Source organism: Schistocerca piceifrons, chromosome 5 (genome assembly GCF_021461385.2).
Source record: "Schistocerca piceifrons isolate TAMUIC-IGC-003096 chromosome 5, iqSchPice1.1, whole genome shotgun sequence".
Classification (NCBI taxonomy): Eukaryota; Metazoa; Arthropoda; class Insecta; order Orthoptera; family Acrididae; genus Schistocerca; species Schistocerca piceifrons.
Window position 1 is genome coordinate 587,993,619 of NC_060142.1, and position 144,179 is coordinate 588,137,797.

The 144,179-nt window shown below is 43.0% G+C and overlaps 1 protein-coding gene and 1 non-coding gene across 3 annotated transcripts; both read left to right on the forward strand.

Annotated features, from left to right (window-relative positions):
* The first annotated feature begins 5,943 nt into the window (after positions 1–5,943).
* On the forward strand, positions 5,944–88,115 carry LOC124798401 (probable nuclear hormone receptor HR38). 2 transcript variants are annotated; one of them, XM_047261788.1, is made up of 8 exons: positions 5,944–6,556; positions 46,561–46,712; positions 64,251–64,553; positions 68,438–68,748; positions 70,802–71,411; positions 76,347–76,549; positions 78,751–78,929; positions 84,024–88,115. In XM_047261788.1, exons 1-8 carry the CDS (start codon positions 6,460–6,462, stop codon positions 84,278–84,280), a joined length of 2,112 nt encoding a protein of 703 aa, XP_047117744.1. In that variant the 5' UTR covers positions 5,944–6,459; the 3' UTR covers positions 84,281–88,115. The 2 variants fall into 2 exon arrangements, with proteins under 2 accessions (XP_047117744.1, XP_047117745.1); XM_047261789.1 differs by having other exon boundaries at positions 68,465–68,748.
* Trnat-ugu lies at positions 64,996–65,069 on the forward strand. Its single transcript has one exon. It is a non-coding gene; the product is annotated as a tRNA-Thr (tRNA).
* Positions 88,116–144,179: the final 56,064 nt, after the last annotated feature.

The window sequence follows — 144,179 nt, forward strand, 5'->3', positions numbered from 1 at the left end:
TCTAGAGTTTAGTTACGTGCTAAAGTTGGTGATAATGGATAATGTGGGTGGCGGGGGGAGGGAGCGGACAGATGGCAGTGTAGGACACACATTTTAATTGTGGTTGCTAGTGCATGTCAAGGAAGTGATGCAATGGAGAAAGGAGTAATGCAAGGGAAGTATGTTTTGTGACAAGTGTCTACCCTCACTGTGGATTGTTAGCTCTCTTATCTCAGAAGTAGTTGTTGGTAGCACTTGCAATGCACCATGAATTCCTTCGTCATTTATCCTAACACGTACACAGTTTAGTTCGGTGCTACAGTTGGTGATAATGTGGGGGAGGGGGGCAACACACGGCAGGACGGGTGGGGGAGGTCTGGGACTACTGTTGTAGACCGATGTGTTCGTCCCTTTCAGAGGATCAATCCGAGTTTCATCTCCGTACATCCGTCACGTGATTTCTGAGAACGCAGTCAGTGAAGCTGTGTTTTTGGGTGCAGTGGAATATAGTGCAACGTTATGCTATCAAGTTTTGTGTTAAACTTGGAGAATCTGCGAGTGTGACCTCCGAAGAGTTGAAACAGTCCCATGGGGAAAATTCCTTATGGAGAGTACAAGTTTTTCGCTGGCACGAATCATTTTTGGACGGTCGAGAACATGTTGAAGATGAACCTCGCTCAGCGAGACATTCAACTTCAAAAACCGACGAAAACGTCGAAAGTATGCGTGGTCTTGTGAGATCAGGCCAAGCGTTTTACAAAGATGTTCTTGAAAGGCTCAGGAAAAAGGTAATCGAGTGAAACCGAACACTGCAGACAAAAAGGATGCTGCATCACGACAACGCCTCATGACGCAGGGCCTCTTCCATCACGGAAATTTTGATCTCAAAAGGCTTTCTTATTCCACAGGCCCCCTTATTCACCTCATCTGAGTTGTTCTGACATTTTTCTTGTGCCGGAATTGAAGAATGTCTTACAATGAGACTCTGGAAAACATTCAGAAGAATGTGACCGACATGTGAAAGGCGCTACCAGTTGACACTTTGCAGCACTGCTACCAAGACTGAGAACAACGACTCTGCCTCTGTGTAGCTGCCACAGACATCTACTTTGAAGGGGACAATAATGTAGTTTGAAAAAGACAAAACTTTGTTAGACAAAAAACAGTCTCATTACTCCTCTGACGCACCTCGTCTGAACCTATCAGAAGTTTGAGTTAGGTAAAGCAAATCGGTCCAATGATTCGTGTTTGCAAACCACATCCACGAGTTCACATAATGCACACGCTCCTGGTGTAATAGATGAGTGTTTTCATAACCTCAGTTGTCCAGCGACTTCATTTACCCTAGTAAACGCAACCATACTTCATCAGAAAAGACAGTATTTCAGGATCAATCTCTCTATCGTGCACAGACTGAAATAGCTAGTTGCAGTGCTGCTGTCGAGCGATTTCTGAGTTGGTCAGACCCCGAATTACCGTTACTTTGTGTGGTTTCATTTTGAGCGTGTGCACAGCCCTATGACAGGCACTACTGACACAACCAGTGTGGAGTGCTCAACGGTGCAAGCATCAGCTCTACTTCTTTCCCACGCCGTTCCTCAGTCGTCTCGTTCTGATATGTCGCCCGTCAAAGTCCATTTAACGGGCCGGGCCGTGTGCAATGATGAGACCCTGCCACGGTACTAGTTAACCCGCCGTACGCGAAACACACTGTACTTTACACGACTTTTCAATGATTTGAGGACGTACGTCTCCAATGTGCTCCATAAAAATTCACGCCTTGTACGAGATTTTCGGCTGGCCACGCTAAAGAAAATGTGTCGTCTCCAACGAAAGTCTTTCGACAGGCAATGGTTCAAACCCCAGAAAACGTTACTAACGTGACAACTCCCAAAGTTTCACAACGTTCTTCAACGCCACGTTAAAGGGGGGGAGGGGGGGGGGGGTTCGTGAGGGGGGCTAACGGGCGCACAGGAACTTACGCTACTTTTCGTTCACTCTGTCTTTTTCTCTGAATGTGAAATTTATTACGCCGATAAAAAAAGTTATTTCATCTGCTAGCCAGAACAACAAAATAGCTATTAAGTAACCGAAGCAATCAGTACGGAGAGACGATTTCTACAGCTCCAAACATCAATTTTCGACTAAAAATAAGCAATCAGTAGAATAAAGGCAGAGATTTGCTTATACGTACCACCGAACTCTAGGCCACTTTTGTATCATTTTGCATTCTGCGTAAAATGCCAACTTGCAGACAAGCTATTATTCCAGTCATGTATTAGAAGATTTTCTAAATCTGACATGTGCCACATCATCAGAATACATCATTGTATTATACGCTGAACAACAGACGAAACCTTTACATTAAAAAATTTGAAACTGCGATTTTAAAGTCTGTCAAATGAAGACTTTTTTCTAACGTATCTTAGTGTTTCTTTACAATCCCTAGTACGGATTCCCGACCCAGCACAATTACGCCGATGCGTTGTTTACGCACATAAATTACAGCGTCAACTCTGAAGACAGCGACAGCATATTAGCAAAACAAACTGTTACTGTTTTTCCTGATAGGGATATTTATTCTATTACTTCATATATTTTTCTACGTAGAGAAGGTGAAATGGGAAGTGTGAGTATTGTAACATATGTGATCTCACCTAAGCACTACTACGCACTTTTCAGTCAAACTAAATGATCTAAATGACGAGACACTTTGCAAAGCAAAACTGAAATCACGCTCTTTCAATATACGCTGGGCAGTGACACATTTATATTTCGACATTAAAAAATTCATATCTTTGGAAGTATATGGTTTCAAATATGTTGTTCGATTATTATACTGGACCTTGGTCAGCTGATATTGCAGCTGTTACTGTGACGGAGCCCCGACACATGCACAGACCTGCTTCGGTATTGATCTCTTCCAGCTGCGCGGCTAGAATGCAGCTGTATGCGGAAGCTTCTCTCTAAATTTTCTCCTGTGTGTGTACCAGCATGCCACAACTACTCAAGCGAACAGATGGAAAGTGATGGCTGTAAGATGCTGCCTGTTAACCAGATTACGGCATTTTAGACGTTTGCGCGCGGATTCATGAGGAATACCAGTAAGTGAAGATTGTCGAAGGAGACCACAACAATAAGCCACAAATACTTTTGAAAAGATTTTATTTTATTGCCCTACCGTTTCGAAGAGCTATGCCCATCTCCCGATGGCTACATTTACTTCTGTGGCACAGGCCATGTGAATGTCTTCAGTGACACTGTAATTGATGTAAGACTGCATAATCTATTCACTTACCGTGCTCCAAAACAATCTTTCTACATTTATGGAATATGCATTAGTCTTTTAACCGATTTTGATCTGAAGTTGCACAACGTTATAAGTATTGAGTCTCACAGCGGCACAACACGACATAGATGAATTTTTGAACAGATTGTTCAAAAATTGTATTTGTAGGCGGTTGGGTTTCATTCATCTAATTTTGTTGCAGATTTAAAAAAAAAAACAGTTATACGAATGGCCTGCATGTAGCGATGTTTTCACAGAGAAAATGTACGTAATTGATAAACCTACGGAGACGCTCCAAAACATAGCTAGTTGTCGTGATGTGATGTACAGAACACGCAAAATACTAAACTTCCGCGTGAAACATCCACTGCTCAAAGTCAATGCAGCAGTCTGGAAAGTTGGGTACGCGAGAAAACAGACCCTCTTCTTTAGGATTTCTTGCTGATCAAATTTAATTTAATAAGAGCCAGGGCGTTCAATTAAAATCAGTAGGACTTTTTTAAACTAATAGCGCACGTATCGCATCACTACATCCGACATGTTTTTGCCATACTAACGGTACAGACAGATACCTCCGCCAAGCTTACACAGCTTAACATCTACGCAGCAAAATGTTCCACTCATAAGTGCCGCGATGGGCAAACTTGGCCTTTCACCAAGTGAGCGATAGGTGGCAAAACACAAAAGCAACTTGCACATTTCACAAATGTCCGTTAACTGTTAACTGCTACGCCTGTGCTACATTTCGAATGTACGCTGATGAGTTGCCCAACTTTTATTCTGACTTCCTGTGGACGTTTGCAGTCCCCTTGGAAAGTAACCTTCAACTGCTCGTCTCTGCGAGGTGCTCACTGTCCAATTGCGACATACCGCACAGATACTGAATTGGGACTGCAAACGGAACCCAAAGTCAGGAATATCCTGCAGTGACCTCTTTTAATGCAAACATGAAAAAAACATGGCAGCTAGTACAGAATACAGATGGCATTGTTCTAAATGTTTTAAGTGTAGTGTTCGTACGAAATGTAGCGGATGAAAGCAGACTCCATGCGCTATGAAGCTGCTTCATAGGCTTAATTTCTCATCAGGTACCGGTAACTACTGTGCCAATGTATTTTCCTAGGATTGTTACAAGGCAGGAATTGTTTTTCCTTTATAGTCATTTTGCAATGGATATTTTCATATATCCATGGGACACAGTCTCTGAGAAAAAGTTCGGATTCCGACTTGTGGTCTGCTGGAATACGAAATACAATTATTTATTTATCTTTTCTCTCTGCCAGGGATCACCTGCAAAAAAACAGGTAGTCACTGATGACTCACTGCACATACAGTTCACAAATATCGGTACAATTTTTTTTAACTAACATAGGGATCGAGAAGTTTGCTGCAATAGCAGCGAGGGCGTTTGTGCGCAATATTCTAACGGAAAGGGCAACGCTATTCTTCTGTGATGAATAACAGAAGTGTACGGCAAAGATCAACTAGTTTGATTTGAAAATCTATAAATATAGCGCGTCGTTTCTCTATTTTTTTTCTCTTGTGTGCGAGGCTTATCAAAATTTGAATCTATAGAAGAGTGCGCACCTTTCAGTTAGTATATGTTGTAGTCACTTTTAAATTGGCCCACGGCATTGCCCTAAAATTCCGTGACGTCGTATACGTGCAAAGGTGACAGGTTCTGTGTATCTAGAAGCTTGAACAGCAACCTGCACCAAAATAGCAAATCGCTGCCTCAGACTACATCTCATTTTCATACGCTAAGAATATCAATATGTCCAAAAATATAAAAAAAATAAGCGGAAATAGCTGCGTAGTGGAGATGTGGCAGTTTAATCTGTCTATTTACTGTCTCCTTAAGACCAAACTAAGCAACTCTCAACAAACATTCCGCAGGCACTCCGGTCGCATACAGCAACACTTACACAACGATACAGTTACATCCATACATCCAGGAATGCAGTTTTCGCACATATTTTTTGCGAACAGACACACTGACAAGCATGCAAACATCCATACGCGGACAAATGTCACAATCACACTGTTTGCCTAAGCAAATACACAAGACAACACTTGAGGAATCACACGACTGACAGCTGTTTTTTACATTTTCACGGCAATATCCGCCGTGCACTCTCTCGTTTCTAATCCGCAGCGCAGGACAGCGTCACGACGCTGACTTGGCGCCTCTCGTTCCCGGACGGAAATGACGGCGGCACCGCGAGGCATAAATTGAGAAAAATCACAGCCGCTACTAAGCAATTTGAGCGTCGTTTAGCACCCATTGGGATAGTACGGCAGGGAGTGCCCCTTTTCCCGCGCGCTAACGCAAGCCGCGGCCAGCTCCCGCTATCGACCGCATCCGTCTGTCCTCCGCCCGGCCAGATGGTGGGGGCCGGGCGGTGGAGGGGACAGGTGGGCGGCGCGGGCTCACGGGGTGGGGACCGCCCCTCTACCGAGCGCGCGCTCTCTGTCTGGTCTGACGTCACTGCAGTGACGCTGCCGTGATGACGGCGCGGCCGGCCAATAGCGGCGCCGCTTCGATCCCTCAGCTGCTACGGCTCACTTCCCCGCCGGCCGTTACGTCACACAGCGTCTGACGTCACGGGCCGGTCTCTGAAGGCGGTGTTTTATAATAGGGTTAGAGGGCCGGTGCGAGAGCCAGTCTCGTGCGATACTTGTCACGGTGCGGACGCGCGCTGCCGTACAGCGGTGCACCCACAGAGGGACACAGTTACTAGCCAGCCGCGCCGCAACTGGACAGTCAGCCACGGCGGATCGCACCGGCAGTGAGTGAGAGGCGAACGCGACGCGACAGGCAGAGTGCAGCGTGCTGGAGCAGTCGGAACAGCAGCAGTCTCCACAGCCGCCGTCTCCGCCCCTACGAGCGTCTCCGCCCCCGGCGCCTACGCCGCCGCCGCCGCCCCCGGAGCCGACTTCGCCGTCGCCGCCAGGTGGGTGGTGAGGCGCCTTGCCGCCGGTTCGCGGCGGCGCGACCTGCCCCGACAGTGAAAGTGCTGTGACAGAAACACCACCCCTCAGACCTCCCAGCCCAGCCAGAAACACACAAACGTAGCCGTTGCGGCCTACGCCGGTTCTGTCCTATGTCGGATAACGCTACCACGTACTGTTCCGTGCGACAGTGTCCGGGGTGTGGGGGGATATCTCGGTCAGGATGATGCTCGGAAGACATGCGAACGACAACGTGCTCCCACCACAGCAAATGCTACGACAGCAACAACAACAGTCAGCAAGGTGTCCACGACATCAACGCTGCAGCGTTCTTTAGTAAGTCTGGCCCATGTACAGAAATGGTTTTTGTTTTGCTCTCTCTCTCTGTCTCTCTCTCTGTCTTTGCTTGCTGAGTGAGAAAAGGAAACACTAACATACACCTGTGCACTGACCACTCCCGTTTCACGTCCAGAGCACCTTGTGCTAACTAACAAACACACCCAGCATGAACAGGACCGAGAATCCGGTGTATCACAACACGAACTCACTGCTGCTAAAATGTCAGTAAATCCGCTTTAACCGCACGTATGCCTCTCAGATTGGGCTGTAAATATTACTTTATTAAGAGGTGTAGAGGATACAGGAGGTTTTTTTTTTTTTTGGGATTATCGTTTATTGATCATTCGTCGAGTGTGCCGACACTGTCACCGAGTGGATTCGTTCGGAGCTGTTTTTTGAGCGATTAGAAAGTGCCTGTTCTCGGCTCGGAGGCCAGAAGTGTACTGCAGCTGGGCAGACGCCGCCCGCCGCCAGCCTTAACGGTACAGTGGCGACGCCGCGCGGAGAGAAAGTGTAGTGGACCGTGCTGGTGTCGGTGGTGGTGGCAGTGCCGGTCTGGTGATGGTGGAGGAGGAGCGACAGAACCGGTATCACACGCCCGGCCGGCGCCAAGAAAAGCTGTCGCGCCGCCGGCCTCCGGATGACTGACGACCGTCTTGACTGAGGGGACCCACCAAACGAATTGTTTCGCCGGCCAACAAAAACCGCTTGGCGATCTCAATCGTCCGCTGCCGGTGTTACCGAAACTTTTTTTCGACCCGTGGGCTTCCTGTCCGCTCGCTCCGGCACGCCGACGGCCGCCTCGTGTTTATAAATACGCCGGCGCATTTTCGTTTCCCGTGCGTTATTTTCCGCGCGACGCTGGCCGAACGCAGCGTGTCCTCACGTGGCCCGGCTGTGACGCGCTGCCGCTGACGTAACCCCGACGCTCCATCTTCCCCTGCCTCCTCCTCTTTTTTTTTTTTTCGCCGCAGGCGCCGCGAACACTTTACGGGAGATCCCGTAATTGCTTGCGTCACTCGTGACGTCAATCCACGCCCATGCGCCACGTGACGTCATGCGGGCGCATCAGGGAATTGATCCGGCGGGGTGACGTCATTGCGGGCTATCTCAGTCTTCCCGTGCGCGTCTCTCTCGCACAACCGCGTTCTGTCTTTATCTCGCTCGCTAACGCGACCGCAGCGCTTCCAGCGGCAGCTGCCGAAAGCTCAGCCTTCGCCACTGCCGATACGCGCTAACCTGTGAGCAACCTTCCGTGTAAACTAATCCGTGTTTCTTTCAGGCAGACAATTAGCGATCGCATCAATCTAATCCATGTTTGTTCCGTAATACATCATAATTTTAATAATACGTCAAAAGTAACCCCTGACAATGCTTCCCGTCTATCTGTGCTAGCATTGTCAGCAAGAGATGTATAACCGGCTTGCTAGGGCCAGTTGTCTCTACACAGAGTGTTGCGACCAAGGGAAAAAGATAAGTGAAGAAACGGTAAAAGGGATGTCTGTTACAAAGCACCAGCACAGAAATCCCTCGCACTTGGTAACGAAGAAAATCAGTCTGAACGGCAGGTGCTGTCAGGAGAATAAGTTTTTCTCCCGTGGCTTGTTGCCTCCCAGTGAAACTCAAGCAACGCCCCCTGCCCCCACCTTCGATGCGAGTTCAGTGACGCTCAAATCGAGTGACGTCACCACCCGGTTGCAGTCGGTCCCGCTAGGTGGCAGCAGCGGACGCCGTGGAGATAACACCCCGTTATTGGATCAAGAAACCTCACTTCGGGATTATGGTCACCCCGAAGAGATTCGCAAGAGCAAAAAAGTGACTGCAAACTGACTCTTGTGGCCTCAGCTCTCGCATGCTGGTGGTGAATCCTTTGGAGCAAACAACACCGCTAACAACAGTTATGTATGCTGTTATGGAAAGACCATTCGATTTCAATCCGCCGGATAGTTCGTCACGCCGAAAGAGAGTGTAGGTCATGTCAGTTAATTGTTATTTAATGATTCAGAAATCATTTGAGTAAAGCGACATCGGATGGCAACTAATGCAACATGCAGAAAGTTAACATTCTAGCTCCTGGTGTGTTAGCATTACGATTTCTAAAATGCATTTATATTTCAACACAGTACTTAAGAAAACTTTGGCTTTTAGGAAGTTGTCGAGTGTACGGCTCTTTCTGTTTGAACGAATATGTTGCTTCTTGTCTTCGTTTTGCTTATATTACTCAAGACACTCAGAACTGCATAAATCACAAAGATTTGCGGTAATACGCGAGCGTTGAATAGATCAGACTTTTTTTATTATTCTGTGTACGAAATGAATGACACTGAACGATACAAAATATCGTTTTATAGGTCTTCCGTTTAACTGTGACTTTTAATTCCAGACATCCTTGCGAATTTTTTAAGTTCCGCTTTAACGACATTCACATTTACCTCTCTGGGCTGATGTAATCTCTGCAACTTGTCGAGTTGAACGTTCTTTTACGTCTGACTGAAAGCGTACATCTGGTGCGAATTTCTGCATTTCTACCAGCAATTTCACCTCCTGCGAGTTCTGCATATAGTCCTGTTTGCCCTCGAGGCAGAATCATCATCTTGTTTGGCACAATCCGCCCATTTCCATTCGCTATAGCTACTACGTCTCATTGCTCTCTATCGACGTAGCCAGGATTTGGCCCTCGGTTACATTTTCAATTGAGAGACACGTTTGTATTTAGCTTCTGGACTAATCCACCGTCAAATGCAGTGGATAGGTGTTCGCTGCTTGCCTGTGTTTCGCTGCTGCGTTGCGCCCTTGTAGACCCAACGTCTGCAAAGTTGGTATCAACATAGCTACGTCTATACTTCGCAGACCAATTTACGGTGTGTGGCGGAAGGTAGCTCTTGTACCATCAAATGGTTCTGAGCACTATGGGACTTAACATCTGAGGTCATCAGTCCCCTAGATTTAGAACTACTTAAACCTAAAGACATCACACAATCCATGCCCGAGGCAGGATTCGAACCTGCGACCGTAGCAGTCGCGCGGTTCCGAACTGAAGTGCTTAGAACCGCTCGGCCACCGCGGCCAGCTTCTTGTACCATCACTGCCCCCATTCCCGTCCCACTCACGAATGGAGCGTGGAAATAAAAACTGTCGATACACTTCCGTATGAGTTCTAATTTCTCCGACGTTTTCGTTGCGGTCATTTCGCCAGACCTGTGTAGGAGGAAGCACACATTGTCGACTCTTTTTCGAACGTACGCTCTCGAAACTTCGGAGTAACTTTATCCGTTATACATAAAGCTTCTCTTGCAGTGACTCACACTGGAGTCTGTTGTGATCTCCGCAACGGTCTTGCGCTTTTAAATGACCCCACGACGAAACGTAACGCTCCTCTTAGGATCTTCTCTACTTTTCTGTTAAACCGATTTGGCAAGGGCTCAGACTAATGAAAAATACTCAAGAACCGGTCGAACAAGATTCTTGTACGCCACTACTTTCGCGGACGAATTTCATTTCCTTGAGATTCTTCTCATGATACTCAGCTTGGCATCTGCTTTTCCTACAACTGGTATGTGGTTATTCCACTTTAGGTCGCCCTCAGCGGTTGCTCGTAAGAGTTTTACATGGTTCAAATGGCTCTGAGCACTATGAAACTTAACTTCTGAGGTCATCAGTCGCCTAGAACTTAGGACTACTTAAACCTAACTAACCTAAGGACAGCGCACACATCCATGCTCGAGGCAGGATTCGAACCTGCGACCGGAGCGGTCGCTCGGTTCCAGACTGTAGCGCCTAGAGCCGCACGGCCACTCCCGCCGGCAACAGTTTTACTGTCTTCACTGTTTCCAGTGAAACAGTAACGTATCACTGCGCCTATTGACGCACAATACGTTATGTTTATTTACGTTCAGGGATAACGGCCAGTCCTGCGCGACGTCTGCGGGTCGTACCTCGCAGCGCAGTGCGTCGCATACTATTTCACTTACGTTCTGTCCCTTTGCTGAATGACTGTTAGCAGTTTTTTTCCAGTTTGTGTACGCATAAGGTAGATGTCGGAATGACCCCTCGAAAAGTAAGCGGCCATTTTTCGCACCGACTCCTCTCCGACACGCTCATGTACTCCCTCTGTACTGACCCAATCTTCCTTTCTTCTGAACTAGCGTGTTGCCAACAAGTCTGACAGAATGGTGTACAAAAATGGAACGTGACTGTGAGGCAGTAGTGTTTGTCGCACGGAAACAACGTACACGGCTGTGACAGGGAGGCAACGGGCAGATTTCCGACGTGGAAATTAATTGGGCTCGGCTGACGGCTGTCCAGACACCGCTGCAGATACGCCTGGAGACGGCAGGTCCTGTTCTTGCGTCCCCCTCCGACATTAATCACCGTGGAATAGCTTTCTGGCGACTCGTTTTCCCGCACTCTTTCTGCGCATTAATTACGCCGCGCGCTGCAGTGTGAGACGCCCTGCTGCCGCAGCACGGAGGCTGGCGGGCGCAGCGTTTTTACTGAGGCTCCGATACGACGGCGGCCGCGTGGCGACACACATTAAAAAGCCACGTGCGGGCATTACTCCGCTTTTACGCGAGCCGCAGCCACTGTTCCGCGCTGCGAATAAAAGGCGCGCGCTTATTTCGAGGCCCGTAAAGTGTGTCTGCACAAGTGGGTCCGTACCACGGCTCTGCGGACACACACCAGAGTCGCTGAAACCAGCTTTCGCTTTTCTCTGGATTTCCTACAGTCCAGCCACAAATGTCGGGAAGCCTCAATGCTGATTTTTTTCTCAAATCAAAGATTTGACAATATCCTTTAAATGCTCAGAAACGTGAAATCGTGTCGCTCTCAAAACGAAAACACATAGTGTACTTTGACTACAAAGTCACTGAATCACAAGTCTCCATCTACATGATTACTCTGCAATTCACATTTAAGTGCTTGGCAGAGGGTTCATCGAACCACAATCGTACTATTTCTCTACCATTCCACTCCCGAACAGCGCGCGGGAAAAACGAACACCTAAACCTTTCTGTTCGAGCTCTGATTTCTCTTATTTTATTTTGATGATCATTCCTATCTCTGTAGGTTGGGCTCAACAAAATATTTTCGCATTCGGAAGAGAAAGTTGGTGACTGAAATTTCGTAAATAGATCTCGCCACGACGAAAGACGTCTTTGCTTTAATGACTTCCATCCCAATTCGCGTATCATATCTGCCACACACTCTCCCCTATTACGTGATAATACAAAACGAGCTGCCCTTTTTTGTACCCTTTCTATGTCCTCCGTCAATCCCACCTGGTAAGGATCCCACACCGCGCAGCAATATTCTAACAGAGGATGAACGAGTGTAGTGTAAGCTTGGACTTGTTGCACCTTCTAAGTGTGCTGCCAATGAAACGCAACCTTTGGCTCGCCTTCCCCACAATATTATCTATGTGGTCTTTCCAACTGAAGTTGTTCGTAATTTTAACACCCAGGTACTTAGTTGAATTGACAGCCTTGAGAATTGTACTATTTATCGAGTAATCGAATTCCAACGGATTTCTTTTGGAACTCATGTGGATCACCTCACACTTTTCGTTATTTAGCGTCAACTGCCACCTGCCACACCATACAGCAATCTTTTCTAAATCGCTTTGCAACTGATACTTGTCTTTGGATGACCTTACTAGACGGTAAATTACAGCATCATCTGCGAACAACCTAAGAGAACTGCTCAGGTTGTCACCCAGGTCATTTATATAGATCAGGAACAACAGGGGTCCCAGGACGCTTCCCTGGGGAACACCTGATATCACTTCAGTTTTACTCTATGATTTGCCGTCTATTACTACGAACTGCGACCTTCCTGACAGGAAATCACGAATCCAGTCGCACAACTGAGACGATACCCCACAGGCCCGCAGCTTGATCAGAAGTCGCTTGTGAGGAACGGTCTCAAAAGCTTTCCGGAAATGTAGAAATACGGAATCAACTTGAGATCCCCTGTCGATAGCGGCCATTACTGTCTGGGGTCGGTCATCTCATACAAATACCTGGTTATAACATGTGTAGCGATATTAAGTGAACAGTCACATAATACTGTTGTACTGAAGTGAACGCGTACCAAATAGGACTAACATGGGGTAATATTATATAAAGGAGAGGTGAGTAGCACGGATGGTCTCAAGCTGGTTTCACACATGAAAGAGTGTCACGGATGTATTGAAGAACCTGACTTGGCAAAAGGTTGAAGAACACGCAAACTATCCCGAGAAAACTTAAAAAGTTTCAATTAATAACAATGAGCACAAAGGCGTTTAAGCAGTTATCTATTACCAAGCTCCATACGTGAATGGGACGGAAAGAAGCCGTAATAACTGATACAGTGGGAAGTGCCCTCTGAGATGAACTTTACACTGGTCTCGACATTGCAGATGTGGATGTAGAATCTCGCGAGCCTCGGCAAGCAATAACCGACACGCAAAGGCTATAAATTCGACAGTAAGCAGAACGGAAACTCCGGCTGCCCCTGTACGAACGGGGTCCTCCCTTCTGCAGTCTTCAGGATGGTCTGAATAGCGGCCGCTTCCTGACTCGCCTCAGCAGCGGAAATGTATGACAGTCTGCCCTCGATCGCTTAAAGAAGGTGATTACACGGATCGTTGCTAGAATTTAGCCATGGCTCATCTCTGGGTGGCGCGCCTGTCACACGTCGTGCTCAGTGTATCACTCAGCTGACTGCATCACAAGAATTCTCCGCAACAGCCAGTAGTTAAATTTTTTTTCGGTACTTCAGAATAAAATGGTTAAAATTTTATTCGTGGCTGTCGGTCAGCAACTGTGAAGCTCGTTTAAAGAACAGAAATAATCATTCGTCAGCTGCAGCAGTTTAATAACAAAATTTGTGCTGCTGATGGCTGGTTATTTCTATTCTTCAAATAAAATTGTTAAATATAAGTTCCGTAGAAATAAATACAAGCACAGTGAACGAAGACTGGGACAGAAATTAAACACGCCGCAGTCGCATGTTTCACATCTTGATGGAAAAAACACTGTTTACACGTTCTAGACTATTTTTCATTGGGCTTTCTCGATCTCGGACGTTTTAGGAGTTGGTTGGTTCCCTGCTGGCTTTCAAAATTTGTCGTAGTTCCCTCTTGATAAAACTAACACAATGGTTTAGCCTACTTAAGTGTCAACTTCTCGTATAACCTGTGTTGTGCGTATTTCTCCATTTTCTCATTACCGTATACTCTATACCGACCCTGGCCAACTACGCAGAATTATCTGAATGGGTGCCTTAAATTGATATCAGTATCACATCCAATAAAATTAAAATCGTTCGACCAGTATACTCACTAGGCGCAAAAGTACAGAAAGATCAACACATTTCGGCTCATAATTTCTGTGAAATACGGAAAAGCCAGATCTTCTTCGTAAATATACTTGTCAAGTTTGCTGGAGTGGAGAACAGGAAAGGTGCGATTATTCCTCGATATTGCCAAGGAATATGGCGATCGTTGAAGAAACTCAGTTCAGATTGCCATGTAGTTACGAGGAATTAGCTCGACTTTCGGATTAGCAAACGCGTTAATTGACTGAAGTAACTGTAACTGAAATCTCTGCAAAGAAACAGCCGCAGTATCAATGAGAGGATTCAAAGGTACGAGCAAGGCGATAACCAGTGAGAAATGATGTATGCGGGCTAACTTAGTTATACAGTTAACGAAATTACGTTCTCCGAGTAACTTTATCGAACTCCATAATCTTTTTACTAGCTGCTTCTTACTTTGTTCGAGATATCGCTAAAAAAATTAAGAAGCTCAGGTGACGAGTGATACTGCACTATTCTGGTACACAATCGTTCTTTATGTTACTGCTTCGGTCACCAGCTGAGCGTGACGAATTAACGCAACATCTCTCCGCTTGTGTGGTTACTTGTCTTCGGGAGAAACAACGTCACGGAAGAGAAACTCGCTTCTCCTCGGGTATCGATATTTATCGACCGGCTGCCGCCACTAAGTAATATTCTGGAACACCTGTTTCGCGAAAGCTGATTTCTTTCGCTCGCGCGCGTACAGAGTTTCGTAACTAGCGTTGCGTTTACGGCGCCGAAAGCGAACTACCACAGGCTTGCGGCCTCAAACCTCAGACTCCGGGCCGCGGCGCGGTTAACTGTTGCGAAGGAGACCCGCACTGTGTCGGAGCTCTTCACCGGTCTGTGCGCTGCCCTGAGTACGGAACCGACCCCCACACGGCACCTGTACGCCAATATAAATAGTCAGATGAATTTTCATCCCATCGTTTGATCTGAACGACTGCTTTTGTCGTCTAATGTACGCAGATCTGCTAAAAAAAAGGACACAGATATCAAAGAAATGACAAGAAGTATTAAAAAATTTAAAAACCATTAAAATGGCGACAGCAGTTTTAGATAACAGGTATTGTAAGCAGTTACTAACCTGTTCTGGTCTAATGAGAAAAAACAGTAATTGTTTATCAAGTTGTTCCCACAACGCTGAGACGTTTCAGAACACTACACTATTACTGGGCAGAAAACGTTATGCGTGATTCTGAGTAGGGCCTATAAATTTTGTATCCTTATGCTCACAACAGAGTAACAGAAGACAACACGTGTAACACAGTATTTACAAAGAGTTTCGTCCATAGCTGAATAGGAGACTTTACTTACAGCACTTTTTTTCTTAAAAATCTGTCACACTCAATTTTTCAAATGCGTAAAAATCTATGATTAGTAATTCCAAAATATTCCCAGCTGGGAATTCATTTGCCTCACTCCCAGATTCCTTGGCTATTTGGCTGAGAAAAGGCTCCCTTGTTGTCGTAAGTACGGAATTCAAAAAAGGAATAAATAAATAAATAAAAACATAAATAAAAAATGAAAACCTGAAAATTTACTTCTTTGGTGTATTTTGTATTAGGCCAGTAGCAAAAGCGCCTAGTGCCGCTATGACGTTTAACTGTATTCAGTGAAATGTAGAAATATTATTGTAATCCAGAAGAAATTTCATGACTGCGCTGTGAATAACCGGATTCGACTAATTCTGTCAATGGAGTAATGACGGGTGACAGCACTCTAAAAAGAAAATGAAAGTCATATTTTAGACGGCACAAGGCACGTCCACTGTAATTGTTCTTTTACCACTCCAGCCTTTCATTACTCTTGTCACTTCATTCACATCTAATTCGATGTTACATGTAAGCTGTGATTAGCATAGTTCTGTACATAATGCTGCAATTAAAAATTGTGGGTAGAGAGGTCACGATCGATGTATAAAACTATTTACCGAAGTTTCGTCCCCGTCTGCGGCAGACGTCGTCAGAGTAAGGACAGGCAACTGAGGCGAAACTGTAGCAAATAGTTTTATACATCGACCACGGGCTCTCAGTCCGCAAGGTTAGACTGAAGTTAACACCATCCGTGAAAGTCTTCGTGGTAGTATTTGCACATAAGGCCAACTTCCACAATGAAGTATATAATACGTAATTCTACATCCACATCCATGCTGTGCGCGTGGCACAGGTACTTCCCATGACACCAGCTATTTGATACACAAGAATGTTGAAAACTAGGTGGGCTGATAAGGTAAGGAATGAGGAGGTTCTCCGCAGAATCGGCGAAGAAAGAAACATATGGAAAACACTGACACGAAGAAGAGACAGGATGATAGGATATGTGTTAAGACAGCAGGGAAATAGGGTAAGGTAAGGAGGGTAATTTGGTAGTATTTTCAAAAAAATGGTTTTATTAGAGCAAAATAACGAAAAATGTAGCAATTACTTTTATTACGTAATTACGTGTGCGAGGCACATTTTATAAACATATTAATATATTGTTATTATTGGCACTGTGTGTAACTGTACATAACCTTGAAGCATACACAGGAAGGTAATTCTGCAATAGGTAAAGTTATTCTGTAGTAGCGGTAAGGTAACTTCGCAACACAAAGTTTCATTCATCCTACTGCACCAATCCTCATTTTCAGAACTTGAATGTTCATAACAGTCGTACAGATCTAGACAGCTTCCTTAGTCGGTTGTTTTTGGCAGCTTTCGCGGCAGGGTATGAAGGAAAAAGAGCATTGTGTTTCTATCTTCACATCAGTTATGTGTGTGAAATACTTGTCTCCAATAATATTTGCTACAAATGTCTTGCAGAAAATTGTAGAACTGATATGGGAGGAACGTTGAGAGTCAACCAAGTGAGTAACCCAAAATGGAGTCCGATTATAACGCTAACTGTTGAATTCCTAAGGTCCCTGTCGTCACATATTTCACAAAATAAATAAACCAAATTACTTATGTATCACTATAAGTCTCACAGTGACCTACCGTATATAATTTAAAGAAACATTTCTTGCTCGTTGAAACACACGACTATATCTTGTTTAATCAGCTCATGCGGGAGATCGAAGCTGTAGTGCTACTCGAGAATAGAGAGCCTGTATAGGGAGAGAGGGGCCAACCGGACGATACGGCGGCCATATTTCTGCCAAACTGCGGGCGGGACTTTTGAATGGCCAGTAGTGGAGTAGTGGAGTACACACTCACCGAAACAACAGCACAAGACAATATGGCGAAATCATTCGTTAAATGCCTTTGTTTATAAGAATAATGTGTTATAATAATTTTCACACAGCCAATTTACAGGTCTGTTTTCAAATTTAACTATGTATATTGCAAGTTGTTTTGTATGTAGTAAAAAGCAAAAACGACTTACTTCGCATAGATTAGAGTACTTGGTTGGTTTCCACAAGGCTCCTGTTTGATTTATGTCAGCCCTGTTGAAAGCAACTGCCTACTGCTTTCGTCTTTCTTCATTGCGTGAAAATGCTAACATGCGAAATCCACCTTCGCCTCTGTTGGAACAACCAAATGCAGCACAACCTGGCATCGTTTACGAACGTCTGCAGAACGAATTACAGATGTCAAAAACAATACTGTACAATTACTAACGTGTTTACTTCAAACATGTAGGCCTACCGACTTCATCACAAAACGCTTCATTATTTCAACTCGTATTTAAGATCGCAAACGCTAATTACGTACTAAAAACGATATACAACTAAATCGAATATGCATGCACAACGCATAACAAGTTTCTCAATAATTCAAATACCTTCTAATCGTTTCCAAAAGGCCTCTGAACTTCATTTCAACTCAAAAGCACGGCGAACATAGGAAGCGCGAGAGACGTTTGGCGCCATTTTTCTGCCAAAGCTAGTCAACCAATCACGGGCAACTTCACCTATGGCTACTCTCTCTGTATACAGGCTCTCTACTCGAGAAGACATTGTCATGCCATCTGTTGACAAAACCACGAAACACTACACTGAATGGGATCACCGCAGCTACAACAAAATACTACAAAATTACCTATAGTGCGAAATTACCTCACCTTACCATAACTTGCATTTGAGTTGCGGAGCTGCATTCGCTGTGTGTTTTATTTCACGAATGAAAAGCTACAGCTTTAAAAAACTAGTAAGTAAAAAAAAACAACAAACTCTGTGGACCTTCATTAAGAAGTTGGGCGAAAGCTCGAAACACAGTTCGACGGAATGAAGTAAAAACAGATGATGGGTGGCGATGCTTTTTTTTCCAGTTGTAACTGCAGTGATCAGCTAGCATTATTACGGTAGAAAAAAAAATTGAAGAGCACTGTGCAAAGCGAAAGAAACTACCGTCCGGCTAGGCCACTGTGGACCCTAGAGTCTCACCACTGTTTCACTTTCTTCCTCCCCTCCCCCTCTTTTCGTGCGGCGCCGGCGTCTCCGAAAGTGGCAGACGGCGTGTCCGCGGCTGGGCCGGGCTGAATGAATATGCAGATGAGCCGCGGCACGGGGCGGTCCATTATTCATGGCGGGGCTGGCGAGCGTCAACCCCGATCACCTTGGGCACCGCAGCAGCCGACGTCGCCTCCTCCGCTACTGCGCTGTTTCTTCGCGGGGCGCCTGCCTCCTCTCACAAGGCGCCGACACATATCGACGTGCTGCAAGAATGCGGCGCCCCCGAGAACCCTGGGTCAGTGACGGGGTGCCGAATCTACGGAGCACGCAGAGTTGCCCAACACATCCGCACTTTAGATACCGGCTCAATTTTTACAGCAGAGCTTTCCGCCCACTATTAGCCATCCGAGTACGTACAACGACATAGGGTTCTCAATCATGTATTATGTTCCGATTCATTTAGTGCTCTCCAGAGCTTCTGTGCGCTGTACCCCTTAGTACAACGAGTCCAATAACGCCTCCACTCGCCCGCTGATGATGGAGCCAACGTGATGTTCACGAGGGTCCCGAGTCACGTCGGCATGTCGGGGAGTGAAGCTACCGATGCTGCTGCTAAGGCTGCAGTCCGACTATCTAGGCCTTTTAGCTATTCTGCCCCTTCTGTGTTGCTGCACGTAGAAACATCGTGTCATTATGGCATGAACATTGGTCTTCTCTACATGCGAACAAACTCTGAGAAATTAAACACCTTCCAAAGGCTTGGACGACTTCCTCTCACGCTTCTCGTCGTGTGGAGATACTTTTAGCTTATTGGGCACTGTCGTTTCAGTACCGTCATTTGTTAAGTGGAGATCCCACACCACTCTGTGCTTACTGCAACCAATCAGTGACAGTGCGCCATTTTCTGACCCAAGGCCGATTGTATAACCGTTTACGTTTTAATGAATGTTTACCATGCGCGTTATCAGATTTTTTAGCATACACAGTACGAGCTGTAGGTCGTGTTTTACATTTTATTCGTCGTAGTAACATCACGGCGGAAATTTACTTTTCAGTCGTTTGACAAACCTCCTCAAAGGAGAAGTTATTATTTTTAGCTATCCCTTTAGTCCAGTCCATTAGGCTCTGAGTATTATCAACTTCAAATTCATTCGGTAATTGACCATTTTAAGGCATGACAAGGGCGCTTATGACCTCAGCTGTTTTGCGCCCTAAAGCAAAAAAGAGGAAACATTCGCACTTTGCATCCTGGTTACACACTCCGAGTGTGGGCTCGGCCGTCCCTCACATTATTAAGAATTTTAAGACGGCAAGGTGAAAATTTCTGGGCGTGCTAGTGAAATATTGTGTTGTTCAGGTCAAAAATACACTTAATTTTCCACGTGATCACTGTGTCCAACATTTCTCAGGGAGCAATTTCCATCATCGAAGTGCGATTCTATAACGCCTTCGGAAGTCTTACCTGCGACTTCCTTTGGTCGCGTATCTCTTTCATTTGGCCGGTCTAGTAATTTTCACGTACTACTCACTTTACAAAGTAATCTAGCGGATGAAGCCATATTGCATTCCAGACAATTAGCTTTCATTTTTTTGCTTCAGGAGCACCTCTTCCCACCAAGAGCTTTGATTGCTGTTGCGTTAACAGCACCAGATGCAGGACTTATGCCTCATCAAAACCAAGAAAACAGCGCACAAAATCGGATGGAATCTCTTGTTAAGAGTCTACACATTGCTAAAAAAAAAAACACCGTTTTCATATTTGCTTTTTGTCAACATTCAACAAATGTTGTTGTTGTAGGCTCCAATCCAAAGACTGGTTTGATACAGGGTCTCTTCATCTCCCATTAACTACAGCAACCTACATCGTTCTGAAATTGCTTACTGTATTCATTCATCTCTTGCTCTTCCTCTACGATTTTTATCCCCCACACGTCCCTCCAATACTAATTTGGCGATGCCTTGATGTCTCAGAATATGTCCTATCAACCGATCTCGTCTTCTGGTCAGGTTATGCCACAAACTCTTTCTCCCCAGTTTTATTCAGTACTTCGTCATTTGTTACGTGATCGACGCATTTAATCCTCAGCATTCGTCTCTAACACCACATTTCAAAAGCTATTCTCTTCTTGTCTAAACTGTTTATTGTCTATGTTTCACTTCCATATATCAGCCATTTTACACCAGAGAGTTTCTTATAATTCATTCTTCAAGTGGGAAACACCATACCTTTTCTTCTAATATGAATATTGCTTCAGATAATTCATTCATTCTTCTGTCTCCGAGCATCTAACAGAGTATATTCCAGTATTCGTACGCCGTTCACACGAATCACCTTTACTGTTGTAAATGAAGGAGCAGTCCTCGGATACATCTTCACTAACTTTATACGAATTTCTGTCGGCGATAAACCTTTCAAAACAGTGTTCTGATCAAGTCACGGTATTCCTGTTTATGCATTGGAACGAAACACACCCAACACGACTGTTTCAGCCAGTCGTACGAACAAAACTGTTCTGCAAGTAAAGTCGTTACTTGATTTACTTTACTGTGCTTTTCTTACGGACGAAAAAAAATTTACTGGCATCAGTTCACTGTCTATACAACGCCGAAATTGTCTTCCTTGTCGTTGCAAAGTCCAGCAGCATAGTAATCGATCGTTTGGCTATTCGTTCGTTGTGTACGAACGGATAGTAAACCCGCCACGGTGCTCAGTCAGCGAGCACCGTTACCGGAAATTTAGGTTCAAAATGGTTCAAATGGCTCTGAGCACTATGGGACTCGACTGCTGAGGTCATTAGTCCCCTAGAACTTAGAACTAGTTAAACCTAACTAACCTAAGGACTTCACAAACATCCATGCCCGAGGCGGGATTCGAACCTGCGACCGTAGCGGTCTTGCGGTTCCAGACTGCAGCGCCTTTAACCGCACGGCCACTTCGGCCGGCCCGGAAATTTAGGAACCCAGCCCTCTTAAGATGAAGCGACACAACATTGAGTTATTCTAGTCTGAAATCGTCGAAAAGTGCGGCTTTGGATACCGTCCTAGTCTCCATTAATATTGCCATCTTCATTCCCTTTCTCGTCAATTTCTCACATCAGGAGATACACACGTTAGTCACTGTCACATATTGGTATCTTCCGTTAAGACATTTGTAAAAATCTACAATATTGTCGAAATAATATTTAATTGCCGGCATTCTACGACGACGATGCTCGTCCTTTCGGTTACTTTTCGTATTTAATGATTCCGTGTTTGAAAGTGCAAATACATACGAGGGAGTACTTTTGTCCAGATTTGCTACTGTAGTCTGAACGCAACAAGACATTCATCAACCCGCAAAAACCCGATGTCGGCTTGGTCCTTGTGGCTAAGTGGTGACTCACGACACTATCACTAATCCACAGAGCCAACACGCCGAAAACTCGCTTTAGAATTTAATCTGCCTGCACTTTTTCTGCTATATTTGACCTGTCAGTTTGTTCGGTGCTGGTAACGCTATATTATTAGCTGTACAGTATCTTTCTTTCGTGCAACACATAAGTAGAGATTTTGAGAAGGAAACACAGTCTAGATCACGTCTTTTTACTGTCAGGACTGTTTACGTCCGGACTGAGACACCTGCTGGTGTAAAATACAGAGCTGCGTCAAAACAGCTGGTGTGTGTTGGCTCGGACGGTGTCTCTAATCACTCCCACCAAAACATGGCTCCATTCGGCCGAAACCGTTCATAACAGCAAAAATACGGGATTTAAACTGTGATTTCTTGTGGAAATTATAAAACAAGACGCCTGTTTTCTCCAAGCCAAACAGTGGCACTCTGCTGTCAATAAATGTAGGTGAAATAGCGAGAAGCATGTCGTATGTCATTGGAGAAACATCTTCAGTGTCAATTTACCTTGCTCCTGTCTTAAATAACTATTGCGCCGTGACTGTTTTTCCCTGTGTGTTAGTGCACCGCATCCTCATGAGTGCCACTACCACTACTCAGAATACTTTTGTTAGTTCGTGATCATTTCCATCAGCGGCTTCTCTTTGCCAGATACATGCGTCTCTTTCTCTCTCTCCGTGTAAAGTAACTGCGGTGATTCTGCACGCAGCCGAGTTGTCAGGAAGTTTTGTAGATTTATCTGTTATTTGTCTGTTTCTGCACACTGCGACTCGTAGGTTCTAACATTTTGCAAAGGCGGATACGGTGCGGGCCTGTCGTTGATTTGAAGGAAGCGCGGTCGCCTCTTCTGCGTCACAAACACCGCCTTCCACTGGCTTCTCTACACACAAAATGGTTCAAATGGCTCTGAGCACTATGAGACTTAACATCTGAGGTCATCAGTCCCCTAGAACTTAGAACTACTTAAACCTAACTAACCTAAGGACATCACACACATCCATGCCTGGGGCAGGATTCGAACCTGCGACCGTAGCGGTCGTGCGGTTCCAGACTGAAGCGCCTAGAACCGTTCGGCCACCAGCTCTCTACACACAGCTAACTTACAAAGTGGCTATTAAAGACTGCAACAGAAGCTCAGTCAATAAGCCGAGAAAGTAACAAATATGGTTCTGAGCACTATGGGACTTAACATCTGAGGTCATCAGTCCCCTAGAACTTCGAACTACTTAAACCTGACAAACCTAAGGACATCACACACAGCCATGCCCAAGGCAGGATTCGAACCTGCGACCGTAGCGGTCGCGCGGTTCCCAACTGAAGCGCCTAGAACCGCTCGGCCACCACGGCCGGCAGAAAGTAACAGATCGTGTGACCCTAATGTCACCCTAAACGTTCGTGGGTCAGTTTCAGAGTACTGAGTAGCTGGTATAGCTTTAAGCCGTCGTACTCACACGGAATTTCCTGATATCCAGTTAGGTTTTCACGTCTGTTCAGAAGTAAGCCCAAATGAGTGCCGGAAGAAGGCCATCGACTTCGCGATTGGCTCTTCCTTCCACGCTCGTCAATGCTCGGTGTCGATGAGTTGATGCAGAGTGGGGGTGGGGCCCTACCTGGAGGAAGCAGCAGACAGGAGCGAGCGAGAGCAGACCTGCAGCAGAAGACGGCGGGAGGCGCCAGAGTGTGGCCGCGTGCAGCTGCGGGGAGCGGCCGGCGGCCTTGGAGGCATGCTAATGCGGCGGCCGTGTGATTCAGGCGACGCGACGCGACGCCGTCTCCAGCCGCTCCACTCCCGCTGTCCAGGCCTGATGAAAGCCGCGTCCAGTGTCGCGTCGCGCTCCACACACTCTTTGTGTCACGATGCCTTCTGCCCGATTCCAGTAAACTGGCCCGCTGACGTCTAAACTCGAGACTTCCCTTTGGGCGGAGGTGGTTGTATCCGTTTCGAATCCGCGCCTCGATGAAGGTCTATTCATCCTATTCGTCACATCAAAGCGGATAACTCATTGATAGTATTCAAAGCTGATAAAACGACTTACTTTTCAAGAAAACCACGCTTTCCAGAAGCCTATTAACTCATTAGCTCCTTCCTTTTATTTGAAGTAGGAGTTTCAGCTACAGTATTTCATGGTCCGTGATTAGATCTGCGGGCGTCAAATGATCAATGCTTCATTGTCCCCTGGAACGCCGTCGAACGACAGTATTAGAAGCTCACGCGGCCGGCACACAGTTATCCCGGCCATTAATGACGGATTTTCGAACCTGAGCCATTATTCCTCCTTCAAATAGCTCATCATATGTCCTCACGGGACTGCGTGGATCCTGTTACAGTCCTTCCACCCAGGAAAACTCATTGGCGATATCGATGATTAAAAGTCCTCGCCCTATATGTTGACCGTTCACGTATGTAATCACCATATCGACATATAAAAACCAAACATGATTTTTCTAACTGGTCTAACAGGGGCAATTATTTCTGTTATTTCTTTTCGAGTGCACACTTGTGTGTGTGCGTGCGTGCGTGTGTGTGTGTGTGTGTGTGTGTGTGTGTGTGTGTGTGTGTATGTGTGTGGTAGAGAGAGAATGGGGGGTCAGGGTTGGGGTGGGAAGAGAGTTTGTTAGAGAGACGGAGAGCGAGAGAGTACACCGTACAAAAATTTGACAAATGCGACAAGTCTGAAGTACAGTTTTGATGAATATTCGGCTCTTGACACAGTTTCCCGCGTATCTGCCAACTAACCCTTCTGTTCCACTCAGACATGCCTAAAATGGCTCTGAGAACTATGGGACTTAACATCTGAGGTCATCAGTCCCCTAGAACTTAGAACTACTTAAACGTAACTAATCTAAGGACATCACACACATCCATGCCGGAGGCAGGATTCGAACTTGCGACCGTAGCAGTCGCGCGGTTCCAGACTGAAGCGCCTAGAACCGCTCGGCCACCGCGACCAGCCACTCAGACGTCAGTCACGCAACAACGAAAGTGCAGATGTCGCTAGCAGTGGGCAGCCAGACAATGTTTAATGTTTTACTATGCCCTATTCGGACGTGTCCTCTTCTTTGTCGGTCAAAGCTTCGGGAACGTGAAATTCAAAGAGAATGGAATTTCAGAGACGCACTTTGTTGTTATGTCCAGATCTGGTGTGCCAAACGCCCAATGCAAGTGCTGTTCGTAATAGTATGACTTCTCCGTTAATCGGTGCCCGTCTGTACGCCTCGGCGACATTGCGACTCAGAGATACACCTCTCCCAGTGGAGCCGTCCTGCTCTCGCGTATTCCCGAGCTGTTTCTTTCCATGTTTCCGGCGACTGCAAATATCGAATGATGGTTAGTACGGACCGAAATGGAGCCAGGTGTGCGAGTAATAGGACGTAGCGGACTTCTCTCGAAAAGACACTGCTGACGGGACTGCTATGTAATTGAGGACCTTGAAAACACGGTTTGTCGAAAAGGAATCCTCTTGCGTTCGTCCACATGCCGTTGACGACAGTGCTAACAGCCGGCAGGGTTCGAACGAGCTACGCCTCCTCAGACGCTGCCTCGCGCCAGAGTACCTTTCGCCTGATACTCCACAACTCTCTAAGTAATGAAGTGACAGTGCCGTGCAGAAGCCTACGGAGAATCGCGTCTCTGGCCCTCGCTCTCTTTCTTAAAGTTGGCCGCGACAGAAAAAAAAGAGGTAAATATGCTGCGAGAGACTGGCGGTTTGGAGGTCCACCTTGTGCTTACGCGGCTGCCTGCCCCGGGGAGCGACACCCGCCCGGCAGTTCACTTACCGCCACTCGACGCCAACAGCTGCGGCTGAATCTTTCCGCCGCTCTTTTTTTTTTCCCCCGAAGAGGACAGTCGCGGAGGCTTCAGCTGCGCGCGGAGCGGCCTCGCTCGCCTTGGAGCGCGCTGCTGGAACCGGTAACGGCGATTTTAAGAGGAAAACACGGCGGGGAGGGGCGGGGAGCGCTCGCCTAGGCGGCCCGAGCGCTGCCGCGGACCCTCGCAGCCGCCGCTCCCACCTCCGGCAGTAAACTTGTGCGGATGCGCCCCGTGTGACCTTCTAATTGAAAATAAACTCGGGACGTTATCGCCTCCCACTGAATGGAAAATAAGCGGAAAGGAAGCGGGACAGTGTACTTAATAGGAGCATTAACGGCTGCCTGCCTGGCTAACTTCGAGCCGACTTGTTTACAGAGCTAATGGCAACGGACAAGGTGATCCTTATAATGTATTCCCTTCCAGCGTAATGTGCAGTGTGTCATAACACGGGACTCCGTAACTGCGAACAAGCCACACGACTGCCGCTGTAATTGTACAAATCGCGAAATTTATTCAGCTAGTTGCATCTCGCCTATGTCTCTCGCAAACAGCACAAATACTTTCTGAGAGACACTACTACTGCAGCCGGTCGGGCCCGCTGCTTGGTAATGTTGCGTAATCCGCAGCTATGCCTGATTGCCTTTGGTTCTGCAATGCAGACACAGTCTAATTACACAAGCAACAAGTCATTTCAAAGCAGACATTGTGAGATTAGATCGAATGTCGCTATACGATACGAAAGTCGACAAACAGATGGTAGACGTAACTAGAGGTAACCATAACCATTATCTCATCCTATATATGTTTGCCACATCTTCTCGTCTGGAGTTTTCCTGAGCGATGTTGTTGTCTTTTTTTCGGAAACACGAGGATAAAAAGACCTGAAAAACAGTACATATCACGAATCCGTCGCAAAAACATCTTTCACACTAACACTCGTCCAGAAAGCACGCAAGGCATTTACATGACGTTCAGCTATTAACCTACTAAACGAGCTGTAGGAAGTTGCTGCATAAAGTTATGAATAATTACAGTGTACCGTCTATTGTATACTACGCACAATTCAGCGTAACAACCTTTTTTTGCATTAATGTATACCGACCGGCTACACATAACTCATTAAGTCATCTCTGCCCTTCCCTCGTGGCACAGACGAAGGTAATATGAGTGCGAGTACGGGGTCGCTTTGCAGCTCTAGCGAAATTGTGTGGAACCCGTCAGCGCCAACGGGATCAGTTAGCTGAGCCGACTTTTTCAGTTTCAGGTTAGTCAAACTAAAATGTCACTGACGAAATACACATTTTTGCTTCTCTATTGGGAGTGGGATGCGACAACTATGCACGGAAAACGGAACATTGAGAGCTGAGTTACCGACAGGGGAGGGAAAGGTCGTTCAATTTTATTCCGTCTCAATGGTCTCCTGGCAGATGACAAGCTGAATGCCTCGTCAGATCGATGTCGTTAGATCCGGCTCTGGAAAGCAAGTATCTGAGGACTACCTACAAACAACGAAGCGTTATGGGTACTTTTCTTTTCTTCGTTATAGATCGGCAATGGTAAGTGGAAGCTCAGCTTCATGGAGCTGATAATTTACAGATGAAAAATAAAGTGCAAATAATGACATTGCTCTTCAAATCCGCACAAAAGAGGGCAATACCAAGTGTAGCATATTTGGGCAGAGCAAGAGCCTAACACTACCAAATGCGGAGGCAAATCGTTTCTGAAAGAAGAAAACCAGGAAGATCGGTGTTTAAGGATTCACGATACTTCTTTAAACAAGGCCTCGATTGATTTTCTCTATAATGTCTGAGAAAGGGAGTTAGGTCGTCGTCTCTAATGATCTCGATACCGCCCTCTCGGCTAAAGATTTGACGCGCCAGTCGACCGTGCACCACCTGTCGCGGAGTGACAGCCTGGCGGTAACCGAGGCAGCGGGACGAATGCGGACGGCGTAATTCGCTGAACCACGAGTCTGAAAGCCGCGAGCTACGGCGAGGCTTCAGAAGCAGAAGCTGCTGGGAGAAGAGTCGCGCCTGGACAGAGGTTGCGCAACGGCACCTGGGCGAGGGTATTTATCGTGTTCCGCTAGCGTTGAGAAACGGACAGAGCGACCGCCGAGCGCCTGGTGCTGCGGGCTTGCGCCAGCCAGCGCGAAGGACGCGTGACGCACAGCCTCTCCTCTCTCCGGCGCGCACGCGCACGCACGCGTGTAGTGTAGACTCTCAGGTACGGGATTACTCTCCGGCGGGCACAGGTGTCCACTGCACGCAGAGGACACGGCGGTGCCGCTGAATATTCATACGGCGGCTGGAATCTCGCCGCTATAGCCGCAGCTTATAAGACGTCGACTGAAGGCGAACTGCAGTGCGGTGCGGGGACAGGGTGCAATCTGCAGTTACCGGCGCGACTCACGTCTCAGCACGTCTATTGCGCAGCCGAAGTCGTTTCCCCGGCCGTCCAACTGTGGACACTCTGGGAGTACTTCTACCACCGGACAGGAATTTTCTTTTCCTCTCTCGAATGTAGTAAAAAAGAGTGTGTTTTGATCACCACCGCAACCCAGTGGTACGCCAGTTCCTCTGCCTTGTAAACCACCCCACCCTGCTTTACCAAAGATTTCAGACAGTGCACCTTATAGACGCGAAATAACACTGCTCACTAGAAAAATATTGCAGAACCTACTTTGGGATGGAGTCTTGAACATTGAGATAGCCACCCACTTTACCACTATTACCTACTTTTCGAAAAATAAGTCATCGGAAGGATCTGAAAATTTCAATCCAGTGTTAACCAACATGCGGTTTATGGCCGCTAATACGAAGAGCGTCCCATGTACGAGGGGGGACCCAAAATTAACCGCAATTTCTTTCTAGAAAGCATATATTGTTTTCAAATACAACCTTAATCTCCTTCGAAGTACTCTCCATTAGCAATAATACACTTGTCCAAACGTTCATACCAGTGTTCGAAGCACCTTTTAAATTCGTCCTCTTTGATACCTGCTAGCACTTTCATGACATTGCGCTTTGCGTCTTCCACATCCGCAAAACGCTTCCCTCTAAAGTCTCTTTTCATCCTCGGGAATAGGAAGAAGTCCGAGGGTGCTAAATCCGGCGAATAGGGCGCGTGGGTAAAGGCAGTCGTCTTCAAATAATGTTCAGATGTGTGTCAAATCTCATGGGACTTAACTGCTAAGGTCATCAGTCCCTAAGCGTACACACTACTTAACCTAAATTATCCTAAGAACAAACACACACACCCATGCCCGAGGGAGGACTCGAACCTCCACCGGGACCAGTAGTCGTCTTCGTTGAGGCCAAAAACTGGCGAACGCTGAGAGCCGTGTGCGCGGGAGCGTTGTCGTGATGCAGGAACCACCAGAATCCCACAAAGCCGGACGTTTTCGCGACAAACTTCTGCGAACCCGTTTCATAACCTCCAAATAGAATTGTTGGTTTACTGTCTGGTTTTCAGGGACAAATTGAAAGTGTACGGTCCCTTTGATGTCAAAAAAAAAAAAAAAAAAAACAGATCAACAACGTTTTCACATTCGATTTCACTTTCGAGCTTTTTTTTTGGTCGAGGTGAGCCAGGTGACTTCAATTGTGATGGCTGTTGTTTACTTTCTGGATCGTACCCATAGCACCATGACTCATCACCTGCAATGATTTTGTTGAAAAAATGTGGATCATCTTTGAACGCGTCCTCGTAAAGTACACACTCACAATATGTACAAACTCTCAATATGGCGATAAAAGGATTCGAACAAATCACAGTATGCAAAGGAGCGATTACTTTGCAGGTTTAATGCCTGTAATTTTATTATCTACGTGATTTTCAAGCAACATATTTTTTTCTTTTCTTTTTTAATGCAGCAGTATTCACGTCCGAACGATATTTAATAAAAATTCGCGAAAATACGTAGTAACAGAGAGTAAGATATGCCAACGCTCCAGTAAAACTTTTCGCAAAAGGAGTCGGTGAATGGGCGAAAATAGACCAAACAGTGTATCCTCAACGTTCACCCTCACGTAAGCGTTGCTTAACAGAACTGAAGCAGCAGTGTGCCTGCAAACATAGACGCCGTGTTTAGGACATCCACTGTGAAGACTGAAATGCTTTGTTATTAAGGTACTCTCCTTTTTATGAGCCACCGAATGCCTTTACAAAAGTACATCGAAGAACTAGACAAACACAGCTTATACCTATCTCTGCCGACCAGAAATTACGACCGTGAAACGTGTGCAAAACGATCGCTCCTAAACTCTGCGTTGCGTTGCGCACTGTCGAACACTCCGAACCAAGTGATGGCTGACGTGAAGAGAGATATCTGGAAAGTCCCTTGCTCACTTAAGGGAGTGATGGCTCGAACTCCAGAGGTAAAATCACTCACACTTGCAGTGACGTTAATTACTACGAAATAACCTCGCCAACTGTGGGGCACTGCGCTCGTCTCTAATCACCAGGAGATCACAACGTTTTCAAGTCGGATTAGCGCCCCAAACCTAAGATAGTGGCCGGCCAGTGTGGCCGAGCGGATCTAGACGCGTCAATTGGAACCGTGAGACCGCTACGGTCGCAGGTTCGAATCCTGCCTCGGGCATGGATGTGTGTGAAGTCCTTAGGTTAGTTAGCTTTAAGTAGTTCTAAGTTCTAGGGGACTGATGACCTAAGATGTTAAGTCCCATAGTGCTCAGAGCCATTTTTGAACCTAAGACAGTGAAGGAATCATACGGAATAAGAAACTCGCATTTCGGAATGCTTAGGTTCGAGCACCGTCCAGCTATCTATATTTCGATTTTTTGCGGTCCTCCTGAAACGATCAAAGTAAATGCGGGGATTGTCCGGCCGATTTCCTTCCCCTCCTTCCAAAATCTGAGCGTCTGCTTCTCGTCGACTCGATGTGGAACCTTAATCTCGAACCCTTCTTTTCGGAATAAGTACAGTGAGGAAACATCCCTTCTCATAAGGAACGTGGGTACGCTGCTGAAGACAGACCTCTATTCGGGAAATCAAAGGACGCCCGCAAGAGAACGACACAATCACTGTGGTACGCGCCGTTAATCGCAGAACACATCCCGAGAGAGGCCCGACACGCAGGGGCCCCTCTGCTGTGTGGTGTCCGCAAGAAGGCAGGCCGCGGAGTGCAGCAGGGGGAAGGCGAGACGTGGCAGAGCGCTGCTCCAAGCGGAGTGGCCACGCCCACCCGCCGCTCTGCAGTTGGCGCAGTTGCGTGTCAGCTTGCGAAACACTGCCGGCGGTGACTGGCGATACCGTAAGGCAGAGGCAGCCCACGTCACCTGGCCGCTGGAGACGCCTTGTCCGCCGCCACTCGACGCACGTTTTCCAGTTTGGGATCTCCGCTGCATCCAGCGCCCTCGCTAGATGGGCGCTAGGCGCGCCTTTAGCCGTCTCCCTGACGTTGATCCATGCTTCCCTCTCTTTCTCCGCCCTTTGAAACAGATTGTTCTAGTCTACAATATGTTGTTGTTGTTGTTGTTGTTGTTGTGGTCTTCAGTCCTGAGACTGGTTTGATGCAGCTCTCCATGCTACTCTATCCTGTGCAAGCTTCTTCATCTCCCAGTACCTACTGCAACCTACATCCTTCTGAATCTGTTTAGTGTATTCATCTCGTGGTCTCCCTCCACGCTGCCCTCCAATACTAAATTCGTGATCCCTCGATGCCTCAGAACATGTCCTACCAACCGATCCCTTCTTCTAGTCAAGTTGTGCCACAAATTTCTCTTCTCCCCAATCCTATTCAATACCTCCTCATTAGTTATATGATCTATCCATCTTATCTTCAGCATTCTTCTGTAGCACCACATTTCGAAAGCTTCTATTCTCTTCTTGTCCAAATTAGTTGTCGTCCATGTTTCACTTCCATACATGGCTACACTCCATACAAATACTTTCAGAAACGACTTCCTGACTCTTAAAGAAATTGAAGAAATGTATGATGAAATAAAAGAAATTATTCAGACAGTGAAGGGAGACGAAAATTTAATAGTCGTGAGTGACTGGAATTCGGTGGTAGGAAAAGGGAGAGAAGGAAACGTAGTAAGTGATGTAGATGTAGATGTAGATGGATTGGGGCTAAGAAATGAAAGAGGAAGCCTCCTGATAGAATTTTGCACAGAGCACAACTTAATCATAGCTAACACTTGGTTCAAGAATCTTAAAAGAAGGTTGTATACATGGAAGAAGCCTGGAGATACTGACAGGTTTCAGATAGATTATATAACGGTAAGACAGAGATTTAGGAACCAGGTTTTAAATTGTAGGACATTTCCAAGGAGATGGGTCTACAATAATCAGGTTAATATTGTGGTGGGCCGTGCAAGGATGCATGTTTCTTGTGAAAAATAATTCTTACTAGAGTTTTATAGGTACGTCACTCACTCTCCCTTACCTAGCGTCTTTGTCGTCCTACCAGATCCCACATTTTCATAAACTGGTACATTTTTTTGCTTTAACTTAAGGGACAGCCTGATGTGCGGAATTGTCTGTTTCGCCTTGCGTACCTATTTGTGTATTGCTGTATTTCTGAGGATGAGGTTGGGAACCAACCCAGCATTTGCCTAAACGAGCGGTGAAAACCGTCTAAAAAGCCCTCAGAGGCTGCCTAGTGTATCACACCAGCGCTTGTTAATGCTCTCCGCGGATTCGATCCGGATCTAGCTAGCCTCACTGTCTCGCAAGACAACCTGATTAAACGAGCCATTAACGAACCTTAAATTTTTTTCCTTGAAGCTTCCCTATTTATTTGATTAACACACCATGATAAAGATTCCGGACGAGGGTACTCGTACATCGAGGCTTCCGCGATTGAATTACAAATGCCTTGAATTCTTCAATTAATCTAAGTCTGCTACCTGCCTTCTGCACAATTATATGTAAGCGACTGTTGAACTTTAAATCGCTCCGGGCGGACATCCCTGTATATTTAACTATTGCGGCTATTTCCAGTGACTGACCATCGATGATGCGATCGACGAACAGAGAAGTATTTTCGCCTATTCGCGTTCACAAGGTCATCTCTGATCTTGTAACGACTTACTACAGCCTTCTTTCTGTTGTCTACGGGCGTTGTCATGCATTTCTCCGTACTTAAAGAGAGCTACCATTTATAACCCCACCCTCCGTTAGCTTGCTTCCGGAGTGTGATGCTGACGTACATGTGGAACGTTTGTCTAAGTCTTTATGGATTTCCTTGACATCGTCCGACGATGATACTTTCTAGTACACATCATCATCAGCGAACAATTCATTAAAGCTGACTACCCTATTCGACAAAACTTTTTGTTTGTTGACAATATTTTTAGACCTGTTACACTTCCTTGGTGCAAACCCGATGATACTTTCGCTTCTGTTGAACACTCGCCGTCCAGTTTAACGTACTGGGGTCTATTACTAAAAAATTCAGTTAGCCAAACGCACATATGCGAGGATGCTCTATACAGTAGTACCTAGGTTTGCAGTGGACGTAGTGTTAGTGTCCTACGGCTATCGGAAATCTAGAAAGTCGAAATGTACCTGTTCAGTGGAGTCTACGGTTTGTAAAGAGGTCGTGTACGAATAGAGTAAACTATGTTCCACACTTTTGACCCGTCGCAGCACCATATGGTTCAAATGGCTCGGAGCACTATGGGACTTAACTACTGAGGTCATCAGTCCCCTAGAACTTAGAACTACTTAAACCTAACTAACCTAAGGACATCACACACACCCATGCCCGAGGCAGGATTCGAACCTGCGACCGTAGCGGTCACGCGGTTCCAAACTGAAGCGCTTAGAACCGCACGGCCACACCGGCAGGCGTCGCAGCACCAAAGCAGGATCAACACAATATCAAAACATTACATCTGTTCTCCTCAGCTTTAAAATCCCTTCTATCGATACGTGACGTGAAGCGAAAGTTAAGCCGAATGGTCGCCGAGCATGACGATGCAGGTAAACACGGACTTTCACACTGATACACCGGTAAGGAGAGAGAGAAAGAGACAGAGACGGAGGTGGTGAGGGAGGGAGGGAGAGTGTGGGACAGAGACAGGAAGAGACAGAAACAGAGAAAGAGAGAGAGAGAGAAAGAAAGAAAGAGACGCACAGAAAGAGAGAGACAAGAGAGCAGAGCAGAGCCGTCATCAGATAGCCAGCGCTCCGGCCCCGGCGCGCCTAATGTGATGTTCGTATTAGACGGCCGCAGAGTCGGCGAGGCGGTCCTGGCGGCGCGGCGTTAAAACGTCGTCCGCCTTCAGGCTGACTGACGGCGATCGCGGCTCGAGAAGCTGCAGTTGAGGCACGTGATGGCTGCTTCGCTCTGCTGTCGGTAGCAGTATCAGTACGGTCTAACTGTTACTTTCTTTCGAGATTAATGGCCGACTAGGGGTCGAGCGCGTCGGAGAAGCGACTGTTCTCGCTGAGAAATCTCGAGATACTCGTCCGACGTAATCTCGCGTTGTCATACTTGTGATGGTGTCACTTTAGCGCTATGCTGGTAGAAGATTAGTCGGTGCTGCAACCTCACGGAGGAGCAGGAGTAATAGGAAGAGTCGGCTTGCCTCAAATATTTCAGATCGAAATTATTCTGATTCTAAACTGATTTACGCAGTCAGGCTTACTGCCTAAGAGGAAGACAACGACTGGCTCGTTACAGAAGTGTTTAACAGTATTTTTCGGCCTCGGGTCCCATAAATGGTATAATTACCGGTTATACATCCTCCTGGCCCTTCAGGTGACGAAGCAACTATGTAGCGTACTCCAAACTGATCGTGACTTACTAAGAAGTCGAAGCCGGCAACAATTTCATTTACGTGAGCCGATTTTGAAAAATACAATAAGAGAAGTTCTAAAGCGAGGATTTGGAGGTAAGCACAGGCCGCATATCAATATTTCAGGCGTTGCTAATCTCGAATGACCAGTGCGCCTAAGGCACATACACCTAAATGGTTTACATTTCGGCACTGACCTTCGTGACTGCTTTGAAAGACTATACGTAATCGCCTGTGATATGTCTTTTTTTTTCTTATGGGGCTGCGTGAAGTCGTATATGTAAAACTACAGTAGAAACTGAAACAGAATTGGACGATTGGTCCTAATCGTCTGCTTCATCGTATTACAGACGCCTGGGATTTGCGAGGGAGTGACGAAAATTTGTTTTGGACACTAACGCATGCATTTATACTGGCGGTCACTCTTACGAACAGTTCATATTGGTTACAGTTCCTATACGGTCAGTTTTTATGTCAACAAAAACAATACTCATTTACGACGACTGCCTTCCTTCTCTCAAAAAATTCACTTTGCGATCTTCTACCCTACTATTTTCACACCAATATTTTGGGACACCGTGTATAATTATCAGCTAAAGTCCGTGCGTTTCTGGCACAAACAGGATTCAGTGCTGCTGGAAACACACCCACAAATCAGTCGCAATGTAGCTTCTCTTCCGTCCCAGGATATCAATATTCTACATCAAAATTGGTAACAGAAGTGACTGGCAAGAGGATGAGCTTCTGTAGTGTTAAGAACACTCTTTCTTTTGGTGGGTATGTTGACTCTTTCAAGAGCCAGACCCCCGTTTTCAACATTCCTTCATTTAGGTCCAGAGTACGTTTCAAACTTTCGCAACAACACTACATGTGATTTTTTTTTCCCAGATGCGAAAAGAAAAAAGAAAACAAACACACAAAGTTTATACAATAGATTTCTTTTATTATGGAAGGGCTAGGAGATACAAATTTTACAAATTTATTACTCCAAGAAACGATTTGGCGATAATTTTTTTATGTTCCAGATATTTTATGTACGGGAGATTAAAAGACATTATAAATCTCGCGACAAACGTGACACGTATTCGCAACAAACCAATATGACATCTCTAATGACATAGCTCTTCTCGGGACGCGAAACCCTGTCTCCTTCCTTTGCCTTCCGGACGCTAAGCGGCACTGCCAGTCTTCTTCTACCCCTACAACATTTTCGACATAAACTTTTTCTTTCGTGCTGCCAATGATCCTTTAGAGCGGGTGTTGTGACTAGTGCACTCCTTAATTAGCATATAAGTTGCGACGTGCGCTGTTTTGACTGAGTTTACTATCACTCAAACATTGCCACGAAGATGGTCCCAAGTAACCCGGCGGATGTGGCAGCAAGTCTGTGTTGCTGTCATCAGCTCGCGAGTGACGAGCGGACCCAGACGGCGATCTCTCGGCGGGTGTGTGATGTGCCACCCGGAAGACCGGCGCGGCACGGGATTTATGTAAGCGGCGCTACCAGTGAAAGTGTGCCCGCGTGACCCCGATCGCTGCAGCAGCCGCGCCTCAGAGGGAACATATGAAAAGAGTCACTCTCCCCCCTCCTCAGCACGATGCCGGAACTTTTATCACATTACACTCGTTTATTTGGTCCTCCCCCTGCGGCTTCCTACAGCGTAAAGCCGCCGCCAGAAGAATTGCTTGTAATGAATTGGGCGACGGAACAGCTTTCCCGTCGCCTCAGCGTGACACCCAGAGTTTTCTTGAGGCCCCGTGTACGTTCTCCCTGACTTATCTTTTCTCCTGCTATTTCTTGATAATTTAAGTCCCTTCATAAAATGGGGGCCGATTGATAAAGGCTTACGAGTAGCTGCTCCCTCTCCCCCCCCCCCCCCCCCCACCCCCCGGCCAGTAGCCGCTAAACTTGGAGTAGCACGGAGTTAGTCTCTCCTCCGCCAGGGACCGCCACACGTTGAACCGGATTCGCAGCGCCAGGCAGCCGTCAGTTGGCTGCCTAACCGGCAGGCGCACTTATCGGTGTCATTTCGCTTCTACTCGGTAGCTGTTTTTAAAAGCAGTTACCCTATAGCTTCTTCTAATAGCGGACACCGCTAAGCCGTTACGCCGTGCAGTCGCAGTAATGTGAGTGTGAAACTTGTAATGCACGGGAACATCTTCCGTGATCGTTAAAAATATCACCAAAATTCACGAATAAAAGAATATTCTACAACAACCGTAGCCCTGCAACGCAACTTAACTCGAATAACTCTACACATTTCGTAACAGTAAAATAAAAATGATGTCGCGTTTGTCAATAATTAACTAACATGTTCCACTAAATCTGTACGAAAATATTTTTGAATCTTCCACCTCCCTTTGTCTTTCTACTATAATTAAGCCCTTACAAAAGGCAACAGCTTTTTCTCAGACTTCATAATAAATTCAGTTTAACACGGGTGACACTGATACTCGCGAAGGGCAATTTGTCGTATCGGGTCGTTGGTTGCTCAGTTCACGTGATGTCATTTAAGAGAGTGTGGAGTGTGCGTTTAAATTCTTTCAGTCGGTTCAACGACTCTAATGGATTTTATCATTCCCATAATAAATAATCTCTAATACCGAACTCTGTTTTTAGAAGTAGTTGGTCACATTTTGCTGCTTACGGCTACTATATCAAGCATGAATCGAACATTCTTTTGCACACACAAATATAGTGCTACAGTCTGAAGGAAAGAAAAACGACCAGTCGCGAAAAAAGTGTGAAAAAAGGGTTATGCAAAGAAAAAGTGACCAATAAAGAAGGTTAATATATGTACAGAAAATAGGTCCCGAGAAGAAGACCGTTTAGAGTAATCAGAGCGACTACTGTCGCAACAAAGCATTAAGTGAAGTGAGTGATGTCTAGAAAGGTGTGGAACGGAAGCGACAACATGAGAAAGAAAGAGAAGTGCAAATTACGGCTAGAACTAATTGTAATTGGCGGATTGTAAATCATTATGCTATTTATTGAGCACGCATCGGGTGGAACGATGGCTTGAATCTAAATCTGTTGCGTCAAAGAGACCAAAAGTTTTGTTAAGTCCTGCCCAAGTATTGCTTCCAGACTTGTTGGATACGGGAGATCCTGAAATAATTGGCGTATAAAACATGATTACTCACGAACATGGAGCAAATAAATGGAAAATCCGATATCTGACATTCATGACGCTCGTAAAATATGGTCTTCCAGATCAGAAGCTACATCGCGGACGCTTTGCGCACAGACCTGATTTTTATTGGATACATCAAAATATGATTCCTAGCGACAACACATCAGTACCATTACACGTTATGTGCGGTGAGATGCTAAAGACTGCCTACAGAAAACTTAAACAGCGAAAACTGGTGATTGCGTCGCTACTGTAAGAGAGAAAAGTAAAACCGTTTGCCTGCAAGTTGCAAGTCTTCTCAGATGACGCCACGTTTGGCGATTTGCGTGTCGTTGACAATGAAATGAGGGTGAGGACAACGCGACAGCCGGTCCCCGAGCGGACCCGCCCGGTAATCGAACCCGGGCCCGCTGCGTGGCAGTGAGATGCGCTGACCACTCAAGAAAAGGAGTCGGACAGATGCAAGATCGGAGTGCAACGACGTAATGTCCGGAGCACCGGTATTAGATCGGTTGCATAAGGACAGCAGAGGAAACCAGCCGTAGCCTTGTCAAAGGAAGTGATTCTAGGCAACCCTCAGAAAACCTCCAGCCAGGATGGCCGGCACGATACTGAACGCACCTTGCCCCCGAATAGGACTCCTTTGTCTTGACCAATGCATCTCCTCGTACATTGTTGTATCACTTTCTTTGCCAGATAAAGAAATAAAATAAAAAGTAAAATAAATACGATGTCAAACCTGCGATGTGCCATCTCCGATCTTACTTTCAGCACATTATCCTGCAGTTCTACCAATAAACTGCACTTGAAACATGGACGTATGCAACTGAACTAGTCTTCTCACGATCTATCGAATGCCACAAAAAAGCTTCAGTACTTAGGTGTGTGCAAACGTTACAAGCCCTTTCGTGCACTACAACTGGCCGAAAGCCTTCTCGCTCTATCTTGAACAGTTGTGAATTACATCTACATCTACATGATTACTCTGCAAGTCATAATTAAGTTCAAAAATGGCTCTGAGCACTATGAGACTTAACATCTGAGGTCATCAGTCCCCTGGAACTTAGAACTACTTAAACCTAACTAATCTAAGGACATCACACACATCCATGCCCGAGGCAGGATTCGTTCCTGCGACTGTAGCTGTCGTGCGGTTCCCGACTGAAGCGCCTAGAACCGCTCGGCCACACCGGCTGGCCATAATTAAGTGCCTGGCAGAGATTCATCGAACCACCTTCAAACTATTTCTCTATCGTTCACTTTCGAACAGCACGCGCGGAAAAGGACACTTAAATCTTCGTATTTTATTACGATGATCACTTCTCCCTATGTAGGTGGGCGCCAACAAAATATTTTCATACTCTGAGGAGAAAGTTGGCGCTTCAAATTTCATGAGAAGATCTTACTGCAAATCAGCGTTAGTGATATGGGTCTGTAATTCAGTAGATTACTCCTATTTCCTTTGTCGGGTATCGTTGTGACTTGTCCAACTTTCCAGTCCTCGGTTGATGCTGAGGGAATTAGATTAGGAAATGAGACACTTAAAGTAGTAAAGGAGTTTTGCTATTTAGGGAGCAAAATAACTGATGATGGTCGAAGTAGAGAGGATATAAAATGTAGACTGGCAATGGCAACGAAATCGTTTCTGAAGAAGAGAAATTTGTTAACATCGAGTATTGATTTAAGTGTCAGGAAGTTGTTTCTGAAAGTATTTGTATGGAGTGTAGCCATTTATGTAAGTGAAACATGGACGATAAATAGTTTAGACAAGAAGAGAATAGAAGCTTTCGAAATGTGGTGCTACAGAAGAATGCTAAAGATTAGATGGGTAGATCACATAACTAATGAGGAGGTATTGAATAGAATTGGAGAGAAGAGGAGTTTGTGGCACAACTTGACTACAAGAAGGGACCGGTTGGTAGGACATGTTCTGAGGCATCAAGGGACCACCAATTTGGTACTGGAGGGCAGCATGGAGGGTAAATATCGTGGAGGAAGACCAAGAGATGAATACACTAAGCAGATTCAGAAGGATGTAGGCTGCAGTAGGTACTGGGAGGTGAAGAAGCTTGCACAGGATAGAGTAGCACGGAGAGCTGCAGCCCGCATCTCGTGGTCGTGCGGTAGCGTTCTCGCTTCCCACGCCCGGGTTCCCGGGTTCGATTCCCGGCGGGGTCAGGGATTTTCTCTGCCTCGTGATGGCTGGGTTTTGTGTGCTGTCCTTAGGTTAGTTAGGTTTAATTAGTTCTAAGTTCTAGGGAACTGATGACCATAGATGTTAAGTCCCATATTGCTCAGAGCCATTTGAACCATTTGGAGAGCTGCATCAAACCAGTCTCAGGACTGAAGACCACAACAACAACAACAGGTACGGATCTTTCAACGAGCGATCGGTTGTATACGACTGCTAAATATGGACTGCGGCAGCCGACGCGCCACATCCCTGGCTCGACTACGCACAGACCAAAAGCTGGAGACCGGCCCCATTCCCCAGCGGCAACCCGATCCTCCGGCAGGCGAGCGGAAGGTGACGCGGAGGAGGGCGAGTCCTGGGGGTAGGGGGTAGGGGTGGGGGTGGGGGTGTGGGCCCGTCACGCCCCATAACCCGCACCCCGCGCTCCGACAATAGGCGGCACAAAAAAGTAGTAATAAAGCGACGGGCGGAGCGCGACCGAGTTTTCATCATCATAATCATCGTCATCGCATCGGCGGCCGGTGCGGCCGAAATGCCAGCGCGGTCCCCGGGGGCCTGGGGGCGGCTTATAAGCGCCGGCGGCGGCGCCGCGACGCCCCAGACGCCCGCCTGCCCGCCGCGGACGAGAGCATGCTCGCGCCTCCTTCAGGTTTGGCCGCGCAACGCAGCGCAGCACCGCAACGCCGCGTCCGCCCGCGAGACCGCGGCCAGCGAGCTGGCGCCTACAGCTGCAAGGCGACCACTCGTACTGCTGCTGACTGCTGCCCGGGTCTCGCTTCGCTCTACGCACGCGATTCATCTGCGTAACCCGATTGCCGGCGCGTTTTCTAATTGTTGCGAAGTTTTCTAGTGATCTTAGCCTATTTCGGTACGCTCGAGTTCCACCTAGCACAAATCAGAAACTGTATCCGTAATCTATAGCACAAGCGTGTCAAAAAAATTTAGGCTTACCGTGAATGTAATGTACCGTATGAGGCCTGTCGTAACAGGTAATGCAGTTTCAGATTCCAGAAGCGGAATACATCGCCTTTTTTTTTATCATCACTGAAGGCCTACATGCCGACATTGAATGCAGCTGCTCGTGTTAAAACAGTTAAAAATTTTAATTTTAAAAATCGACGCTTTCTCTTTATTAAGTTATGTTCTTAATTGCAGCTTCGCCCGTGTAGCTTGAACAGTAGCGTTGAAATCAAAGTTAAGACATATTAAACGGATTTTACCAAACTCGATCACGTATACAAGATTGTCAGTGCTAAAGTGCGTTTTTCTGAAATTAATGAAGATATTTTCTATTTGGGTTTATTGTCATGTGTAGGCGAAATCTGTCGAAAATCTAAACATTGTTTACCTTTGATACTTGACTTCGTTCGAAACAGTGCGAAATCTCACCACATATTCAAATTGTTCGGAAATTCCCGTTACAAACGCCTAAGACTTGCAGAGGGGACAGAGTACACACTATTTTGAATAGGATCCCATGTTCGGATACATCATTCAGCGACGCTGCAGACGTCAAAGCAATAGGCGTCGGCGCCTATAAATGTATGTAATACAGGTTGATTTCGTTATATCGTTACAGGCCTTCAAGGATAAGGGAGACGGATACATGTATCAATTTGAGGTAAGGGGCCCTGGTTCAGCAACTAACAAGTTCAAAGTTATAAGCGATAATCATTCTCATACCCCCCCCCCCTCCCCCCCCCCCCCCAGCCCGCCGTGGAAGACATGTGGCGGTACCGTTGTTGCTAAGAATGTAGGGTGAGAAACTTTCAGAGGTGGTAGTATGGACCAAAACAAGAAAAAATGTCCAGTAAATATGGGCTCGAAAATGCATACCTGAGGATCTATGAGCAGTTTTCCATCTTCGCTATTGAACAAGTGGTAATAGCTCTTAAAGCATGCATTTCAGAGCCCACGTTTACTGGACTTTTTTTCTTATTTTAGTCCATATTACCACCTCTGAAAGTTGTCTACCCACCAATCTTAGCAACAAGCGTTTCGGTACATGTATTCTTCCGTCACAAGTATCACAATGATTTTCGCTTATAACTTTCGATTCGTTCGTTTCCAGTACAGGGACCCTTACCTCACATTGATACATTTATCCTTCTCCATCATCCTTGAAAGTTTGTAACATCATCACGCAATCACCCTGTACATATATTTACAGCCGCCAGCGCCTGTAACCCTGACGCTTCCTAGCGTCGCTGTATGATGCTGCAGGACAAAGGTTTTATTAAAAATATTATGTACTCGCTCCCCTCTACAAGCCCTAGAAGTTTGTAACGGGAATTTCCGAACACCCTGTACATCGCAGAAACGAAAATTAATACATCGTCACATACTCCAGGACAAAGGCAACCGATCACACTGACTGGAAACAACTGGGAAGTCAAAATATGTGAGTGCATTATGTACAATATCTGTGTTTGTGTGTAAAGGGAATCAAATTTGAAGACTTGCGCAGCACGTATTGAAGTCTGTCGACGAATGCGATAACCATGTTTCTGCAACTGGTTGTAACTCATCTGAGGGATTGACAACACATTGCAAGGAACCGCAGTTCCTCGAGTGCAACACATGGAAGTTTCTTCTAACCGTTTATACGTAACGTGCGTCCAATAGTACTCCACCGTGTAAACGTCCGAAAAGATTTAACTAACTAACACCGTTAACATGTAAATATCTGTCCCCTTTTCATAGCCTCAGTACTACAATTAAATTTCTTTAAATCAACCCTGTTTAATACCAACCGCCGTGCCTTCTGTAAAGCTACTTAGCGGCGGACCAAATAGATTATTTTACATATGTTGCCTTTTGCAAAATGCTTTTGTATTTTTATACAAGTATCTTGTATTTCAAATACGTATATGTGAATATTTGTATTATTTGCAACACTGAAGAAACTAATGTTTAGCACTTTCTTATTCAGATACAGGCAGGTACGTCCATCTCGACTTTCTTACGACTCGAACTTTGACTGATTAATGTCAATCAAGTAACATAGTATCAGCTTAGATGCAACATTAATAGAAATCGAGTATTTATTTGGTTGTATATGACTTTGCAACTATCCAGACTGCATCGCTTTGCAAGTACTTTGCTGTTCACCTTTAAAACTACGTCATCTGTAATGAATAGTGAATCGCTGTTTGTTCCCTTTTCAACTATTAGTAAACTCATTACAATGATACAACAACCTTGCTTTGAGAGACTAAGTCGCTAGGCGTTATCGGCTTTGCCCCTGTTTCGTATCTACAACTAACGCTTTGTTGATCTCAAGAAGTAAGGCGGTGAGAATAATTTCTTAGAGCGCTGTCGATTCCATGTCACTTCGGCGCTACTTTGCCAAAACGGTAGTCGGAAGATTGTAGCTGAAAATTCCGACCAGCTGCGATTGTTAAGATTTTCCATGGCTGCCCTGCAGAAGTTGGGGTTAGTGCCACGATAGTCTCTTCAACAGGTCCACGCGCAGTTTCTACCTCATTATTGTGCAGCTGAGATAGCTTACTGTCTATCGAGATCTCTACGCCCACAGAACGCAACTCACACATTCCTCTTCTTTCCATTTAAAGAAAGAAGAGGAACAGTTCTGACGTCCAAATAGCTATTCGGAAAAACAATGTTCACCAATATCTTACACAAGTTCAATATTCTAATGGCACTCAGCGACGAACGTACCGTGCATCTGAGATGCCAGCTACGTAAACTGCTCACCGCGTGACTGCCTCTGGTGCAACTTTCTTGGGGAGCAGACCGAATCGCAGAAACCAACTGCCGCACACGCATCACTTGCAAACTAGTGCAGCTAGGCATTTAGCACCGCTACACGGTGCGCAGTATAGTAGAAGAGAGACGCACACTCTACACCTGACGCTGCAGCATCCAGCTCGTTCCTCTCCATAACAGGCTACTGTCTCCTGACGTGACAGCTATTAGCACAGAGTAAGAAACATCTCACTGTTTGTTCTTCTTCCGGAAAAAAAGATTAAAAAGGAGAAGCTGCGGAAATCAATTTACAGGTAACTGACGAAGCAATCTCCGCCGTCTCTGAATCGAACAAAATATTTTCCTTTCATTTCTTCTCTCTCTCTCTCTTTGTTCTTGTGTTGCTTGATAAAAAAACACAATGCGGAATTATTGGTCGTTACAAGCAAAATCCACTCTTGGCTACGCAGTGCCAGACGTCAAAGCAAACCGCGATCGTTCGTTTACTGTGCAACGTGATATACCAGATGTCAAGTGCAGTAAAAATTCGTGGGGGCAAAATTCGTGTAACAAACATAGCTTCAAAGGATACAGAGGCGTCTAAATGCACTGCCTGGCCAAACAATATACGTCCGTCGAAACTATCCTATTCTAAGCGAGCCACAAGACTCCTCTGTGAACTATTATACGTATACACAATACACACACACACACACACACACACACACACACACACACACACACACAAAGGTTTTTGAAAGTTGTATCATTGTGATCATGTGTAAGGCACCAACGAAGCATCTCAGTTTGCGACACATCATGCGACCTCTGAATAGAGCGGTCAACTTTCTGTAACTGCTTCGTACCCCCGTACACACCGCTATGTCAAGGAACAATGTAGGGGTTTTAAGCGCTTAATATCACCCGATACTTCGTGTTCTGAAAGAGAGATTTCAGCTCTCGGCCGCGCGGAGTGGTCGCGCGGTTTAGGGCGCGATGGCACGAATTGCGCGGCCCCTCCCGCCGGAGGTTCGAGTCCTCTCTCGGGCGTGGGTGTGTGTGTTGTTCTTAGCGTTAAGTTAGTTTAGGTAGTGTGTAAGTCTAGGGACCGATGACCTCAGCAGTTTGGTCCCTTAGGAATTCACACACATGTAAATATTTTTCCGGATCTCGACACGAACCCAGTATCTATCTACCACCGCATTAGCTGTTTAACGTTCGTGGACGTCGAGATCGCTGCGGATTGAGTAGTAACTCTGAAGGAGCAGGAAGGGACAAGATGGCGACCGAGGACAAACTCAGCTTTCGCCTAAAGTGATTCAGGGGAAGCACGGAAATTCTAAATCAGTATGCAACATACTCTGGAACAGGCAGTCTTTGGAAGACGGTAGTCTCCTAGAGTGTGGAGAGTTTTTGCGGTATTCGGATGGAGTGGAGAGATTTTAGTGGGAATTTGACACTCAGATTGCCCGCGAGGCTTCAGTCTGATACAGCACCGCCGAGTGTAACTTGCCCCATAAGCTAACCGAACAAAACATTGGTCACCTCCTTTAAAGAGCACGCCCTGGTCGCTTTCGAGCGCTGTACTTGGTGCAGAACAACGCCGTCATATGACCGCGCACCGCCGACGTAAGCCACGGCAATGAGAATGACAGAAGAAGCTGTCGTGTGTGGACCTGCCCATGACGACACCGTGAATGAAGTTGCTGGATTTGCTGGTGTACCAATGCAGCCTGTCCAACATACGTACTAAAAATGTGTACGCTAGCGGGCATGTAACACGACGTAAGGACACCGCTCCGAAAAAGATCCTCAGTAACAGCGTCCCGAGACGGCTGTCACGGCAATCGGTTTCCAACCCGACAGGAATTGTTATTGTAAGCGAATACAGGTCCATCCCGACCACGTCCCGAGAGAACATTGCAAAGCGAACTGCGTGCAATCGACATCCGAAGTTGTGTACATCTGAGAAACCCGTTGCTCACTGCTGCGCACAAAGCCGGACGTGTTCAGTGGGCCGAATAACACAGAAACCGGACAGTAGTTTACTGCAGGCGTGTACTGGAATCCCACTACCGCCATTTTGCCTCTTTTCAAGTGATGCGAGGTGTCGGCTGCACCAAAGACCCAATCATCCCTTCAGCTCAGCGCGTGTGGAGGCTGTAGTTAGGGACGATGATTCTGTGGTCTTTTTCGTACCCTTCGGCCCATTCATCCAGGTTAGCAAAAAAATGGACCATGGCGCTTATTTCAGTATTCACGCTGTCCAGTTGTTGCTCTGTCTTTCTACACCTTCATGATGGGTACGCAGTGGAGACTCCCGTCTCCCAAGATAGCAACCGAGTGATAAGGCTGCACACTTACGTTTCTGGTCTGACTGATCCGCAACATCAGCCGACCGTAATCACATAGAAAATGTCTGGGACTGAAACTTCCTGGCAGATTAAAACTGTGTGCCGGACCGAGACTCGAACTCGGGACCTTTGCCTTTCGCGGGCAAGTGGTCTACCAACTGAGCTACCCAAGCACGACTCACGCCCCGTCCTCACAGCTTTACTTCTGCCAATACCTCGTCTTCTACCTTCCAAACTTTACAGAAGCTCTCCTGCAAACCTTGCAGAACTAGCACTCCTGAAAGAAAGGATATTGCGGAGACATGGCTTAGCCACAGCCTGGGGGATGTTTCTAGAACCACGTCTCCGCAATATCCTTTCTTTCACGAGTGATAGTTCTGCAAGGTTCGCAGGAGAGCTTCTGTAAAGTTTGGAAGGTAGGAGACGAGGTACTGGCAGAAGTAAAGCTGTGAGGACGGGGCGTGAGTCGTGCTTGGGTAGCTCAGTTGGTAGAGCACTTGCCCGCGAAAGGCAAAGGTCCCGAGTTCGAGTCTGGGCCCGGCACACAGTTTTAATCTGCCAGAAAGTTTCATATCAGCGCACACTCCGCTGTAGAGTGAAAATTTTCATTCTAGGTATGTCTAGGACTATTTGGAACAGTCAGCATTTAGGTAGCTCAACAGCATCTAATCAATGACGATTTACTTCAGCTGGATGTGGCATATCTAAAGAAAGTCGTGCACTCTGTTCGTCGAGCTGAGTCCATTGTCGAGACTAGAGGCGGTGTTACTTGGTATTAGCGTAAAGCGTCCTATGACTTTTGTCCGGTGTTCTTATGATAGCCATAGCGATAATAAAGGAACAGTATGTGGAGGAAGCGAGCAGTTGCGAGAGCGTCGTTGGAGGGTGTGCGGCAGCGCAGTGAGAGAGCCGCGTGCTTGCGCAGGTCCCGAGCTCGGCAGCAGCAAGGAGCCGAGCGCAGCCGCCGCCGCCGCCGCCGCCGCCGCCGCCTCCTCCGCGGACCTCGCTCTGAGTCGCGTGCCGCTGGGCTCCACGCCTCTCTCCGTCGCCTCAAGTATGCTGCTTCTGCAGACGCAGGTGAGTCCGCGCGCCGCCGCCCCCGCCGCCGCCCCCGGCATGCCGCCCGCTTCACGCAGCATGCAGTAGCGCACAGCTCTGTCCCCCCAGCTGCACCCGGGGCGCCCCCCACCCCCGGCCAGTCCCCACGACACGGAAGCACAGCTTTTGCTCGCTAGTCGCAATTGTTGCCTCCCTTGTGGCGATAACAACACATACCACGTCGCTATTGTCGCGGTTGTTCCGAAGCCCTCGTATGACCAGTTACAAGTGTGTAACACCCCGACCGACAACACGCCAGAACGGTCGAACATTTGGCAACAGACGGTGGTTCCACTACACAACTAACATTGCAACATAAGCCGTACACTACAATGCCAGGTACGACCCTCGGTTTCGATTCGTCACTCGTATGGCTACCAATCTAATAAATGATAGGATGGCTGGAACAGCTTCACTGGAATGCCATGCGATCTTCCTGACGTCTTATTGCAACGGAGTCACGACGACCCTTCTTGGATCTAGGGCCCATCTTCTCAGCGACATTCTTCTCCTACGACCGAAGTGGTCCATTCCCATTGACTAAGCTCCCTACCTGCTGTTGAAGCCTAATACAGAGAGAGCAGTATTTCTGCACTGCGTAGAGCAAATCTTTCGACGCCGATCGCTAAGAGTTAAAATCAGATAGGGAGAGACTGTTATTTCAATAATCGAAGGCGCAACAGAATTAGGCAGGTCGTATTTGTTTAAAGCTTTCCCCTAGACACTTCACACACCGCCCTGTGCTCTCTTAGAACCGCTTCAGTTTTGTCTGAGACGCGGCTCATGATAATTCCTTCAATAAGCATCCGAGAACTCTCACTGAATATCAGACGATAGCGCTACAAAGAACACCTGTCTTCGCTTGACATTTTCGGTAACAGTAGGAAACTCCATTCAAGTTTTAAAAAAAAGCCACAAATAAATGAATATGTTAAATAGTCTTAGAAGTTCATTACTTGTTGCAGGATCTTTTCTTTTAACAACTTACTGTGGACGAAGAAAGCTGCTTGTTAAAAATTTCATAAAATATCGAGTATGATGAAAGTCTTAAAACAAGTTTCGGACAGGGCAAGCATTCAAAACAAATCGTACTGCATATCAAGGAGACCATCATAGTTTCTGTGATGGAAAGTAACTCCTTTCGGTCATGTGTCACACAACTCAGAACTTCCCACCGCTCGATTTTCGGGAATCAGGCATCAAAATCTCTGCGTCTTTCGTATCCAAAAAGATATTCGCTAGCTCTGCGAACTCGCTGGCGACCTGCCTAAAGTGAGAGGTACTCTGCCTGTGAAAGTGTACTGACTGCAACTTCAAATGTTACACAAAGCAAGAGAGTGGACACTTGATGAAGATTCAAAACCTCAGTTTGTCAGTCCTCTTTTCTGTCTTTCAGAATTTTCCCCGAATATTTCAGTGGCTCTCGAATACCTTTGCCCTACTATTCTTCCGCGTTACATGTGTTTCACGACTTCCGAAAGGTTCAATCAGCGCTCAAAATTGGTACGCCACACTGTGCTCACTTAATACAACATACAACTAAAACAGCACGCAGTGCCACTGCCCTTTTTTTTCAGATGCTCCAGCTCTACATATTTCGATATAAATGAGAAACTGGGCGATTAACGCAAAATAAAACTGGCGACTGGCTTGATGAAGCCCTACGTTTCCGTTCAAGTTCCGGTTAGCATCCATCATCAGGAAGCACAGAATGGCACGGCTTTGCATGGCGCGTGCACTTTCCCTGCAATTGCTGCATGCGTTAGCCTTTCCGCTGTACAGATGGTCCGGTCCCACGCCACGGAGACAGCCCCTAGTCGAGGCACTCAGAGTCTGCACCGTTCGCCGTAGATATTGCCGACTCAGACTGTCAGTTGACGGCCCCAAGAGAGAAAGACTACCGGTTGTAAATTTTCGGGATGGCTGTCGGTGAAAGTGGCGTTGGGGCGGAGACCACCAAATCCACGTGGATGACTCGCTTCTTGTAAAACTTATTGGTAGTTCTCAGTGTGCAAATTTTATTTTTCGATGATGACAAGTTAGAAGGAATACGACACTTATTTCATTGTGCACTATTTTAACTGTTAATGTTCTAACTACTGTGTAACAAAATGGAGAAAAGCGCTTCTGTTATTACTAGAGGGCAAATTAAGCAATAAATTTCTCTAGGATTGTAATGGAACAACGTAACAGAGCAATGTGCACCAAGCAGAAACTGTTGGGTCAAATGCTTTGCCAACCTTTAGAGATGTCCGATTGACCTGGAAATTATATTGTTTTGGTGTGTGGTGTATTTTTTGCCATAATCAGGTATCGATAATCTCCATCACCGTGTCTCCCTCTCTTTCAGCCATCTGCAAAATATTGCTAATTACTGCCTGCAAGGTTGATTGCAGCAGAATTGGGAAAGGATTGGCGACGCAGACCGTCGAAAAGTGGACAAGTCTCTCATAGAGACAGGCCTTAGTAACTCGTTTTACAGTTAAGTAAACTCTTACTGGTACAATTTTGCGAAGGTTTTATGTAAGTATTGGTGGGAACTAAAATCTCTTGTTGTTCTGTTACATATTAATATGTTTGCCTTCTCAGTTTACTGTCATAAAATACCTTGAACCACAGTATTTCTATTAGACAGTGTCACGCAATGTTTCCCTGTTTGTTATTACCTGCTGGAGTTTCAGTGCTGTTAAACTTTATGTACCCTAAGAGAATCTGAATCATGTGGTGGAGGTCACGGAAGTCTCCTTCGCCCAGTGTCTGCTAATAAAAGCATTCCGTCTGTAATTAACTTACTGTATATAAGACACTTGAAATATTTCTAGTTCAACAATATGTTTCAGTTGTTACTTTGCTACTATTTCTTTTTGAAACTATCTCCGCATTTTCAGTTCAGACTGTCACAGCGTTTTATTATTAGCGAAAAATAACACCTTTCCAAATGCTATCTAATTGACGTATATTTCGTGGAACTCGTATTTACAATGATAAAGTGAACTCAAAAGTGCTACTCGACCTGTGTAATCTGACCGAAAGGCCGTAGTTCCAAGCGTTCGTGCTCTTGAGATAACGCTTAAAGATTAGTGAACCAAAGCCCTTGAGTCCATTGAAAAATGATATGTGTCCCATTCATAAAACGCTGTTATTTCGAAATGTCACTATTTCATTGAGACTTCTCAACAACAGGAAGTGTTACGCAACCCATTTTTACGACTTTAAGATAAGGAACTTTCGATTTCTACGAACGGCTCATTTAGATAAGTAACGAGGTGAGCACCTGGCGTTACCCGGTTATGTATTCATACCAACCTTCTGTTAGTCTGTCTCCTCCTTCCCCTTCTCTCTGCCCATCCCTTCCTTCACCCCCTCTCTGTCCATCTCCTCCACCCGTCTCTCGTTCCATCTCTTCCTGCCCCTCTCTCTATCCGCCTTCTCTTCTTCTCCCTTCTCTCTCCACGTTATCACGCTCACCCCAATAGGAGGCTGGTGGTTCTTACCTCCATAGTACTTCTTTCCAGATTGTAACTAATGTGTGTACCAAATTTGGTTGAAATCGTTCCAGGGGGTTAGGAAGAGCTTTCTACCCGTGCCTTTGATATATTTGACACATATTTAACATAATTCACTCGTATCTGCACACACATTTCACCTATATCTCGAGCTAATTTAGCCCTGCAGCTTCATTTCAACGAAGCTCAATGTTAATGACGTCGTATCTCCTCAACTATGTGCTGTACAATGATATAATTTTGTGGCTACATTCAATGTTATATGAAATGTCGTGTGGCTAGGGCCTCCCGTCGGGTAGACCGTTCGCCTGGTGCAGGTCTTTGTGGCTACCGTTTACGAAACGTGTTGTGAATAGAGTTAGTAGTAAAGAAGTAATAAATTAAAACGTCATGCACGATGAGACCGTTTTTCACGCAACATGTCTCCTGAACTGTGTCGTACAATGATATATTTTTCTGTCCAGTAGTTCAGGAAGAAATGCGGGACATACATACGTACAAGCATACATACGAACATATACAGGGTGGTCAGAAACAGTCTGAAAAATTCGTAAGGCCGTTGCAGGACAGGTTATGCTGAGAAATCTCTGTCAAGGGAAAAAATCGATACGTTGAGCCGTTTCCGAGTTAATTAACATTGAAGTTGACCAATCAATCCTTACTACTGTCCCAAGTTCAATTTTTGTATCGCTCTCTTGTTCGATTCCAGGAAACCAAACGAAGGGCACGGTTGACAACACTGTCTCCGGCTGGCCGCTTGAATTTGCGCGCACCACGGCCTGGCTTTATAGCCGTAGTGCTAATTAACTCGGAAACAGCGCATGTATTGAATTTTTGTTAATAATTAGTTCTCAGCGCAACCTACAACGGAACACCCTTAGAAGCTTTTCAGACTGTTTCTGACCATCCTGTATACGTACATCCATTTTTATAATACGTGTGGATTAGGAGATTTCTGGGAACGGCCGATTCAGATAGGAGACGGGCCACAGATTAATGTATCATTCAGTGAACGAAATAAATCTATAAAATGTCATCTGACTTGGTAGATGGCGTCAAGAGATGTTGCAGTTTTATCTCAAGGAGTTCACGCTATGCTTTACGATTCTGATTCGCGTGGATTCAAATCTCGACTGAGAATACCGTTCTGCATCCTTCAAGGGTAATGCATACAGATGAATCCTCCAAGGGCAATGCACAACAATACCATAACTGCATAGATTAATCTGTCTTTCTATTTTAACAGTGTCTGTTAAGATTTCTCCTCGAAGTGTTCCTTACTGTGTACAATGATGCTACAAAGATTATCATGACATGATAGTGAAGACTGTCTGACAGACTTTCAGTTTCGGTCACTATACGCCTCTTTTCTATACACGCGGAGAGTTTGCTTCCAAACACGAAATATATCGATTGTATGTGTGCCCTGAATTAAATTATGCTCATATCGACCACCTTAACAAATTAAATTGTTTGTTTTTTTCATAAGTCACTTGTTAATAAGAGTGCAAGGTATTAAACATTGCACATCTTTAGAGCTTAAATATTATGTTAGAAGCGCGAGATATCTAGAATGTACCTTGTCACAGTATTTACCATATTTTAGACTGCACTATCTGGTGTACATAAAATAGTCACTCTCTCTGCTGACAACAGAGAATGCAAGCATGAAACTTAAACCAAAAAAGAACCTGGACATACAGAAAAATTAGATCTGAATATTTTAATACGCCAATAGCTATTTCATTCACCTTTCTGCACCGATAGTCCGACAACTTTTCGTACACTTTCTGGATGTTTTTATCTGTATTTGTAGGTTTATGACGTCTTTCTCGTGTGTTATCGTCAAGAGAAGTACGGCAGACCATCTGTAACTGCTGAAATGGAACGAACAGCCCACTCATAAAAATTCAGCACCTTTTGATGAACTTCCCTAGGCAATAAATCAGCCCAAATCAAACATTACATGATGGCACGGTTCCCCAGTTTATCAATTTGAACGAAACACATGCGACATCGCTGTTTTCGTGGATCTCATACATAAAACTGTTCATAGCCCTCAGAAAAAGTTGACACTTGACGCACGTTGCTGTACGAACATAAAAAAAAACGTTGATATCAACTCTATACGTGTGCCGGATCGAGATCTTAGACCTTGCAAATAAGTAGTCAGGGGCCGAAGCTGCCTACCAAAGGAGCGCACGTGTAGTTTAGGAAGCACTGCTCCACCCCTTTCTTTTCACAAATTTCCTGGAAGATGGGCCGACAGAAGAATGCCGCGGCGCTGCCTGCAGCACGGGACACGACAGGGCGGGCTGACATTTGGCGGAATGTGTCCCCAGTGGCGGCGCGATTGCTGCGAGCCCTGGAGCGCGACCACTCCCCCCCTCCCCCCCTATCTCCTCCTGCTCCCAACCCCCGCTCCTACCACCCGCCCACACTCATCGCCCCCTCCCCACAGCCTCTATTATTAATTTCGCACGCTCCTGGAGCGACGGCCACTATGCCGTGATCTAGCGCGGCGTGACGTGCTTTTGTTCTCTACCAAATCAAAAACAAGTAACACGAGCTCGAAAGGCGTTTCACACCCTCGATTTCACCCCCTAGATCGTGTCCGATTAATCCGAGGGCCCTAGCAATGAAAATTCTACGCAGAGCACACTTGCCTCTGATTTAGTAAGAGGTTCTTCAATAAGTCCCTCGCGTAATTCGCTATTAACTCGTGTCGCTTGCAACAAACCAGGTCACTCATACGCCAAATTTCGATTGTTAATAGTGCTTCATTACTATTCAGATACTTCTCCCAAGGTGACGCCCAGTTCTCGGTGGAGCTCGTAAGAGGTTGACACATCTGTCAACGTCATAGCCACGCGGCGCTGCTGTGATCACTGGATGTTGGGAATGGGGCAGCTTTTGTCGCTAAATTGGATATATTACATACACGGAATACTAGCGTTCGCCCTTACCCTAGTCAACAACAACTAAGATCAATAAATATCGTAGATTACAACTTATCCAGTTACTCACAATTTACTTATTTACCTCTGCTCAGACTGTTCCACCCCTTACAAAACGAGCGTTTTTTTTTTTTTTTTTTTTTTTTTGACACCATTCTAAATTAATAATTCTACCGTCACTATGGACAAATGAAAAGGAAATTGAGAATTTGGAAATATTTGAAACAAAGGGCGCGATCTGTCTCTTAGTGACGTGGTGTGTTGAGTAATGAAACAGCGATATCTCTTGGTACAGGTTCACAGCCTACAGCGATGATCTTACGTTAATCCTGACTCGGAATTCAAAGCTTCAGAAGTTACAATCGTGATTTACTCAGAATAGAGATACGTATTTCTCATCAATATATATCAAACGCGTAAAACATTATAAATACCGTTTACAAGGGGTATTAACTTGCCAGAGTGTTATTTACTATCGATTCAATCGGCGTCTGAAGAATTTCTACATTCGAAACAAATTCTTTAAAGCTGTACATAGTATTTATCGGTAACTCAGTATTATGAATCCGGATGAATGGTGAAAACTGTCATTGTTACTGTACACACTAGAGATATCTAAGGTTCAGTTTCGTCCCAACTTTCTTCCATAATTCTACAGCTTGGAAAATTGTCCTAAACTCTGAAGTTCCAACCATGCTGTCGTCGAACACGATACTTGAAAGTCTATCGTAGATCATCATGTGGATAATATTGAAAATTTAAGACTATTAAAAATAAACCACAAACAGTGATTCTCCACGATCCCGGTTTACGAATAATTTCGCCTATCTGCACGTTTTCTGACGCCAACAGTCGTCTGCAACAGATAAGGGATGCGGTGTTCGGACGCATGAGGCCGAAACGACGTGGTACCCTCTCAGCTCCACCCTTGTGAACTGGGCACCATTCTTCAAGCCCTCCATTCAGCTGGAAGAGGGTACTCGCCAGTGATCACAAAGGCGCTCTACGAGTAGAGATCCGCCACCACCATGCTATTTGTCGTTTCGTAATCAGGTCTAGCATCTTCTGCATTGATATCGTGTTGGCCGTGGTCAATGGCGGGCACTTCGTTGCCACGTGAGTAGCAAGTTACGAGGCGCTGTCCAGCCGTGACCACCGGATGAAAACACTTAACATACTGCAGATAAGACGCACCGTGGTTTTGAGTGCATTTTGTGGACCAGCTCTTCTTAGATATAAACGAGCACTTTTATCAGATTCCCGCGATCGACAATCACGATAGTAACGTAAATCTTGGGTTACAACGAAACCATTTTGATCGGTATCATTTCAAAAGAGCCCGACTGCTCTCAATCAACTTCACAAGTATCTACAGCTGCAGCATAAGAGAAAAAAGCACAGGAGCTATAAGAAAGCAGCTCAGTGATTGTAGACAAATACGTTACAAAACTGGGCAGAGACTCTTTTTTGAACACGTTCAGTGCTCAGTATTAGTTATCTTAATTGATTCATTTCACAGACTGTCACACCGTAAAGGTAAAGAGACGGGCAAAAGAGTGAACTTCTTGATGGCGTTACTCATAACACGCGAACAACTTTTTCTCTCCGGGACATACGTACATGTAAGCTATTTCAGAAGTAACTCCAATCAAGCATTTTCTAAAGCACTAAGCCATTTACAAGGAACCAACAGCGACAATGGTACACAGCTACAAGCACATGTAAATAATATGCTTTCCACATTCATTATTATTTCTTGAATTTCGTTCATTAACAGCCTAGAAACAAACCTTACTCTACTACACTGAATTGCTTAGTCTGCCGCCACAATATTATTAACTCGCCGTTCTACCGCTATTACCTGAACGTTTGGCATCAAAGCAGTTTTGGTCTAGCGCCTGATAATTATGTAGCAATAACGGATATTAATTTCACCGCCGGCTCCGCTAGAGTGTTTCCTATTACACGTGCCGTATTCACTCTAAATTAGATTTCAGTGGGACTAGAAATCTGCGCAGTACGGAAATTGTACATGATATAACATTCTAATAAACACCCCTTCCGTCCATCATGATTAAAGTAATTAGCTCACGTTGTTGCAGCCGAAACACCAACAACTCAAAATAAGATGGTAATAATAATGATTTCATTATCATATAATGACTAGTTATTGTTCAAAGTGATTACAAGTTAATGGACAATGCTATAAGGCTATACCTCTCCAACATCGAAAGTAAATAAAAGGCATTGTCACCATTTCAAGCAACGTTGTATGGAGCTTTTATGCTGAGCTTAGATGCTGTCCATGTGGGTTTCCCCAGTAATATCACAGTTCATAGTTCGAATAGCGTCAAATCCTTCAAGCAGTGACACATCTCGATTCTGATAACGTCCAAGACGAAACCTTAGAGGAATAAATTTCACTGAATCAGCCTGAGGAAGCATGTAGGAGGGGACGGGGGGAACTGACCGTATCCTTCTCGATGGAAACATCCCAGCACTTCCCTTTAGCGATTTTGGGAAACAATGAAAAACGTAAATCTGGATGCCGGAATCGGATTTGAACCGCCATCCTCTCTGATGTGAGCCCCGTTCTTACCATTGTGCCACCTTGCTCGGTAGTTATATAACCGTAGAACAATTGGGTGTGACTCCCATGGGTTGAAACTGTTGCCTGCAACCGCTCAATATCTTCTTAGCAATTTATTTCGTTACTACTGAAAGTTCGTATCTGACAAAAATGAAGCTTTCTTCTCCGTCCTATTGGGCTTCCAATTGTGACTTTATCCATTGTTCACAAACGTTCAAATGCACAGCGGGCTTGGCTTAGAAACACTACAAAGCACGTCTCACTTTTGCTTTTGTTCTGTCACCATACTCATATTCGTAAAATTGTGAGTACTGGTTTTTCCACATAAAAGAAACGTCACACCATTATCCTTGAGAATTCGTTCCGATACAGCTTTGTACTGCATGCTGTTTTGTAACGTACACGTGTCACAGATTCACACGAAATTCATTCTACTCTAAGGTGTCACTGTTCAAGTCGGATTAATAAAGGCAGGTCAAAGCTCAGCTGTGCGTTTCGTCACAGGTTCGTTTAGCCAGTGTCATAGCGATGCTCTTCCAACCTCCGTAGCACGTTTTACAAGAGAAGCGTAGAGGCTTACAATTAAAATTCCTAGAACACACGTTCCAAAAAGGGTCAGGTTATACATTACTTTCTCCCTCTCACTCGTGGAAGCAAGAAGGGTGGCGGCAGGGGAGTACGTGGTGCCCGTCACCCTCAGCGAAGCACCGTAACACCATCTGCGGAATATAAATATAGATTCAGTTTGTGTACAGGCTGCAGCTTTGGCAAGATTTATTCCTTCCGTGGCATTTCCTGACTTGGTGTTGCGGCCAGTAACCGCTGACTGGCTGTTAGTAATGATTTCTACAAGCTCCGAAGGTATCTTCTCGACCCCAGTTTTCGACTGTTTGAGTCTACCGTATCCTTTTCTTCGCCAGCACATGGTTTCCTTGTCGCGAAATTGTTCGAGACGATGACGCCAGAGAAACACGGCCCGAAATTGTCCTCTAAATGGAGGTCGAACAGCAACGAGACTGTCTGTGTCTTCTCGTGATCTTAGGGCCTCCACAACTACGATCAGTCGCCAACACAGATACGTTTTTCAACAATAACAATAAAAAATGCTCGTCTTCTATTGTGTAGAGTACTAACGCGCCCAAAAACTGCTCGCAGTAGTAAGAAACAGTTTTTCGAGGCCTATCAGTGCGAGACGGTTTCTCGGCCTCGAGGTGAACAACACCTACGCTGTGGCGGTTCTCGTCGAAATCGATCGACTCAGTGGCAGTGGACTACAGACGTCTTACCACGTTCCGCTGCTGTGCTGTGTCAAGACAGCGGAGCTCCTGCGAAGCCTCGCGAAAACGTTTTGCGCGGTGTAAGAGACGACTGCAGATTTGTGTGTACTTACGTAGATCCTCCTTTGAAAGAGATACCACTAATTCCACGTATTTGGAATGTACGCGAATTTTCAACATCGTTCTCGGTTCCATTATGACCGACTTCGAACACGACGTTTCACAGCGGAAAGCAATAACAGCATGTCACAGCTTAGCGACACAGCTCGAACTCGGGAAACGGTGGTGCAATGATACGCTACGGCAGCCTCACTGCTTCAGTGTGGAGGCAATGCGCGGGCAAATGCCAGTTTCTGTATGAGACGATGGCGAGGTCACGTAACATAATTACGTGTAGAGAAAAATCTAGCCTTATGGAATCGTCCAATAATCTGTGATCGCCCTGTGCTTTAGCTGTTTCGAGATGCCACTGATGGGGCAAAATAGGCTTCAGTTTCGGAATATTATGTCTGTACAAGTGTGTCCTCCAGTACGATAGGTAGCCGTACAGTTACATCATCAATTTTTTGTTTGTCTGCAGTACACGTGTGTTATACTGGTAGACGACGAAATCACCGCGTCACGGCAGGAGCGAAATGAAGATGGCGGAGTCCGTTGTTAAAGTGGAGTATCGTGCGATAATTCGTTTTTGGCAGCAGCAAAAATGTGGCAACTATGTCTGACCAGCTGCCACATTTCTGCTGTTGCCGAAAATGAATTACCTCACGACACTCCACTTTAATAATCGGCTGAGACATCTTCCTTTCGCTCCTCCAGTGGCGTGCTACGGTACTATGGCGCCTGGATTTCAAAGCGTACCAGGACTGCAAACGTGTCACTGCAGACAAAGAAAAATTAATTACGTGACATTTTTTCGAGGCTATAATTAAGACTTCGTGACTGCCCGATGAGGTAGACATGCGAGCTGCGCAGCAAGAGGAAGGCAGGGTAGAGTAGAGGCGCGCGCTGCGCATGCGCAGGTGCGGCCACCCTGAGTGCACACAGCGGCTCGGATAGCGAGGCGAGCGCGCCGCCAGCGGCCCCGTCTCCGCCGCCAGCAGCCATGGGCCGGCCGGAGCTGGAGCCTGCCGCCTCCGCCTCGGCCTCGCAGTCTCCGCCGGGGCCCACCCCGCCCTCGCCGCAGGCCGTCGCCGGCTCGCCCCCGCCGGTATTCGCACCCGCACCCGTAGCCCTGCATCCGTCAAGGTGTGCGAGCATCGCAAAAATAAATAAATATTATTCTCGAAGAAGTCGTACCGAATTGCACGTTGTACGCCAATGGCGCCCACGGACAACGAGCGAGAATGGACTCAAATTGGGGGCACTATCACAGACAAACAAAAGAAAAATTTGGAGTGGGAATTAAAATCCATGGAGAAGAAATAAAAACTTTGAGGTTCGCCGATGACATTGTAATTCTGCCAGAGACAGCAAAGGACCCGGTAGAGCAGTTGACCGGAATGGACAGTGTCTTGAAAGGAGGGTATAAGATGAACATCAACAAAAGCAAAACGAGGATAATGGAATGTAGTCGAATTAAGTCGGGTGATGCTGAGGGAATTAGATTAGGAAATGAGACGCTTAAAGTAGTAAAGGAGTTTTGCTATTTGGGGAGCAAAATAACTGATGATGGTCGAAGTAGAGAGGATATAAAATGTAGACTGGCAATGGCAACGAAATCGTTTCTGAAGAAGAGAAATTTGTTAACATCGAGTATTGATTTAAATGTCAAGAAGTTGTTTCTGAAAGTATTTGTATGGAGTGTAGCCATGTATGGAAGTGAAACGTGGACGATAAATAGTTTAGACAATAAGAGAATAGAAGCTTTCGAAATGTGGTGCTACAGAAGAATGCTGAAGTTTAGATGGGTAGATCACATAACTAATGAGGAGGTATTGAACAGAATTGGGGAGAAGAGGAGCTTGTGGCACAACTTGACAAGAAGAAGGGACCGGTTGGTAGGACATGTTCTGAGACATCGAGGGATCACCAATTTAGTATTGGAGGGCGGCGTGGAGGGTAAAAATCGTAGAAGGAGACCAAGAGATGAATACACTAAGCAGATTCAGAAGGATGTAGGCTGCTGTACGTACTGGGAGATGAAGAAGCTTGCACAGGATAGAGTAGCATGGAGAGCTGCATCAAACCAGTCTCAGGACTGAAGACCACAACAACAACAACATCACAGACAAGATCCCCAACAGATCTCATAAGAAACTTCTATAACCATCAGGGTGTGACGCTTCATAACTGACGCTAGTTTTGGGTAACAAAAATGGGACAAAGTTTTTTCGCCCTTAAATCAAACAATTCCTCTGAATGATTCGTTGTGAAAAGTAGCTCGATCTGTTTGACCACGAGACCCAGATGGTTGTACTTTGCGGAACCCTGTTCCACGACTTCCGGAAAGCTGTAGGCATCATTCGCATTGACGCCCTATAAATAAAATGCTGTCTTATGGAATGCCACAACAGACATATGATTAAAGTGACGGGGAGGGAGTGGAATAGGGCATAATTGCACGAAGTGTTACAGAACCGTTACTGTTCACGATACACAATGTGTGGCTTCACCTCGGCAGCCATCCGAGCCTGTATTGTCCGAAAACTGTTATCGGCATTTGGTGCAAATGCGTGTCATCTAATCTTTTCAAAGCTTCTGGTAGTTGTGGAAATAACGTTTCTGCGCCTTTGTAAAGGAAACATGAAGCGATCGTACCATGCGAGAAACGACTCACCCCGACAACGATTTAGCCTTCCGGACAGAAGACTATTTATCAATGCAGAAAATATAAATCAGGAAAATATATATTTACTCTGTTTTGTCTTCCAACAGAACGAGAAGAAACACCTCTCTAAATCTGCACCGAACAACCATTCTACGTTTCGTACGGTCAAATCACGGGCAACAGCTATGCAAGCTATTAACGAAATTCTTACTGAAGCCTACGAGTTACCGATGCTCGCACACCCATGAGACAATTATTCCTTGTCAGATTTTTTTCAATTCTTTTTCTGGAGCATGCCATATACGATTAGCATGTTTTGAAGTCTGGTCTACAACCGCTGTCGACCGTCTTATGTGCCACTTTCTTCGATGTGCGCATACCCGCTTCCAAACGTCGAACCCCGTAACACAAGCCAGCCAATTTGTAGACATTACCTCTGTGTATTTTATATATGTCTATGCTGCAGCAAGCCTACGCTCTGCATCAGACGGATGCTTCTGACGGAATCGGACATCTGAGGTTATCCCAACTATAAAACCATATTAGTTACAATACGCCGTATTCATCACAACAATGAAAATCGGCAAATGCTGATCATAGAAAAACGTGTTGGAACAATTAGAGCGATTTATGTTATCTTAGTAGTTAATGAATATTTTTCAAAGAAAGAACTAGTTAGCTAGTCTTTTAGTCAGTGGCAAGTAATAAACTTAATGTAGCTGATGTTTTTCGCATGTTGTGCGAGGCAGATCCTCGTTGCTATGTTCCTAGATTTTTTTTCCTCTCTCTCTCTCTCTCTCTCTCTCTCTCTCTCTCTCTCTCTCTCTCTTATTTGGGCTGCACATTGCGTAACTGTTATGAAATCACGACCCGCATGGATAGCAACTTTCTAGATGGCAATTTCCTGGCTATCATCTGCATGTGGTCACGCTGATGCATGGCGAATTGCAATGTTAAATGCATGTTTTGACATGGTAAAAGTTGAACCTGTATGGATCCAGTTAAATGTAGTAGCTGCGATGTTACAGCACTAAGCAAGCAAAGCTTCAACCAATCAAACTTCTGCGCCGCCTCTTGACTTTCTAAATAGTTTTCTTTTATGCATGGCATGACATGTGCATAGCAGTTTTATTTTGTTATTGTTAACTGTTGTAGCAGCCTGCGCTGTCCTCACAGCTGTTAAACGGTTCCTAAAATGCATGGCACTCAGATACTCATTTATTTCATAAGGTAATAACATTAAATTACCCATATAAATTATGATATGTAGTTTTCATATCATTTTTACGACATATTATTGTGTGCCAGCAACTCGCTCCTCTCCTTCAGAATCTGCCCGGGGACTGGATGTTTGTGTTGTCTTCATCATTTCATCATCATCATCATCATCATCATCATCATTCGTGACAGTGGCTCAGTTGGACTGAGTAAAACTTGGGACTTTGTACGGACGCTGATGAGCGCGCATTTGGGTGCCCTACAAACCAATCATCATCATCATCATCATCTCCTTCAGAGATCTGTACTTGGCCTCAAATTTTTAGAATAGAAAAACTGTATTCGTACACTTATATATTTGCATCAGCTTTTGATTTGGTTACCGTCATATCAAGAGGACACGCACGCCCTCTCATGTCGACGCAAGATAATTTCTTGGAATACACTCAGTGACAAATGAATACAAACATTGTATACATCTTACTGTTGCTGAAACTTATTTTATACAGTTACATATTTGAAACCCACACGCCTGGCATCTTTTTGCCGTGACTCTTTACTCTGCAGAAAGTCTGTGTTAGCTTAAAATTTAATGCTATTTCGAAAACTAAGCCATTAAGTAATGTTTTTCTTCCCTGGATAAAAGGTAATCAGACTGCCAATAAAGTCTGCTTTTTTTAGTTCCAGATGAGCAGGACTCAGTTTCACTGCCCCTGTCATCCTATCTTAATTGTTTCCCTGAATTAATAGACTAGTAAGGGTTGCCGGTTATTTCCTATATGCGATGTTCAGAAAACAAATATACACTGGCAAATGGCGATGAGCTCTTGGGACATTTCTATGTCTGTCTTCCACAAACTGTTCTGATGCTTTGCCTTAAGCAAACACTCGCCTACTTCTCTTGTCACCCAATACATTCCACGCCATTGTTGTACTGTCAGCTTAACATGTGTAAGGTTATTTTAAAAAGTCACTCACATACACAAACATTTTCATTAAACCGAAGGTGGGCAATATTAATATGTAGTAGCGTACTGAAGGGCCTACCGAAGTTGTGCAGAGTTGGCACTCCTCATTGCTTTACAAGAAGGGTCGGCTAAAGTGAGCACACGTGATATCTGGGAAACGGATGAAGGCATCGAAACAAGTGTTAGTATTCGACGGAGGCAGCACTTTTCTCTGTGTTTAATAATCGATTTGATTTATCCGCCAACAGAGTGAAGCAATTATAAACTTACTTTATTGGAACATACTACAACGACATTCGAAAGTCCCTGAAAAGTATATTGCTTCTTAATGTTTGGAGTGAAAGTATTCGGAAAAATAGCGGAAAATATGATAAATATGCAGAGCAAGGAAGTGATCATAGCTCAGTTTCACTGTCATAGCCATAGAAATGTCGGGGCAATAGGGCGGAAACTGTGCCGCTCCTGCAGCCCACATTTTCTTTTGACGTCACGTAACAGGCGTTTCATTACCTTCTTTCTCTTCTTAGGGTCTCTCGAATGGTATTGATGAAAGATACATCGACCCACTCCATATACTTCAGTATCTGGGCAGACGAGAAAGGGTATTAAAATACTAGCCTATTTGCGCATTATCATTTCTTGTTTCAACATCTTAGGCATTTTGTCCGAAGCAAAATAAAAATGTTTCAAGTACATGTTTAACTATCAGGAGGACATCAACCAGCATTATTGTCTTTTGTAACCCACTTCCTGTTCAAGAATGAACCACAGTGTATCATTTAGGCAAGCATAACGTTATTAGAAACGAAACACAAAACTGACTTTGACCCTCTGTGCCTAGTGCAGGATACGGCACAATGTAGCTAGTCCACTTGCTGGCCCTGACAGTAAGCAAAGGGAAATACAAGGAAAATGCACCGCGGTCTTTCAGTTTCTGTACACAACACATCGTATATTACTACACCTGCCTCCCCCCCCCCCCCCCCCCCCTATGGCCGTTGTCAGAAATGAGTGACGTTACAGCAAACAAATACAGTGGTGACTAAGAAAAGCGCCTTGCACTGTGAATGATTTCAAGCCAGTTGTGCATAAACTATCAAGTGGTTCAGAGTGTCCTCGTGAAATATCACAAAAAAGAACCTCACGATAAGCTGACGGAAGTGGCCTTACTTCCCGGTGAAATAATATTATGGTCGACTAGTATTGCACTACTTGTACACATATAGTAAATAAGGAAACATATTTGCAGTTACTGTTCTATTAGCTTACGTTCTTCACAGATGAATAGCATTCCAGATTCTTTTCGTTATTGTTATTGTACTCTCAAATTAAAATGGCTCTGAGCACTATGGGACTTAACATCTGAGGTCATCAATCCCCTAGACTTGAAACTGCTTAAACCTAACGACATCACACACATCCATGCCCGGGGCAGGATTCGAACCTGCGACCATAGCAGCAACGCGGTTCCGGACTGAAGCGCCTAGAACCGCTCGGCCACAACGGCCGGCTATTGAACTCTCAGAAACCTTCACCTGAAGAAAGTTAACTGAATCATCAGTGTGCATTTTCCTCGTGCTTCCATTCGTTTACTGTCATGTCCAACAAGTGTATTAGTACAGGAGAGTCGAAGACAGTTTCGTGGTACGTTTTAATAACGTCATGTTAATATGGTCAGGTCTCGAGGAGAAGAGGTAGATTACCGAATTAAAAATTGTAGAGTGCTATTAAAAGAAAAAAAAGACGTACTGTAGTCCATATCCTCAGAATGTAGTGCTGTTTAATGTACTCCTGGTAGTAAAACAACATCCGTTTGGTACCTTTTATTATGCTTCTGGACAAAAAGTTATGTGGAGTGGTAAGAGAAGTGGGACACATTGTATGGCACGGCCAACGCAAATCAAGGTCCTTCAGGTACAGCCAAATCCAAAAAGATGTAACCCCGCTTCAGCGGTGATTCATCTGTCGTTATTGTAACACGTGAGTAAAGACGACTATTGGCTATTCGGACACCGTAATCCCCTCGCGGTGCACGCGGTCCGCCACCGAAGAGATGGGGCCAGCGGGAGTAGGATGTCCACGTGAGGGAGGACGCGGGTCGCTGGCTGCGCAGCAGGCAGCGCGGCATTGGCCGGTAACGGGTGAGGGGAGCGCCGATTGGCTACCGGCGGGCATGCGCGCGCCGCGACGCCAGAGAGCGATGCCATGCGGGACGGCGTCCACGCTGCCCACAGGCCCCGTTCGGATCGAGCAGCTTCGCGGACCTGCTGTCCGCGCCCTACTCGGAAGAGACCGGCGCGCTTTCCGAGGACATCGACCCGTTCCCGGACGTGGTCTTCCAGACCGCCCCAGAGCCGCCAGCGCCCGCCCCCGCGCCCGCCCCCGCGCCGCTGCCCAGCTTCCAGGAGACGTACTCTCCGCGCTACCCGCACCAGGCCGCCGCCGCCGCCGGGCCCTACAAGATGGACGACGACTGCTACAACGTGGCGCCGCCCTACAACCACCACCAGCACCAGCCGCACCACCACCACCACCAGGTCAGTACCCTTTCCTCCTCACCAGTCACCCGACTGCGCAATGCCAACACCAGTTTTCTCCCTTCAAATCTTCGGCATCTGCATCAATACTTTGCGAGAGCAGCGATTGTTGGTAAGCCCGAGTCCTTCTAATCTTGCCTTCATTGTCTTTTTCCGAGATATACGTAGGAGGAAGCAAAATATTGGGCAAGTTTCCTAAGACATTTAGTAAGATGGTATCTGTTCTTTCGGACATGTTCAGGCTCACCGGCTACTTGACCATCTTCTTCTGTCCGAATGCACAAACAGTGCCCGAACTCTTACGGGAATCGGCATCGCGACGCGAGTAATGGGTATAATGGGCGGGGGCACTACGAATGTAGTGTGGGACAATACGTTGAGAATGTAGGTTTCGCGGGAGGCGTATCAGAGATAAATCCCTGCAATCGCACTATCCTCTGTGTCCTCGGTGGCTCAGATGGATAGAGCGTCTGCCATGTAAGCAGGAGATCCCGGGTTCGAGTCCCAGTCGGGGAACACATTTGCATCTGTCCCCGTTGACATATGTCAACGCCTGTAACCAGCTAAGGGTGTTCATTTCATTGTAAGTTTCCTAAGAATAGACGCTCTCGAAATTTTAACAATAAACTACGCCGTGATGCATGTCGTCTCTATTGTACCGTCTGCCAGTGGACTCAGATGAGCATCCACATGACTCTTTCGCACTTACTAAACGAACCCGTGGCGAAATGCGCTGATCTTTTCTTGATATCAACTGTCAGTCGCAACTGATAACTGTCCAAGAATGAAGAGCAATACTTACGTATGGGTGGAGCGTCGCATATTTCAACCCCGCCTAAAAGTCGACAAAAAAAAAAAAAACCAATGCACGGAAAAGACGGACAGGAGCAGATTCCAAGTGTTTCCTTTGCTCTCCGTGTCACGCACTGCTCAGCAATTTGCAGAGTATTTATGTGATTGTAGATGTCAGATGCCGTGCCACTATTCTGTACTTTTTGATTGGTACACTTGATATGGGTCCACTTCATCTCCATTTAAAAAAAGTAACACAGACAATAGACACACGCGAATCGTCTTCCTTAGCATAATTGTACCCGCAGTCCAATGCAGTAATGTACTGTAAGATGAAACACACACACTATATATATATATATATATATATATATATATATATATCCAAGTACTGTCCAGCAAGGAGGATGATAATTAATTAACGTGTGGAGGTATTAAAAAAAGTCTCCCACTTATACATGGCCGTGACTTCTGCTAGGTGCTTATAGGGCAGTGGTGTACACAGTGCACCTAAGACTGGAATTGTGATACACCGCGACATACTTATTTAAGTATAAAGTCCGCTCAAAGACTGCTTTTGTGTGCTAGCGATGAGAACATTTAAGTCCGCGTACTACTGAAAACATACCTTTTTGACTATTAGGAAGATGTTACATATGAAATAAATAAGGGAAGAAATTACCAACAGTACATAGAAGATACAGACTGCGTCTATGGTACCAGTTAAATTACTGCAGTTGGCATTCGACAGATAGCGGGTTGTACTGCTCCCTAGCCCGTCGGCACTGTCATGTCCTACTGCGTTGCTACTTTCATTTTGCAAAGCACTGAACCTTCTAGTTCTCAAATAGTACTTGTTTTCCAAACGAGAAAATATCGTCTGTTTCAGTAAAAAACATATGTCCCGCCTTAAAATAAATAAGAAAATATTTTTGACGTGTTAAAAATTAATACCATAAGTGAATTTCAGAATTTTTACCTTATTTTTGTGGTAGATAAAGACTTTTTTAAAAAATCATACTTGTTACGAGTTGAATATGGGCAATGCTTAAAAAAAATAGATAAAGAAAATTCGGAACCTTATACAAAGCAAACGCATCGCAATGCGCAACTGCGGAAAGATACGTTCACGAGGAAGGTATTTTGGCAATGAAGGGAAAAATAGCGTCCTAATCCAGTGAGTTCAATAGTTTTCGAGATACGACTTGATAAGTTCGAAGACACAGAAAATTTTGCCTATTTCAAGAAAAAAAATGTAATTCCGGGTATCATTAAAATTGAAAACAGACTTTTAACGTTCGTAGAGACATGTAGAGAGCTACGCCGTAGTTGAACCCGAGGTTTCTTACAAGATTTTTGTAGGAATTACAACCTTTACAGCGAATTTCTTTCGTCGCGGAGAGCGGAGCTCTGTGGCGGCTGCTACGCATCGCCACGACCTCACAAGTTCACACATTCAACGCCAGATGCCAAGTAATTTAGATCGGAATATACCGTCACACGATGAATGCACTGGTTTTTTTCCTTTGTTTTTATTTCACTCTCTCTGCCCATTTGGGCAGAGGATAGGTTGCCAACGATAAAACATTCTGTTCTTCAGCCAAAAAAATTTAAAATGCACTTCGAGAGGAAACGAATATTATTAAAAGGTTACAAATTTTACAGATGTTTTTAAAATCTACTAAATGATGAATTTTGTTGGAGTTTACATGGCATTAAACTGTTGATTTTATTTGTTGTTTGCATTAAAATCGAATGATTAAAAGATAAAGATAAAGGAAAAATAAGGATTAACGGGTGAAGATAAAGGAAAAATACAGGGTGTTACAAAAAGGTACGGCCAAACTTTCAGGAAACATTCCTCACACACAAATAAAGAAAAGATGTTATGTGGACACGTGCCCGGAAACGCTTAATTTCCATGTTAGAGCTCATTTTAGTCTCGTCATTATGTACTGTACTTCCTCGATTCACCGCCAGTTGGCCCAATTGAAGGAAGGTAATGTTGACTTCGGTGCTTGTGTTGACATGCGACTCATTGCTCTACAGATTTTCTGTGAACGTTTGTCGTGATTGGGCCCCATGTTCTTCCACCTACGCTCAATGGAGCACGTTACCATGATTTCATACGGGATACTCTACCTGTGCTGCTAGAACATGTGCCTTTACAAGTACGACACAACATGTGGTTCATGCACGATAGAGCTCCTGCACATTTCAGTCGAAGTGTTCGTACGCTTCTCAACAACAGATTCGGTGACTGATGGAATGGTAGAGGCGGACCAATTCCATGGCCTCCACGCTCTCCAAACTTCAACCCTCCCGACTTTCATTTATGGGGGCATTTGAAAGCTCTCGTCTACGCAACCCCGGTACCAAATGTAGAGACTCTTCGTGCTCGTATTGTGGACGGCTGTGATACAATACGCCATTCTCCAGGGCTGCATCAGCGCATCAGGGATTCCATGTACGGAGGGTGGATGCATGTATCGTCGCTAACGGAGGACATTGAACATTTCCTGTAACAAAGTGTTTGAAGTTACGCTGGTACGTTCTGTTGCTGTGTGTTTCCAATCCACGATTAATGTGATTTGAAGAGAAGTAATAAGATGAGCTCTAACATGGAAAGTAAGCGTTTCCGGACACATGACCACATAGCATATTTTCTTTCTTTGTGTGTGAAAAATGTTTCCTGAAAATTTGGCCGTACGTTTTTGTAACACCCTGTATATATTTGGAACACGATCAGAAACAGTGAAGTAGAACAGCAAAACACTACTTAAAAGGCGGTGGGACCTACACTAGGGAAAAAGGGAAACGGGAAAATGTCCTGTAGGATTGAGAGGCGTCAATGTAGGGGGGCCCGTTTGGTAGTATCTGTGAATAGACAGTGGGAAGACAGAGAGCGAGGAGGAGTGTGGGCACGGCCGTAATTTCAAGAGTTGGAGGGATGGGGAAAGATAGAAATGGAAGAGGGAAAGGGGAGCCCTGATGTGGAGTGGGATAGGTGGGGTAAGATGACGTGTGGTACGGACAGAGTACCGAATGCAAAAGAGAATGTGCTGGGAGCGGACTGTCTGGTCTGCCGGCAGCCGCTGGTGACGGCCATGTTGCGGCAGGTGGCGGGCGCGTCGCCGTACGAGTTCGCGCCGTCGCCGCACCCGCAGCACGCGCCCTTCGCGCCCTACTTCCCGCCGGCGGGCGCGCCGCCGCCGCCGCAGCAGCCGCCGCAGCCCAGCCCCGGGGCCGCCGCCGCCGCCGCCGCCGGCTTCGACCCCCTCGTCTGCCACGAGTCCTACTCGCTGCCGCACTTCCCCAGCGAGCTGCACGTCGCCGCCACCGCCCTCAGCCCGCGCCAGCGGAGGGCCTCGCTGCCCCTGCAGCGCTCAGAGTCCACCACCAGGTGAGTCAGCCTCCCTTCCGAGAAATCGTCTAGTTGTACTTCTCTTCATTTCTTACGCTTACTTAGATTTTTCCGTCTACGAACGTTCTTGCGACGTCTCAACGCAATAAAACCATCACGCGTTTCTTGCCTCAGTGCCAGTCACCCGTTTAAGAAAGCTTGCTCTCTCTTTCCATCCTCTGGTGTCACAGACCGTCTCCTTATAAAGGCTCCAGAACAGTGTAACAGCAGCCTGACTGTTTGTTTACGTCCACCGCTGCCCCCACACGTCTTACTGCTCCAAACGCTGGCAGCCGAGCCGCACTGAGGGCAAAACCCGTATCTCGATTAACAAGATTCGTCGACACTCTTATCCCGATTGCCTCCTTGTCGCTTCTGTCCCAGAAACCAGTCAAACGATTCTCAAGTGAAAACGTTCCCGGACGCGTAAATATCGCGTATTCTTTTTTAAAAAAGATAATGAAACTTCAACTCCAATTAATATTAACAGCAGATACTCGACATCTTCATAGACACTGTGGAGATATCTACCATAGGTGAATTTCAGAATCAGGAGATAGACAGTTTAATACATCGTATTTGTTGCGAGTTAAATTCTGAGGGACAAAAAAACGCCGTTTTCGGGACCTTATGTATGGCAAAAGTAGTGCGACATGGAGTTTTGGAAAGATCCGTTGGAGAGAGAGGTATTTTAGAAGTCGACAAAAAAAAGTAGCCGGCCGGAGTGGCCGACAGCTTCCAGGCGCTACAGTCTAGAGCCGCGCGATCGCTACAATCGCAGGTTCGAATCCTGCCCCGGGCATGGATGTATGTGATGTCCTTAGGTTACTTAGGTTTAAGTAGTTCTAAGTTCTAGTGGACTGATGACCTCAGAAGTTAAGTCCCACAGTGCTCAGAGCCAAAAAAAAGGACTTCAGCGAGTTTAATATTTTTCGATGTATGACAAGTTAGAAGCTCTTTCTCAGACTAGAAAATTTTAGTGGGCTCAAAAGATTTTACATGGCTCCAGGCATAATGAAAATTAATAACAGGTTTCCCGACATCCTTATAGACACTGTAGAGATCTAAATCGCCCCAGGGAGCCGCGCGACTTTGTACCGCCAACGTCAGATTATATGGTGTCGTAACCTCTCCTGTACGTTGACTGGTCTGTTATCATATTTCCTAGTCGCGCTTCATATGAGTGATTTCGATTATTGCTACGAATTTGTTCTACTGATTAACCATTGTTTTCTTTTCGTCAGTCACACTCTTTCTTTCCTTACGAATGGCTTAATAGGAATTTAGTTAAGAAATATTCTGCTCGGTAATGTTCAACCACAATATACGTAAAAAACTGATTATTGATTCCTCCAAAACTGATTACGCCAAACTCATCGCATGCAACACCCCACTATGTGCTAAGATTATTGTCAGAACTTTGATACTGGAACTTTATACAGTATTTAACCACGACAATCAAATACGTATCCTTCCATTCTAACTCATCGTACGTTTTTACACATTTCTGTCCCCAATTTGAACCTCGGAAATCAATAAACTCTTATTATCCACGAATACCACCCATAATACTAACGCCAATTTCGCCACAGTGTCATAACGGATACGTTCGTCATACGCCTCGCATTGAATTCTGCCGTTATTTCACGCAGTGTTGCATGTCTGTTAACACTGACAATTCTTTGCAAACGCTGCTGCTCTCAGTTATTGTGTGCAGATAGTCGGCCACTGTGTTGCCCGTGGCTGAAATGTGGTATTCTCGGCACACTCTTGACACTGTGGATCGTGTAATATTGGATTCCCTAACGATTTCCGAAATGGAATGTCCCATGCGTCTAGCTTCAATTGCCATTCCGGGTTCCAAGTCGTCGGAAACCTCTCACACGAATGAGAGCTCCCTCCGCCAATGCACTGCCCTTTCACGATACTACCGCCACCTGCGTATGCGCATATAGCTGCCCACGACTTTTGTCTCCTCAGTGTAGTGCCCGAGAGCGCTAACGCATGTGCGTTTTCGACGCTTATTGCGACATTTGTGACGGACTGCCCACAGCAGCAGCAGCGAGTCGCCGAAGCTGCGCGTGCTCACTGCCGCGGGCCCGCCGCCCTCCGCTTCGTCGTCCGCCTCCAGCTCGCCCGGCGCCGGGCCGGGCCCGGAGGCGCTGGTGCCGCCTCCGGCGAGCGTGGCCGCCGCCGCCAGCGCGCAGCCGCCGCCGCCGCCCGCCGCCCCCGGGCCGTCCGGCAGCCGCGCGGGGCCCGCAAGCTCCGCCGCGCCACCCAGCCCGTCCCAGCTGTGCGCCGTCTGCGGCGACACGGCCGCCTGCCAGCATTACGGCGTGCGCACCTGCGAGGGCTGCAAGGGCTTCTTCAAGCGCACCGTGCAGAAGGGCTCCAAGTACGTCTGCCTCGCCGACAAGGCGTGCCCCGTGGACAAGCGGCGGCGCAACCGCTGCCAGTTCTGCCGCTTCCAGAAGTGCCTCGCCGTCGGCATGGTGAAGGAGGTGGTGCGCACTGACTCGCTCAAGGGCCGGCGCGGCCGCCTGCCGTCCAAGCCCAAGTCGCCGCAGGAGTCGCCGCCGTCGCCGCCCGTCTCGCTGATCACGGCGCTGGTGCGCGCGCACGTCGACACGTCGCCCGACCTCGCCAGCCTCGACTACTCGCAGGTTCGTCTCGCAACGTATGACTGGCTACGAAGTGAACAATTGGATGACCGCGCGAGAATTCTGTCATCTGTTGCACCTGTCACGTGGTTTGGGACGGCATCGTAACCCGTATAGCGCTTAGTGTAGTTTTGGTGTTATTACTTCGCTGCTACTGATAGATCACCTTCAGTACTGCAGTGAAACTTTCTATGACCGTTTTACAGACATGCTGATAATTTACTACCGGGAACTGAATAGCGCTTTTCGTCACGGTATAAGATTCCACGTTATTTACGTTTTTTTTGGCGATGTTTTCTATTCCACTTATTCATATTGCCGGCCGGCGTGGCCGAGAGGTTCTAGGCGCTTCAGTTTGCAACCGCGCGACCTCAGAAGTTAAGTCCCATAGTGCTCACAGTCATTTGAACCATTTTATTCATATTGTCGAACCTCTGTTCTAACTGATTATGAAAAAAAACGCACTTGGTGCTGTGAAAACGTTACAGTACATACGGTAAGCGATTTGCAGCACCTGCTTGGCCATTATTTATTTACCTTTCTGTTTTTATGGTCAATTAAAATATCTTTGCATTTTGGCTATGTCATCAGAAAAGGAAAACCCTACACTACATACAAAATAAATAAAAAATACGAGATCATTCCTCGGATTTTGGAGAAATAAAAGAAGTGACAGCCAATTTTTTTTCCTTTTTTTACGTTTTCTATTGCCGAATCTGTTCTATTTAACTATGTTATAGTGGCACAGTATAGGAAACTATTTCATGCAGAATAACTTCGATACACACAAGAGCTTGAGAACCTGCATAAACTGGAGGAAATTAATCAGGCTGTCTATGTATCAACGTAGCATCGATACATAAACACTGACTGGCAGTTTACTCAAACAGACATGCGAATTTATCTGGTCTTGGCTCATAAACACCTGGCCTTCAAATCGCAGAAATTATCTCTACAACAGCCAGCCGGTGTGGCCGGTCGGTTCCAGGCGCTTCAAAAACACGGCTCTGAGCACTATGGGACTCAGCATCTGTGGTCATCAGTCCCCTAGAACTACTTAAACCTAACTAACCTAAAGACATCACAAACATCCATGCCCGAGGCAGGATTCGAACCTGCGACCGAAGCAGTCGCGCGGTTCCGGACCGAGCGCCTAGAACCGCTAGAACACCGCGGCCGGCCAGGCGCTTCAGTCTGGAACTGTGCTACCGCTACGGTCGCAGGTTCGAATCCTGCCTCGGGCATGGGTGTGTGTGATGTTCTTAGGTTAGGTAGGTTAAGTTTTTTTAAGTTGTAGGGCACTGATGACCTCAGATGTTAAGTCCCATAGTGCTCAGAGCCATTTGAACCACTATCTCTACAACAGAAGACTTTATAAACCCGTGTCTCGATATTTTGCTACGTATCAAGTGCCTCATATTAATATGACATTTACAGTTGTACATTTGTTGAACATACCTATGAAAAGTAAGTAGCCCTCCTTTCACGTACTTCTCTTTACTGAAAGCAACGGCGATACTGCACCGTAGCTGTCACTAAAACTCAAACGTGCAGAAACGTATGTAAAAGATGGAGAATACGCATAATATTCAAGTTTCCCTATTACCGCAGATTGTAGTCAAGCAGCGTCGTCCCAGAATCACGTGACTAGGCGGGTTTGGTGTTCAGGACATGCGCAGTAGGCTATGCTCACTCCATAAATATGCTGGGTGAATCACCTATAACTCACACCGCAAATATTACGGAAATGGAAAGAGCTATTGATGTGCGGTTTTCACAGAACGAATTAGTGGTCAGGGGCTCGTATTGTCAGCCAATAACGGTCGCAGGTTCGAATCGTGCCTCAGGCATGGATGTGTGTGATGTCCTTAGGTTAGTTAGGTTTAATTAGTTGTAAGTTCTAGGCGACTGCTGACCTCAGAAGTTAAGTCGCATAGTCCTCAGAGCCATTTTTGTCAGCCAATAAACAGATTTTAATAATACTTAGAAACTATATTTTTACATATAGTTTTTAAAATGGAATAATGCCTCTTGAGATTAACAGACTATAACTAGGGTAAGTCACAATATCAGTGGTGTTTTTTGCAGGATTCAAGTGCGAGTCGTTTACGAGATATCGAATTGTGCAAAGTTTCCACCCCGACACTTGATTCTGTCATTCGGCCTGCTTAGTTACTAGGTACGATGTTGTGATTGCTTACAGAGTGCTTGTATGTTCCTTGAGTGCACTGCAACTTGCCAGTCAGTTAGTGTTCGACAACGCAACCAATAGGTTGTGAGTGGACGATGAGATTTACCAATGCAGAAAAAGCCTACATGGTCATGGTGTACGGGTGGAGGGTGTAGGAAGAATGTAGTTTGTTCTCTGACGGTGCAAGTGGCAATATATCCCAACAGACGTCGACCGTCTCAGAAGTTATTTACCAACCACCTCAACAAGTTGCGTGAAAGTGGTAGTGGAAATTAATCTTCTTTCTGCTGTTACGGTTGACCCGCACGCTAGCACCCGCGCAATTGCACGAGGATGTGGCATGAGTGAGGCCAAGTGTCCCACGCATACTCCATCGATACAGGTTCCATCCGTGTCACATCTCTCTTCATTGAGAGCTGCACGGAAACGATTATGAGAATCGTGTTAACTCCACATTGGCATTAGACAGGATACTCCAAGTTCATCATGTATCTTGTTCAGTGGAGAAGCCACATTTACCAATCATGACCAGGTAAACCGTCCAAACATGCACTACTGGTCTGTTGACAATCCCCGTTGGCTTTTTGGGGTGGAACATCAGCGTTCATGGTGTGCAGACGTGTAGTGTGAGATAGTGAAACATCAGCTCATAGGTCCGTAGTAGACGAACACTGAACGTGCACAAGTATTGCTGCCTCCTAAGAGATCATCCACGGATGCTAAAAGACTCTGCAGACTAGGAGGAACGTGTGGTATCACGACGGCTGTGCAGCCCGTGGAGCACGAAGTACTACAGCATGTCTTCACGAATTGTTTCCAAATTGTTGGACTGGGCGCAGAGAAACTGTACCATGGCCTGCCCGTTCCCCGGTTTTGACGCCTGTAATCTTTTCTCTGTGGGTAAAGCTAAAAGATGCTGCCTAGAAGGGCATACCAACAACACGCGATGATACACAGCGACGTATTACGGCAGCCTGCACGGCGATCTCCGCTGAAATGGTAGCACGTGTACAGCAGTCGTTCAACGCCAGACTGGAAGCGCGTACTGCAGCTGCTGGTCATTTTGAACACAACCTCTGATGGTCAATTGTCTCGTTACTTGTCAAGGCACATAACTAGTGTATGAGTCTGTGTTGTTCTTTAGTATGTGCTACCACAGATATTATGTGCCAGTGTGGGAACTTTCCAAAATACGATGTCTTGCAAAGGACTCCCAGTAGAATCCTGCAGCAAATAACACTGACATCCAAATTTACCCCACTTTTATTTTGTTACTGTCAATATGTATTATACCATTCAAGAGTGTATGTTTGCACAAAAATACACTTTCTAAGTATTATTAGAATTTGTTGACTGGCTAACAACACGCGTCCCTGACTACCAATTCGTTCATTGAAAACCGCACATCAATAGCACTTTCCATTTCCGCAATATGTGTGGTGCAAGTTTTAGGCGATTCACTCTGTATATACTCTATGGTTCACCTACGGCCTTTCCCCAGCATGGGATCTATCTTGATTAATGAGGGCGAAAATATACGGAAACAAAAGGAAAAACGTTCCAGTAAACATAGGTCCGTAAAAGAGCCGTTTGCGTAATAACTGCGAATCAGTGGTTATGAGTTACCTCTGTCTTCAGTATGAAATACCAACGTTTTATTACCGACGTTTGTAAAAAGGGACATGTTTGGAAATAAACTGATAGACTTACGTTCTTTTATTTTTATATTTTTCGAAACATTTAAGAGCGTTTTTCAATGCCGTCACCAGTTTCGTCTAGACAATGATCGACTATTGCTGCAAGCGGTTTTCCGTTGGTTTGTCAACAATACTGAAGGCAACGGTAGATACAGGTCGAAGTTCTTCATACAAAACTCAACAGCTATAACGGCCTTCTCGTTGGAAAAAAAAGATCTTCCGCTTTGAAAAGAAACTCCATCCTTGGGCACAAGAGCAAATGTCCGATCGTCTGTGGTTCTCTGCATTCACAGTGGTCATCTTCAGAGTAGCCCCACTTAACCATGTTTATTTTGCATTTTATGACTCAATTTATTCACTGCTCCCCACGTGCTACATTGTAGTTGCTGCCCTTGTGCAATTTCCTCTTTGCGCTGCAGATTCGTATTTTGCAAAGAATTCAATCATGAAGATACCCGATGGGTCTCAGGCCGGCCTTATAGTGGTACTGTACTGTCTCCCTTGACTTAAGATGAGTTGGAACTGTTTGTTGTTGTATATTAACTGCCGTGGGTCAGTCTGCTCTTTTTTCCTATCTGTTTCACTGATTACGCTTCGTCTGATTGTCGGTGGCGTTATGGCCGCAAGTGGGTAAACTTTGTACACGGAGGAGGCCTCAGACATCTAGTGACAATCCTTTCATTTTTACTAACGAACATAATTGCAACTAATTAATTTTTCACCTTCTTCAATACATTTACTGACTTAAGAACGAAACGGGTAACGCAATAGTTAGCGGCCACATTAAAGGATGTGACTCCAGGAAGTCAAAGAAAGTGTAAAGCAGGATGGTGGGCGGAAATTTGCACCTACTCGTGCGATCATGACTCCAGTATAGCAACAACACTTCTGCAAGTAACTTAGTATTCTAATTACACATTGATGCCTTCTAAAATTATGAGACAATCCTTGTGGAAGATTCCAGAATTAAAACAGTGTCCTATGTATTTGTCAGATGCTCGCTGCTTTCCTCAAAGAGTACCGTAACAACGTCCGGCGTTTGTTTTACAGTACCGTGAACCGTCGCCGACGGAACCAGTGATCAGCGAGGCAGAGAAGGTGCAGCAGTTCTACAACCTATTGACGACGTCCGTCGACGTGATACGCGCCTTCGCAGATAAAATCCCCGGCTTCACGGACTTGTGCCGCGAGGACCAGGAACTGCTCTTCCAGTCCGCTTCCTTAGAGCTCTTCGTTCTGCGTCTAGCACACAGGTAAACATTAGCAAATGTTCTGTGGGACTACCGCTTCGTGGCATTCCTTCGTTTCTAACCCGCTGTAAAAGCAAAATCACTGATTTCGTGCGCGGCCGGCCGCGGTGGCCGAGCGGTTCTTGGGGTTTCAGTCCGGAACCGCGCGACTGCTACGGTCGTAGGTTTGAATCCTGCCTCGGCCATGGATGTGTGTGATGTCCTTAGGTTAGTTAGGTTTAAGTAGTTCTAAGTTGTAGGGGTCTGATGACCTCAGATGTTAAGTCCAAGAGTGCTCAGAGCCAATTGAACCATTTGAATTTAGTGCGTTTTGACGTACCTGCCGCTAGCCGTGTTACGGTCTAACAAGCATCGGATTTTCTCATATCATCTGTGCAAATATTGGTCGACAATATATTCCAATATTAGTTACTTTTGTCCGTATTGTTCATTCGTAGAACTATACCATTGGAGACCAGCCTTTTCCATCGCTTCCAAATAAACAATTGCATGTGAAAAATTAAGGTTGTTTCTACTTTCTCCGGAGAATATTTACTTAAAATACACGTACTAAGTTTCAATTTTCCTATGGTTTCTATTTGTCCCTGTGGTAATATAGTTATACAGTGTGCTTGAATTGAACAAGCGCTAAAATATATGGTGACTTGAAGAAAATAAATACAGACAGACGTAATTTTGGCAATTATTTTATTGTATGTTCATTGGAGAAACAGTCAAAGATTTTTGTGACTGCATGGCACTTCACTCCTTTTTTGCCAATCAGACTGCGTAATAGTTGGTGAGGATCGAAAGACAATCCTAAAAATTTGTACGGCGGAAGAAAAGAACACACAGTGAAATATGCAATAGCAATGGGGTCTAAATGCGTTAGATTTATTACGGAATATATGAAACCGCGATCTTCACAAACCTGAGCACAAAGTTCAAATAAATGTGCTAATTTTCTGCATTAAAACTAATATGACTTGACAACATCATGCTGTTGTTGAAGAGTCTTCAGTCCAAAGATGGTTTAACGCAGCTCTCCACTTAAGCCTATCCAACACGCATACTTTAGCACTTTTTTTGGGCATGCTGTGAGCCGCATTCAAAAGCCACCGAGCACGCGGGCTACTGCTGTTCAGTAGTAGTGTGGGAGGGTGGCACAAGCTTACCCACCGTCCTTCTACAGTATTGTATTGATACGTCAGCTGTAGAACTGGTACGTTATTCTTCAATCAACTCTAAGCCAGCAAATACAATAAAAATACTCCCAACAATGGGATTAATAACATCCTTATTGCATCACTAAGAGATACTCAAAGATTTTTTAAGGTTCAGCTATTCACAAAACTGATATCAATCATTTTATAATCAATACTGTCGAACGCCACGTGCAGGAAAACTCATTATTTACAATGCAAAACATGATAATCATTCGGATGTTCGTCCAGTTATTTTACTCGCGTTCGAGGAGATCAACGGCTCAAATCTCCTTACGGCCATAAGGATGTGGGTTTTCTGCAACTTTCCTAAATAGCTTAAGGCAAATGCCGGGATGGTGCCTTTCAAAACGGGCACTGGAGATTTCCCCGTCGTTCCCCAATCTGAGCGTCTCTAATGGCCTCATTGCCGATGGTACATTAATCTCTCGTCCTTTTTCCAATTATTTTATGTACATACCTTGAGTATTTTATGACACACGCTATGTTGCAATATTCCCTCGCTTGTTCAAACTTAATGCGCGAGTAAATGAATCCGTGAGACCGAATTAATAAGTTCCGCAACACGGAAGACTTCCACCAGTCTTCATATACAGCTGCAATAAAATACAAACTTCTTAGTGTCCTAACTACAGAAATAAGACAATTAATCACAAAACATAAATTTTGAAGAGTGCGGTTCATTCGATGCATCAAAAACATTTCATTTTACCATATCTGTTCTGCGGTTTCCACAGTGAAGCCTGTTCACAAAGCAGTTACACCGAAGTACGCTTTGCGAATATGGTTTTAATATAATAAATCTGTATCACTTACATCAATTTTTATATCAGGAAAAACTGACATACCTCTCGCAGTCTTGTATATTCTCTGGACTATGTTTTAAACACTCCGCCATGTATTGTAAGATATCACAATTGATGAGATGCCTCTTAAAACTATTGAATGCGACTGTTCTGTGGAAATTATCGAATGCTACTAATTAATTCGTATGTTTTGTAGAACACGGCCAGATGACACGAAGCTGACTTTTTGCAATGGAGTTGTGCTTGACAAGCAACAATGCCAGCGAAGTTTCGGAGACTGGCTGCATGCAATTATGGAGTTCTGTCAGTCCTTACATGCTATGGATATTGACATCTCTGCTTTTGCTTGCCTTTGTGCACTCACTTTGGTCACAGGTGAGTTGATGTACTATTATTTGTTCGTATTATAATTATTATTATTATCACCGCGTACGTCATTCGACTCCACAGAGCTCGTGCTGGCAAAGAAGCACAGATATCCTTAAAAATTTGTACTTAGAATTGATTAACTTTGAGTGAAAAAGGATTTAGTATTTTCGAATTCTCGTTCTGAAACTTAACAGTCAAGTCTGGCACGAAATAGTAGATGGTTTTTTGTTTAAACTTACCACGTCTCGATCATTACAACTGACTTAACACAGTTTTTTCATTTACCACTTCACAAAAAAATCATGATTCCAATCGTAAAATTCACAGGCTTCCATTTCTAACAGTAGGACTAAGCTTCACATTTATCATTTTGTTTTACCTCTCATGGGTAGTACTGTAAAAACCGATTTATTTGGAAACATGCCACAGGTTGACAAGCAGCGTGTCTCAGCCAGAAACGTATGTTCATTTTCCCCCTTTCCACACACAGTAGAGACACAACATCGAGCTTGTAAGACTGGTGCTCAGAAGGAATAAGTATGGTGTATGGCATAACAATAATCTAAGGACTGGTTGCACTGTATATAGAGAGCTTTCATTCCGAAGCTTTCCATTGTCTTTGTCTGCAGATCATAATACACATGTATCTGCATTTCCTCATATTATCATATTTTTTTAAAGTTTTGAAGAATACCCAATGCCAGAGCATAGGAACAGCTCAAAAAACACCAAGCTTGAGTCCTTTCATAAAGTTCATAGGCTATCTGAAGTAGATGAGCCACTTTCCCACATTGCATCTCTTATGAGCATATGTCAAGTTTCATTTTACTCAGTTGTTTTCATCGAGACTGCAGATATCTGTCATCGTGTACTACTGGAATATGAAAAAATTAAATAGTTGTACATGTGATTTCAGTCTTTCTCGGCGTATTCCACTGATGAATTCTTCTCGAGTTATCAGCAGAGAGGTGGCGTCATCTTGTCGCAATGCTTCAATAAGTTTTGTACCCGTCATCTTCTGGCCAGAAGATGATGGGTACAAAACTCATTGAAACATTGCAACAAGACAACGCCACCACTCGGCTGATAACCGGAGAAGAATTCATCAGCAAAATAGTTGTACCTACTGCATCGGTATATATCCCTTAGTGTCAGTGCTGGCTTGCTCCGGCTGTCAGTGAAGAAAACAATCCTACTCTATGTACAATGATAATACTGACAAATGAGTATTTCGTTATTTGCCAATAACATCTACCTGCTTGAAAGTGTTACTGTTGATTTATAGATTTGTGATATTTCATATTGCCTAAAAATAACTGTCAGTGTCGTGATTACATTTTTAAGTAACCTCTGCTGGCCACTGCTGCAAAATATACACTACTAACAACAAATTATGACTTGCTGATCTACTGAAACTGATAATTATGGTAAATGTTTCTAGATTACTTTGTATATGCTCGCTAAGAGAAAAACAGGTAATTCCTGAGTCCAAATACAGAGATATATTGCAGAAGGAGTAGCCAGACCAGTCACTGATGATGCAGTTATCAATAGTGAAATATTGTCTGAAAAAAGCTTCACAAATATGGTCATATTTTGATAAGATTTATTTTAAAGCAATGCAAAGACTAGCAACTCGCTTTGACTGTTCAGATAGAAATACATGGGTATAATGTTTCATAGAGATATGAAATGGAACGTTCTCAGTCATAGATAAACCAGGTGGCAGAATATTGATACAGGGCCCATATCAAATAGAACTAATGGAGGAAATCGAACAGATACAAATAAAGGCAGCGAAAATGTTCACGCGATTGATTGATCCATGGGAGAGTGTCACGAAAATGCTGAAAGAGTTCAATTGGCAGACACATAAAGATAGACAATATCGCATGAAGGCCAATTTTGAAAGTTTCTAAAACAAACTTCAAGTCATGAATCTAGGAATATCCAACAGTCCCCTATGTATCATTCCCATAGGTATTGCGAATACAATATTAGTCTAATTATAGCACACATTGAGGTGTTTAAGCAGTCCTTCTTCCCAAACTCTGTTTGTGAATGGAACTGGAAAACTGGTAAAAGGAGATGTATTTTTTGCCGCATACTCCAAGTTACTTTGGAAGAAGATGTAGGTTTCCAATTTCCTGCCTGATGTCCACTGCTAACCTGTTTTAGACTTTTGTCCCAGAATATAAAACTCCATTTTGACTGCACGGAAATTATCAACAACCAGAAGAATATGATCTGTATTTGGTTTGGTGGAGCTGCATAAATTCATTGCTTTTCATGACAATATAAAAGAAGAAAGAATTCTATAATGTTTCAAAAACAATTTAAAATGTAAGTGTTGAGTAATAAGGATACTAAAAGGCTATGAAGAGAAATGACTGAACTGACTCAAAAAAAGTGGATTTTGACCGAAAATCGCAGTTAGGGTTATATTTTTGGATGTCACACAGGCTTTTTTATGTTATAAACCATAATTTGTCACTTTCAGAATAAGAATAAGTAAGTATGAAAATATCCGCAGCTCGTGGTCTTGCAGTAGCATTCTTGCAGTCCGAGCACGGATGAGGGATTTTCACCTGCACCGACATAATAATAATGTCGTGTGACTAGGGCCTCCCGTCGGGTAGACTGTTCATCTGGTGCAAGTCTTTCGATTTGACGCCACTTCGGCGACTTGAAAAGTCGGAAAAGTCATCTGTATGGGTGCAGTGCAATGGAGGTAAGGAATGTTGTGGCCCAGTGTTTTGATGTTGGACGACAAGAGTGGTATACAGTATTGCGCGTTGATGGGGATGAAATGATGATGATTAGGACAACACAACACCCAGTCCCTGAGCGGAGAAAATCTCTGTCCCAGCCGGGAATCGAACCCTGGCCCTCAGGATTGACATTCTGTCACCTGACCATTCAGCTACTGGGGTCGGACTGCCCCGACATGACTGGGTGTTTTTGTGTCATCATCATCATGATCATCATCATCATCATTATGATTCATCCCCATTACAGTCGGAGGGAGGCAACGGCAAACCACCTCTATTAGGATCTTGCCTAGTACAGCAGTGTGGGTCTCCTGCATCGTTCCCCTACACTCTGTCAAGAAGCATGGGACTTAATTCCATTTCCAAGTATGAAAATGAACATTGTTAACTATAGATCAGACAACAAATAGTGGAAGTCACTTTTAGGGAAGGAATGCACACCTGTACCACTAAACAAAATGGTATTCACTAAGGTTCAATTTATGATCTGTTCTTGCAACTTTTTACAAATGACTCTGAATCCTCCACATCATTCCAAAAATGCTTTCAAATTGCAGGTGACACCAACGTAGTGATCAGGAGAAATTGTTGGGGACTTCGATAATGAGAATGTGAATCATATACTGCATAAAGGCTCTCCAACAGTCTCGCCATAAACACAGAAAATACAATCACTGTGTATCTAAATATGTTGGAAGTGAACACATTCTTTAAGTCCTGTCATAGCATTATCTGGTAAAGATTCGAAGCTGCAATACCACTAAATTTCACATCACCTGTAAAATGGGATAAGTTACAAGCTTCCTCAATCAATTTGTGTCAAAATACCACCAGGACCGCAACACAGCAGTTACGTTAGTGGAAGCACAGGTCTCATATACACAAATAGAATCACTGTTAAGTTGTTATGTTATTAATTGAGGAATCTCAGAGAGGCGCTCTGCATCGTGGTGTAGCTTGCTCGCCAGGTTTCGAGAGGGTGCGTTTCTGGATGAGGTATCGAATATATTGCTTCCCCCTACTTATACCTCCCGAGGAGATCACGAATGTAAAATTAGAGAGATTCGAGTGCGCACGGAGGCTTTCAGACAGCCATTCTTCCCACGAACCATACGCGACTGGAACAGAAAAGGGAGGTAATGACAGTGGCACGTAAAGTGCCCTCCGCCACACACCGTTGGGTGGCTTGCGGAGTATAAATGTAGATGTAGATGTAGATCTAGCCTGCCTGGGGGTATAATAGTTAAGAAATGAATTACAGGATGATTTAAATGTGTACAAGACATTGTTTCTCAATAACATGTCTTTCACAAAGAATTTTACTTATATGCAAAACCAGCCAATGTTTACATACATACATATAATACGAGGAAAACAGCGAGCTGCATAGTGAGTATACACAAGCAACCACAGGCAGTCATGCCATTACTAACAGGAAAAATTGTACAACTAATTACTGCACCAAATCAAGGTAATAAAGAATATCATGTAATTTAAAGAAGCTCTTGTGATGTGGCATCCACATATAAAAAAAAGAAAGCTGGTCTAAGTATTCATACAATATTTGCAATGAATATGAAATGACAAACTTTTGTCTATCATTGATGGTTACCTGCCTCTTGTTGTTCTTTTAGGTTCACGAAGACAGTTACATGATCGTATTTGTATACATCTGTTTAGAAATCTGTGAGTTACGTTGGAGCAATAACTGATAGACGATTTTAAAACGTTGTACTTTACTTTATGAGTTCTTTCGGAACATTTTTTGTGAAAGGTACAATTAGGTATGGGATAAGTCAGCAAAGAACAATTGCCTTATTGGTAAAGTTCAGCAGCAGGAGGAAGAGTAGAGACTTCTGTTGGATATCAGGTGGAACATTGCTCCAGTGCTCTGAACAGGAGAAATGTCCTGCTACCAATCCCATCTCGGTCCCTAACCTCCAAACTCAAGACATTGGAATACATGCACAAGGGACACCACAGGCCGTGGTATTAAACACATTGCATGCCAGGTCAAATTGCACTGGTGAGGGCTGTTTGTTCATTTATATATGTGCACGGACTTCAGCAGAGTAGTTTATCTAAATTACCAAATCATTTGAGGCAAGTGAATGAAAGCTGAAAATCTTTATATACTGCAAAATTTATGTAAGTACAGGTATTTTAATAAGACTGATTGCTCTGTTTTGCTGTAGGACAAACAGCTATGGGAAGAAGCACATCTACTCTAACTGCAGAAATTTTTTTCTAGTTTGTTTTCCCATATGTATTAATAGTCTTGTTGTAAAAAAAAGATGAAATGTAAACATTTTGTTCTTTTTGTTTACAGAACGGCATGGTCTGAAAGAACCACATAAAGTAGAGCAACTGCAAATGAAGATTATAAGTTCACTCAGGGACCATGTCACATACAATGCTGAAGCTCAACGCAAGCCACATTACTTCTCCCGCTTGCTTGGGAAACTTCCTGAGCTTCGATCACTGAGTGTACAGGGGCTCCAGAGGATTTTCTATCTGAAGCTGGAAGATCTTGTTCCTGCTCCACCACTGATTGAAAATATGTTTGTGGCAAGCCTGCCATTTTGAACTGAATAATGACATTTTATTGCATCTCAAATGTTGTCAGAACTCAGCACTGCTTCTAGCAACAAACCTATTGTGTTGTCTAAAGCAAGTGTATTATGTGAAAGAATTTGCTTGGAGATTCGATGCAAGAGAAATGCTGTACAAATTGAGCACCTGTCTTCATGTTGCTCATGAGTTCAGAGTGGCACATTCATGTTCTTTTCTTGTTCTGGATGTGAATATTTCGTGTGATACATAGATAACAAAGGAATCTCCAGTTACATTATAGATTCTGTGGCAACCCAGCTGGTCTGGTGCATATGGATTTCATTTTTGCCTCCAGCTAAGATTCTTACAAAGTGAAACAATCTGCAGCAACAATTATCTGTACATACACACACACAAACACACACACGTGTGTGTGTGTGTGTGTATATATATATATATAAATATGTGTGTGTGTCTTATTGCATTCACATGTACATGTGTCTGCACTCACACATAAAAGGACATAATCATGTATGCATAGGTCATGTGTTAATACAAGAACATGTTTGCCGATTTGTGTTGACTGTGTGTGAGTGCACATGTATGAGCAACCTGTGTGTGTGTGTGTGTGTGTGTGTGTGTGTGTGTGTGTGTGTGTGTGTGTGTGTGTGTGTGTGTGTGTGTGCATGCATACATGATCAGTGTACAGGAAATTATGAATAGATGCTGCTGATGAGACTGAAAGAAGAGTAGATTAGCATGAACAGGAGCTGATATATGATATGAGAGGGAAATGAAATGATGGTTTTGGTTCTGTCAGAAGAATCAAAGTATCTGTGTTTGTAAATATATGTGTGCAGATTTTTAGCATTTTGTGTAATGGAAGATGTTTATGCCTTCTGCCACACATCATAAGATATGTGTGCATCTTTCTTACAGTGTTTGAAGAATTGTGATTAAGAGAACATTGTTCTGCCTCATATACATGATGCCATGTGCAGCTACTGTGCTAACTTTGTGGACAGTAAAAAACTCTTTTGTTAGTGGACTGTGATGAAAACTGTTTCATTCATCTTGTGAATGTGACGTCCTGAGTACCTTTGATGAGACAGTACTGCATTGTGATATGATCTGAAATGATATGATGTTAAACCTTTTAGTATGTCAACAACACAAATTTTAACATTCTAAATATATTTAAACGAGTAAGAGTATAATATTTGTGCACATACTATCGACGAGTTGGACTTCACGCACAATGTAAATGTTTTGTGAAAATGCAATATTTTTGTTTGTGATTGAATTTACATTTATTGAAAATGGAAGTTACCTAGTTATGCCAGAAATTACTATTACTACCACTACCACCATTATTATTATTACCATTATTATTATTACTGTTATTATTAGTATCACCATTATTTTTGTATTAATGTTATTATCATTATTATTATTGTCATCATCATCCTCATCTCAGACTGAAGTCACATGACGAGTTGTTTCACGTTGACTATTACATTTCAGAAATGCTCGAAAGGGACAGAAAATATTATCATTTTCAACATAATGTTTTCTTTCAATGTTTAATGAACTGTCCAGTGAGTGTGGAATAGACAATATCTTCAACCATACACTAAGATTAATAGTGCATTTTATTTTCATGTTTTTTCATCAAACAGCTCTTGAAAGAGGGGCATAAAATAACATTCATGGCATTGCATTACTGAATATGAATGTTAATGTCTTACTTTCATATTTTTGTGTACAATACTGATCCCAGATGATCCATATTACCTTCAATTATAAAGTTTAATCTCTTTCAAACACTTTTTTATGATGTTTCTTGAATGTTACATATCATTAATATTACTTCACATTATCATAAATTCACTGGATGCTATAAGTGTATTTAAGACATATTACTGTAATTGTTATCTGTCATTCATAACAAGATGTTTCATAACATGTATATTCTGTGGACTTACTAATAGATGTCTTAAATTATTTTACATGGCCATATAGGATAAATACACACTCTATTCTCATATATGATATATTTTGAGGTACAAAGCATTAAATGAATGTATTTTCAGAAACAAATCACGGTATCAGAGCAGACAGTCTGTTATTTCATGACAGCACCACTATGTAATCAGAATTGCCTGTTGTAATCCTAGTGCATTTATATCAGAATTATTGTTTACATGTTGGATTCATAAGAAAGGAAGTTTCAGTAAGTCCATTGTTTTTTTGTTGGCTGAAACAATTATATGGCACGTGACTGATATAATTTAGTTCAAGAAATGCACTTTTTTCAAAATTTAAATTTTTTCTTTGGAATTTCAGTTTGTCATGAAACTGCAGACTAGTTGAGGTCGAACTATAACGAGTGTGATTATGCTGTGCCGTAGTGTTGTTGAGTGCTACGCTCGTGAGAGTGAGAGTTTCAAAGTATTAACAGATTTTCCATATTTTCATCACATAATATATACCGAAAACTGTTAAAATGAAAGTGAAGCTTCAGAGGTTATTGGATCTTTTGTACTGCCTTGGAGAAATACTGCCTTTCAAGAGTTCACTGTTATATCTAGACGTAGTGTATGGTACAGTAACTATATGCTTCTGCAGAAGATTTGATGTCTTTTGAAGCTGTTTTCTTTTTATCACTTTTGTAGAGGATCCTTTCTTCTGTTATAGTTCTTGCCAAAACAATGAAGTACTTGGTTTTAAAGTAGGCATTTTCCCAGACCTGTAATATTTAAATCACATTGCATTTCTGTATGATCTAACCTTAATTATAAGGGCTGAAACAATTATTTATAGTAGCTGTAATAAATGTATATGTGAATGTGCTGTTAGTCAAAGAATATGATCCATAAAAGCAGAGAAATGTTTTGATAAGATGTCTTTCTCCATAGTGCTGCATCAAATGAGATAGTCAGTAAAACAAGTTACCATAATTTAAATTAACAGCAATACATTGTAATTATTATTATCATTATTATTATTTGCAGTGGTTATGTTATAAATATATCTCTGAATGAAATGGATGTTTTCTTTCCAAGTGCACTTTATTATACAAACTTCAATTACATTTTTGCTGTTATTTGATTGTATACAAAGCTTCCGTAAAGCAATACATTTCAGATGTGTAATGAGTGTTACTGATCTAAATATGACACATATCATTCACTTTAAGCATGTGTAAATATTATATTTTTGTGACTTCTTGAACCTTATATATAAATCTTGATGAGACAGAAACATTGTCATAATGTTTGTTTACAGAAATTTCATACTGCATTAAACAAATTGTTTTATATCTTGCATTTTCTACACATCTGGAGAGAAGCCCAAGCTTTATCAGCAGCAGTAAGGAACTACACACTACTCTTAGTCCCTGTTGCATAGTTAAATGGTAGCTGTGTGCTTTTGTGATATCTCTACACAGTGCATTGTGTGTCTGATGCAAGTGAATATGATACCAAAGATATATACATATGAATATGTAACAGATTATTTTTATTGATTCAATGTAACAGCGATTATCGCTGTTTATTTTTAGTTAAACATTGAAGCAAAAGTATTTTTAGTTAAAATATGTCTTATTTGTGGGTGCTGTGATGCCATTTGATCCAAAGGAATCCACCGACATCCACTTGCCATAACAATGTGTTAATGACGTGATTTGAAAATCTCTTTTATCAAACAATTTTAATTCTAATACTTAATGTTAAAATATATGATATTACATGTGAGAGCCAACACTTTAATTAATGGAAAGTGTTCTTCCAGACACAGATTACTCCTTGAATGTTTTAACTATTGTTAAAAATAATAAAGAGCTTTATGCTACGTTAATCTGGAACCATTCTCCAGCAGAACTAACTTAGTACCCTTCCCAAAAATTAAATGAGTAACCAGTTTCTGACAGTACTTTTTGAAATGGTGGGTGAAACATTTAAAACTATTTTAGTGAACAGCACAACAAGCAATGTCAGTGTGAAAACTACAAAGAAGAGTGACTGCCCCCCTAGTTAGTACATGCAAGCAGTCATGTAATGTTGGAACAAAATTAACATGTACTACTTTTTTTTTTTTTAATCAGTTACTGTGAAGTTAGTACAACACAATGAAACATTTTATTCAACACACTACAAAATTTATATGAGCTCTTTGAGTGGGTAATATTACAGTGTACTTAAGTTTTGCATATTAATGCTATGTTCAGCACTTTCGGTAATATATGTAGAACAGTTATTTGATAAATAAGCTTCCATGGGGAAGCCACTTGTACTGAAGAATTGTAGTATAATTCTGGTAATCATGAAGTTGCAACATATTCATAAAATTTGTACCATCAGTGTACAGAGTATCCACATGTACCTAAAAGATATCAACATTAAGCCACAATATTCAGAATATCTGCTCAGGTTGTAATCGTTTATTTATACATAACAAGTTAAAAGTTGAGTGACATTTCAAGCCTCAGACCTGGCTCCCTACTTTCCGATGAAAGTACAATGTCTGAGCACAGTTATGGCTTGGCTTGTCACAATTTTTTTGCCATTCCCTGTCAACTACATAAATGTAATGAGAGAAAAATAGCTATCCAATTGCACATAGTCAGAAAACTCAAGTTGTAAATTACCTCCCATCACACACTTTGCAGGTGTGAAGATAACTAAATACTGAGTAACATCCAAACTGATTTTTCACTCTGCAGAGGAGTGTGCACTGCTGTGAAACTTCTTGGAAGATTAAAACTGTGTGCAGGTAAGTGCTGTACCAAATGAGATAGTAAAGCACAACTCGTGAACTGTTCTCACGGCTGGATTTGTGCCAGTACCTCATCTCCTAATTTCCGAACTTCACAGAATTTCTTCAGCATAACTTTCAGGACTAACACTCCTGGCAGGAAGGACCTCCAGTTTGAGTTCCATTCTGGTAACAAAGTTTAAATCTACCAGGAAGTTTCATTGTGTGGCACATTGGAGTTTGAGACAGGATGGTCTAGAACCTCCCATTCAAAGGTCCAGATAACTCCTATGTTTGATATATTCAGTAATGCGACACCTGTTGAGAGAAATGCAGACAAATCTCTGCGGATTACCTCCCATAACTGGGTCAGTCTGTCCCAATAATATATGGTCCATTGTCACTTGTTGTGAAGAAATAGAGCAGAAGCATTTCTTTGTTGCTATATTCCTTTGGGGAGAAAATTCGTTTCTAAATCACATACATAAAATTTGTCTTTGTAATGATTTACAAGTAAAGCAGACCACTAGCCGAATAGCAGAAGAGTTGTGTCATAAACAGGTTGACAAAAAACAATGAAGACTGGGGTAGCTTTTGGAAGAAACCCTTTCATGAACAACAGCAGAAATACACACACACCTGTAAACCTACATTGTGCCAGCTGGACACTTCATGCTGAAATTGCAGTTTGGCGGGTGGAATGGGATGGCTGTGTCAGGTGGAGTGGGTAGAGACTGGAAAAAGGAGGAGGGTTTGGGGATGGGTAGCTATGTTTATTAGGATTTGTCGGTGGTGATACATGGTCAGGCTACATTTAAATGCATGTAATGATGCATTTCAGTAACATTGCTCATTTCTCGTGAAACTGCATCGAGTGCTTGATATCTAATCAAAGCTTGACCCTCTGATGTTTTGTGAGTTGCCATGGTAAGCAGCATGAACATGACTTCCAGCAGCCAAGATGGTATCTGCACACTGCTCAGACGAACTTGGCACCAAAGAGATATTTTTAGGGCAAGTGATATGTCCATATGAAATTCACACTTATATACAGCACATTTTAGCCCAGTCAAAGAAGGAAAACTAGGGAAAAAACCATGTAGTCGCAAATTTGTATACAGTGGTAGGAGGGAGTGTCATTAACAACATACTAAAAATAACCATCTGTGTGACACGAACATGGGTGAGAGGGACATTTAAAAGTGACTTTTGTTTGTCTTGAGTATCTTGAAAACTATGGCCTCTGGTGAAAATATTTCCCAGTGTGAATTTAAACTTCATTAAATTTCATACAAAAAAGGTTATATTCAGTTTTTCTCTAGGACAAGTGTTGGAAAAACTGTAAATTATTAAAAATAATGGTTTAATTGTATAAAATTACTGTTAAATAAAGTGTCAATGAATAAATAGTAAATATGAGTGCCACATCTAAGTGCAGTAGATCTTTATTAAGGGATAGATTGTGTTCTGGGTTTGTAACAGGATGTTAGGAGTGGGACAGAGACTTAAACTATGAGGGAAGGTAGGTGACCAAATTGTGGTCATGCACTTCTCTCCTTCATTAGTCTGCAAACTGAACAGTGAGCTGGTAGTTTCCCACTTGATCTGCCCTGTGTCATAAGGGGCAACATACAGTGTGTTTGATGAAGTTATACCAACTGTCCACAGTATGTCTCCTGAGTTACTGGTGATGTAGTGCACAGATATGCCCAGTGGATGTTTGTTTTCTTCAAAGTCCATTAACACTATAAGGAATACAGATTTAAGTTACTAATAATTGTAACTCATATGGATAGAATCTATGTAAATCTCTGCAAAAGAGGAAACTGATCCTTCCTCATCCTGTATGGCAACTTTAGCATTCTTCTGGGATAAGCTCTCCCCCCCCCCCCACCCCCCCACCCCCACCCCCCTCCTACGAGTACTGCTTGCTTTGCAATTTGCTGACAGGCTATACCTCCCCAATATTTCTTGTCCAGCTCTCTTATTGAGCTCATGTTTATATAGTGGAGTTATTTTTGTTTCTGCTGCACTTAGACAGGGTACTCACATTTAGTATTTGTTCTTAATCCACTTTGATTAACAGTAATTTTATACCATTAAAACACTATTTATAATAATTGTGATTTTCCCTTCACCTGGAATGTCTCCTAGTCCTGGAGAAAAAGTGAACAGAATGTTTTTTGGTAGGAAATTGAATGTAGTTTAAATCTGCACTGGGAAACATTTTCACTAAAGCCTCCATGCTCACTCCCCACCAGTGAGGATTTTTAGTATGTTGTTCATGACACTCATTTCTACCACTGTACAAAAATTTGTGACTACACAATTTTTTCCTCTATCTGACCTTTTCTGGTCCATGTTAACTAGGTTATTTGCTCCAACAAACATTACTGCTCATCATTTATTTTTATCCTGCTGCTATTGAACTGTCTACACTAAACTGACACCTTGTGTTCATGATGTTAACACAATGTACACACATCAAAAAAAGTTTTGCATCACATTGGTTCTGAGAGTTCCATAACCTGCACAGAAAACTGGAATAAAAATCAACATAAACATCATTTCTGCCCTTCCCTTTTTATTGCTCAGGAAAACCACACATTGCATGTTGTACCACCATACAGCAAGACCTTCAGAGGTGGTGGTCCAGATTGTTGTACACACTGGTACCTCTAATACCCAGTAGCACATTCTCCAGCATTGATGCATGCCTGTATTCATCGTGGCACACTATCCACAAGTTCATCAAGGCACTGTTGGCCCAGATTGTTCCACTCCTCAACAGCGATTCGGTATAGATCCCTCAGAATAGTTGGTGCATCACGTCGTCCGTAAACAGCCCTTTTCAATCTAACCTAGGCATGTTCGATAGGGTTCATGTCTGGGGACATGCTGGCCACTTTAGTCAAGCGATGTCATTATCCTGAAGGAAGTCATTCACAAGATGTGTACGATGGGAGTGCAAATTGTCGTCCATGAAGATGAATGCCTCGCCAATATTGTTGTACTATCGGTCGGAGGATGGCATTCACGTATCGTACAGCTGTTACAGCACCTTCAATGACCATCAGTGGCATATGTCAGCCCCACATAATACCACTCCAAAACATAAAGAAACCTCCAACTTGCTGCACTCACTGGACAGTGTGTCTAAGGCATTCAGCCTAACCAGGTTGCCTCCAAACACGTCTCCGACAATTGTCTGGTTGAAGGCATATGCGACATCGGTGAAGAGAACTTGATGCCAATCCTGAGCTGTCCATTCAGCATGTTGTTGGGCCCATGTGTACTGCGCTGCATGTACCTCCTTCCTTGGTGGAATGACTGGAACTGATCGGCTGTCGGACCCCCTCCATCTAATAGGCGCTGCTCACGCATGGTTGTTTACATCTTTGGATGGGTTTAGTGACATCTCTGAACAGGCAAAGGGACTGTGTCTGTGATACAATATCCACAGTCAACATCTGTCTTCAGGAGTTCTGGGATCTGGGGTGATGCAAAACTTTTTTTGGTGTGTGTATTTTAAGATGTTGAACATGGACTTCTGCCCTTTAGAGGATCACAAAAACACCATACATTTTCTTTAGCTTTCATCATGCCCACATGAGCACAACCATCTTGCTACTGATAGTGCAGGCACTATCTGGTGCTTCATGTGCATTGTCTACAGATGATGCAAAAGCTATGATTGCCTGTAGTCTGATTCGATTCTAGTAAAATATGTGCAAACCAGAGGAATCTTATGGCTGTGACAGCTCTCCACCACTCGCCATTTAGTGTTGCTGCCATAATCTGTTATGAAATCATCACAAAATCAACAACAACAAAAATATTTTGTTTTATTAAGTATAATCACAGACCCCATTTAACTTTCAATGTAGACACTATTTATTCCATGGTTATGATACTCTAACTTTGATACTTTTCTCCAGAACTGCATTCTTGTTCTGTTTCCTAGAATAATTCTCCTTGCAGCGTACTACACATTTTTTTATTAACTGAAAAAAGGGTAAGTTCATTTCACAATAGATAAGCATCCATGACTGCACAATATTTTAATCTGATCATTAAGAGCAAGTGCCAGTCTCACTGTATGAGGAGAAATTACTAAAAAATTGTGCAAAAAGGAAAGGTCTAATTTTGGTTTAGAAACAATAACTTTCATATAATATTCGGAGCTTCATTGTGGACTGCTCACATGTAAGGAAAAGAAACTATTCAAAACTCATTTTGATAAGACTGACTGGTTTCATAGTAAAAACAAACAGGGATTTTTGGTGCAAAAAATATATAAATCATATGTGGAGATCACCGCTATCTGTGCAAAGCCTATAATGGCAGTCTTGTTTTGGAACGCATAACAGGAGCTCTGGACTCTTGTGTAGTTATAATGGCAGAGTTGATTTTTAGCAGAAAATTTCTGGATTCCCCTCAAACTTCTATGTCCTCTTCTCATTGACAGTGAAAGAGATTTAAGTCATAATCTCACAAAAACTCGCATTACAAAATATAAAATGGGCAAAAATTTACTTGCTAACTGCAGAAGTAGAAATTAATGGTCATACATTAACTGAAACAGTGTGTATAAAATTTGTTGCGCTCTAGTAGAATAACAAGACAAAACAGAGCAGCATACAGATATGCTATTCAAAAATTTCACAAGCTGATACTCCTGTGACTTTGCTGCTAGCTGCTGGTACTTTCAGACAAACTCCACACATTGACATGAGACAGCTTCTTCCAGTATGATACACTATGTGATCGAAAGTATCCATACACCTGGTTGAAAATGACTTACAAGTTTGTGGCACCCTCCATCGGTAATGCTGGAATTCAGTATGGTGTTGGCCCACCCTTCGCCTTCATGACAGCTTCCACTGTCAATGGCATAAGTTCAGTCAGGTGCTGGAAGGTTTTTTGGGGAATGGCAGCCCATTCTTCATGGAGTGCTGCACTGAGAAGAGGTATCATTGTCGGTTGGTGAGGCCTGGCACAAATTCGGGTTCCAAGACATCCCAAAGGTGTTCTAAATGATTCAGGTCAGGACTCTGTGCAGGCCACTCCATTACAGGGATGTTACTGTCATGTAACCACTCCAACACAGGCTGTGCCTTATGAGCAGACGCTCGATCATGTTGAAAGATGCAGTCACCATTCCCAAATTGCTCTTCAACAGAGGGAAGCAAGAAGGTGTTTAAAAAATCAATGTAGGCCTGTGCTGTGATAGTGCCATGAAAAACAACAAGGGGTGCAAGCCCCCTCCATAAAAATCATGACCACACCATAACACCACTTCCTCCAAATTTTACTGTTGGCACTACATTCGCTGGCAGATGACGTTCAGCGGGCATTCGCCATACCCACACCACACCATCAGATTTCCACACTGTGTACCATGATTTGTCACTCCACACAATGTTTTTCCACTGTTCAATCATCCAATGTTTACACTCCTTACACCAAGCAAAGCGCCATTTGGCATTTACCAGCATGATGTGTGGCTTATGTTCAGCCGCTTGACCATGAAATCCAAGTTTTCTCACCTCCTGCCTAACTGTCATAGTATTTGCAGTGGATCCTGATGCAGTTTGGAATTCCTTTGTGATGGTCTGGATAGATGTCTGCCTATTACTCATTACGACCCTCTTCAACTGTCGGCAGTCTCTGTCAGCCAACAGACAAGGTCGGCCTGTATGGCTTTGTGCTGTCCAAGTCCCTTCACATTTACACTTCACTATCACATTGGCAACAATGGACCTAGGGGTGGTTAGGAGTGTGGAAATCTCGCATACATACAAATGACATAAATGACACTCAATCACCTGACCACGTTCAAAGTCCATGAGTTCTGCGGAGTGCCCCACTCTGCTCTGTCACAATGTCTAATGACTACTGAGATTGCTTATATGGAGTACCTGGCAGTGGGTGGCAGCACAATGCACCTAATATGAAAAATGTATGTTTCTGGGGGTGTCCGGATACTTTTGATCACATAGTGTAGTTCATGACATCATTCGTATGTCACTAACTGGCCCCTAATTTTAATTACAAAATGCCTTTTGAACCAAATAATCACTTGTACAATTTTAAATGATACTGAAGGCCAGTGTTAGCCTTATCTAATGGACTAAAATATATTTTGGGGACACAAACAGATTACTAAATCTGTTCGCATGCAAATCATGTATATAATGTACCAATTGAAATGGGTTACATGTGCAACTACATACACCATACAGTGCATTGTAGAATGTTCCTTGTCAAACTGCTAGTCATTCGGTTTCTTGTTCCACTCCTAAATGGAGTGGTCTGTATGATTCTCTTCAAGCCCTGACTTCTCTTATCTTGTCTTCAGGGTTCTTACATGAGTTGTATCTTGGTGGTGGTAGGCTCATTCTGCAGTTTAACACAAATACCCATTTTCTAAACTTTCTCAATAGTGATTCATAAAAAGAACATCTTCCCTCCAGGGATTCCCACTTAAATTGACACTGCATTTCCATAATACTCCTTTGTTGATAAAAACTACTAGTAATAAATCTGGAAGCACACCTATGAATTGCTTTGGTACCTTCCTTTAATTCAGACCTGGTGGTGATCCTAAACAGTCGAGCAGTATTCAAAAACGGATTGCACAAGTGTTCTGAGAGATGATGTACACTTTCCTAGAATTCTCCCAATAAACCAATGTTGACCACTTGCTTCCCTACAACTGACCTTACACGCTCATTCCATTTCATGTCAATTTGCAACAGTAAACCCAGATATTTAATCACCATGACTGTGTCAATCAGCACACCACTAATACTGTATTCAAACATTACATAATCATTTTCCCCACTCATCTACATTAATTTACATTTTTTTACACTTTCTACATTTAGAGCAACTCATCATTCACCGCAACAAATAGAAATTCTGCCCAAGTCATGCTGTATCCTCCTACAGCCTCTTAGAGATGAGACTGTCAGCATCATCAACGAACAATCACAGATAGCTGCTTACCCTATCTGTCAGATCATTTATGCACACAGGGGTCAAGAACAGTCCTGTCACCCTTTTGTGGAACTCTCCTGATGATACCCTTGTCTCTATTCATTCATTCTTTCATTGTGTCCTGCAAATCCCATCAAGAAAGAAAACCTTCAGGGATGTGAAATGAGTTTAGATATACATTAACTTGTAACAAAGACATCATTGAAACTTAATCTGTTTACTGTATTAACAATTATCTGTCACACTACATCATTTAATGCTTTTCACTCTTACGCCATCTAATTTAATCAAGTAAATTAGTGAGAAAGCTACTACTGGGAAAAAATATGCTGCCTCTCTAGTTTTATTGTACGACTGCTTTTTATCTCCTATTAGTAGCTTAATATGTACTTGATAACAACAGCATTTTTCAAAGAGAATATTTTCACAACTATGAATACTGGGTCCTATTTACACAGGGGTGAGTCGTAAATGAGAAAAATATTTCATACAAAGTATCACACATTGAGCTACAAACATAAATTCGTTTTCCCCATGTTCGTGTGTCACTAAATGGCAAAGCAACTGAATGTTATACAGTAAGGTGAAGAAACGTTATGCAGGCTTTTTGTGTGTCCCTGTGCACCAGTATAGGCCAAGGGGAAGATCAGTAACACCATGCAGCGTGCAAGTGTTGTAGGTAGTCGATACTGCCAACTAGAAGACGAGGCCTGTAGCGCCAAGTGACAGTCTGCATGATAGTGCGAGCAGTGACAGTATCCACATTTATCTCATTCCATTTTCGCCAGTCAGTGTTATGTATTGTGGTTAGTCAGCATGCGAGAAGGAAACTGAGGAGGAACTGTATTACTGCATTTGCATGTTTTATTATTTGGCTTTTGTGTCCTGGATTTAATATTAAGGGATGAACACAAAGAATCAGAATACAACTGCTCAGTTATGTCTTAGTTACTCCAAACAAAAACAGTACAACTGTACTAATCTAAACTAACATAGAAACACATGACCAGAAGCTGCAGTGGAGTTTCATAAGTACAGTTCAAAATGGCAGCCAAGTGTGTGTGTTTAAGTTCAACTCTTCGCAGAAGGGATTGCTGAACATGATCCATCATGTCTGTACCTCTTTGCGTAACATCAAAGGCATGTTGTATTCAGTGTCAGAGGTTGTTGACATAAACAATTCCTCCTCTATAAATCACAGATTTCAGATGGCCACACAAAAAGAAAGGTTATAAGATCAAGAAATGTTATGCAGGTTTTTGTGTGTTCCTGTGCGCCAACATAGGCAAAGGTCTGTCAGTCTAGCTGGCCATGCTTCAGGGCCTCCACGACCAATCCATCCAGAAGAGTCAAGAGGCATTGCACTGTGTCACTGAAGTGAGTGGGGCTCTGTTGTACATGTACCACAGATTCATATGAGAGACCAAACCAACGTCTTCCAACAATTCTGGTGATATTGTATCCAGGAACTGCAGATGTTGCTCTCCTGTCAGCGTTGATGGTAACACATGTGGCCCTATGAGATGATGATCAATGGCTCCACAATAGATACTGATACTGCATCATTGTCAGTACCCTTGTACCACTCTGCTGTGAGGTTTTTCTTCTACACATTTATGCCAATAATACAAATTTACTATGCCCTCATTCGTGAAATAGGTTTTTTAGGTGAACAGCATTGTTCGTGAACAATGTCTCTGACAGCTTATGATGAATATGCAGAAGTTCATTCTCTGCCAGTAGTCTCCTGGGGATAATGCTTGTACCTTCTGCATGTGAAAGGGGTAGTAATGGCTTCTGTGCAGTACTCACAGAACAGTAGAATGTGACATTTTGACCACAGTGGCAAGAGACCTGCATCTTATTCTCTGGCCCACAAAAACAGTTTGTAAAAATTCTCTTCATCATCAGCACTGTACATCAATGGTCAGCCTGGAGGTGCTACACATGCACCACACTCCCTCAAGTGCCTATCCACAGAGTAAGATGTTTTTGTGGATGGAAGGCACCAGTTAGGAAACCTCTCATGATATAGTAGTCTTGCAATGTCAGGTCTTCCCTTGGCAAGCCCATAGGTGAGGTGAATGTTGGTGTATTCATCGTTTGTGAAACTTGCCATGGTTGTAACATTGCGACACATCCCTTAACAGCTGTTGGCAAGGAAAGTTTCAACAAGAATTACAGTGCAGTGCTGTTGTAAATAAGTCAGATATGCCATGGTTTTCCTTCCACCAATGTCCACTCTTTCTGTTTACAGGACAAACATTCCCCAACATGAGTCTGCACACTCTGTCACCATCAACAACATGTCATTCAGAAGTTCTGATAGAATTCCATATACACTACAATGGGATTTGTTCTTTCTTGTGTCTTTCGAACACTGGCAGATAACAGATCAGCTCGCTGATGTGTCATGTGATCCATCTGTGGGTGATGAATGCCTTACCACCAAAGGGCCTCAATCAATTCTGAACCCTGGTCAAAGAAGCAAAGTCTACATGTAAGTTATTTTTGTGTCTTTTATTGTGTCTCTGTAAATCACTGTTCAGCTGAAACTGATTTTTATTATCAACACAAAAACTAGGAATAAATGTATTGGGAAGTGAGAGTAAGAATTCCACGATCCTTAAAAGGGCTTTTGTGAAACGTACAGTTATCTACTTTACATAGTATTCTTACTTCTCTTTCCTGCTGAACAAACCCTTTATTTAGTTTAGATGCACTGCCCCAGAAGATAATTCTACATTTACATCTACTCTCCACAAACCATTGTAAAATGTATGGCAGAGGGTACTTCTCATTGTCCCACTGATATAAGCTGCAACAATTATAGTGTGCAACATATTTTGTAAATGTAATTATTGTCATATTATTATCTCCGATATTTGCAAAAGCTCTCATTGTGCTGCCTCCATGCACAGGAAATGTAAGTAAATGAATATGAAATAAATAAATATTAGAGTTTCTACCCATTCTATTAACATACGGAGTGTGAGAAGAAGGGTTATTTATAACACCTCTGTGGGTGCTGTAATTAATCTAATCTTGTTCTTACAATCACTATGGGGGGTTATAGTATATTCCTACATTCACTATTTAAAGCTGATTCAGCAGGGTTGCCTTCTATCTTAATATGTCTGCCAGATCAGTTTCTTCAGCATCCCACAGGTCAAATGAACATATGACCATTTGTGCTGCCCTTCTCTATATCTCTGTATTCCTTAAATACCCCTGTTAGTCCTATTTGGTACAGGCACGGCCATATTTAAGCAGGTGCAAAATATGCAGCTGCTTAGGGTGCCAAAATTTTGGAGGCGACAAAATGATGCCATCGGAATTTTTTTAAAGTATAATTTGAATGTTCATTACATCAACATTCAGGCATTCAATAATTTATTGGCAAAGTGTTGTTAAATATTTGCACCTGTCATTAAAATAATATTTTACTATTAGTCTACCTGTATAGTGTCTTCCATGCTTGCGCACATTAAGGCTCTGTCAAAAAGGAAGTGCACAATATGTGTGGACACCCGCCTTGGACTCTGTGCTGCACAGATGTGCATTACAACATAGTCCTGGTCAAATGGGGCAGGCGCCCGCACTGGGCTGCTCTTGCCTGTGGCATGCAGTTGGAAGGTTGTCATTTTCTACAGAGTCTGTGGCAGGTAAGTGTGTGCAAGATGGCGGAAGAAATAGAAAGCTCGGATTGTGTTGGTGTGTGCAAATGTATTTGTTATGATATACAACACTGTGATTATAAAAATGCAATGAAAAAGGCAGCAACAACGAAAAAAATTGAAACAAGTATTAATCAAACAGCTGGTGTCTTTGTTCATAAATAAACGCACAGTTGCATGATACAGTACCAGATGAACATTGCATTGTACAATACAGTTCAGTTGAAATAATAATATGTTTGCACAAACTAATGGGCCATTGTAGTATAATTTAAGCCACAAATATGCCATTTTGGCTACAGTTTCTGCAGTATCAATTGTAAGTTTATAGGTCTTGAAAAGAGTCATCAGTCTTGAGCAAATATATTGAAGGCATTTTCCACCACATGACGCACTTGAAGCAAAGCAAGTGCTGTATCATGTGTGAGATACAGAGGCGAGCGAGTATGCCGGGACTTACCCCAGTTCACCGCTACTAGTGCCACGTCACCTTAACGCATCTGCGCATAGCACACAAATGTTGCACCACAATTAAGTATGAAATTAAAAATCAAAACTTAAGTTTAAAACTTTGTTAAAATATAGTTTAGTATAACAAAGTTCCAAATATCAAGTTTATAAAAGAGGGAAACATTCCACGTGGGAAAAATATATCTAAAAACAAAGATGATGTGACTTACCAAACGAAAGCACTGGCATGTTGATAAACACACAAACAAACACAAACATACACACAAAATTCAAGCTTTCACAACCAATGGTTACTTCATCAGGAAAGAGGGAAGGAGAGGGAAAGACAAAAGGATGTGGGTTTTAAGGGAGAGGGTAAGGAGTCATTCCAATCCTGGGAGCGGAAAGACTTACCTTAGAGGGAAGAAAGGACGGGTATACACTCGCACACACACGCATATCCATCCGCACCTACACAGACACAAGCAGGTAACGTCTGCTTGTGTCTGTGTATGTGCGGATGGATATGTGTGTGTGTGCGAGTATATACCTGTCCTTTTCCCCCCCTAAGGTAAGTCTTTCCGCTCCCGGGATTGGAATGACTCCTTACGCTCTCCCTTAAAACTCACATCCTTTTGTCTTTCCCTCTCCTTCCCTCTTTCCCGATGAAGTAACCGTTGGTTGCGAAAGCTTGAATTTGGTGTGTATGTTTGTGTTTGTTTGTGTGTCTATCAACATGCCAGCGCTTTCGTTTGGTAAGTCACAAATTTCAAGTTTTATCTACATAGACTTAATAGTTTATGTAAAAATGCCATTTTAAGAGGAAAATAAGTGGCGGTAAATAATAAAGATATAATGCCAGAATTTGGTCAGAATGTGCCTTTACATCTCATAAATAAGTGGTGCAAGTTTCAAAACTAGAGAACAAAAATTACAACCAGTATCCGCGTTTTTATGAAAAATCGAAAGTGCTAAATATTGGGCTTAGAAATGTAAAAATTTGGTTTATGCTTCAGTTCATCCTAAAAATCATAACTGAGAGACAACGTTATAGTTTTCCAGTAATTAAGTAAAACCCAATTTTTTAACTCAACTATGCCCAGTTGTAGTAGATTAAATACCTGTAATTTTAAGAGAAGAGAATTTTGGTTAAGACAGATGATAAAACATACCAAATATTAGAGTTATGCCAAATTTTAGAGTTGTAGTATTAATATCAGTCAATATATAAGTTCTAGTAAAGGTATGGTTCAGAGGTAATGATCTACCGTTAGTTCCACCATAAAAATTCTAGAAGGCAAAGTTTTCATTCAAGCGAGCTGAAACTTCTTCTATACTTTCAAACAGCTTAACTGAATACATGTAAAAATTAAGAAGTTTCTGAATCAATTTATAACTGTGATATTAAAGATTAGGTGCCCGAGAAAGCAGTCGTTCGGAGGCTGCTGCAGTATGCAGAAAGCCATAGCCAACAGATGTTCCGTCGGCTGTCCGCTCTAGCACTTATATAAATACAGCCCGAGAGGCAGTTGGAAGGTTGAACAGTGCGAGAGAGGCGGCGCCTGGTGCGATTGACAGTTCATGAGTTCTGTTCAGTGTGTTTTGCATTGAAATCCCTGGCAATGAAAGCTCACCCCTCCAACGACAGCAGGGTGTCGAAGTCCACTTCATCTAGCAGTCTGCCAGGCTGCCGGTACACCAACATGAAAAGAATCTTTCCGGTGGTGGTGTTGGCTACTCCTGTGGCCCCCAGTGCATTAAGCACTGGCAGTTGGACCCGGTGGTGGCAAAGTGACTTCTTCACGTAGATGGCAGTGCCGCCCCTGTGGGTGGCTCTGTCATCTCGGTAGCAGCAAAAATTTGCTGCTCGCACGTTGACCCCACATTTGAGGAAGGTCTCCTGTGCAAGGCAGATGTTGGCCACATCGTCGCATAGAAACTGGCGAAATTCGCTCTGCTGGGGGTGGAGGCCTCTAGCATTGAACATGCAAATTGTTAACCCATAAATATGGTCGTTATCCATTTTAAGGCTGGCTTTTCCAGGCAGTGGCCTGGAGGGCTGCTGTCACTGCTCCCATGAGCACCAGTAGCTGAGTCACCAGCTGGTTGAGTGACTGTAGAAGCGTGGCCAGCTTGGTGGTGTCTTCCTTCATAACGGCGTGATCACCGTAGGGCTGTTTGATCCCACAATTTTCCCTGTAAGGGGACAACTGGACATGCTCAATATTGCTCTTCTTGAGGGCAGCAGCATGACTGCTGGGACGTGAAACATCCTGTCCTCCAACAACGTTTCAGTCATTTTTGGTCTTGACGTTGTTGAAGCTTCTCTTCCAGAGAGCCGTCCATGCTACCTCAGGCTGGACACCAAGTGCTTTCGGATGAAAGCCCTTGAACTCCTTGAGGACACACCAATCCTCACAGACGTAGGGGCAGATGCCACCCTAGCATTCTTCACCCGAAGAATATTCCGAGCAGCAGTCGAAGCCATGCCGAGACATCACCAAGGGCCGCGAGACTTCTCGCGTCAGCCACCTCACCCTATTCAGGACGCAATCACCAAGAAGAACTGACTGTTTCGTGAATGGCAGCTCACTCACCAACCAGACACAAAGGACCACTTAAAATGCATGAGATGGGAAATTAAGGCAGAAGTTGAGCAACACTGGAACCAGGAATGGTCAGACCCTGTGTCTACACTCAATCCTGAGGATTGTAGTGCATGGAGGGTGGTAAAGTCCTTCCTATGCCAGTGGCAGCAAATACCACCCTTATAGGTTGAGATTAAGCTTACTAATCCCCCAGCAGACTGTGTTTACTTCTTTTTTACAGGTACCCACCAGCAAGGACGAATCAAGAAGAAATGTAATATCAATTGTCTCCCCCTTGGGAACCGTAGGAATGACAATTTCTGGCTAAACTGTACCACCCTGAGCCAAGGACAGGCTCCTTATTTTAAGTGTCAGCGTCAGTTGAAAGGTTCACTTTGAACTCAGCCGCTGTAAGATCCACATCTGTTAAACGTTTGATCGCGCTCTGCCTCGGATGACGTCAGAGTTGGACTGTGACGGATTGCATATTTGCAGTAAAAATGGAGTGAACTCACAAGGACTGTACACCATCCTGGATTGCTTAGAATTTGCCAAAGTAACTGTTAATTTGTTGTCCGTGAGAATTATAAATCCGCTTGGCAAGTGGCAACTATTATTTCCACTTCTATGGCGAGCATCAATTTTGAACACTTATTGTAAACTTTCATTTGAGTGTTATTAGTCAGGGCGAAAGTCAATCTGGTAGGAACCTGCCATAGAGGTTGCCTCTGAACTCCTAAGTGCACTGTTAGAATAGAAAGATTAGCATTCAATTGAACGTAGTGAATTTCCAAGTGTTGTACGTGAGAAACTTTTATCAATACATATGTTAAATAGAACTTTATACTTTAATTTAAAAATCATGGTTCTGATCATGCTCAGTAGAAGGAGAATAGAAACTTTTCTTTCAGTGGGCTGGACCAGAATGTGGCCATGGAGACTGGAAACTAAGGTCAGTATGTTTCCCTTCACTTTCTGGCTGACCATAGAATTAGTTGCCAGGCTTGCAGGAAAAAAACAGCGAACTGTAACAACCACTAACTTAAACATAATTCAACCTGCCACTCCACACACTGCTTATTTGTTTATTGAAAACTGCTTTTGAATGATGTTCCAAGGCCGGAGATTTGGGGAAAGGGGTCATCAGATAGGTTTGAACTTTAAAACTTTCTTCACCTGTCAACACATGAGGGTCAGGCATATCTGAGCCCGGGAATGGTTTTGGAGGCCAAATACATTTTTCTCATCTAAATTCCCAGAAAAATGCAGTTTTCAAAACTTTGGCTGCCACAATGTCTGCCATTGTGGCCCACGTCGATAACCACAAAGTTGTGATCAATGATTGCAAGCAGGATAATTGAAAACAAGTTTTCATGACAAAACTAATTTGAGTCACTGTTTTTAGAACACTTCATTCTAACCTGGTTCCCATCTATGCTGCCAATGCAGTTAGGGAATTCCCACCATTCCATCAACGTATAATGATACAACAAATAACGATACAGATTAATATGAAGTGTCTGATACAACAATTTTTATAAGCATCCAGGTAGTTATCACACGATACTGTGCTTCCTAAGGCCTTGTATGTGTATCTTTATAGGTATCGACCTATCTAATTTGCTAAAACACCAAATATTTTTGTGAAAACATATAGAATATTCTGGAAGGACACATATTGTCGTAATTGTCAATAGATTGTTGTCATTAACAAAATTATGTACAAATGCTAAATCAAACATCTAATAGAGAAATTGAAGTAATAAATATATAGCAACAAATATTAAGAGACTGTGTAAATGTTGGCATAAATAACTAACGCCTCTAATTACCATAATTGCACTTGATTAATATGTTAACACAAAAAACCTCACTATCTTGAGAAACAGCTTAAAAGTTATTACCAAGCGATGTATTTTCATTTAGTATCTATTTTTATGTCCTCCTCAGTAGTTAATATTCTTTGTAATTACATTTATAATTAACCCTCCAATTGTTTACATCACACAACTTTTTGATTTCCGGAATTTGAGGTCTTATTTGCACATTTTATGTATGTATGGGAAATGGAAATAAGGATAACTGTATATGCAACAAACTGTTCCCATAAATGTCTATACATACATATATTTGAGCACAAAGAAAGATACACGTGTACACTGTACAATGTACAAAGGCTGACTGGAACATTAACATGGTGGCTGGTCAGAGCAGTTAGAGTTCGAACATCATGCTTTACATGATCGATGTCACCTATTGACGCCACACAGTCTCCCGACTCCCCTCCTCTACCCCCCCCCCCCCCTCTCTGCAGTACAGAGTACAGCCTGTGAGGCCTGGGGGGGGGGGGGGGAGGTCATGTGGGCGTCAGTGTTGGAGTGAGTAGTGCAAGGCAGCAGGCGCATGACTGGAAGCTCCATCTCAGTCCGGGTGGCATGCGAAGGTATGGTGATGGGCTACAGGTCCACATCATAATCAGACAGCCAGGTGGAGCGGACAATGCATCGGCCAGCCTGGGAGTAGAGGTGTGGGGAGGGGTATGGCATGCGAGCGTTCTTGCCCCTAATGCCGTCCGAGGAGATGAATGCACAAACTCTTGATGGATTGCACTCTCAGGGGAGGGACAGGCTATGCACTATCTTGACATCTAGTTCGTCATTGAGTGTCAAGTCTGCAGTGTCTGTAAGGAGCATGAGCACACAGTCGTGAAAAGCGATAATTGACATGTCGTTGACGCGGTTAGGTGGTACATTGCAGCGGAAGTTGAAAGTTGGGGAGCAAGTCACTCCAGTAGATGAAACGTCATCAAATCCTGTGCATGGATTCGATGACGACATGCTTGGGAAACCTGCGAACTGTGGTGACGATGGTCTGTTCGGGATGGCAGAGGGGTGTCGGAGTCCATGAAAGCACGCTTGAGCCTGTGTAGCGGAACGGTCTGCAGGTGATCTTTAACCATAATGTTGAACGTCATCTCACCCCTCCAGATTACTTCAAAGGGGCCGAGGTACGGGGGTTGCAGGGGTTCTGTAACAGAATCGTCCATGAGCATAATGTGGGAGCATGTGTTGAGTGTGGTTGGCACGTAAGTGTCTGGTGGGGAATGACTGACAGGCAGGTGTAGCTGTGTGTGTCTAAACTCGGTGCGCATTCTACTAATAAAGTCTGGGGAGGTGGGGAAATCCTTGGGTGCTTGAGACAGGATAAGTTCCCCAGGTAGAACCAGGTTCTCGCTGAAAATGAATTCGGAAATGGTTCCCTATAAGTCAGGTTTAAAGGTCAAACAGAGACCATGTAACACCCAAGAAAGCACCTCAGACCAGAGGCAGTCATGGCACCTGAGTGCTATTTTAAGGTTGCAGTGTCATCGTTCCACTAAACCGTTGCTTTGCAGGTGGTAGGTTGTTGTATGGATTTTTTTGATACCGCAAAGGTTACATAGAATCGTGAAAAGTGCAGACTCAGACTGTTGACCCTGGTCAGTGGTGATGGTGGATGGGCAACTGAACCTAGCAATCCATGATGAGACAAATCCCTTGGCCACGGTTTCAGTGGTGATGTTGGGAAAAGGAACAGCTTCCACCCATCGAGACATGGAGAGGATATATCTGTGACCCTCTGACGGTGGCAGAGGGCCGATAAGGTCGATATGTACATGACAAAGACATCCTTGTGGAATGTCAAACTTGCCAAGGGGGGGGGGGGGGGGGGAGAGGTGTGGCATCCAATTCCGATTTTGTTGCTTTGGCAGGAAATGCAGCTGCGTGTCCAGGTTTGACAATCCTGCTTAACATTTTTCCAAACAAAACGCTCAGTGACGAGACGTGTGGTGGTATGGACATCAAGGTGGGCGAGGTTATGCAAGGCGTCGAAGGCTTGTCAGTGCAACATGGAAGGGAGCAACGGCCACAGAGTGCGGGTAGAAGAGTCGCACCACACTTCATCCAAAACGTTGGGGAACTTGCTTTGGTAAACACAAGTGATGTCTGAGGATCCATGACAAGAGCTTGAGATTCCATGTCAGAGGCATGGAGAGTGGCGAGGTCGGATAAATCGACGAGGCGTGAGACAGTATTGATCCCTGAAAAGAAATCAGCGGGGATGTTTTCCATGCCTTTGATGTAGCGTATGTCCGTAGTAAATTGGGAGACCAGGTCGAAGTGGCAGAAACGCCGAGGGGGTGGTCCTCGGGAGGGTTGCAGGCTTCCACCAGTGGTTTGTGGTCAGTAAGGATGAAGAAAGAACAGCTCTCGATGTCAGGGCGAAAGTGTTTGATGACTTCATAGACCGCCAGAAGTTCTCTATGAAAAGTGGAATATTTCTTCTGTGCTGTAAACAGTTTTTAGAGAAGAAATGAAGGGGTGAAACTGTGTCACCTTTGTGTTACTGTAATACTGCCCCAACCGTGATGTCGCTGGCATCCGTAGTGATGAACAACTCGGCAGACAGATTGGAGTGGGCGAGTATGATGGCGTGAGCTAATGCTGTGCCTCTAGCATATGCTCAGTCCAATGGACTAGCTAAAGGCCCGAAGTCTGCTTGCTGGACAGTGAGTCTGTCAGCGGGGCCTGCACGGCAGCAGCAGTAGGTAGAGGTCAGCGGTAGTAATGTGTAGTACCCAGGAAATGTCAGAGTTATTTGTATGAAGCCGGAGGTGGCAATGAAGTGATAGCCTGCACGCGGGATTTGGGAGGCTGTATTTTGTCTGCAGAGATGGTGTAACCCAAAAATGTCACAGAAGAATGGCGCAATTGAAATTTATCTTTGCTGACCTCGACACCATTGGAGTTCAAGGTCTGGAGGACCTGGGATAAATGATCTTCGTGGTACTCAGTCAACTTGCTGAAAATGAGGATGTCATCCAGGTAGGCAAAGCAGAACTCGAACTGTCGTACGATTGAGTCAACGAAACATTGCCACATTTGTGCCACATTCTTTAAGCTGAACGGCATGAAGTTTTATTGGAACAAACCGAGCGGCGTGATAATAGTAGTCCTTGGAATGTCTTCCGGCACTAGGGGAATCTGTGATAGGCATGTTTACAGTCAATCACACTGAAAATTGTGGTGCCCGCTAACATACGAGTGAAATCTTTTATGTTCAGCAAGGGATAATTGTCCATAATGGTACGAGTGTTTAAGCATCTGTAACCACTGCACATTCGAAAAGAACCATCATGTATGGGGATGAGGTGAATCGGTGAAGACCAATTGCTGTCCGATGGCTGTAGAATGCCTGCCGCCAGAAGTTCGTTAATTTGTTGCCGGACTGCGCTGAACTTAATGGGGTTGAGGCGTCTGACCTTGTGCCTAATAGGAGGGCCGGCAGTGGTAATTATCCTGTGTGTCGTTCCGTCAGTGACGGAAGGAACTGAGAACTACACACAAGGCTGAGTAATGTTCTGACGTGAAGTTTTTGGGACACGTGGGGCGCGATGAGGCATATCCATTAGCACAAGTGGGAAAAGGCAGCACGAAAGTCACATGCCTATTACGTGAGCATGGTGTGCACTTGTTTGGAGAGGCTGGCTGCGTGCGCAGCATGGAGTGGATCGGGGCATGCAGCGACTGTCTGTTGTTAGCTTCGCCTTGAGTAACTGGCGCAGGCGGGAGAGGGGTTGGCACCGCGCGGTGAACAGCGATGGCCACCAAATCACGTGGTCAGCGCATGAGATTGGGGGAACGTTTACCAACATGTGGGGTGGGTGCCTGCATGGTGGGCGTATTCGCATCATGTGCGTGACTGTCATTAGAAGCACTGTTTGAAACACATGGCAATGCACATATCAGGCATGTGGCAGGTGCAGAGATCACTGAATGTGAATCGTCACACACAATGAATGTTTCTGAACTAACCTGATGAGTGTTCATGCTCATGTGTGTTGATGAAGGTCGATCAGGTGAAGGAACTGTGGATTGCAGTTGCAGCAGCGAGGTACGAGCCTTGGTGAGCTCGTCGAAAGTGTGAGCAATGCGTTGTTTCAACCCATCGTTTTGCTGACGGAGTATCGCCTTTGTGTCATACTCTGACAGTAGATTATTGACATAGGTCACAATTTTGTCCGCGAGGGTGGAGCACTCAGAAACCAAATCACATGTTGCGACGGAAACGGAACGACGTGCATAAGTGCCTGAACACGGTATCTGAGTGTCAGAAGGGTGGTGTAGCACTGAACCTTGCACTATGTTCAGGGAGAGTTTGTAATGGGACTAGAAATCCATATCGAGAATTGATTCGTCAATGTTGGCAATGCAGAAAGTCCATGGGAAATGTAGAGAAGGAGATAGATGCATCATAACTTTAGAAGAGCCGACAGTTTGTAATGTAGATGCGTTGACAGTGCATAGAAGTGACTTCGTCAGTGAAAAAATGGAAGGAGCCAATGATGTAGGTATGATGGACACGTCAGTGCCTGTGTCGGTCACACATAAACGACCGCTCGGCCGAGAGGATGAGTGGATGGAGTGCAATGTTTGAGGACACCTGTGAAGTTCACTGCAGGACTCAGCGTCTTTTAGATCCTGTGGTTACCGTTTGGGTGCTGGCAAGGTAATCTGCACTTCTTAGCCTCATCCCCAAAAATTTTGTGGTAACAACAGTATGGAAAAGCCGGATGTGGTGGTGATTATGACAGCAGAGGATGTTTGTCCTCACTGATCTGTTCCGGAATGTAAACCAGGACATATGGTGTGTGTGCTATTCTTGGGTGCTCAGAAAGAGGAGAGAGTGAATGGGTACTGCCCGGTGGTGTAGATGGCATGGAGGTGGAACGAGACGTGCCTCTGCCAACAGACGGCCGGTAAACAGACAGCGTTGTGCCAACCAGCGGTGAGAGGTGTGCTGGCAGTTTTTGTCCAGTAGCGCATACAGCTGATCTGTGATGCGAAGGCGAGAGCTGATAGACTCGAAGGAGTGTGGCAGCAGGTGTATCTGCAGGTCGGTAAGTAACTCGGCAGACCATATCACCCACAGGGTAACATCCGGCATTGTGTGTGTTCACTCACAAGTAGCCGAAGCGGCATCAGAGTTGTAATGGAGTGCGAGCACCCAGGTGTTCCTTGCACAGGATCTTGATTATTAATTCCTGTGGTGAGCAGGCGAGTGGGTCCAATATTGTGTTCTTGGTGAACTCGTATTTTGGTGGCGGCAGTGTGAATGGAGGAAGTCACAAATTAAATCTGAGTGGTCATGGAGGTGTGTGACAAGACATAGAAATTTAGAGTTGTCTTCGGTCACCTGATGTAACTCGAAAAGGTGCTGCACAAGCACGAACCATGAAACGGGGTAGTCCTCATATAAAGGAGGTAGCTTCAGCAGATGGCCAGGGTGGGGAGTACAGGGAGAGGGGGGGGGGGGTGGCTAGGGCGTATCTTGGAAGGCCTGCTGTCCCATGGTAGGACAGGCTGTCCTGTAACCCGGCACTACTGGTGTGGGCGTGTTACTAGCAAACATGTCCCGAACAATGGCTGGTTGCAATGTCTCTGATGAGTCACGGAAGCACGACACAGCAGGCACGGTCAGTACCGTGGGAACGAACAGATGAGCAGCACGTGAGGTAGGCCCATAAACTGGACTAGAGGTTAAAGGCACAGTATTAAATTGTCCACCTTGGAAATGACACGGAAGGCCAGCACACAGGCGCAGACGGTTCTGCAGAAGGAGCGAGCAGCTGTATGGTCAGAATTGGGGCCCCCTGTGAGTGAGGGGGGCTAGGGGAGTGGTGGTTTGGCACTTGGTGTGTCAACAGCGAGAGTTTTCTGTGAACAACAGAAATGCACCCCATGTGGTAGAATCAAAACTCACTTGTGAAACCTGCAGGCAGTCACATTGTCGTGGTACAACGTTCCTCGATGGTGAAGTGCCGTCGGGTGTGCTCAAACCCACATGGTCAAGAAACTGGGCGACAGATTTGGTGGTTGAGCCTGGCGAACTTGATGTATAAAAATGTCTGTTATTAAATTGTGAGGAAGGCAAAACTGGCATAGCTTGATAGCAGTTGACCACATGTGCATTTTGCACAAATGACGGCATTGCACACGGCACTACTGTCACTGATGTCGTGGCACGTTGAGGATCAAAGTACGAGTTCGAATTTGGGACCCTTTGAACACTACACAAGTGACCGATCATTACACTACTCTGGAAATCGTCCACTTCACCTTTCACATGTTGGCGTGCACAGTCCGACACAAAACCTAAGGCCATTGTTTGAGGTAACAGCATAACACTCGGCCATTGTAGAGCTGCAAAGTTTGAGGTTAATTTCATTGGAGATCATGAATCAACCGTTGGCAGGTTATTGGAGTGCCCTGGTAGTAGTAGCTGAGCCTCCAAATCCTCGTATAAAACGTTGGGTGGGGCAGCTGTGGCATCAAACATAAAACCTGTTGATTCAACACGGCCGGTGTGGAAGATGTAGAAACGTCGGGGTCACCAATGTGGGAAACTGTATATGCAACAAACTGTTCCCATAAATGTCTATACATACATATATTTCAGCACAAAGGAAGATACACGTGTACACTGTACAAGGTACAAAGGCTGACTGGAACATTAACATGGCGGCTCGTCAGAGCAGCTAGAGTTCAAGAGTTTACGTGGTCGATGTGATCTATCGATGCCACATTTGTAACTCCATAAAGCACGAGTTCTGTACTGCTATTGAATGTTAGTAAGCAAATCCATAATTAATCATGTAACTAAAATAATACAAGAGACATTATTGTAATTAAAGTTCAGATTGATATTCTTATGGAAAACTACAGATATTACTACAAAAAATTATATCATTCAATATTGTATTTTATACCTTATTTGGCTGTAACATCAGTTTCTTTACGTTTTGTAAATTTTAATTGTAACATCAAAATTGTACAAAAATTAATAATGGGTTATTTTGAAATTTATTGTTAAAATTCTATATAAAGTGATGCAACAATTCTGCGAAAAGGTCATTCAGTCAGTGTTTTGTTTGTGTGCGGAGTGTGTAGTTCAATTGTCGATAAAAATTTTTAAGCTTGAAAGTTTTGTTTCCAATCATCACCGAATCCCAGGTTAAACAAAATTTAAGTTAAGTGTTAATGATCCAAGGAGAACATTACAAACACCATCTCAATTTTCTTCCAGATTTCTTCTGCCAGTTGAGATAAATACAGTGGTTGTAAAAAGTTGCACAGTTCTTGACACACATATTTGACTATGCTGGAGATAATTGTCTTTCCCATGCAGAATTAAAAAACGATGGTGTGGTGTGAAACACTAGGGACCAAACATCTGCATCACATGAAATAAAATATTTTGCATATGGCTTGACTTACAGGTGAGACTGACCAAGCAAAACAGAAGAATCTACAAGACTTCCACAGTAAATACCTAAAGTTCATAAAGAGAGGCACAAGCTCAGCCAAGAAATATCGAAACTGGCCATGGGAAGGTCATCCAGAGTTTCTTCCTGACACTCTGTCACCACATCATACATCATTAAATGTTGTAGAGTAAGAGGAACCATTTCCTGATGACGGGGGTCAAGAGGAAGAAGCATAACTAAGTGTGTAATGTGAGTTCATCTGGCAAAAAGCCAAAACAAAAAGAAATAAATAAAGATGTAGCTGCAGTCACAAATCATCAACACACCAGAGACAGTAATAGGGGAGAGAAAAGTGAGCACAACCATATGGCAACTAATTTTTGAGTAATGCTCACTCACTCAAGACATTCCTGACTCAAACACAAACTCATTTAAAAATGCCACTGGCTCAATATTTGGAGGGACTGAACTTGTGATATTAAATGATGAAATACCACAACATCTATCCCTGCAGTCCTTGCATTACCCAGTTCATTGCTGTCACAAAGTAGTCTTGATACTATATCATAAAATAAAGTTACATTACAATTTTGGAACCAGAGGAATCTTTCAATGCCTTTTCTAGCAACAAAGAAATGTATAAGAAAGCAAAAGTTTGTTTCACTGTAGATGATAGACCCGTAGGTCACACTTGTTTGTACGCAGTACTGACAATATTTTTCAGTTTATATTTTATTCATATAGTGCCATGTTTTATGCTTATTACTGTTTTTGAAAATATACTAGGTGTGACAATAAAGCAATGAGACTGATTTTCTTTGCAAGATGTGGCAACCCTGCAGTCTTGCATAGGCACAATATCTTTGACCTTGGTCTATAAGCTGCTTCTAGTCCAAGCAGCACATCAATGCAACTGCTCACTCTTGAGTTGTGCTATAATAAGTTAACAAGTGGTTGTGTCTCTCGTCACGGAAATGGAGCCGCATAATATTGTGCAACGGTATGCCATTTCTTTTTGCTTCAGAAGGCTTTTCGAGAGGAGGGTATGTCAAGGGCTCAAGTTTTTTGTTGGCATAAAATGTTTAGTGAAGGCAGAACGAATGTTGAAGATGAAGATCGCAGTGGATGACCATCAACCTCACGGACGGATGTCAACTTGGCCAGGGTGTTCATAAAGAGTGGGTACCTCCTGGACGAACAGTTAACCAATATTACTACAAAGAAATTTTAGAAAGACTTCATAAAAGAGTTCTTTGTGTCCGTGCCAACATTGCTGATGATTGGATTCTGCATCATGATAATGCGCCATCCCATACTGCTCTGACAGTACAGCAATTTTTAACCTCAAAACAAATTTCAGTACAACAACAGCCACCTTATTCACCAGGTATCGCTCCATGTGACTTTTTTCTATTTCCAAGAGTCAAAACGGCAGTCAAGGGACACCATTTTCAAACAACACAAGATGTCCAAAAAGCTGTGACGAGGGTCTTCGAGGATATTACAGAAGATGAGTTCCAGAAATGTTACCATCAATGGCAGAAGCGCTGGAAAAAGTGAGTGCAATCAGAAGGGAACTACTTTGAAGGAGACAACACTAAACTTGACTAAAACAGTAAGCAACCTTCTTTTTTTTTCACATCAGTCTCATCACTTATCTTGTCACGTAGCATTAAGTTCATATTTCCACTTTCTTCGTTTCCGCAAAGTGAGTGCAAATAAAGGCAACAGTTGATCAATGAGTGCCATTCGACACAATTAGATCATTGCATGCTTCCCACATGATGTTTAACCACAGAGGGCAACAGAGCATTCTGAGTGCACAGGCAGCCTTCCCATGCCTTACACAGCCTTAGGCTGCATTCAAAGTGGCACCGACAACAGTCATTAGAGGTCACCCTATAACACTGGCTGACAGAGTGGTCAAAGGGAATTCAGTCTCATCCATAAGTTTTGGCACGGTCAAGGAGGTTAGGTTAGGTTAGAATCTATTCTGTGTATGAAGTACATTAGAATATATTGTGTGTATGAAGTAGGTTAAATTTTAACCTCTTAAAGTGAGGTGGATACCACCTGTGTCTGTGCTTAGATAAGAGTGCTCCATAGTGACTTCTGCTATTAAACAGATGCTGAATGCATGTGAATGAGCTTCCCTGTCTCATAAAGAATGAAGTGAATCTCTGTCCTCAGTTATCAGAATAACCAGAAAAGTTTTACAAATACATGAGATGACAGGAGAAATGTTCTGTTAGATACTTGAGATAATTTGTGGTGACCTCAAAAAGCAAAATTATAAACACTGTGTTTTACTGTATTTATTTAAACTTGTGCATATGTATGTCAGTTAACCTCCATATGAGTGAAAGACAAGCACAAAGTGTAGCATGAGGTACTCTGATAACCTAGAGCACTTAAAAGTGGAAACACATATGACACACCACATTTGTAAACCACTTCTAATTAACAGAATCACTATCCTACTAGCTCAAAATGCCAGTAAGCAGTAAGAATAATTTGTAGATAACTAATGACAACCTACCACAAAAAAGATATAGTACAGTGGCTATAAGCATATAAGATATGATGCCCATTTCATTGGAACAAATTATTTTTTTGAGGTTTTAATCCTAAAATTACCAATAAAGATTTTGCCTTTTTGGGGAATAAATCTGCGATTCACTCCATAGATTGTGAACTATATTCCGATTATTATATTTTCATCCTCAGGATGCCACAAACTCTCTTTTTTGGACTAAACTTATCAGTTTGTCACACTTCATATTTTGTGTGTGAGAACATCAGTCGATATGACCAACGAAAAAAAAACTGCCTTGAATTTCACTGATTTGTTGTCCAAAGTCTGCATGTTTAAGAAATAAGATTGGCTATAGTGTGACTAGGAACGTAATGGCATACTGATTTGAAAAGGTCGGCCATCTCCAGCCGATGTCAGTTATCAGAGGAATCCACCGATATCAGAGCCACTGTGACTGCAGCGTTAGGCTGCATTCACAGTGGTACCAACAATGGTGGTCAGACACTGTCACCAGAGGTTGTCTGATAATATTGGCCAATAGCATCGTCATGGTGCGTCCAATCTCCTTCGTTCTTTTTTGGCAGGGTCGAGGAGCTTAGATTAGGTTAGAATCTGTTCTCAGTATGAAGTAGGTTAGAATTTAACCTCTTAGGATGGAGCGGATACCATGACACCTCTGTGCTTGGATACAAGTGCTGCATAGTGGCTTCTGTTTTTAAACAGACACTGAATGCATATAAATGTGCTATCCTGTCTCGTAAAGAATACACTCTGTCCTCAGTTATTGGAATAACCAGACAAGTTCTACAAATATATAAGATGACAGAAGAAACATTTGGTTACATACTCGAGATAATTCATGTGTGACCTTGAAAAGCAAGTTATAAACACTCTGTTTCACTGTATTTATTTAAAGTTGAGCAGACATATGTCAGTTAACCTCCAATGACTGTCATTTAGCACATGAGTGAAAGACAAATGTAAAGTGTAGTATAAGATACTCTGAAAACCTACAGCATTTAAAAGTGGAAATAAATACCATACACCACATTTGCAAATCACTTCTAATTAACAGAATCACTACCCTACTAGCACAAAATGCCAGTAAGCAGTAATAATAATTTGTAGACAACTAATGACAACCTACCACAAAAAGATGCAGTACAGTACCTATAAGTATATAAGATATGATGCCCATTTCATTTGAACAAATTATTTTTTTGAAGTTATAACCTATGCTTAAAATTTTGAATAAATATTTTGCCTTTTTGGGGAGTAAACCTGCGATTTCACTCCATAGATTCTGAACTATATTCCATTTATGATATTTTCATCCTCAGGATGCCACAAACTCTCGTTTTTGGACTAAACTTATCAGTTTCTCATGCTCCATGTTTTGTGTGCAAGAACGTCAGTCATTTTTACTGCAGAAAACAAGCTGATTTGAATTTCACAGATTGTCATCCAAAGTCTGTAAGTTTGGGAGATATGATCAGCAATAGTGTGACTGTGCATAAAGTGGCATACTGATTTGAAAAGATCGGCCGTAGACATCAGCGAAATCCACCGATATCAGAGCCACTGTGACTGCAGCCTTACTCTGCATGTAATCATGTAGTCTATGAGATCTTGCATGTAGTGTGTTGTTCAGTTCTTCTTCCATTCATAGTTACATTGCTCTCATACACAACACAACATTTCACATGGTTCTCAGTTTAAAATTAAGGTATACAATTCGAATACTAACTTGCCATAGTGAAGTTGGTTCTGTTGTATTTGATACAATTGAAGTACAGTGGACTCTCAACTACGCGGCTCATGACTATCTGGCCTCCGGACTACCTGACCTATTTAATTAACATCATAATACTACTTCTCCATCATAAAATGACATACCAGTACTGTACTTTTCCAAAGCTTTAGCACACGCTGGCTACAATGTCATGTGAGCTTCCAAAATGTTCTATACATGTTTTGTGCTTCTGACACATCTGGAGTCCCAATTGCAATAGTGAACAAATTACAGGAGACACTTTTCAAAAAGAGATACTTAGAAGCGCTCACAAGCAACAATGAACACACGTAGAGAGCAGCTCTCTTGGCAATACTGTGTTCTTTGTTTCTTTGGCTATATATCAGACAACCAAAGTGTATGCACTGTTAAATTGTTATGCTGCGCAGTCCTTTGTATTTTAGCTAAAGAGTTTGAAATGGATGATAAACGAAAAAAACTTGTAGTGATTATGGAAGTCATAAAATATTGTGGCATCGAGAGGTCATATCAACCATGATTAACATCGTCTTTGGACTCTGATTGCTCTGCAGAGCCTCCATTTCAGTTTTTAGTTCTGTTCTGTATCTCAAGCTGTGTACACGTTTATGACTAACTACAAAATATAGATCTATGTGTAGAATTTAATGGGGATAGTTATTGCATTCGACCAATAATTGTATCCCGTTCCCATACTAGTGACCGCGAAGTTTCTACATCTTTCGTGACTTCCATACCAGGTGTTGTAAATCAACAGGTTATGCGCGCAATGCCATGGCTACCTCACCCAACGCTTTATTCGAAGATTTGGAAGCACAACAATGATTGCCGGACATCTTCATTCCATTGCCAATGACCAGTTCTACATTAATTCACAGTGTTTGTGATCTCCAGCCACGTTAACTTCAAATTTTGTTGCTCTACAATGGTCAAGTGTACACCACTAACACAAACAATGGACTCGGGTTTTATGGTGCCGGACTGTGCTCGCCACCATGTGAAGTGTGAAGTGAATAATATTCAGAACTGTGTACCTGCTGATCGATCATATAATGTTCAAAGTGATCTACATTCACACACATACTTTGACTCTCAACGGACTGCAACAACAGTTACTGTCATGCCATGTGCAGCACCACCATTATTGCAAAATTCATCTGGCTACTATCAACCAAGACCTGTTCCAGTTTTGCCTCATTGGCAAACTAATCAAGAACATTTTAGTGTGCACAATTCTCCATGCTCACTTAAAAAGAACTTAAACTTTGGTCATACAAGTTACCAACCTCCCCCCCCCCCCCCCCCCCCCCCTGCCCCTTCCTCACACTCGCAGGGGTCCCCGGTTTCAGTCGCTCAGCTGCTCGCCTCTCCCACAGCACCGCCTATGTCTGCCACGCCGGCCTTCTGCGTTATGTCCAGGATGGGTCAATTCAGTTCAGTACCTGTGATCTCCAGTCCAGTTTATGAGACCCCCGCACATATTATGCAACTGTTCGTTCCTATGGTACTGACCGTGCCAACCGCATTGCGTTTTCACGACACGTCAAGGACAATGCAACCTGCCGTTGCTACGGACATGCTTGCCAGTAACACACCTACTCCTACTGAGCTGGTCTGCTGTATGGCCTCTCCTACCATGGACCAGCAGTTTTCCAAGGGACACCAAAGCTGCCTTAATCCTCTCCCCCTGGTCATCTGCCAAATCTGCCTCCTTTATACGAGGACAACCCTGTATCATGGTTTGCGCTGGTTGAGCACCTTTTCGAGTTGCATCATGTGTCCGAATACAACTCTAAATTCCTGTGTCTCCTCACGCACCTCCATGATCACTCAGACTTAATTTGTGATCTACTCCTCTCGCCACTGCCTCCACTGAGGTACGAGTTCGTGAAGAAAACGATCATGGACCGACTCACCTGCTCACCACAAGAATTAAACATCAAGATCTTGTATGAGGAACACCTGGGGGACCGAACTCCATCACAACCCTGGCGCCGCCTTCAGTTGCCTGTAAGTGAGCATACAATGCCAGACGTCACACTGCGGGCAGTATGGTCCACCAAATTGCCTACCAACCTACAGATTCACCCAAACCACCACACTCCTTCAAGTCAATTGGCTCTTGTCTCCACATTGCAGACCAACTGTATGCATTGCTACGAGAACACCAACCAGCTCACTACTTACTGCTGGTCAGCACAACTGCTCCTGTTCACCAGCCTTCTGCTGGCAGAGGCAGAGCTCACAACACATCCACGCTTTCTACACTGCCTGGCAGTATCCACTTGTACTCTCCTCTGTCCGAACAATCCAGGATCGCCCATGCACCATATGTGCTGGTATACATGCCAGAACAAATCGATGAGGACAAGCCTCCTCCACTGCCACAGTCACAACCACTACCGTACCCGGCTCGTCCATACTGCTGGTACCACAAGGTTTTCGGTGATAGTGGTAAGAAGTGCCTGTTACCTAGCCAGCACCCAAGTTGACCGCAGGACCTAAAAGATGCCAAGTCCTGCAGGGAACCTTACAGGCATCCCCATACATTGCACTCCATCCACTCGTCTGCCCGGCCGAGTGGTCGTTTATGCGTCCTGTGAGGACGGGGTGGGAGCTGTGCTTGGGTAGCTCAGTTGGTAGAGCACTTGCTCGCGAAAGGCAAAGGTCCTGACTTCGAGTCTCGGTCCGGCACACAGTTTTAATCTGCCAGGAAGTTTCATATCAGTGCACACTCCACTGCAGAGTGAAAATCTCCTTCCAGTGATTCTAATGACAGACGCGCACGCAATACGACCACGCCCACCGCTCAGGCGTCCGCCCCGCGTGTTGATAAACATTTCCCCTCTCTCGCTGTTACCCGAGCGACGCCAATGCCTCTCTCGTCTGCACCAGTTACCCAAGGCAAGGCTGACAACAGACAGTTGCTGCATGTCCTGACCCGCTCTGTGCTGCATGCAGATGACCCCTCCAACCAAGCGCATGCTGCACTCACGTAATAGGAATGTGACTTTTGTGCTGCCTCTTCCCACTCGCATTAATGGCTAGCCTCTTCGCACCCCACTCATCCAAGAATTTTGTGTCAGGACGTTACTCAGTCTCGTGTGCAATGCTCAGTTTCTTCTGTCACTGATGGAATGACACACAAGATAATTACCACTGCCGACCCTCCTATTAGGCACAGGGTTAGACGCCTCAACCCCATTAAGTTCAGCGCGGCCCGGCAGCAAATTAACGAACTTTTGGAGGCAGGCATTCTACAACCGTCGGCCAGCAACTGGTCTTCACCGATTCACCTCATCCCCAAACACGATGGTTCTTTTTGAATGTACAGGGATTACAGATGCTTAAACACTCGTACCATCGTGGACAATTACCCCTTGCTGAACATAAACGATTTCACTCATATGTTAGCGGGCACCACAATCTTCAGTGTGATTGACTGTAAACGTGCCTATCACAAGATTACTGTAGTGCCAGAACACATTCTAAAGACAGCTATTATCATGCCGCTCGGTTTGTTCGAATACAACTTCATGCCGCTCGGCTTGAAAAACGCGGCACAAACACGGCATCGTTTCATCGACTCAATCTTACAACAGTTCGAGTTTTGCTTTGCATATCCGGATGACATACTCATTTTCAGCAACTCGGCTGAGGAACATGAAAATCGTTTATACAAGGTCCTCCAGACACTGAACTTCAATGGCGTTGAGGTCAACAAGGACAAATTCCAATTGCGCCAGTCTTCTGTCACATTTTTGGGTTACACCGTCTCCACAGATGGAATACAGCCTCCCAAATCCCGCATGCAGGCCATCACATCACTGCTGCCTCCGACTGCTTACAAAGAACTCTGACGTTTCTTGGGTACAATAAATTACTACTGTCGGCATATGCCTTCTGCCGTCGCCGTGCAGGCCCTGCTGACAGACTCGCTGTCGGGCAAACAAACTTCAGGCCTTAAGCCAGTTTGCTGGACTGAACCTATGCTGGAGGCCTTCAAGGCTCTAAAAACTTCCTTAGCTCACACCATGACACTTGCCCATCCTAACCCGTCAGCCGAGTTGTTCATCACTATGGACACCAGCGACATCGCGGCGGGGGGAGTACTACAGCAACGCAAGGGTGACACGGTTTCTCCCCTTCATTTCTTCTCTAAAAAAAGCTATCTACAGCTCATAAGAAATATTCCCCTTTTGACAGGGAACTTCTGGCAGTCTATGAAGCTGTCAAACACTTTCGCCCCAATGTCGAGGGCCGCTCTTTCTTCATCCTCACTGATCACAAACCACTAGCAGATGCATTCTGCAGCCCTCCCGAGGACCCACCCCCTCGGCTTTTTTACCACTTTGATTTAGTATCTCAATTCACAACAGATGTTCACAACATCAAAAGCACAGAAAACTTCCCCGCAGATTTTTTCTCGCAGAGCAATACTGTCTCACGTATCATCGACTTATCCAACCTAGCCGCTCTCCAAGCTTCCGACGAGGAATCTCAAGCTCTCCTCACAGTTCCTCAAACATCTCTTGTGTTTACCAAAGCCAAGTTCCCCGGCGTTTTGGACAAGGTGTGGTGCGATTCTTCTACCGGCACCCTGCAGCTGTTGCTCCCACCCACATTGCAACAGCAAGCCTTCGATGCCTTGCATAACCTCACTCACCCGGGCATCTGCACCACTACACCGCTCATATCTGAGCATTTCATTTGGAAGGATATTAAATGGGACTGTCAGATTTGGGCACGCAGCTGCATCCCCTGGCAATGCAACGAAATCAGCCACCACACCACCCCTCCACTAGGCAAGTTCAACATTCCACAAGGACGATTTTGTCGTGTAGGCCTACATATTGACCTTATTGGTCCACTACCACTGTCAGAGGGCCACAGATATATTCTCTCCACAAATGACCACATGTCTCGTGGGGTTGAAGCTGTTTCTTTATCCAACATCACAGCAACGTGGCCAAGGGTTTCGTCTCCTCATGGATTGCCAGGTTCAGTTGCCCAACCACCACCAAGGTCGGCAGTTTGAGTCTGCCCTGTTCACCATTTTATGTAACATCTGTGGCATTAAAAAAATTCATACAATAGCCTACCACCCGCAAAGCAATGGGTTAGTTGAACGGTGGCACCGCACCCTCAAAACTGCCCTCAGGTGCCACGACTGCCTCTGATCTGAGGCGCTTCCATGGGTGTTACTCGGTCTCTGTTCGACCTTTAAATCAGACTTACAGGGAACCATCTCTGAATTCGTTTTCGGGGAGAACCCAGTCCTACTAGGGGAACTTATCCTGCCTCAAGCACCTGAAGATTTTCCCCCCTCCCCAGATTTCATTAGTTGCATGCGCACTCACTTTAAACATGCACGGTTACACCCACCTATCAGCCATTCCCCACCGTACTCTTTATGTGCCAACCGCACTCAACACTTGCTCCCATGTTATGCTCAGGGATGATTCCTTTAGACAACCCCTGCATTCACCCTACCTCAGCCCCTTTAAAGTACTCTGGCGGGGGGAGACAATGTTCGACATTATGGTTAAAGATTGTCCTCAAACTGTTTCATTGCACAGACTCAAACCTGCTTTCGTGGACTCCGATGCCCCACTGCCATCTCAGTCAGACACTCGTGACGACTTTTCCACCATGGAGCCTGAAAATGCTTTGTCTCATCCCACAGCGCTGTTTTGTCCAACCCATGATTCATTGTCACCATTCACAAGTTCTCCAGGCACGTCGCCATCCACCCCATGTGCGAGTTTCGCAGCCACTCCACCATCTGTGGAGGCTCACTCTCCCACAGCCAACCTGTGCTGCAACGTGCCACCACACCGTGTGGATGACATGTTGATCGTCACCTTTGATGACTGTGTGCTCGTGCTCCTAACAGACACCGTGGCCTTGCCTTCCAATGGACAGTTAAATGTCAGTGTGGTGCATAGGCTGTCCCTCCCCTGTGAGTGCAACTCGTCAGAAATCTGCGCGTTCATCTCGTTGGACTGCCCAATCTGCATATGGGGCGGACACACCTGCACCACATCGCAGGCCATTCCACACGCTTCCTCTTGGGCCAGTCGACACATCATCCACCCCTGCTGGTTAACCGACTATGAGGTGGACTTGCCGCCAGTCACTCCCTCTCCGCACTCTGCCTTGCCTGAGATGGAAATCCCAGTCGTGGTCCTGCCGACTCACGTGACTAGTACTGATGCTGATGCCCACATTTTTGTAACTATTTTTACATGATGACTGAGTAGATATAATCCACTACTAATCTTTCCACACACAAATTAATATGCTTTGACCACCAGAAGTTTTTGTCTAAGTATAGGCCCAAGAATCTCCAGCTATTAGTGTCTGCTGCCTTAATTCCATGTATATTATTTATAGAGGTATGATGAAAGTTAACAGTCTGTAATGATAATAATTGTGATTTATTAACATTGACCTTTAGCTCTTGTTCTTGAAAATAGCTGAAAATCAATGTTAATAAATCACTATTATTATCATCACATAAAAAGGACTATGTCTTTGCAAACACATATATCAAAATTTAAGAAAATAACTTTTCTATTGCACTGTGCACCCCTTCTACTACATGAATTAATTAAAGATTTCTCTCTACTATATTCTGTTCATCACAAGAATAAACCTGATGTAAAAAAACACAAACGCGATGATTGATCAAAACCGTAGCACATGCACATTGGTGTTGTTATGCTCTTGGAAGTAGGTCCTTCTTATGTTAGGTATCTTATTACTATTACATTACATGAAACTTTAAGGTATGTATTAACAGCCATCAATGTTTTTCATAATCATGTTTTAGCTACGTAGTTTTTATTTCAAAAATCGTGTACAGTTGCATTCTCCATACTGTTGTGCTTTGATTGCCTTACTTTTGATACGCAGTATGAAAATGGATGAGGCTGCTTCCTGCTCTGTAGTGAAACACATGTGTGAAATACAATTGAAAAGTGCTGACAAATAGATTGTCCATAATATTTTACATAAATATACAGGAAAAAATTGGCTTTGAAGTTTTCTGAGGGACTGTATTTAATACAATTGAGATACAAATACACATTGCATACTTAGCGGAATTGGTAGCATAGTAGTTGGTAATCTGGTGCAGTTCATGGATCACTGTTTTCTTTTTTTTTTTTTTTTTGTGTGGAATTCCTCAAAAATTTTTATGAGTAATGCACGTGCTCTTGTTTCTAATTGCATATTGCAAGCAAAATTCCTGTTTTCCTTTCAAAAATAAATTCTTAGTTACCGATATTTTATGGAAATATTGTTGAAAAAGGTTCCTTAAATTAAGGAAACATCACAATTCAATTTTTAGGACAAAAACATAAAACCAGATACTCTCTATTTGTACTATGACTATTTTTTCATACCACAGATGTAGTCTCACACAAACCAGAGTGATAAGTATCATAGAAGCATGAAAAACAATAGTTTTCACAGCATCAAGCACTCCATACAAATGCTGCACTTTTATACTTGCCATTGTACCATTACAATCTGAACCCAACAGAAATGATCTAGAGCCAAGTTAAGTGATTTGTCATACAAGATTGTTAAGCTGCCAGACAAACTGGAACTAATGTACACAGCTTTTTCACATATCCCTGCCAAATGCTGGTGGGATATAGCATGACACATAATAAAAGAAGAGGAGAAAATGCAGCGTATAGGTGGCTTCATGGATTCTGCCGTTGATCAACTCTTTATCTACATAGCGGATGACAGTTCCAGAAGTTAAATGTATTTCTTGGATTTGGATAAGGAAGGAACTAAGAGATTACCAGACGACTGACTGTAATTTATTAATACCTTCAGTGGCATCATTATTCAAGAATATGGTGCAATACCAACACAACACTTTTGCATCACAGATAGGTTGCTCAGAAAAATTACCCTGTGTTTATGTTAGGAATTTTCATCACTCTTGTTTGCAATTAGAATACTATTTTAGGTGAGAACAAGAGCATTTTATGCTTTCTGTCTGGTCCCCTAAGGAGAGTGTGACAGAGCTGGAGTTTTGCTGCATATTATTTCATTCTCTTTAAAAATTAAATGACATTTGAAGCTGTATTGTTTCTCTGCTCATCTCTTTTCACACCTGAACTGCAACTGCTCACATCATTGCTGGTTAGTTGCACCAGCTGGATGGCCAGTGCTATACAAGTTAAATGCACTGTTAAAGTTGCCCCATATTATTGTTCAGTCCATATGCATGTAACACAGCACAGAATGTATCCTTATGATTGTACTTGACTGTATTGGACACAGCTTGGCTTCTGCTCCAAGTTAAATGAAATCAAATGAGATTCAAGCACACATGAAAGAATGTGTGGTGTATTGTTTATATCAGGTTTATTCTTATGACAAATGCAGCATAGTTATATCAGATATAACAAAGTCTTCAATTATCTGAGACTCAGCATCTACGCTATATGGTGAGTGGCAACTTTCCTTTTCATAATAAAGTCTTTGGCACTAACTTCAGTGTTAGTTTCTACTACCAAAACAGATTCCCATTCAGTCATATTTTTACTTTCAACATTAACACTCTCAGTGTTAATTTTGTCATCACTTCCACCTACTCTCAATTCTTCTACAACTTGTTTAAATTTACTGATTAGTTTAATCATATTTTTTTTCTTCTCCATCAACATTACAGTCTGAAAATTTTGTGAAGCATTTTCAACACTCATTTCTGCTTTATGAGATTCTATTACTTGTTCTACAGGGTATATACAACTTTCTTTATGTATTCATTAAACTATTATTTACTTTTAATATTGATTTTAAAGGATTTTTAATACTGATTTTAAAGGATTAAAATTATGCTTCATTTTCTAACATTAGTTGTTCAATGGCTTTCTCTCTCTTTTTTTATCAACTGGTATGTCTTAAAAAGCAATGATTTCACATCTAACTTACTCAGTTCTACTAATTCAAACATTTCCTCCTATTGCTTAAATGTTTCATCTAAGTCTCCCATGTCTGTTAAATTTTCATTCAAATACAGTAGAGCGTCGATTATCCGAAGCAATTGGGGGACATGGGTGTTCGGAAAACTGGTTTGTTTGGATAATCAAACTGTACATGTTTATTTGCCAAAAAGAAGTACTGTACAGTAAATTTATTCATAAAAACAGGCTTCTCTTTTAGTATTACAAAGTAACATACAAAGGCAACTTCAGTAGGAATATATAGTATGTGGCACAGTTTATTAAACAAAAATATATAAATATTACATACGTATTTTGCATGAACAATACACACAGTATACAAAATTAATGTTTAAAAAAATCCTTTATTTTGGTCTGTCTAAGCAAACCTACACGCTTATGAGCAGCTAAGTCACGTACTTTTTTCATTACAGACATCTGAAACTGGTCACTTTCATCTTGGGCTTCAAACCATCACAAGGCAGTATCCAAACAAGTGAACGCCTCAGAAGCTGTTGGTATACTTTCATCTTCACTTTCTGGAGCACTGATTGATGAGATGCTGCCGGCGTCATCTTTATCAGTGACGACGTTTACAATCTCACTGTCCTGCATGATTTAGTGTCCTGGATCTGCATCATCGATATTCATCCATTCATGTATGTCTTCTTCATCACATTTGTGGCAAGCTATTTCTTTTAGCATACTGAGAATTTTGGACATATCATTCTGTTCGTCATTTTCAGTCATACCTTGTGAATTTTCTTCTGTGTCCAAAATTTTATTCCAGGCTTTCTTCAAATTCTCTTCCTTTACACTATTCCATGCTGCGCTGATCATGTAGGACATGTCTTTCAAGTCAATATTCTTATGATTTCTTAAGAGACTTTCTTCTCCATCCTCTTCTCTTTCTGACAATAACTTACGCAACAATTCTTTCCTGTAATATCGTTTGAAAGTGAGGGGGATGATGGACGGTAGGGTGGGAGAGTAACAGGTGCAAGAAAGTACACAGTTCGGTTAAGCAGTCATTCCGTTGACCGATAATCGACACTCTACTGTACTTCTATTCCTATTTAGGCCCTATAAATGCCTGCTAAATGTTTTTCATCGTAATTAAATGAACAAAGCACTGAACTATAAAAATTTTTACTGATCTTAACATACCCATAATGCTGGTGTTGCCAATGCCAGATCCTTTACTCCATCAAAGGTTAAAAGTCCTCTGTTTAAGTGCATGTCCAACATCCAGTACCAAAAATATTACTATTTTCTTTGATATGAATGGATGGTTATCTACTCTTTCAGAGATGACCGAAAGAATAGTCACCATGCGGCATCTGTAGCTGTGATACATGACATATAAATTGAAGGAGGAAAGGGATTACTGGTATCAAGTGCATCGAAACATTATGCAGAATCAGCTGTGATGACTAAAGATTGGACTGGGATTCGAATCTGGGATCTCTTGCTTACTAGGCAGGTGGGTAACCACTGCGCCATCCAGGACACAGTGTTATCACCACAGACACCATGCATTCAGATAATTGGTTCACCTAGATGGGTGACAGATCCATCTTCTTCAGTGCAGATGCACAAGTGTGTCCAATCTCCTGTGGGAATCTCAGAGTAGTGAGGATGGAGGAAATGGACGGGGCCTGTGAATAGGTGGCACTTGGTAGACATGCTGAGATAGTCTGCGCAGCTGCAACAACACTGTGTTCTGAACGGCACAGTGATTAACGCATCTGCCTAGTAATCAGGAGATCCTGAGTTCGATTCCTGGTCCGGTACACATTTTCACCCATCACCGCTGAGTCCATGTAATGTCCCAATGCAGCTGACATCAATAATCCCTTTCCTTTCCTTTCTCCCTCCCTTCTCCTACAATTTACAATTTTTTTTAAATTTTGCCCCAGCAAGCCTTTATAATATTAATACATACAGTATTAAAATCCTGACCGATGTCCACAAATTCTGACCTCCTCCGTATGTTTTGCTAATTATTAAAGTAAAATGATTGAAGTTCATCATCAAATATTCAGTGACATGCATTGCTGTATATTGCATTTGGCGAAGCACAAATGAACAGGTGAATGATTGTAAAGTTGCAAACATAATCTACTAATTCTAGAATCAGCAGTAGCTATAATTCAGGCTTACATTTTCTCAATGTTAAGAACTTTATATCAAATGAAAAGTAATGTTACCACGCTTGTCTCTCCTATGCAGTTTTCTCAAAGTTTCTTTCATTTGGCTGCTTAGTGTCCATTTGGATTAATTCCTACTTTACAAGGAGAGACCCATTTTTCCATTTTATGTGTAAGTTGTACAATAAAACATCATGAAACTTTTTTATCTTCATTACTTATTGCTTCAGCCACAAAATTTCAGCACATCACACTCAAACATACTAAAAAACAGCACTGGGAATATAGTATATCACTTCTCCAACACAACACCATTAACAGATGCCAAAAGTTAGAAAAAGATGACAAAAGAAGCAAATCTCACATACATAGATATTACAAGATTTCAATTGATACATTCAGACAAAGTCATGTGTGAGTGATAATTTACTTTACAAATGTTTCCTATTCATCATGAAAAATTATAGAAATATCAATATAAATAATAATTTCAAATATCTTTTCAAAATTTGGGAAAATATCTTTAGCATAAATTTTTTGAAGTGATTTGTCAGTGCATATCTTTTTTTATATAGTATATTTGTAAGTAAGTAAAATAATACTCTACATATTATTTAATTATAACTGAAAAATAAATTTTTTTATGATTTCTAAAGAACTTTGTGTAATCGAGTAATCCAGCTATTTGAATGCGCTGAGAAGTACAACATATAACAAGAATGGACCATTGACTAGTTCCATTATTACTTGGCTCACATTAAGTTTGACTTGCTTCTGCTTTTCAGTTGTTCTACGGAACTATTTTTGGCACTCTTCTTGCTGGCTAGACTGCCTCCAATTCCAGCTTCTCATGCTGTAACTGTTCACCACTTCAGTTTGTGTCTTACACAATTTCACTAGTCTACACAAGTCATCTTATGCAAGAGTATCTATCATGATTTATAGAAAAGAGATAATAATAGGTAATGAGGCAGGTGCTCCTTTACAACTGGTTCATGGAGATAGTTTTCTGCTACATGGCATAATAATAACCCAATTCTTTCTGATTGTGAGATATTCCAAAATTCTCCAGTGGAGAACTATATTCTGTAAAAATCAGAAATGAGTTTTCTCTTAGCAGCAAACAATTTCTTCCAGTTGATTTAATCAGAAACTACTGGTTTCAATGGTTTTAAACTTTTGTAACATACATGACAACTCCTCCCTACTTTCCAATTTCAGTACATTAATAAGCTGCTACTTTACAGTCTTCTGTATTTACATAGTGTTCAGACTGATCTAGTACATCAGTTTGATTTTGATTTTATAAATTGTGATAACAGAAGAAATTCATCAACTTTATGTTTCATTACTCTTAACAATCTGATGCATCATGTTAAGGTTATTCAAACATTCTATAGAGTAAAATCTATCAATGCTGATGAATAGCACCTGCTTACCACTGGACTATGTTTTGGCTATGCTGCATACGGTGACTTTGCATCAGTGTATTTTTCTATCAGTGCATCAGACTATCAGAATAACCATTATTAGTATCTTGTATCAGTAACTGTACAATATTAATAAATTTCTGTTCTCACAGATAACAAAATGGCGATAAGAATATTAGGATCTCATCAGTGAAAAATAAAATGACATCTATGAGTACAGAATTTTTTTAAATACAGCAGGAACAACTTGCAGCCAAAATTAGACCAGAAGAATGAATAATAGCCACTAAAACACCAACAAATGTAACAACAAGTACTTCGTACTTAGTACAAGTACTTAGTATAGGAGTGCTTCCAATGCTGGCATTTTCTTCTGCAGCTGATCACTAGGATTTTACAGTTATCATAATATAGGAGACCCCAAAGTATTGACACCCAAAAAAATATCTCCCACTGATGAGACAGTAAAATCCTAGTCATCTGCTGCGAAAGAAAATGCCAGTATTGGAAGCACTCCTACACTAATTAAAGAAAGCTGGCTAAAGCCTGAAATTAGCAGCAGTGAGATTTTTGGAGTAAATCTAAATGTATATTGAAAGGAAAAGCTTGTGTGAAAAGCAGGTAGTGGGTTTGTAGCAGAAGACAAGAAACTCAAAAAAATTAGATATAAAGTAGCATGTACGACTGTTTGTACATGGCTGAATTTCATGGGTGTACACCCACAAGACTCACCCTCACTTGTAACAAAATACATCCAAGAAAATTTAGTTTGCTAGTACATATGTTCCCCAATCATACTGACATGAAAGGAAAAGACTTCAATCACCCAACTATTGATTGTCATAATTACAATTTTATAAGTGGTGGACATGATAAGACATCTTGCAAAATAATACTAAATGTCTTCTCTGACAACCAACTAGAACAGATAGATTGGAAGCCCACTTAAGATGATAATATATTTGATATAACAGCAGCAAATACATCTGATCTCTTTGAGGAGTCCATATTGCAGTTGGAGTCAGTGACCATAAAGTGGTTGTAGAATCAATTATACAAAGACCAACTAAAACCACTAGAAAAATTTCCCTGACCATTAAATAAAGGAGCAGTAGTATCATATGCCAAAGAGGAAGCTGAAACACATAAATCTGTGCAGCAGCATATAGAAGCAATGTAGCTTGAGCCATAATTGGTCTTCTGGAGCAACTGGTTAATGAAATAACTGATACAGGAGTAGATGATACACACTTCTAGAGAAATATGCAATACACTGTAACTTTTATTATGTTGATAAATATTTATTATTATGTTTATTTCTGTCACACCTAGTATTTACTATTTAACATAATTTGAAATAATTAAATAACCTGCAGAAGACTAAGTGCATCATCTCTTCTCTTATGCAAAATTACAATTTTTACAAACTGAAACTTCGTGCGTACACATTTCTGTTCAGTTAATTTTTGGTGATAATAGTGATACAATTGACCACCTAAACCAGACCTATTGTATAAAGATGTATTATTTTAATATTATCTTCTCTGATCAGGCTGGAAAATGGATGCTCAACTGTGTGAACTCTCTCATGTATTGTGTTTCATTCTCTGTGCATTTAGGAAGTAGTAAAGTGTTTCAGTAATTATATTTTTATGTGTGTGCTAGATAAAAATAGTGTACCTCAAGTACCCACAAGTGGTGACCACAAGCTGAACAGTTTATCTATTACATACATTCTGATACATACTACACACTATAAATTTCACCATATCAATTAAGGATTAGCCTCAGATCTCACAACAGAATTCACGTCTGGTGTCTACCCCTCCCATAGACTACAGTCATTGCAAGGAAAACAAGAACATAAAAATTCCACCTTGCTGGCCAATCAAGGTACAGCTGTGGTTAACACAAGTCAACACAATTTTTTGTTTCCATACTGTCGATGTTGACATGGAGAAATTTACTACTGCCATTTCGCAACTGGACCTTACAGTCAGTGAACAATTGGCAGATTTGTTGGACAAACAGTCTTTTTCTGTTCTTCAAGATGTTATCTAGGAACATTCTGTGCTGTCTCCAAAATCACACCTACAGAAAATCATGGAGAGTGAGGCAGTGACCAGCACTTATCCTTCCCAAATGCTCCACACCTTAAGCACCCTGATGGCACAAATTTTCCTATCAGAACAATAAGTAAAGTTTTTCTTGGTTCAGACATTTGCCCCCACATGTTCAGGTAATGTTATAAGCTTTTCTTGACCTTCCCATTGATGAACTGGCACAAAAATCAGACTCTGTGGCTATTTGTTATGCTGATTCAAATGTGTGTGAAGTGAAATCTGGGGTTATGACAGATGGCCCCAAACCAAACATTTCAGCCTCAATGGATTCTAGGGGCCCTGTGCCATGCACTATTTCCCCTCCTGCACTTGAGACATATATGAGCCATCTCATCAATAAGCCGGTGCACCTTAACCCTTAAGTGATCACACGGGGTGTTCAGAACACCCCAGTCATCCTTATCGATGGATTATTACACAATGGATAGGAGTATAATGTCATGTTCTTTGGTGCCTTTCTAAGATGTAATATGAAAGCTTTGAGTAACAATAGAATCTACAATGGAAGTGCAAGTTCCAAGAAAACATGCAACAATGTGCCTTGGGGTGTTGTCGGCACCCTGCATGACTCTTTATGTTGCAGTGCTGCGAGAAAGTGCACAGTTGTTTTCCGTAGTAGCTGCTCGTATTTTGTCACTTTGTACAATTAAAACAGCTATGGATCATTACAAAATAGAACAAGAAAGAATGCGGAAGCTTCTGGAAGAGGTCTTAGATGAAACTTTTGAAGGAGGACAAGAGGAAGAGGAGGAAACAGACAGTAGTGAAATTTCTGTCAGCACAGTGACACGGAAACGGAGGATGAAGACAACGTGGAAGTGGAACCGCAAGTAAGTGCAGTGGATAATGAAAGAAAGTATGATTTTTTTATTGGAAAGGATAAGGTTACAAAATGGATGAAAAGTTGTTCTAGTCACAATGTAAGAACTAGAAGAGTAGACCTCATTATTTAACTGCGTGGTGTGAAAGCTATCGCAAAATCTGCAAAAACTGCTGTGGACTGTTTTTCGATATTTATAAATGACGATAATTAGAATGATTACATCATGCCCAAATATTTACATACAACACATTGCATCAAATTTCACAAGAGACTGTGATGCCAAACCAAGTGAGGAAGAAATCAAATCTCTTTTGGGTCTGTTGATATTGGCTGGGATTTACAGGGCAGACACCAAAATCTGGCAGACTTATGGGACACAAATGGTTTTGGAATTGCAATATTTCAGGCAATAATGAGTTTACAGCACTTTTGTTTCTTGTTGCATTGTTTGAGATTAGATGATCTTCTAGAAAGACCACAGCATAGAGAATTTGATCGCCCAGTTGTGTTCAGAGAAGTGTTTGAATTATTCATGTTAAACTGTGTCAGTAATTATACTGTGTCTAAATATACAAGAGTGGATGAACAACTGGTTGCATTTAGAGGCAAATGCAGCTTCCGACAGTATATACCAAGCAAGCCTGCAAAATATGGTTTGAAAATTTTCACCTTATGTGACGCAAGAACATGGTATACTTTTCGGATTTTGCTCTGTCAAACCCACCTAAGGAGATAGTAAATAGACTTGTATGGCCTATCAAAGGTATAGGACGCAATGTGACACTGGACAACTAGTTTTGTTCCATACCACTGGCTGAAGAACTCCTGAAAAAGAAACTCACAATAGTAGGAACTCTTACAAAGAGTGAGAGGGAGCTCCCTCCAGACTTCGTTTGCACGAGAGGTCATGAACTTAGAAGCAGGCTTTTTGGATTCAGAAAGGATATCACCATAGTTTCATATGTGCCAAAGAAGGGCAGAAACGTTATTCTCCTTTCATATTTGCATCATGATGGTGCCATTGACACTAATACTGCAGAGGAAAAGAAAACCAGAAATCATAACAATGTACAATAAGACCAAAACAGGTGTGGACACAATAGATGAAATGTGCGTTACTTATTCAACCTCAAGAAAAACTAGACGCTGGCCACTTGCCTACTTTTCCAAATGATTGACATTGCTTATATTAATGCTTTCATCATATACACAAATAATAACAATGAGAGGATTTCCCAAAGAATGTTTTTAAGTGATATTGGAAGGTCATTAGTAAATCCCATAGTGTGCAGCAAGAGAGCAGCAACTCACTAGCTCCCTAAACAAGTTAGACAGAACGCCAGTAAAATGGCGGGAATTGAAGATAGCAACAATACACCACCTTCTGAACAAAGAATACTTAAGCCCACGTGCTGCACAGTTTGTCCTCAGAGTAAAGATATGAAAGTTAAATCACACTTTGCTTGATATTTGAAAGTTATGTGTGTAAAGCACATGAGAAATGTTTGTAAAAAGTGTGACTGATTTCATAAAATGTTTCTATGAGTTGACTAAACAAATGTTTATTAATAGTATAATGTCTTATTCCTGTAATACAGTATGAAGAATAACAGAAATAAATAATTAAACAAAATATTGTGAGAAAATGGGAATTATTGCAGATGTTTCAAATAACGCAATTTAATACTAAAGTAATATTAAATAAAACAATAATGTACTTGGAGATAACATTCTAAATATCCATTTGGGAAGTAAACACACTCATGTCAGTGATATGCTGCACAACAATGTCATTATAGCCACCTTTATTTGGGGTGTTAGCAACACCCCGTGTGACTATTAATGTTACGAACAGCCACGCGACGGCATAAGGGTTAATGGCAGGTTGCAGTGATAAGAACAGGCCACATGCCAGCTGTCAACTGACAGCTGAACATACAGATGGTGCTGGCTTCATAAACACTTCAGCAAAGGTGCTCAATATTTTATGAAACTATGTTTTTACCCAAACTTCCCAGATGAATACCAGTAGGTGTGTGTACTCTTCAAGACTGATTAAAGCACCTACAAGTCATACACAAGAGACTTATATCTACAGTGATAGGTTCACAAAGACTTTTTGTAGAGGAAAAACATACTAAGGACAATTTCTTAGTGGACTCAGGACCTGAGATTAGTGTTTACCTTAAGTCACACAACTGCAGCTAATGGCTCCCACATTGCAATGTTTGGAATGGTGCAGTTGATTTTGGATTTCAGCGATGAGCTGCAGCCCATCTGGACCTTAATGGTTGCTGGTGTCAAAGGTGCAATTATCAGCAATGATTTTGGTGTCGTTTTGTTGTTATGCTGGATTTTGTACATCAATGTATTCACAAAGTGGCACTTTCTCCTACTAACTCTGCAGAATTAGCAACCATATGTGCCGCTCTTCATGACTGCTAGTGTATGACCAGTACAGGAAAAGCTTGCTGTGCTACCCCTTCTCTTTCACCTGGCTGCATACTAGAGGTAGGTGACCTTAGCAGAGAGTTGCTAAAAGACTATCCTGTGCTTACTGATCCTGCACTGGACTGTAAAAATCATTCTGTCCCCATTGCTCCCTGGCATCCAGTGATCCAGTGGCTGTGGAACCACAATGCCCCCCCCCCCCTTCTGGATAAGTTGCAAGTAGCTAATTCTGTGCTTGTTAAAATGCTATCAGATGGCTCAGCGATTAGATCCCACAGCTCATGGGCTTCTGCTTTGCAAATGGTCAAGAAGAAAAATGGCACATAAATTTGTGCACAGACTGTCAGGTCCTCAGTGCATGTACTACACTGGATAGGTACACTGTTCCAAATGTCATGGACGTTAACTTTAATTAGTGGGTACCTGTACTTTAGAGCTATAGACTGTGGGACTGTGCCAAAGCTTTCCTGCAGACACCGATGGTAAAGACAGATAAGCATAAAACTGCCATAATCACATCCTTAGGACTCTTCAAACACAACATGATGCCAGTCAGCCTTCACAATGCAGCACAAACATGGAAGCATTTTGTGCATGAAGTCCTGCAAGATTTACCATTCACATTTTGTTACATGGATGATATTCTTATTTTTTCATGAAGTCTTGAACACCTTCACTACCATTTATAACAAATTTTCGGCAGACTGCGAAGTTTTCACATCATAGTAAATGTAGAAAAATGCAGTTCTGCCAAGCAAGAGGGACAATTCCTGGGCTACAAGGTCTCGAAGTGTGGATTTATACCTCTACCCTATAGGGAATATAGCATCCAACAACTCCCTCTGCCTCCAACATTTAAACACCTGCAGCATTTCATGGGAATGTTCAATTATTACAGACATTATATTCTATATTTGGCATCACTTCAGGCACCATGCAACCTTTTGCTATCTGGCAAACACACCTCCTGAAACGAACATGTACTGTGGACATCTGAAGGAACTCCTGCCTTTAATTCTATGAAATTGGCACTGTACGTCCTATCCAAGGGACATTGCTGGCTTTGATGGTTGATGCTAGCTAGTCTGCAGTGGGAGTTGTATTACAACATGTGTCATCATCTTGGCAACCTCTGGCATTTTTTCCCGAAAATATCTCACAGCAACAACAGTGCTAGATTGTCTTTGATTGAGAACTGCTTGCAATTTTTATGGCCATCAAGCATTTCAGGCCATGACTTGAAGGACACTTTTCACAGTATTTACAGACCAAGAACCTCTAACATCCCTGTTACAACAAGTAACTGAGCTCAATTCTGCTCACCAATGCTGTCAATCAGATTTCATAGCACAGTTGACCACAAATGTCCAGCTCAGTGCCAGCCATATCAATGTTGTGGCCGGCTGCCTGTCTCGGGACTGTGTATTGCTCACCATCTTTGATTGGGATACTGTGGTCACTGATCAGGAAGCTGACCTTTTCCTCTGGCAGTGTCTTCAAATCTCTGAAATCCATTGGATTACATCTCAAGCTCCTCCCTATACACAGTTCTCAACAAAAAGTTTGGTGTGATACACTGTGCAACAAGGTACACCCCCTCATCCATGATCAGTGGTGCCGAACTATTTTCAATATTCATCATGACCTAGCTCACTTGTGAATCAGGGGGTCTGGCCTGGTTTACAGCATGATTGTCACCAATGGATGAGATGTTGCCAATACTGCCAGTCTACAAATATTTCCTGGAGTATATATCTGCCTCAGTATCCTCCTTTCATGCTAATTCAGGATGTTTCACTCATATCTACATGGCTACCATCGGCTCTCTTGCTGTTTCACAAGGTTTCAATTACATTGTAACAGTAGTTGACAGGTTTACTTGGTGGCCAGAAGCTATCCCTGTCATGGAAGGAGGCAAAAAGTTTGAGAGTTAATTATTTGCAGAGGTATTGCATTTGTGTAGGTGTGATCACATCCACACTACCATTTACCATCCTGCAAGTAGCGGTACGGTAAATGCCTAAACCACACTTTAAAAGCAGCCCACACTTGTCAGTCTGTCTCATGGTCACATGCCCTTCCCGTGGTATTCCTTGGGCTGCACACAGCCCTTAAAGAAGATATTGGCCATTTTTCTGTCCAGCGTATGGCAAATCTCTGAGGGTTCCAGGTGATCTTTTTTACTTTTTCCCCAACCCTGACCCACAACTTGGCAATTTTGAATTCTTCTAGCATAAATTGTAGTTATATATGAACACACTGGTGCCTTTGCAACTTGTGTATCATGGTTCTAAACCTGTCTTCTGTCACAAAGATTTTCATTCCTGCTTTTTCTCTGGCTGTTTTAGTACCTTCTTCAGCACCTTCCTCCCCCCAACTGGTCACACACATTTTCATGAACTGGCAGACAGATTAAGTGCTGCTTTCCATATCAAAGGGGTTACAGGTTACAGTGGCATATAATATAGTGATTTGTGTTGAAATTGCAAAAGCAGTCATCATGTATAAATATGAATTATCTTAGTATCAAACAATGAAAACCAGGGTGGAATGTAACAATATTATGAGAAGGAGAGTTGCTCCTCTCCATATAGTGGAGATGCTGAATCACACATAGGCACAACAAAAATATTTTCACACTTAAAGCTTTCGGCCAATGGCCTTTGTCAACAACAGACACACATACGCGCACACACACACTCACGCAAACGCAACTCACACACATGACTGCAGTGTCTTAGGCAACTGAAACCACACTCAGTATTATCTCCTTTGATCAGGTTGGAAAATAGATGTGCAAATGTGTGAATGCTCTTCTGTATTGTGTATGATTATTTGTGCATTCAGCATAGTCCATATCAATTCAGGCAAGCTAGGAAAAAATCTTACCTTCATAGTCTCAGATGTTATTGAATTTAGCTTATGTTAAAATGAAGGACTAAGTAAGGAACACTTTTTTTTGTTTTCTCCAAAAAAATTTCTGCTAGACATACAACCCTCCAAAGATGACACTGTGCATACCATTTTGAGGATGCGAATTTTGAAAAAAATTTAAAATGCTGTATCTCTGGAACAGTTCTACATATTTTGTTGGTTTTCTTTATTTGAAAAATAGTTCTACATTTCTTGAAAAGGAGAGCTTCTGCTTTTAGGTTGAACAGGTTTTATAAACAACAGAAATTTTTGCCTTACATAAAACCTGTTTTATTACCACATTATCACATAACAGGCTCATAAAAATCAAAATCTAGCCTTATTTAATATAATTTTAGTTTCGAAAGATGAGTAAGAGACTCATTTTTCAAGCATTTTAAATGGTTCCAAAATGTAGGTGATAGATCTAAAGACTTAAAGGTTTCAATTTATACAACTTCTGTGCACTCTGTTTTGTACTGAAATTAGCCAGTCAATGAACTAAAAATGTGTTCCACTGCTTCAGTATCGTCTTTTGATATAGAGTGATGCCTTCCTGTCGAATCAATAGGAACTGGAGCACTTACAATCTTCAAAACATTGTGAACAGGAAGTGAGCACTGATGGCGTTCTTCTGTCCTTCAGCCGGAAATCTATATCCAGCAGCTGGTCCATGTGGAAGCATAAAGTCCACTACAATTTCGTTTAACTCATAACTAGTGTCCATAACCTCTGCACAATCCACCAGGCACATTCATACACACATGCCACAAACATCCCGCTTCTCAGGTTGTGAATCTGAATATTATCCTGCTGTTTCTGAGGTTTTGGCCGAATGAACAAAATTTCTTCTTTCTTGCTCTTTAAAGTGTGTGCAATATGAGTTTGCTCATCACTTTCAGTCCAAAAATGTGTCTTCTGAATTCCTTTCATAGGAGTAGTTTGTTTGGACTATTCTTCTTTTTTCTGTTATGGAATTCTACAGTTTCCTCATTGGACATAAGAATGAGGGCTGTGGATGTGTAAGGTTTCATGACTCTCGTAAAATCCTCACCATTCTGAGTTGTAGCTGTATTTGGTTTGGAAAGGTTATGTTTTGTAGCATGGTGCTTCAGCAGGCCTCCTACACCATCACAAGGCCCTTCCCATGACCAGTAGCACTGTATACCCAGTCAGTTGACACAAGCAACTTACTCCATTTAAACAGCTGGTAATGATTCTTAAAATGACTGGGAGCACCATCAGAAATAATGATGAACCTCTGTGCCTCTGTTTACAGCTGAAGAATTTTGTGCATTGCTCGGAAAGCATGTGCTGAGTCATGTCGTATCTCATCACTTATAACTGTAACACTTGTGGTCTTGTTTTGAAAATATGTCATTCCTGTAAAAATTGAAACCTGGTCATTACTCCAATGATACCCTTGTACTTCTTGTGGGAGAATTACAGATCAGTTCTCAGCAAAATCACAGTGAAGCACTAAACATAGTTCTTCAGCCTGTACACACACTTTCACTTCTGCACTGTGGTGTTGTTGCAATTTCTTCAGATGCTGGCATGTTACTGCTTTCACTGACCATTTACCAAGTTCATCAATGAAACTTTCAAAGGCAACAGTTTTATTAATCACTTTATTTTCCTCCCATGTCACATACATAATTTCTGCAGAGTTATCCGCTATGTCTTCCAGGCCAAGTGTCTGTAAAAACAGTCCTCCCTTTCCAGGGCAGCCACCACATTCTTGAAACAAACAAGTCTCTCGCTTTATGTCACTGACTACTAATGATTCGACACACCCAACCAAGGTGTCATATGTCATGTGCTCCAGTAAGTTCTTCAAAGTTAGCACACAAAGTTCAAAATTCGCACAGTACACAAATAAAAAGACATCTCTAGGTGGGTGTGGAGCTACCCACTTAGGTCAAGTGCATAAAATTTTGATCTTCCAATATGTGAAGTTGTATAGTTGCTCTTATAAATTGCAGAAGTTTCTTTAATACTGCGAGTCATGTACCTCTTCACTTTCACAATTTTTTGACCTTCAACTGTTACAGTTACAGTGTCCTTTCAGTTGACACTCTGGCGAGAACAGTCCCATTTATCTTCCAGATAAAATGACTGCACTATTTGAACTTGAGTTGCTTCTACAGGATGACCATAATAGGGAACTGGTCTTCCAAATACTCCTTTTACGGACCTCACATTTCTTGATTTGTCTACCATGTACTTTGGTACTGATGGAACATGGTTCAAAATCCTTTTCTTTGAAAATGTCTCTGGAATAATAAGTTAAAACTTGCACCTTTTCACTGTAGGATGCACAGTACTCAACGGCTGACCTGATATTTGTGAAAATTCCTGGCAAGAGTGTTTTGGTTCATTTTCTTCTGAAGATGTAATTTCTAATTAGAAGAGTGTGGTCAGTTTTGCTGTAGTGTATTCATCCACAGCTTTAATAATTTCTCTGCACTCTCTTGATACACAGAGCTTATGAATCAACTTCACTGACCACTTGGCAAGATGGTGGCAAATAGAAATGGTAAAGTTCTTCTCTTACGTAAAAACTCATGTTTTGATGAAGAAAAGCATAAAAAATGTGAAAAAGTACTGAAAACCGGAATCATGTGCAAAAGTGGGCTCATCTGTGAAAGAAAATAATGAATTTATAAAATGCTGGAACTGTAGTCAGTGCTGTATTAAGAACTCAGATAACGATCATAAAGCAAAAATTTGTGACTGTAGGTGTGAATTATCTGGACTAGTCAATGATATGTTAAGTGAAATACAGAGACTAAAGGCTGAAATTACTCTCTTAAATAAGAAGGTGTGTGAATTGAACAACAGCACCTGATGAATGATTGTAGGCCTAAACTAAAAATCAAGGAAAGCTTTCCTGCCATCATTACTCAAAACAGGTTTCAAATTCTCAATGAAATAGTGGAACAAGAACAAGTTTAATGATATTGATGTGAGTGCCTTCTGCCTGGAAGGAGTTTCAGAATTTGCTGCAACAATCCTAAAATGGGGTAGAGATAACATAACAGTTATCAGTGTTTACAGGCCACCTGCAGCAAATACAGATACATTTTTTGTAAATCGTTCTGACTTGCTTGTATATATAGAAACAACATTTCCTGGGCCAAATGGTCATGTAAATATTATAGTTAAAGGGGATATAAATATAGATTTATTTGCAAATGATGTCAGCACCAAAAAGTTACATTGCCTGTGTGATGAATTTAACCTGACCCCACTCATTTGGGAACCCACTAGAGAAATTGGCAATAGTAAAACATGTCTTGACAACATAATAACAAACATGACCCACCTATCCCACAGTGCATCTGTTCGAAAACTAGCCATCTCAGATCACCATGCAGTGCAGCTTAAATTGGAGCTCCAAGAGGCTCCCACTGTCACCACAAAGCAACAGTTTGTAACTAAAAGAATAATGTATAATGACAACATAAATAGACTAAACTGCATGCTAGCACATATAAAATGGTTTGAAAATAATAGCTTTTCATATGATAGCTTTGCTGCTGACTTCTATTGCTGCTTTGATACCACATGTCCAGTTGTAATCACAAAAATGAAACAAACAAAAAATATAAACAAAAATATTTGGGTAAATAGTAATGTCACTGAAGCTAGGGAATAATTAATACTACTCCACAGTGCAATGCTGAATAAATGAGAGATTCCTGAGCTAAGGGAAGCCTTCAAAATATATCAAGCACACTATAAGGACTTACTCACACAGACCAGGAGCAATTATGTTGCAAATAAGCTTCAAAACTCACACAACATTACTGCTGGCGTCTGGGCAGCCATAAACAGTTTTAGAACCTGCAATGACAAATAGTTTATGGACTTTACTATTGACCACAATGGCATGCTCATAAAAGACCAACTGGAAATTGTAAATATTTTTAATGAATATTTGTCTTCCATAGGGGAAGCCATAAATGACAAACATAAAAACATGCACTACAGTTTTAAAGGTAATGCATGTGACAATAGTAATATCTAGCCCCCACAAACTGTGCAGAAATAATGGACATCATTAGCTCTCTAAAACCTTCTAATGCAGCTGGGCATGATGGCCTAAATACTAATGTTTTAAAAGCCTGTAGCCAAAATGTCTATGTACCTCTGTCTGTAGTAGTCAACAATATAATAGAATCAGACACCTTTCCAGACAGACAAAAAATAGCACAGGTAACACACATGTTTTAAAAAAGGTGAGAATAACATAACAGAAAACTAAAGACCAGTCTTGATCCTTCCTGTCTTTTCCAAAATAGTTGAGAAAGTTACATACAATAGGATTATAAACTTTCTTAACAAACACAACCTGATGTTTGAAAATCAAAATTGATTCCTAAAAGATAAATCAACTAGCACTGCAGTTGCTCAACTAAATGAAGAGGTGTTGGGGGGGTATCAAAAGCAAGGAACATGTGGTGGGTGTTTACCTAGACCTGGAAAAAACCTTTGATTGTGTGAATGTTGACATCCTATTAAACAAGCTATGGAATATGGGCATTAGAGGTGCTGCTTATGACCTAATAAAGTGTTATATGAGCAATAGAAAACAGTTTGTTCTGCTTAAAACGGAAAGTGTTGTCTACAAATCAGAGATCACTTACATAAAATATGGTGTGCGACCCAAGGCTCGGTGTTGGGCCCCCTTCTGTTCTTGATCTAGGTAAATGATATTAAATACTGTGCTATAAATTCCAAAATTGTTCTGTATGCCAATGACAATTCCATTGTGTGTAAAAAGGAATCATGTAATGAACTAGAGGCCTAGTGGAATAATGTGACAAAAGAAATTGTACAGTTTTTTAATGAATGCCACTTAAATGTAAGCACTTGTAAAACATGTTTGATGGAGCTTAACAAAGGTAGTTTGAATAATGAAATTAAATTATACATTGGCAATGAACTGGTAAAGAAGGAGTCTAGTGTAAAATTCCTTGACCTAACAATCCAAAGCAACCTGAAATGGGACACACATATTGACTCCCTAGCAACTAAGCTGTCAAAAAATATATTTGCTATCAGTACTATTAGCAAGTTCTGTAAAGACTCTGTAGTCCTAAAGACTGCATACCCTGTTCTTTTCTCCTCTCACTTGAACTACGGTATTGAAATTTGGGGAGCAACAACCAAAGCTAATCTAGATAAGCTACTCATTCTTCAAAAAAGGAGTGTGAGAATAATCTGTGGAGCAAAATATAGGGAATCTTGTCGCAACTTGTTTCCAAAATGAGGGGTGTTAACTGTTATAAACACATAGATTCTAAAAGCCATATTGCTTGTAAAAAAACTGCACCCAAACACCTATTTGGATTCCCACCCGTACAATACTAGAAACATAGAAAGATTTTACATCGGCAGACACAGAACAGCACTTTACAAAAAGGGGCCTCAGTACTCAGGTATAAAATTAGCTAATGCACTGCCTAGTGCAGTCATTGCTCTTCCTACAATTAAACTGAAACATCAACTTAAGAAATTTTTAGTAAAACACCCTTTCTACACGTTAGAAGAGTACTGCACTTATATGAAGAACAACAAATGCTTTGTGAAATTATGTAAATAGAAATCAGTAAACATCTTATTGTAATCTTGTTGTAAATTAATGATGTATTCAGAATAATGTGTCTTGTGTATTGTACAAATAACTGTAATCATTACTGTTTCTTTGTACATGTGCAGTGCACCATTCGATGTTGAATATAGCTATTATTATTATTAGTATTATTATTATTACCACGATTTCCTAACAGGACTATCACCTACCTCTGTAGCTGACTGATTCAGGGTATTTAATTCTTCCTCTACTGATGCAAAATCTGCATCATCTGCACCATGGGAGGCTTCACCTTGTTCTGATACTATCATTGTTGTTATTCTGTGAAAACATTTAGAATACAAAAAGTCGTCAATGGAAACATCTTCACTTTGAAATAGAGTCTTCAAATGATAACACTTATTCCCACCCTGAACAAAGTCGGGTTTTTTGTTTGTCTTATATATCACTCTTTTATGGATGTGCAAACAGTCAGCACACTTCACTCTCCTGAGAGCCAAGTCAGAAGACATTTCTAACAGTCCTTTTCACAAAACACACTGCAACTGTGTCAACTGCCAAATTCCTCATGAAAACATAACTCACTGGATGGTCTCAGATTTCTTAGAAGCCTCTTCAGTAAACAAATTAGCACTGAACAACTACAATAAAGAAACCTGCAATGAACAACCATGACAAAGAAACTGACAGGAAACTACAACAGTGTAAGAAATATCTGCAACAATGAAACTGAAAAGAAATAACTGAAACAAAGAAAGTAATAAGAAATAACTGCAACAAAGGCAATAGAAATAAACATTGTAACAAAGAAATTAGTAAGTAATAACTTCAGTGAAGACATACATTACCATTGAAAGTTAAAAAAAATGATTTTTTTTAAAACAAAACCTCTCCAACTTAAAACTGAAGCTCTCCTTTACAGAGAATATAGTACTACATGGTACTAATGAACAGAAAAAGATCTAACTTTTCCGGATTGGCATTTTTGAAAAAAAATTTTTTTCTGTAATTTATGAAAAAAAAAATTCAAAAGACGAAAGTAAAAGAACTTTGACAGATACATACAAATGGAGGATACCATTGTAATCATAAAGCAATTATCTTTCAAGTAACAAAAAACCCTAACAAAATATCTAGAACATTTTCTGAAATTCACAACTTCAAAAATGGTGTTTGCAGTGTCATCTTTGGAGGCCTGTATCCCAGGGCAGGAATTTTTTGGAGGACACAAAAAATATGTGTTTCTTACTTACTCCTAAATTTTAACATATGCTAAATTCAATAACATCCAAGACTATGAAGGTAATCCCTCTGCCTGAAGTGACACAGATTATGCCATTTAGGAAGTAATGAAGTACCCACAAATTCAATAGTTTCAA

What these genes read in the sequence shown, in the direction of transcription:
- LOC124798401 (XM_047261788.1), top strand. Translation starts at nt 6,460, where the DNA reads ATGCGAACGACAACGTGCTCCCACCACAGCAAATGCTACGACAGCAAC. An exon ending in TGCTGCTTCTGCAGACGCAG is followed by an intron (nt 46,713 to 64,250) that starts GTGAGTCCGCGC and finishes CGCTGCCCACAG; the next exon opens with GCCCCGTTCGGATCGAGCAG. An exon ending in CGCACCACCACCACCACCAG is followed by an intron (nt 64,554 to 68,437) that starts GTCAGTACCCTT and finishes GTCTGCCGGCAG; the next exon opens with CCGCTGGTGACGGCCATGTT.